Genomic DNA, 144,179 nt, shown 5'->3' on the forward strand with positions numbered 1-144,179 from the left:
TTTAGTTCCTTTGGAGAAATAATTTCTTCTAATTGAATCTTGTTAAGATTTAATCTTCTCAAATAACAAGGTATGATCACATGTTGACCAAGGTCAACACTTCACACTTATCATGTGAGAAACATGATTTAAATGAGGTTCCATACCTCATATAATTTAAATCCTATTTGATTTAATATCCTCAAGTGAACCAACATGGGACCATGCAATAAGGGTCATCACATTACTCCATAATACTTGGGAAGTTGATTTAAATGAGGTGTTACACCTCATAGATTTAAATTCCTAAATTTGCAAATAATTGAAATGGGCTAGTATTGACTACATAGTAAATTTTTGATTCTAGCCCATGATCATATGAAGCAACTATAGTATTTTATTACATAGTAAATTAGACAACATCAAATGTGATTTATGAGAGTTGGAATCACTTCAAAATAGTTTATGGTTGATTTTAGATATTTATTTGAAGTTTGAAAAGTTACTGATTTGTCATTTTTATTGCAGAGGATCTAGAATGGATTTTTAACTGAAACCAGTGGGGTTAGTTAGATCATTTCATAAGCATTCTAGAACATTTTGAATCACTAAATTTGGATTTTTATATTTGACAATATCTAAATTCTAGCAATGTACTAGTATTGAATTCAGCTAAATCGAATAATTTGAAATTTGAATTAAACGGGCTAGGCGGGAAAAACTAATGAGCTGGCCCAGTAACGCTCTGGCGCACAGCGGTGCACGATCGTCGTCTTCTCCGGCGAGAAGCCGTGGCTCTGGCGGAGAGCCTAGGGGGTGGGGGAGCTAACCAGGGTCCGGCGAGCGGCGGCGTTGGTGCAGGGTGACGTTGCGGACGACGGCGAGGCGGCTGGTACAGACGGCGACTCCGATGGTGGCCAAAATCGACGGCGTCTTCTGCAGCTCCGCCGCGGACTCGAGCTGACGATTGGGGGTCTACCGGCGATAATGTGGAGAGGTAGTGGGCGGAGGAGGATCAGAGAGAGGAGGGGAGTCGAGTGGTGTGAGCAATGGGGGAGGAGGAGCTCTCCTTTTATAGGAGCGCGAGGTGGCCGAGGGTGCGGAGCAGGTCGACGGTGGCGATGGCGTTCCAGGGCGCGAAAGGGCAAGGCGACGTGCGCATCAGCTTCCTGGTCTCCAGGCGGTTCTGGGGAGCATGCTGGCGAGGACAGGGGTCGTCGGGTTAGTGCTGGCGGGTGCGATGCCGTGGCGGAAGGGCGGCGATGATGTCGTCGGTGACAGGACGCGCGCGGGCAGGGGAGCTTGTCTGACGGGCGGTTGTCCTCCAGTGGAGCTCGCTGGAGAAGGGAGATGGCGAGAGGGGGCCAGGGTCGACGGCGCACGTCGTCGCTCTGTGGCGTCCAGGGCGTGCCGATGCGCACCCTGGCGCGTCCTGGACGTCGTGGGCGCGTCCCGTTCCCGGCGGTGCCGTGTCGTTCTCCGACCAGGGCTGGGGTAGGCATGCTCAATAGGGCTAGGGGATGCTGGGAGACAAGGTCAGCTGAGCTAGAGAGGGGAGGAGCTAGGGTTGGCTGGGTGTGTGCCATTGTGGCCGGCATGGGCATGGCCATGCCATGTTTGGCCTCCATCTAGGGTTACTATGCATGGTTTAGGTTGAGAGGGGGGTAGGGGACATGTGTGAAGCAAGGGAGACAAGAATTAGGCCAACACTATTGAGAATAGTGTTTTGAGGATTTGGGGTAGATTTGAATCACATGTGTTTGTCAAATTTTGTTTTATGCAAATGTATTTGGAAAATTTGAATGAGCTGAAATGGACTTGCTTCAGATGATCAACAACACACATTGGTGGTGGTGGTATTTCAAAAATAAAAGAAATGCAAAATTTGCAAAGTGGGGTAATGTTGAAGTTGTTAAAAAGTCCCAACTTTGCTTGAACATAGTTTTTGATCCAAGATGAATTTGATATGGTGGTCTTTACAAAAGTTGTTCACCTTTATGTGTACTTGGATGAGGTGCAAAGAATTGGAATTGTTTGGTTTGAAAATCTCCAAATCCAGGGGCTCAAAGTGGTGATCAGATTAAAAATGGCAGATTTGACCATTAGTGCATGTGAGCACAATTTGATTTCAAATTTGATTTGATTTGAGTTTCTTTCATTCCAAAAGTGGTTATAAGTGTTTAGTAACATAATATAACTAATGGTGCAAGCCAAAAAGGTCTAGGTTAAAGATTTGCAAAATGTTCATAAGCACATGTGTGTGTTGAATTGCAATTTTTCTTTTTTTCCATTTTTGTTCACTTGACCCAATTGGGCATGTGTTAGGATCTATTTAGGGTTAGATTGAGTTTGATAAGAGTTTCAAACCATTTGGGTAAGATATGAAGGCATAGGGCAAGATTTGCTATTATGGCTAAGTGCCACATATACCTCTATGCATGTGTTTATTTTATTTTTGTTTCTCACTTGGATTAGTTGGTAAGTACTAGGTTAGGTTTGTTGAGGTATTTCAAATCATCTACATAAGGTAGCCATGGAAAAATTTATTATTTGCCAATATAGCCATAGGCTTGCATAGGCCTTTTTCTTATTTAATATCATCTCTTTTTATTTTGTTTTTAATGGATGGTGATAAGAGGGGTGAGGTTTAGGGTTTGGTGGGGTTTACAATGGTTCACCACCATTTAGAAAAGTAAGAATGGTAGGGGTCAAGATTTACATATTAGGGTTATATGCCCACATATGTCTTTTTATTTTATTTTAGTTTCTTCATATTTGATTCACTTTGGTTCTTGAGATGGTTAGGGTTTTAGGGTTTTGGAAATATGTTCAAGGTAACAAACCAACAATCATGGAAATCACACAAGTATTAGGTATGAGCACTATGCATAGCTCACATGTAAGAAAGTTTTTCTTGGTTCTCATTTTTGGAAAAAGGAAATTCATTTTCTCTTTGTTTTAAAATTTGGGATGTTACAAACCCTTCCCCCTTAAACAAATCTCGTCCCGAGATTTTAAGAAAAGTTAGGTTCCTAAGAGATATTGGGCAATTGAATTAACAGGAAAACATACTTGGCAGGGCCTGAGGTGCGTCCTGGGCTTTAGTGGCATTCATGTGGTAGAGACGGCCGTTGTTGTTGTTCTGGTTCCTTCTTGCTGCAAAGCGGCGCTGTTGCTGAGCAGGTGCAGCGGTATTGGCGGCAATCTTGGCTAACCTTTTGGGGCACTCATTGGAGTAGTGTCCCACAATTCCACATTCGTAACAAGTTATGGTCGACTTGTCCTTGGGGGTGATGGGGATGGCATTGCTTCGAGTCCTTGGGCCAGTGTTGTTGTTGTTCCCATTGTTGTTGTTGCTGTTGGGGTGGTTGTTGTTGTTGTGATTGTTGTTGTGGTTGCCTCCGGGCTTCGGGGGTCCTCCATGGTTGTTGGAGTAGTTTGGGCGGTAATTCTGAGCAGGTGGCCTGTTGTTTCTTGGGGTGAACCCTCCAGTTGAGTTGTTGCGGTATTTCTGGGCATTGCTGGACCCATTCTGGTTCATCATCCGGCGTTTGCGGTTCTCATTGGCTTGGTGAAGCTTCCCTTCCATCTGGATGGCGGAGTCCACCAGGGCTTCTAGGTCAGCAAAGGGAATGTTGACCAGTACGGTCTGCATTTCGTCGTGTAGTCCATTCAGAAATCTTTCCTTCCGCTTCTCGTTGGTGTCGGTTTCGTCCGGGGCGTACCTTGACAGAGTGAGGAATCTGTCGCGGTATTCTACCACGGACATCCTTCCTTGTTTGAGTTCGCGGAACTCGTCTCTCATCTTCTTAATCAGTCCTTGGGGCACATGGTATTTGCTAAACTTGGTCTTGAAGTCTTCCCAGGTCATCATCTGTCCCGCATTCATTACGCGGGCGCTGGTCCACCATGCTCTTGCGGGTCCTGATAGTTAGTGGGTGGCGAACAGTACTTTCTATGCGGCTTCAATCCCCGCAACTTCCAGGTTGTTCTCCATTGTCTGGAGCCAGTCATCTGCGTCTAGTGGCTCTTCGGTCTTGCTGAAAATAGGGGGGTTGGTGTTCTGAAAGTTCTTCAGCTTTGACCCAGGGTGGTCGTGGTTTCCATGGCCTTGGTTGTTCTGAGCGATCTGTTGCAGTGCGGCAATGTTGGCTTGGCGTTCAGCTCTCTCGGCTTCTCGGTCTGCCATCATCATCTCTAGCATCTGCATCATGGCATCTTGGTTGGTGCTGCGGGTTGGTGGGGCCATCTGAATATCGAGATAGATGATAAGATAAGAGGGAAATTTCTATGGTTTGTTTGATTTAAAGTTCAAAAAGTTTGAAACTTGATAACTTGAGTAGTGTTGAGGGGGTAAAACCAACAACACTTTTGTATTCATACCACACATCACACATTACAAAGCTAACACATCGTTGGTTTGAAGAACCATTCATTCGCTCTACGATACGAGGGGATCCTGATACAAACTCACACCTACGAAAGTGTTTTAGTAATACTACTCTTCAGGGTGGATTCTTCGTCTTCACGGGTAATGTGCTTGGCGAAAGGCGAGGGTGTTGTCCAACTCCTTGCGGGTCTTGTACAGCATGAAGTCCAGATGTGCTACATAGTGGTTCATCTCCGTGTGCGGGGGCATGGTCATCGGTCTTCCCATGGGGTCATGTCTTGGGTAATAAACAAAGCGAGTGTTTTTGATCTTGTTCTCACTTTGTCCACACAGACGGGTAATTGCTTCTTGCATAGCTCTGACTAGTCCTTCCTTCCAAGTGTTTCCCGTTACAGAAAACCATATGGTTTCCCATATTGGGGCTCCAAGCTTTCTTCGCAGATCTGCAGTAACTTCCCACCGAGGTGGTCCTCCCCACTGATTATTGAGGGGTATTCCGAAGAACTCGGGATACGGGCGTCCTAGATATTCAACTAGCTGCTTCAAATCCTTCTCGAACATCAGGTTTCCTCCGTGGCTAAGCTGATAGGACTTGCAGGTGTACTCCATCTGTGAGCAATTAGGATGAGTAAGTTAAAGAAGTGGTCAAGTGTGTAAAGTTTTATGTAGTTCTACAAGGAAAAAGTAGAGCATGAATTTCTCATTTTGAAAAAGATCTCAAGGATAAGAGTGAGAATAAGTTTTCATAAATATTCACTTCATTGGTTTTCAAAACTAAGTTTTTTAGACGTCCATTCTAACTAGGGTCTCCTAAGGTCAAACAATGGCTCTGATACCAACTTGTCAACACCCAGATTTTAAGTCCAGATGCCTATTATGCCATACATCGCAATCCCAGGAATATTGTTGTTGCGAGACATAACAGTCGAATATCATAAGTCATCATTCATTACATACCATAGTCGTCTTACAGATAGAGATCACATGATCCAAGGTTACACAAATAGTTGATCTAACGATCAACGAACATATTACATAGCGGAAGCGTAACGGAAGTGGACTATCTAATCCACAGGCCAACGTCTGACGTCAGAAGATTCCCTAGTTGTCGTAGACGTCTTGTTGTCCGTCCTCCTGCTACTGCTGCTCTTCTTCATAGTCTGGCCATTTGAATAGCCAAGGACACAGCCGTGAGTACTTTGAAGTACTCGCATACTAATACTAGTATAAGTACTATCACTTCTAATAAAGGGGGTGCTAAGCTCTAGTTTATTTTGCATAAAGCCAATTTTAGTTCACAAGTATTTAATAAAAGACTCTTCATGTGCTAACTAGCTCAAGCGGGAACATTAGTGTCATTCCCACAACTTAGTTGTGATTCAAGTCAAGTCACCATTCACTTGATCAACATTTTCCTGAAATATCTGACACCGGTAACAGTATGGCCTTTCCAACCGTCCGTAACCGTGGACACGGCTATTCAAATAGATTTACACTCTGCAGAGGTTGCACACTTATGCCACAACATTTGATTACATCCGTCAGGGATAGCCCTGAATCATCGTAACTCAGTACGCGGATCATCAACCATAACCTTTCACTTACATACCCTAGTATAGGTACCTCTCCCCATGAGCTTGGCCTCCCAGTAAAGACCAACTGTCAACCTGGGAACTGCACAGGGCTTGGCCGTACATTCACCTCATTTCACATCATTTCACATTCTACGGAGGCAGCCTCGGCATAACCCCTATGATGCTTGTTCAGAGGGAACCCATACTAAGATGCATAAACTTTCAGTTAAGCCCTACCCATAATCAGGTATTGTGGGGGTACTCAAAAATTGGAAAGGTATCGCATCCAAACCAATATCAGTTTTACTCAAAATCCACCATATCATTCAAGTCATATTCACCTTCAAAGATCTTTCAATAGAAAGACTCATCATTCCAAAGTTTTCAAATTCATTTCAAATCACAAGTTCCCATCTAGAGTAGTCAATTTTAGTTGTTAGCACTAGCTCTAATCCTGAGGGGTGCTATCTTGCTTGGCCATCTTTGAGGCTAACTTTGCTACTCTTGTATCTCTCTAAACTTAGACCAAAGTTAACTATAAAAGTAACTTCTTAATAAACCAAGTAAAAATTTGTAAGGTAAAAACTTGGGATGGGATCATTGTAAGTAAGGTAAGATTAATGGTGCCTTGCCTCAAAAGGGCTTTGCACCTGCAAGAATATTAGCTTGCAACAATATAACTTGCATTAGTCTAGCTTGCCTTGATTGGTGAGGTGATCAAAGTTCTCTTCTTCTTCCTCTTGGTAGAATACCTCCTCTTCTTGATAGTCACCGATACTAGCGTCTATACACGAATACGAGGATACAATCACCAAACAATACTTAAGTAGTCTTAATTTTCCTTAAGGGCTCACTCAAGATGATCTAGCATCACCACTTATCATTTATCCCAAAAAAATTATGCTAGGGTTCTCTTATTTAGTGTTAGGCAGATAATTTTCTTCTTATTGAAAATTGGATTAGCTAGGGTTTGCATTTAGTTCCTTTGGAGAAATAATTTCCTCTCATTGAATATTGTTAAGATTTAATCTTATCAAATAACAAGGTATGATCACATGTTGACCAAGGTCAACACTTCACACTTATCATTTGAGAAACATGATTTAAATGAGGTTCCATACCTCATATAAATTAAATCCTATTTGATTTAATATCCTCAAGTGAACCAACATGGGACCATGCAATAAGGTTCATCACATTACTTCATAATACTTGAAAAGTTGATTTAAATGAGGTGCTACACCTCATAGATTTAAATTCCTAAATTTGCAAATAATTGAAATGGGCTAGTATTGACTACATAGCCAATTTTTGATTCTAGCACATGATCATATGAAGCAACTATAGTATTTTATTAAATAGTAAATTAGACAACATCAAATTTTATTTATGAGAGTTCGAATCACTTCAAAATAGTTTATGGTTGATTTTAGATATTTATTTGAAGTTTGAAAAGTTACTGATTTGTCATTTTTATTGCAGAGGATCTAGAATGAATTTTTAATTGAAACCAGTGGGGTTAGTTAGATCATTTCATAAGAATTGTAGAACATTTTGAATCACTAAATTTGGTTTTGTATATTTGAAAATATCTAAATTCTAGCAATGTACCAGTATTGAATTCAGCTAAATCGAATAATTCGAAATTTGAATTAAACGGGCTAGGCGGGAAAAACTAATGGGCTGGCCCAGTAACGCTCTGGCGCGCAGCGGGCCATCTGACTGGTGGGGCCTAAGCGTCAGTGGGGTTTTAACCCTGAAACGGTATGGGATGATGCGGGCCGTTGGATTAGAACGCGATCGTGCGGTGCACGATCGTCGTCTTCTCCGGCGAGAAGCCGTGGCTCTGGCGGCGAGCCTAGGGCGTTGGGGAGCTAACCAGGGTCCGGCGAGCGGCGGCGTTGGTGCAGGGTGACGTTGCGAACGACGGCGAGGCGGCTGGTACAGACGGCGACTCCGATGGTGGCCGAAATCGACGGCGTCTTCTGCAGCTGCGCCGCGGACTCGAGATGGCGATTGGGGGTCTACTGGCGATAATGTGGAGAGGTAGTGGGCGGAGGAGGATCAGAGAGAGGAGGGGAGTCGAGTGGTGTGAGCAATGGGGGAGGAGGAGCTCTCCTTTTATAGGAGCGCGAGGTGGCCGATGGTGCGGAGCAGGTCGACGGTGGTGATGGCGTTCCAGTGTGCGAAAGGGCAAGGCGACGTGCGCATCAGCTTCCTGGTCTCCAGGCGGTTCTGGGGAGCATGCTGGCGAGGACAGGGGTGGACGGGTTAGTGTTGGCGGGTGCGATGCCGTGGCGGAAGGGCGGCGATGATGTCGTAAGCGACAGCACGCGCGCGGGCAGGGGAGCTTGTCTGACGGGCGGCTGTCGTCCAGTAGAGCTCGCTGGAGAAGGGAGAGGGCGAGAGGGGGCCAGGGTCGATGGCGCACGTCATCGCTCTGTGGCGTCCAGGGCGTGCCAATGCGCACCCTGGCGCGTCCTAGCCGTCGTGGGCGCGTCCCGTTCCCGGCGGTGCCCTGTCGTTCTCCGACCAGGGCTGGGGTAGGCATGCTCAGTAGGGCTAGGGGATGCTGGGAGACAAGGTCAGCTGAGCTAGATAGGGGAGGAGCTAGGGTTGGCTGGGTGTGTGCCATTGTGGCCGGCATGGGCATGGCCATGCCATGTTTGGCCTCCATCTAGGGTTACTATGCATGGTTTAGGTTGAGAGGGGGCCAGGGGACATGTGTGAAGCAAGGGGAGACAAGAATTAGGCCAACACTATTGAGAATAGTGTTTTGAGGATTTGGGGTAGATTTGAATCACATGTGTTTGTCAAATTTTGTTTTATGCAAATGTATTTGGAAAATTTGAATGAGCTGAAATGGACTTGCTTCAGATGATCAACAACACACATTGGTGGTGGTGGTATTTCAAAAATAAAAGAAATGCAAAATTTGCAAAGTGGGGTAATGTTGAAGTTGTTAAAAAGTCCCAACTTTGCTTGAGCATAGTTTTTGATCCAAGATGAATTTGATATGGTGGTCTTTACAAAAGTTTTTCACCTTTATGTGTACTTGGATGAGGTGCAAAGAATTGGAATTGTTTGGTTTGAAAATCTCCAAATCCAGGAGCTCAAAGTGGTGATCAGATTAAAAATGGCAGATTTGACCATTAGTGCATGTGAGCACAATTTGATTTCAAATTTGATTTGATTTGAGTTTCTTTGATTCCAAAAGTGGTTATAAGTGTTTAGTAACATAATATAACTAATGGTGCAAGCCAAAATGGTCTAGGTTAAAGATTTGCAAAATGTCCATAAGCACATGTGTGTGTTGAATTGCATTTTTTCTTATTTTTCCATTTTGGCTCACTTGACCCAATTGGGCATGTGTTAGGTTCTATTTAGGGTTAGATTGAGTTTGATAAGAGTTTAAAACCATTTGGGTAAGATATGAGGGCATAGGGAAAGATTTGCTATTATGGCTAAGTGCCACATATACCTCTATGCATGTGTTTATTTTATTTTTGTTTCTCACTTGGATTAGTTGGTAAGTACTAGGTTAGGTTTGTTGAGGTATTTTAAATCATCTACATAATGTAGCCATGGCAAAATTTATTATTTGCCAATATAGCCATAGGCTTGCATAGGCCTTTTTCTTATTTAATATCATCTCTTTTTATTTTGTTTTTAATGGATGGTGATAAGAGGGGTGAGGTTTAGGGTTTAGTGGGGTTTACAATGGTTCACCACCATTTAGAAAAGTAAGAATGGTATGGGTCAAGATTTACATATTAGGGCTATATGCCCACATATGTCTTTTTTATTTTATTTTAGTTTCTTCATATTTGATCCACTTTGGTTCTTGAGATGGTTAGGGTTTTGGAAATATGTTCAAGGTAACAAACCAACAATCATGGAAATCACACAAGTATTAGGTATGAGCACTATGCATAGCTCACATGTAAGAAAGTTTTTGTTGGTTCTTGAAAAAAGGAAATTCATTTTCTTTTTGTTTTAAAATTTGGGATGTTACATATGGGGGCCAATTATACCTGGACATGTGCTAGGTCGAGCCGGGCCGAGGAAAGCCCAACGCTGAAAAATCAGGCCCAAACCCGGCCTGACCAAATACCCACCAAGGCCGTCGGCCCGCAGGCGGGGCCATAGTGTAAAATAGCGATTTCAGGCTACCTAGGCCCAGCCCAGTCCAGCGGTTGGGCCAACATTTCTTGGCCCATGCCCGAATTTTTTGGGCCAGGTGGCCAGGTATGGGGCCAATAGAATGAGACTTGGACTATAGGGTCATGCTAGATAGCATAGCATCGCTGGTTGAGGTAGTAGTGGTTATGGTTATCCAATGACATATGATACTAAGATCCGGTGGTATCATTGTTAGAGTGTGATACCATGTCTTGAATCGGTACTGTTTCGATAGTCAAAAAATTAGGGCTGAGAAATAAACATGCCTAGACTATTAGCCTTGGCATTGGAACCCTCTCTGTCTATTGTACGTGTGGAAATTTCGTCGCCCTTTCGTCCATAGGAGTTTCCCGTAACCTTTGGAAATTTTGGTGTTATTTTTCAACTCTGAATTTTAGTGCTTCGATTCATCGGATATACGGTTTGTATATCATTGTTTTGTAAGGCTTTCTTAGGATTTCGGGAATTTCATAAGATATTTTTTGTAGGATTTCAATTTTAGGAGTTGTTTCTATAGATTGCCTTTGGATCTGATGCTACTCTGGATTGGATTCTCACGCCTCAACTTAGTAAGATTTTTAACATCCTTTCCAATCAAATTAATAATTAATTCTTTTTCGTAAAACACATAATGGATTTGTAAACCGGTATTGTAAACCGGTACTAGCTCCATCCGAAAGCTTAAGACTTTTTTAAAAGTCAAACCAAGTAAAATTTAACTAAATTTTTAGAAAAATCAATCAACAAATATAATATTTTGTCGGTACCATATGAAAATATATTTAATTATCTATCTAATAATACTGATTGTATATTTTGCATAATAATTTTTTTAGTAAAAACTTAATCAAACTTAATATAGTTTAACTTTCTAAAAATAATATAAGATTTAAATTTTACGATGAAGATAGTATATACACAGGCGGACACAGTGCCCCTGTTACCCGGCCCTTGCCCGGGCTTCGTGGTCGTTTGGCCTCGTGAGCAACAAGTAGCTAGGCGACGATGTGAGTTGGGGCAAAAATGAGTCCGATCTGACTGCCGCCTAGGAAAAATTTAATGCGTGAAGAAGGAGAGTCGAATTTTGCAAACATCTTGACGTTCAGGGACGTGACAATATGTGATAACTATACTGTCTATAGTGGAGACAGTATAGTTTTTAGTAACTTTTTATACATATCCTACATGCTAACATTGATAATTGTTGCACTCTTTTTGAACACATGTTCGTGGCTGTGATGATTCCTAAAAATTCTTCAGAATAGGGTATTGTCATGTTATTACATGACTAGTTGTATGTACACAATGAATTTGTATAAAGACACGCTATGTTGTAGTTTGGAAATTGTTGGAAATTAGCTAATTCTAGCCATGTCATTGTTATTTCATTTGAACTCTCGATCACCGCCGTCTTTTTAAACTATCCAAAAATTCCCAATCGCAACCGGGCGAAAACCTTGCACTTCACCTCTCCCCGCCTCTCTCGCTTGGCTGCACACTTGCACAAGCTAGAAGTGGTGGCGCCTCATCGACAAGCCGCATGCGGCGGCATTGCCATGGGATATGAAGACCTGGGCGATGTTTGGCGAAATAGTCGCATGCCACTGCATTTCCCCCGATTCCAGGAGCTCACCACGTCCTAATTCGATCTCCTCACTAGTATAAAAATGGGCTTCCATCCCAACCCATTAGTCCCCATAGATTTTGGCCCCGGACTAATGGGGTCTTTAGTCCCAGTTCGGTAGGGGAACCGGGACTAAAGCTCTGGGACCAACGGGACGGCCGGACCTTTAGTCCCGGTTGGTCTGGCCAACCGCGACTAAAGGTGCTCAGGCCTGGCCCAAGAACCTTTAGTCGCGGTTGACCAAACCAACCGGGACTAAATGCCCAACACTATAAATACTGCTTGCAGCACACTCTGCTTGTGTGTGAGCCACTTGGTGTTTCACTTCTATTCACAAGGGGTGGTGGGTTTGGCTTTTATCCTCTTATGCACAAGAGGTGTTCGATGAAATGCCCGAGAGCATGATGCCACTTGTGTTCACATAAAATAAACATGATATGAAGTGTCCGAGCCACACTTAAGCTTTCTCATTTATTTTTCCTACTCGATCGCGGTTAGCAACTTGAACCTTTCATGTGTCATTGATAAATATGCATGTGTAGTTCATAGTTTAATTTCTATTATTTCTAGCTAGTTAGTTTAACAAATACATGATGGTTAATTATATACTTTATATAATAATAATGCAGATGAATCGGCAATGGATGTACGGTAACCGACTCTGTGACGAGTTCATTACATGCGAAACGTGCTACTCTGGTACAAGGATTTCATAAAAAATAAGGTCGGCAAAGAATATATTTATGCGGAATTTAGAGACGAGCATCACTTCAAATATTACTTTATACTTTATACAAGTTCATATGAGTGAATTGTTCCAGTTGTTCAATCTGCGCGAGCTCGATAAATCTCTCCCGGGTTGCTACATTCTGTAAGTGATTTATTTCTATAATTAAATCTCTACCTCATCTCGTTCATTGCCTGCACTATATTATCCTAACTATATTCTTGTGTACGCTATATGCAGAATGAAGCTAGGGGAATGCAAAAAAAAAACATCCATGATGTTGGATTCATTGATCCACATATCATTAATGAACATGTGTTACAAAATCACCCCCAAGACGTGGAGAGTGACCTATACATGTTTCTTAAAAAACAGGAACTCAAAAGTGACATTCTATTTCCTTACCATTTTGGGTGAGTGTTTCAGTCTTGTACACATTCTTTTTCGGTTACTCCATGTTATGTGTAATCGATGAGTTATGCATGACCGTGCATGTAACGAGTCCGCATGTTTCACTGGATTCTGCTCATAATTAAATTTGACCACTCCAGAGTTGAAATCATGGACTCTCTGAATATGGACCAAAAGCATTGGTCCGGCATAAGAGCAATGTTGCAAAAGTAATTATGTTCAATCATTTGCGCACTATATCGGCCTCTTTCGTTCATTTGATGATACCAAGTAATTAATAACTCCCTTGCTCATTTTATTTGCCCTTCAAGGTTTCGAAACAATTCATAAAAAATGTAACCGGTGAATTCAAAGAGTTGCTAACATTTAGAAGGTTAGCTAATGTTCCAAGTCAGCCAAACATGACCATTCTATGTGGATACTACGTTTGCGAGTTCATCCGGACACACACCTCTGAGCGGAGGGCTGAGGATATCAACTTGCCGAGGAGTGACTTGCAGGAGAAGTGTAATCCAGAAGCTCGCTTCCGACCAGTTCAAGAGGAATTAGCAGGATTTCTGATGAGGGACGTCCTCGATCCTCACGGACAACACTATTACGAGGACGAAGAACTTCTAATACAGTAAATTTAATTATGGTTGTATATGGAAACTTGTTTGAAATTGTATATATAGTCACAAGAGATTGAATATGATGGTTGTATAACGATGAAGAACTTCTAATCCTCTTGAAGTCTTCGTGTTTGAAATTTCAAACTTCTTTGAAATTGTATATATATTCATATGCATCAATGTGTAACGTGTATATACTAGCGTAGAATATGTGTACTGAAATCTCTTTAAAATTAAAATATAACACAAAATAAAATATAAAAGAAATGGAAACACAACAAAATAAAACCAGATTGAGGGTTTAAACCCTAAACCTGCATAACCCTTTAGTCCCGGTTAGTCGGACCAACCGGAACTAAAGGTACTCCGCCCCGACGCGCGTCTGCAGCCCACGTGGATGGTCTTTTAGTCCCGGTTCGTAAGCAACCGGGACTAGGGGGCTTTAGTCCCGATTATTTAGTCCCGGTTGCACATCCGGGACTAAAGCCCCTTATGAACCGGGACTAAAGACCCTTTTTCTACTAGTGCTTCCCGATTCTCGTGGGATCCTTCACGGACAGCGGCGAGAGCTCAATCTTGGGCCACTTTGGCATTACCATGTCTACTTGCAGACCATCTGTGAGAGGCCGAGCGAGTGCGTCTAGCCTCTCAAAAGCTCGAACTGCTCACGCGGCATCACCCGACCTCCTCCCACATCTAGGGTAGTCGACGTGACCGAGCCCATGACACCTCATGCAACGGGGAGAAGAAAATCCTAACGACGTGGGTCACCGGATATGAAGGACAAGCTCACCACATCGCCCACACCCTCCACACCCTAAGGCCTCGTCTCCGCCGTCGGTGATGTCGCGGCCAGCCTTGTCATCTTCGTCAGCGGTGAAGTCCATATTATGCTTGTAGTTGTTCGAGAATTTTTTTAGTTGCCTTGCAGTGTGCCTAGGTTTCGAAAAATTTCTGGTCCACCACTCAGTATATAGAGTACCGTTTTATAACCAAGTGATATAAGCCGATAGTCATTCACATTATGCTAGTTTGAAAGTTGAGAAGTAGTACTACGTATATTCATACTACTATTACTTTTTTTTTGCGGGTATACTACTACTTGATGTGACGACCCACGCAACTGTGGACGGCTGGGCCCAACGGCTTTGTTGGTAACGAAGGAATGGATTGTTTCGAGTTATGTGAATGGTTTCCGTGGACCTAGCAAAAAGCTCACAGAGGTGCTGATGCGACAGAAGCATCGGGAACTAGCAAAAGATGTGTGTAGTTGACGAAGAAAAAGGACAGACGTAGGGATAAAAACGTTCAGGGTAGCCGCGTTGCATGCAACAGCACACTCCTACTTGCATACTTTTGCACACAGACTTGGTCGCTCTTCTCTATTGTATGTAATTGAATTTTCTAACAGGGATGTCTCCCGTAATATATCCACCTAGTACTTTGGTCTTTGGAGGAAACAACTTGGTTTCTCTCCGAAGACTTTTAACAAGGACGTTTATACAATCAGCTGATCAATTAGAGAGATGATGGAATGCAGCAGGCAAGTAATCGACATATACCGGCTCTCATTTCCCCCCTTCTCCCCTCTAGACAGTGAACAGTAGTTGAGAGGCTCCTCAAGCCATCCGGGCCGATCCCGACCCCTCTCCGGCGGCTCTGCCGGCCGGAGATGGCGAGGGAACGGCGCCGGCGTAGTTGTAGATAGGTCTAGTAGTCCTGTAGTGGCGTCTTGGAGTAGATCAGCAGCTCTCCCCCGTCAGATCTGGTGTATCCTACTGTTGGGCGGTGCGGCGGCGTGGCTCCGGTGGCGTGGGTGACGGCGGCTGCGCGACATCAACGCAGACATCTCGGCAAATAAGGCGGGTTGGAGCTCCAGCTTCTCGATGTGGTGGCGCAGCATCGGAAAGCAGATCATGGCGGATCTTTGCTCGCGTCCATGGTGGGCGCACAGCAGAGCGGCCGTGGCGAGCTCGGTCAATAAGCGCTGGCTCCGGCAGCTACCACTCTTTCTTCTCTTTGGTGTCCTCTCGGCCGGCCGTGGCGGCGAGGGACAGGACACCGACGGCGATAAGGAGTCCGTGGAGGCCGGCAAGACTTCTGCTGCTACCTCGAGCTATCTCACGGTGACCACGAGATGGTCATCGATCTTGGATGCCCAAGATTGGCATCAGTCGACGCAAGGAAAGCGTCGCAGCAACCTCCTTCGGAGGCCTTCTGATGATGCGGCGGCGACGCCTGGCACCGGCCTTCTCCCAAGTGGCCATGTCCCCGGTGAGGATGCTGGTGGTCGCCGGCGCAGTTCATCCCCCTGTAGCGGGCTGGTAGAGGGACCTGATTGCTTTTCTGCAATATTTTTAGAGGTCCTTTTTGCAAAATCTAGGGACTTGAGTGTAATTTTCCTTTTCCTGGTGTCCCATCATGTAACTTGTACCACCGCTTTGACTAATGCAGCATAGTCTAGGTCCTTCTGGACCTTGCCTTTTCAAAAAATTAGAGAGATGATGTAGGCTAAAGCCCAATATAGTATTGTTTATTTTTTCTTATGCTAAATTATGCATACAAAGTATTGTGAAACCCATGTGCTACAAGTCTGCGGAGAGAAACCAAAATGTTTTTGCGTCCAAACCCCGATCAAGCCGATGGGGCTATGGGGTGCGCCAATGGGATGCTCTAATACTGGTAACACGGGGTCCAATCGAGGAACAACTTTCCCCACCCCTCTCGTTCTCTCCAGAACTCTCTCGTCTGGTCCTCTCTTCTTCACCGCCGGGCCGAGCCAAAGCCGCTCTTGACGCCGGCTGGAGTTGGCGATGGGGAAGCGCCGGGATTAGTGCTAGGGCATGTTTTAGTGTAGATTTTCCATTTGTGGAGTTTGGGAGTAGGATACAGGATCTCATCGGCTCGATCTTGTACACCCTCTGCCTCGTCTTCTTCGCAGGTCTGCTCTGGTGGCGTGAGTTGTGTTAGATGTATATATATGTCTATTGTAGTTTCCCCATATGTTAGGGGGCTTTCTGCATATATGCACCTGTACATGTACTATATATTGTGGCCTTTGCCCACCTGATAATACAACAAGCATATTGCCCTAAAATGGTATCAGAGCCAAAAAGAAATTGATCCTCTAAATTCCCCGGCCGACGCTTCTTGTTCCGTCGCCCGTCCTCGTCCTCGATCTCTTCTGCCTCCGCTCAATCTGGTCTGCCTCTGCCCGACGCCAGGCCCGACCCGCCCGATTCCTCTGCTGCTTCGATCTCGATCTCCCTGGCTGCTCTTCGTCCCGCGCGTGCCCGCCCGTCCCGCGCGTGCTGCTCCGATTTCCTTGGCCCGCCCGCCCCACGCGTGCTGCCGATCCCTGCTCCGATCTCTGTCCCTGCTCCGATCTCTGCCCGCGCGTGCTCCCTGCTCCGTGCACGGGGAAGATCGCGTGGATCCCTGCCCGCTCACCCGTCCCGCGTGGTCTCCCGCGCCTGCTCTCGAGGCGCCCGATTCCAGGCGCCAGGCCCACTTGATTCCCGACGTCCTCTGCTGCTTCCCCGCGCGAGGCCGCCCGCCTGCTCCCCTACCGCGCCGCCGGCTTCGCTGCTCTTCACGTCGCCAGCTTGGGTCGGACCCCTCTATCCGCTAGGCTTGCCGTCCCGTTCCTAGCAATTGATTACAATCTGAGGTAAAAAAAAAGATAGCTATGTCTTCCTCAGGCTATGTTGTGATCCCTCGCTGCCCGGTGATTTTTGATGGCGCAAATTACCCTGATTTCGCTGCCTTCATGCGCGTCCACATGCGCGGTCTTCGTCTTTGGGGTGTGCTCTCTGGCGAGGTCTCATGTCCGCCGCACCCCGTTGCTCCTACGGTGCCTGTTGCACCGCCACCTGTTGCCCTTGCCCCTGATGCTACTCAGGCGGATAAGGATGCAGCCAAGAGTGCTGATGACACTGCTTTGGCTTATTATGACCGGAAGGTCCAGGACCACTCTACTGCCGTTGCGACTTACCGGCTGGATCTGACCGAGTACACTCAGTGGATAGATGAGGATGCTCGTGCTGCTGCTGTTCTGGCATCTCCCCTAATAAAGTCGTCCTCCCTTTCTTTTGGGTACTCGTCGCGCGGCTACTCCGCCGCGGAGCAGGCGTTCGTCGGTGCTGCTCATCACCATGCTTCCAAGGTGGAAATTGGTGGGTGGTCGTAACTCCGACGAGGTATTCTTCAATAAGGGGGTGATTCTGGTTCGTCACAACTGCTATCTTCTTCGCATGCCTCCCCAAGTCCGTGGCAGGTTTATTGGGTTTGATGGTGGGTCGATTTATCTGAAGTGGTGCTGGCGTGCCTCTGCTGCTCTAGCATACCGGCTTTCTCTACTTTTTCTCTATTCCTCGAGCGCCAAGGTGGTGATTGGGAATTGAGAGGGCAGGGCTACTGTTGTTCTATGGTTGCTTCGGAGTTCAAGAACAGAATTTTGGAGCATCATCTCAGCGGCTGTTGAAGAGCTGAAATCTTTGGCCAAGATGGCCCTCTTCATGCTGGTTTTGGTTGCCGGCAACTGCTTAACCTCCGTGAGGCCCCATTCGAGTTCAGGTGTTGATAGCCTTTTCCCTTTGTTCCACAAAATCAACAACAGTAGATCCATCATAAATCTATTCATAGTAAATTTATTAAAAATATTTTTTGATGTTTTCTTGTATATCAAACTTAGTAAGATACTGGATCAAATATAAGCCTTATTTTATGAAACGGAATAATAAGAAACATGTGTACAGGCCCTCTGTGCACAACATATTGGGATGGTTTGTATATAGTCTTTTTCCTCTAGATACATGCAAATTTGGCTCTAGTACGAGCTAGCTAGTGATACTGTTGTACAACTTGCAACCTAGGTAGCTACTCTAGAGAAATTATAAATGACTGCTGTTTGTTGCTTGCTTGCTGTAGTGGCATGCATGGGGTTAACTGCAAGCATCAAGTTGCGGAGAGATGTTCACTGCTGCAGCTAGCTACTACACTGGCTGGTCTCGTGACGATGATGCCACGCTTGAACGGAAGCGGGCTCTGTAGCGTGGTCAGTGTATTCCGCCAACCTACCTACGTAGGAGCTAGGTAGCTGTTGCAATACTCTATACTCCCACCGTAGCTACGCTTCTGTGCCTTCTTCCTTTGAGACCAAGGAACCAGAAAAATGACGGGTCTGTTCAGTTGAGCATGCACGGATGCATTGATGAGAGTCTGGTCAGTTGTGCATGCATGCATTGATAAAAAAACAGTGGCAGAATATTTTTGTGCAAAATTTAAGTATTCACAAAATATTTGTGTGCTACACTCATTCTTGTTACTTCCTCTGATCTATAATAGTGTTGGTGATTTAATAATAATTTAGTACAAAATTTATGTTAAATTACCGAGCTTTGTTTTGCATGGGGGGGGGGGGGGGGTGTTTTTCTTTATATAACTTTAGGATACCTCAAAAGGAGAGAAAAGCAGGTGTTCCTGTGAGGAAAAAAAGGTTTTTTCATATGTTGCCACCTTCATGCAACGTACCAAAAAAACCTTGAAAACTCAAAAAAAAAAAAGTAAAAATGAGAACAGATAACATAATAATTGCACATTACTGTACATAGATATTCTTTGCACACTTATGTGCAATCGTTGCAGATTAAAAATGCAACTGCTGCGAGAAAATAGATTTATCTAGGAAATCAATCAATTCTAGAGACAAAAGAAATCAGCTGAAACCATAAAGAGAAGTAGACCATGGAAAGGAAAACTCCGATCGACGAATCTCCACCAAATCTGTAGAAAAACACAAAAGTCATGTTTGGTAGGTTGGACCCATTTTCGGGCTGGGCATCCCTCGTCTGAAACGTGACTTTGTAGACTTTGTTTGTTAGACCGTGAAATCTTTTTTGGCCCATTGGAGACGCAAGCTCGCAACTGTTTAGTTGCATATAGCTTAGTTTTACACTGGTAGAAAAATGGCCTTTAGTCGCGGTTCACAACTGCCATTAGTCGCGGTTGCGCAACCGCGACTAATTAAGCGCGACTAAAGGCCCCCCCCTTTAGTCGCGGTTGCTTACGAACCGCGACTAAAGGCCCGTCCACGTGGGCGGCTACCGTGCGCCTGGGCGAAGGACCTTTAGTCGCGGTTGGTGTCCCCAACCGGGACTAAAGGCTATTTCGTTAAATTTTTTAAATTCATTTGGATTTCTAATTTTTTTTCAACTCCGTTTTTTTTTCTTTTTTTCTTCAGAATTTCTCTCATTTCAGTTATTTGCATAGCTTAGTCTCTATCTCTAACTACACTTATCTCTAGTCAAATTACTTACTCGTGGTCAAACTTCCCGCTCGGTCACCCATCCTCCCACTACTCCACCTCTAGCACGCTTAACTTCCAAGTTCCATTCCGTTCCGCATCCAAGTGCTTCGCGCGCATATATGTGATAGTAGTATCATATCAATCCTATTAACATGTTGATCGATGTCACATTTCTTTATTGTTTGAATTTCAAATAATTCTTTTAATAAACAAAAGTAATGATGTAATAATAATATTGAATAAATAAATAAACATTAACTTTTTAATTTGTATTATTTTTAATTTTATTAATTAATTAAATTTTTTTTTGCCAAACCTAAAATCTAAAAATTTGAAAATCTAAAAATTGGGTAAAAATGATAGTAATCTTTATGCAGAATGAAATTATTAATTTTAGGTTTTAAAAAATTTAAAAAATATAAAATCCATAATTTCTGAAAAAAACTAAAATCTTCCTGCTTTTGTATTTCCATTTGGAATTTTGAGAATCTAAAAATTGGCTAACCGGGTAAACCCTGGTGAATTCGGATGTAACTTTTTCCCAGGATTTTTTTGATATATTATACGTTTTTTTCCGACGTCGTATGCAAAAGTTATTGCGGTTTTACCATTTTTTAAACTTTTTTTGCAAAAAAAGTCGAAATTCGAATTTCTTAATTTCTCCGAATAGTAGGTTGCATAACATACAAGAATCTGAAAACAAATTTTTTTTTGAATTTTCTATCATTTTCTTTTGTATTTTACAAACCAAAAAAAGGCGATCCACGGGGGGGGGGGGGGGTGCAGGGTGCGTGGGAGTAAAAAAACTCGGAAAAACCTTTAGTCCCGGTTGGGGCCACCAACCGCGCCTAATGGGGTACCCTTTAGTCGCGGTTGGTGTCCCCAACCGCGACTAAAGGTTTTTCCGCCAGCCGCATCCTTCCATAGCCCTTTAGTCCCGGTTGGTGTTACCAACCGCGACTAAAGGGGTACCCTTTCGTCGCGGATGGAGCATTAGTCGCGGGTCGCCTCCCGAACCGCGACTAAAGCCCCTTTAGTCGCGGTTCGAATATTTCCGGGACTAATGGGGGTGAACGGAAGCCTCTTTTTCTACTAGTGTTAGTCTCAACTTTTATTCACATGGTGATGTACCTTTCATCTAATCACTGTCGGTGGCTTACCACAACTAGCCCAACGCCGTTGTCCACGAAGCCGGGCACAAGGGCCTACCACAATGGCGCACTGAAATACCACCATTCGGTTGCCACCGACGGTGGCCACGACGGTTATGCTTCCTATGTGCAAGACATGGTTGAATACGAGGCCTCGAAACTTTCCGCATGGGACAACAAGATCGGAGGGGGCTCTGACTACACCTACAAGTCATGCCTCCACAAGTACGTTGTTGATCCTAGGGAGAACCATACTATGGATTACCAACATTAATTAACCAACCATCACTACCACAGACGGATCTTCATGGAAACCAAACCGGGCCATGCCCCCCAGCTAAATTGCAAATTTACGTATCCCTACTACTCCAGCCCGGCTGTCCATCAGCCCATCAACAGAATATGCAGTGTTAGCCCGTTGAACGACCGAGACAGACACGCGAGTTCTCTTCTTGCTTTATGACCTCCAGGCTCCAGCGAAGCCCCTCACATGCAATGTTTATTTTGGTCATCCGCTAAATCTCAAGCATGATTGTGGGCTCGTGTGGCCACGCTAGATGACAAAGCAATGTGTAGTCAATGTAGTCGAGAGAAAACCGATCTTGTAGTGTTCCGTTTTTTTCGTTATCTTTTTGCTTCCTGTTAGTAATGGGGAGAAAGCTAGTGAAGTTCCTCAGCTATATATGGAGCGACAGAATATGAAATGTTAGCCTGTTGAGCGATCGAGACAGAGAGTTCTCCATGAGCAGTTCCTCAAGGTATCTTCAACGGAGCGACACAATCGAACGTTTAAAATGGACGCGTGTGTCTGTTTGCATTGGCCCACGGACACGAAAATGATCGTTTTTTACGGCGTGTCCGTTTGCGTCTGGGGGTGCTCCCAGCGGGCCGACACATTTGGCCCGCGAACACGAATTTGAGTGTTCAAACAGAAAAATAAATAGATTCAAAATACTTATTTGATACATCCAAATATTTCAAAGTATGCATGAAAATGATGTGATATTGATGACTACGCGATGTCATCATGGCTAGCCAATGCCCACTGATGCTCAATCAAATCTTTTGCGTAGTCATTTGGATATTGATATTTTGGAGTAGTTTACGCATATATTGCTGCTAGAAACGTAGTTTGTGGATAAATTAATCTAATTATATAAGTTTCTGAAAATTCTATAAAGTCTACCTTATTTTTCTCGTTTTAAAGAAAATTTTCATGTTATTTTATAGCTTCGCCCCTCCAACGATTTTTTGCGAGGTACGCCACTGATCACTACTAATACCACTCTCGTAAGGTACAAAATTATTCTACTATGCGAGTCTTTGAGAGATGAAAGAGGCTGGAAAGATGTAGAACAGACACAAGGTCTAGCTCCATCATGAACTAGATGATCAAGAGGCAAGTTAAGAGGTTTACCAACACATGACAAACACGCCCTGATCAAAAGCAAGGATGTTCTAGGACGATACAAGCCCGTAGAACCCTTGATCAAACACTAAGTCGTTGTCTTGTACGCATAGGTTCAGAAGTACCACTACAACTACATATGGACATAATTAACAAACATACATATAAAAGGAGGGTCACCGCCATCTAGCCATGATCAGGGCAGGTGGAGCAGTCGGGCTTGTAGATTATCATCTTCAAGACGAAGGTTTGGAGCTTGAACTCGACGATGTCACCGTAATGGAGATTGTACTTGTAGACCGTCTGCGCCCAGTTCCTGCCGAAGACCATCTGGCCACCATGGTAGGTGACTTGCACCCACTCGCCGCAGAAGCAGCACCAGACAAGGGCACACTGCGTGGTAGTGGGATCTTGATCCACTCCCGAAGCGCATCCTGGAATCATGGCGGCATGACGAGCATGTGGAGGTCGTCCATGCTGAGCTGCACGTAATACCTCCGCGGCATCACGACCTGGTGAAGTGCCCCAGCTTAGGCTGGCAGCCCACGGTGGGACGTGGGATCAATAGAGCCTCCACCCTGCCTGACACCTCCGGCTTTAGAGCGCTCGTCCAACGGTTCAGGGCAATATTGTCCTGGTAGCCGGGTGGAGGGAACCACCCCTTGCCCACCCTATCACACTCTAGCTTGACGACCTAATCAGATGAGCAAGTTCGTGTAAGTGGCATGATCAAGGACTTCAAGATGTCAATGTCCTGATCTTGATCCATAGCATGATCAAGAGCTTTGGCACTATTAATGTGCTGATCATCATCCAGAGCATGACCAAAACCATCATCAATAACTTTGGCACTATCAGTGTGTTGATTATCATCCAGAGCATGATCAACACCATGATGAACAAATTTGGCACTTTCAATGTGTTGATCATCATCCAAAGCATGATCAACAGCTTTGGCATTGTCTTGCACAATCTTGTCACAACATTACCCAAATGTACAATAGCATTGTCCAGAACATTGCAAGTTTTGTCCCAATTTCCCAAATTAGGGTGTGCAATAATTTCACACCCCGACCAATGCACTGCGCAAATTGGGAAATCTACAATGCGCATGCAGCACCTCGATAAGCTACCCTAGTAGCGCATGCATTTTAGCCCTAACGTCGTATCGCCGGCCGCCGGACATAGCACACTCAACGAAGGTTACCAATTTCGACCAAACCGTAACCGCTACCTAAATATACAAGATTGTGGGCGTACCTTTGAGAAATCGGTCGCTTCTGTTGGCGGAGGAACGCTCCGAGACCTAGGCCATAGAACGAAGCTCGGGAACAAGACGAGGGTCCGTTCGTTGCGGCTGCTGGAGGGGTTGAAAAAAACCCCAGCCAAATCGGCGAGGGTAGGACCTGCGAACGCAAGTGCCTTGCCCACCGTGATGCTATCTCGTCCACGAACCGGCGTCGATGACAATCCCCCGGCCAGATCCGTTAGAGACGGTCGCCGTCATTGCCACCCTCTTCGAGCGTGGCCTTGAACATATAGGGGACAAGGCCTCTGGTACGGCTGCGAGGTTGCTTCCGTCAGCCGCTAGCACGTTGAGCGGACGCGCCACCCACACACTTTCTGACCGGACATCCTCCTGATGTTGGGGGCGGCCGTCGGGCGGAGGGGGGAGGGGGAGCAGCGGCCATGGAGAAACCGATTGAGGTGAGAGTGCCGGTTGGGCAGTGAGGGGAGTGGAGTGCAGAGTAAAGGGGTACGCCTCGTCTCCCACGCTTCCCAATGGGTATAAAACAATAAGCACGCGGCGCTAGGCAGGGCTGTCCCTAGAAAAAGGGTTGAATCATCCGTTCCTCTCAGATTAAATTTTGGCCTGCTTTAAACATCGTGTTGTGCAATATTTCGATACGAGCTGGGTTTTCAAATAACCAAACTTTGGCCCGCCGAATACGAGGAATACGAGAAATCCCATTGTTGGAATCAAGCCCTAGGCAATCATACATGTTGTCTTCCAGGAACACGTACAACCTACCAAACACGCCCAAACATATAGGAGTACCATGTTCCCAAAGCGTAGGGAGGAATAATACAAAACAAACGTGCATAGTAACATGGTTTGAACGCATATAGGGAGAAATGTCCACAAAGGGATCGATACAGCAGCAAGCTTTTCAGCCAACCTAGTTGCTAGATACGTAGCCAGCAGGCTGCAGGGCAGCAGCATCAGCAGCCTGCACGCAGGCAAGGAAGCATGGCCGTAACTTGCTTCCCACATGCCTCACGTGAAGGATTGGATTCCATCGAGTACTTGCTTCCTCTTTTGGGTTAATCCCATGCATGCAACTATGCAAAGGAGATCGATCGAGCGTTCTCCTCTAGTTTTAGGCTGCTCGATGGGTTATATTTTTCGAAAAGAGAGTAACCTGCATGTGCATCGATCGAATCGATGCTGCGCGCCCTGGATCGATTTTGGATCAGCCGTCTTATCCATTTTGCAGAATTATGATACGGTGTCGTACGCTTGATGCTGTGCACATGCACGTTCTGTTGGGAATTTGCAGACAGATGCAGATCACAAGGGGATGATACACAATGGAGAACCAGCTCTTATTCCAACAACACGGTAGACTAGCTAACCACCGACAACAATATACTCCCTCCGTACCTACAGAAATGCATGATGTTTTAGTCATTTTATAGCTTCACCTACTTTTGTTCGTACCTAGTCTATTTTTAATGTGTAGATTATTCACTTCATTTAGTTTGTATCTAATCTATTTTAAAGATATCTAAAACATCTTACATTTAGGGTATGAAGGGAGTAGATGTTTTCTGTTTAAGGGGTCACCACTGATGGTCACCTCGTCTATCATGCATGTCCGGAGTGACGACTGACGAGCACTGTACTGTACATGATACATGCCTCAAATTTCTGGGAGGGTCTTTACCGTTGATCCTCGTGTGCTAGCCGTCAGCGCACATGCTGGTAAAGTATTAGGGTCGTCAGCCATACATGTCGGCTAAATTTTTTCAAGTGCGCACATAGGTTATCTCCAAATCAACTCGCAATAGAGAAAAAAAGAAGAAGAGAATGACAGCGTCATCCGTGGCTAATATGCGCCAACAGAATCCGCCTGTAGCCGCCGCCACATGCCACCGAGAGCGAGCGTGTCACTTGCAGAACATCAGCGTTGGCACGGATGGCGAGCACGTCCATCTTCCCTGCCTTTAGCAGCGGTCGCGGCATTGTCAGCGAGAACACCATCCTCGACCAGGCTGTCCAGATCTTCGCGCCAGTCATCACCACCATCGGCAAGGAAGGGTCCTCTATCGGGGAAGGCTGAGCCACGCCCGAAATCCGGTTGGGGGAAGTTGGACCGCACACGAAATCACACCGCCTCGAGGAAGGAGGCAACCTCGAGGGCAGCAGGCTGGCGATAGCGGTGTGATACATCGAGCGTGCCGCCATGTAGGCGACTAGCTGGAGCGTGTGTGACTACCAAGCGGTGACGATCGGAGCGACAACGGCAGGGATGTGTGCGAGGAAGATGAGTGATGCGGTTGGTAAGAAAAATGAGAGAGAGAGAGAGAGAGAGAGAGAGAGAGAGAGAGAGAGAGAGAGAGAGAGAGAGGAGGGAGGGAGGGGAGGTGGGAATTGAACACTAACATGTGGCCCTGTCTGTCCTAATCCGATGTGGAGTTGTGTAGAGTTGGTGCCAGCGCCCATTGTCACCCCAACTATCGGGTTTGTTTGGGGGTTGTCGGTAGATATATGAGGCTCGTGATGACGTGGATTTCCTATGAAAGCATCAGTGGAAGTATTTTTTAGTTTGGACCTTAATAACCATATGGAAGCGCTATTAGGGTCACCGGTAGAGATGCTCTTAGGAGCTATGTTGAATTGGTTCTGCAGCAAGGGGTATATCACCTATATACACTACAAGAAGACCCCTCCTACTGCAACGTAAATATCTGTATCTAAATGCCAATATAGGCGTTGCTAGCGCCTCTACCAACGGATAATGATGCGTTGCGTTTTTTGGTGTTGCAAAGATACAATGCAACACATATAGGTCCGTTGGTAACGTGGGCGTTGCTAGGCAGCATCATATAGAACTAAGGGTGAACAACACTTACATATGTTGGTGCTTGTAGTACCCGATTGAATTCATTATGCGCATAATATTAATTTTATCAATTAAATATCTGCATTAAATATCTGAAAGCTGTGGCTCACATATGCCATCCATAATATTAAAGAAATTCCGAAATTATTTGAATTGGGTCCATGTTGTGCTTTCAAGGCATACGTGAAGTAAGAAACTTAATATCACTATTTATAGATAATAGAAACATATTATATATTGAATTAAAATAGTAGCATTACAAGAGGAACGCCATCCACGAGAAATTATGTTTACAACATCAATTCCCTCCTACGAGATAACTAAAGATGCAGAGATCCAGAGTAGATTATCCAACAACAACAACAACATTGTTCTCCTTCCATTCAACTTGTTGTCACCCATATCATCATCCATTTATCTTTTGAATCTACAAGGACAAAGGCCAAATTGTTAACACAACAGTGGAAGAAACATTAGATGATGCAAGTAGCGAGACGGTAAAATAGTCACGTACAAAGGTTGATGGCCATGCAATTTTAGTTCCTTCAGTGAAAATTTTGCTTCGGTACCAAATCTTCAATTTTGACAAGTGTGGCATTGACATGTACAGCCATACCTGGTTTGTAATTTCAGCACCAAGTTTATGTTTTGGACCACAGCTTACAATTGTAGCAAGAGCAACGTCCTTGTCTCTGTTTGATAGGCTATTCAAGAATACTTTAGTGCATGTCTGTTAGAAAAACAAAAGGTAAGGATTGGTTTGCTCATGCCCATCATCAGGAAACAAAACTAGAATAGAAATAGATTAGTATTAAGAAAAAATGTAATCAGAATTAAATTAATGTCAAAGACATTAATATCATTCACATCAAGTGAAGCTAATAAAAGGAGATATAACAAAATTTATGTACCTGTAATCACTAGGTAGCGTGTATGTGCAACACACGTTTTTATAATAAAGTAGTTTTAGTATGCTATAAAAAATTAGTTTTAATATATCATATAGTCTCTCCGTCACGAAAAGGATGTTGCAATAAAATGCTAACGCTAGGTCCTCAAAATACCCATGTTTTCGTAAATCATTTTATTTTCATGTGTATCTTGTCTCGACAAATTGTACAGTACGTCTATAACATTGATCAGGTCTGGACGCCATAACCAAACAATTAAGCCATCTCTAGGTGGTCGCACGACATACACTTCCTTTTGAGTTCGGCTATGATAGTTAAGCTTAATCTAGCTACAACAGTCTGACTGCTTAAATCAGACCCATTGTGCCTTAAAACATTTGCACAACCACTTCGGCGTGCATCTAGATTTAGCCCAATCATGTCAGTGCCTCTCAAGTCTCAACTATCTAGCCTCCATCACATGCTAGTCTGGCAATAGGATTAATTAATCACAGATTTACAGCACAAAAGCCTGACCTGAAATCTTACACGTGCTTCGATCTGGCTAAAAATAGTTATAGATGAACCCGGTGGATGAACCTACCCGACATGTCATGAAAGTGGATACCTGATCTTGTAAAACAATAATATGCTGATGCATCGTTTCCAGCTCTTCTTGTTCAACAAGTGACTATTTCTTTCTCTTCTTCATTAACAAATGACTGCAACCTACAAAGTTCAAGTCATCAAGCTACGAAACATATTAGCATCAGTTTAAGTGATTGGATATCACGGGTAAAATCTTTGAAGGTCCTCCTTCAGTTGTAGGTTTTCCAAAGCAAATCATGTAATTTCAGGTTTAATGAAGCTCCTACCGTGATCAGATCTACCGCTCCAGCTCCACAACAAGTTCTACAAAATCATTAGAGTTCTAAAGTTTGAACATAGATATTATCACTCACTACAAGTCATATATATTGTCAGACTGACCATCCGAGTGGACATGCAGTATCAAAAACTAAGTTGCCCTTTGTAAGTGCGAAGTACCAGTTGCACGCACTGTGATGTGCTGATGTTATATTGTAAATCAGCAAAATAAAAACAGAGATTAGGAAAGCTCCCCTTTACTTCTGCAGATGGGCTGATCAGCGAATTAGAAAACATATGACCTTACTAGTTACCACTGCATGTAGCTGAATACAAAGAAGAGTATGTTAACCCGTGAAGAATAAAGAGTGCAATCACCAGTACAAAGGTAAGAAGTGGTTGCCACAGAACTAACCAATGGACAACACTTACTGCATGGTAGTTTTCAGTTTCAAAGTGCGAGATATTATTGTGATGGGGCACGGAGAAGTGCCTTGTTAACAGTGGGCTTCATGATTAATCTGCTACCAATGAAAACAAGTAATACTCTGTTATTAAATCCAACTAAAATACTAGAACTGCAACGAAAAACACTATCCAACACTGAAAGACAATTGCTCCAAGTAACAACCAGCGGTCACAAGATAAATCATTCGTGGTTGCGATATGTTACACATTATTTCATCTTTTCAGATCAAAACTAGCATCCGATCTGACCGAAAACAAGAGACAGGGAGAGGGCGTTACTTACATGCGATCTACGAGACTGGTGAGAGAGGCTAAGAGCAGCCTGATGGCTGAACAACTTGCCATGCAGGACAAATTTCGCCTGTATCTACCGCGCGGTTGCAGAAGATGAACTTGGAGACATCAATCTAAAAGGGGAAAACACAACTCGTACCTGGATTTCGCTTGGTCCGCCTTTCCCCGGTGCTCTGCTTCGCTGCCCGGCCGCTTCTCTGTGTCCCATCCCTCCCCCGCCACCGCCTCCAGCGCGTGGCCGCCGCCTAGTATGGTTGTCGAGCAGCGACACCAACAGAACATTAGGAGGGTCGAGGCATGGGGTAGCCGGAGAGGATGGGAGATCGATGGCTGTTCGACGGCCTGATTTGTTGAAATGATCTCGTTCATGGTGCATGGCGGCTAGGGTTATGATGGACTTGGGGAGAATGGAATCGGGAGTTGAGATGAATAGGCCGGGGATGTGGGGACGAGTTAAAGGACATGGTAGATCCCAAGAGGAAAAAAAAAAAGTATTAGACGTGGGGACGTTGTGGGGCATTGACCGTAGATACACATCTTGCCATCGTTGCAAGCTATCTGTTGCTTTAGGCCTAGTCGTGTTGTATTGTTGTGACGCAACACAAACTATTCTATGAGGGCAGGATATTACATTTTGATCATTGGTTCTGAATGTTACACCAAGGAATGTTCAGCACCTTTCAACAAATTCCTTGAAACAGGCTTTCCTCCCGATATATTAATATAGCAACCACACAATACAACTGCGAGAATCCTGCTAGGACAAACAACACAAATACGCCCAAGAGAAAGAAACAAGAGAAATAAAAATAAACTAAGGCCAACAACGCTAGATCGACAAAAGCGATGGTGACCTGCAACCGATGCGCCCTTCAGAGAAGTCCCACCATGTTCCTATGCCACTGACGTCGTGTACCAAGCAACACCTTCAAGAAGGAATACGATAATGACGACGTGACTGGTCCTAGGATTTCTCCTGATACATGGAGGGTAGTGGGGAAGGGGTACACCCGACGCTCTTCAAGAAGGAGCAGCGGCGCCCGCATGCGTCGCTGCGTCAGAGCCGACAAGCCGACAAGGATTTCTCCCAACCCCTCCAAAAAAACACATCCTCGGTCAATCTGTAAGACTCCACTAGAACTTTGCGCCCACCAACATGCGCCACCACGGTCTTGCAGTCAGCATCATCGTCTCACCATAGCAAACGCTGCAAGGCCGGCTGGACCGAGAATAGACAGCCGGCTGGACCGAGAATAGTCAGTGGGGTATGTGGGCATTGCGTTGCACGGCTCACCATTTTCTTGTAGCATTCTATTAATGACATGACAAACTGAAATAAAGCTTATGTTGGTGCTAATGACTCGTGCATGAGCACTTGGTGGTCTTTTTTCGATAATGAGCGCTTTTATTACTTGAACCAAATAATTACACCTAACCTCTGCATAACCAGGATGCACACCGTTTAAAAGTTTTCTAAGTGTTCATGAAAAAACAAGAAAAGCAAAATACATGTCGTAACGAGAAAATGTAAAACGCCTATGAAACAGGAGGAGCTCCAATCCGCAGATTATGCGGCCAGCCATGTATCGAAAAAGTATCTCTCACTATAGCCTCCAATCGTGTACAGACCTCCGTAAAGAGGTCGCGGTTCTCCACTCGCTGAAGAGGCGACCATAAACGGTGAATACCGGTACATCTGTAAATAACCTGTAAGATAGACCAATTTTTATCATTAAAGATTTTATCATTTCTACATAGTCATAACACCCAGATAACTGCAAGCGCACCCATCCTAATAAGTTTTCTAAACCTTAAATCGATACCATGAAGCCAAGCCAAAGACCGTTGGCAACACTAGTCGGGGGAGAAAGGTTGGAAGCTACTTGGATGATCGACTATATAGATCTAGCAAAATGGCACTGGAAGAACAAGTGTTTAATAGTCTCGTCTTGATCTTGATGACAGAAAACACACTGAGTACTTTCATGCCAATTCCACTTAACAAGATTATCTTTGGTGAGAATAACCCCACGACGAAGATACCATGCAATTTTTTTTTATTTTTTAACGGTATTCTCATCTTCCAAATTTTCTTGTTCTTATCAACTGGTGTATCTGATTGGAGGTATAGGGAATCTACCGAGAATTTTCCATTGGCATGTAGATTCCATCGAAATTCGTCAGGTGCGTTCGATAGATGGATATCCTCCAAATGAACAAGTAAGGAGTTCCATGCTACTAGTTGTGGACCATACAAATCCAGTCTGAAAGTCACATCCGGAGGTGAGGTAGCCATTACTGTAGCAATGGTATCACTTTTACGACAAACAATAATATACAAAGCAGGATACTAATACTGTTCACATAGGGGGCATGCCTAACCAAATATCCTTCCAAAACCGTATCTGTGTTCCATCATTAATGGAGAAAGTACCATGTCAAAAGAAGAATTTCTTCAACGCCACTAACCTAGCCCTAAAATGTGAATCCCCGGGTTTCCAGACCATTTGGGATAACGTTTTGGAACCGATATACTTTCTTCTCAACATAGTTTGCCAAACCCCCTCCTCAGTAAGGAGTTTAAACAACCATTTACCTAGTAAAGCTGAGTTTTTGACCTGAAGATCATGTACTCCAAGACCCCTTGGTTTTTGGGTCTACAAACTATGCTTCATTTAACCAGATGATATTTCTTTTTCTCACTATCCCCTTGCCAAAAGAATCTCGATCGATAGTAATCGAGTTTTTGTAGGACTCCTTTTGGTAAAAGAAAGAAAGAAATCATATACAGTACCATGTTTATCAATACTGAATTAATGAGTACCAATCTTCCTCCTAGGGACAGTAATTTATCTTTCCAACTACTAAGACGCTTTTGTAGTCTTTCCTCAACTATTTTCCATTCAGCATTTGTAAGTCTCCGGTAATGAATCAGACTCTCCAAATAATGAATAGGAAACTGGCCTTGTCCACAACCAAACAACTCCGCGTAAAGAGTTGCTTCATCCTGGGCATCGCCGAAACAAAACAATTCGCTCTTATGGAAATTAATTTTTAGACCTGAAAGTTGCTCGAAGACCGCCAAAATCAATTTTAGGTTGTGAGATTTTTCAAGATCATGGTCCTTAAAAAGAATCGTATCGTCGGCGTACTGAAGGATTGGTCGGCGTACTGAAGGATTGATAAAACACCATCAACCAGATGTGGTATTACACCTTCAATCTGACCATCAAACTTAGCACGTTCGATCAATATAACTAGCATATCCGCCACAATATTAAATAGCATTGGCGATAAAGGATCGCTTCCGCAAGCCTTTCCGTGTCTGGAAGTAATGTCCTGTGTCATCATTTACCCTGATGGCCACACTTCCTCCAGACACAAAATCATTAATCAACGCTCGCCACTCAGGAGAAAAATCTTTCATCCTAAGAGTCTGCTATAGAAAAGACCATTTGACCTTATCATAGCCCTTTTCAAAATTTAATTTTAAAATAACCCCATGTAACTTCTTAGTATGCATTTCATGTACCGTCTCATGCAAGACCGCCACTCCATCAAGAATATTTCTTCCTTGCATAAAAGTGGTTTGCGAAGGCTGAACCACATGATCTGCCACCGTATTTAGTATAATAGTGGCCACTTTTGTGAAAATCTTGAAACTTACATTTAATAAGCATATATGTCGAAACTATTGGATCCTCTCTGCCTCATTAACTTTTGGTAACAAGATTACTTCACCAAATTTAGACAAAATAGTTTTAGCTGTCCTGCATGAAGAAAACTAAACATCTCTAGAAGGTCCCCCTTAATAGTCTCCCGAAAAGTTTGATAAAGATGTGCAGGGAAACCATCCGGACCCGGTGCTTCATTACGTTCCATTTGGAAAATGGCTTTCTGTGCCTCTTCCTCCGAGTAAGGAGCTGTTAGAAGCCCATTTTCTTTCATAGACACTTGGGGTATGTCGTCTGTTATGGCCTCATCGAGATAGAAAGAGTTCTCTTCAGGAGGACCAAAAAGACTTGTAATAATTCATAATGTAAGATTTGAGTTGCTCATGGCCCTCAATCAGCCCCTCATCCTGTATAAGAGAATGAATACGTTTTCTATAATAGATGATGATAACTGTGTATTTTCTTTTTTCAGGATACCGGCAACATGAGCAGCCCATCTCGAGAGGTGTTTGTGCATAGCACACATCTTTTTATTCCACTTTAGAATGGGTGAACTCCCCGAAACCGGTCTGTCCAAAACCCTTTTAACCATATCCTGAAAACCCTCCCGATGTAGCCATCCAAGTTCAAACTTGGGTCTAGGCATTCCGGTAGTTAAAAAGATAGAAGCATAGTCCGATAGTTTTTCAATACGTTCTAGTGCGCGAATAGATACCATAGGATATTTATCCTCTCATTCAGTGTCCATTAACACCCGATTTAGTTTTTCGTATGTGGGCACAGGTAAACTGTTGGCACACGTAAACTGCCGACCAGTCATTGAAACCTCTTTCAAGTCTAAACTGTCAATGACAACATTAAACAAGAATGGCTAATGACCATCAAAATGGCCTCTACTCTTCTCGTGAGGGAATCGTAGAAAATTAAAATCCCCTCCGATAATGATTGGATACGGATTATCCTTCGCAAGATTAACCATCTCCCTGAGAAAATCGGCCTTAAATTTATCCTGAGCTGCACCATACACGGCGACGAGAGTCCGAATAAAGTCATTAGCCTTGTTCTGAATGTCAAGTTTAATGTGATACTCTCCATCCGAACTAGCAAAGACCTTCATGGTATCTTTCCGAACGGCAAGTAACATGCCCCCAGACCTACCCGAGGAGGGCGGGAGAACCACAGAAAGTCTATTCCACCGGATAACCAATGAAGCAAGATCTGTGAATAATTCCTCTTACCCGTCTCGGAAATAGCTATAAAATCTAAATTATAATCTTTACAACAATCGGCAATATGAGAATGCTTAGCCAAGTCACCAAAACCTCTGCTATTTCTAAACATGTCATTCATCTAGAAACTATTTTAGATTTGTTAGCCTTAGTATTCCTACTGTTGCCTGCCAAAACCCACCGGCGAGCAGCGACGTGCAACACGTAGATCCGGGAGGCTCCCAGGACTGCTGGTGGGCCCTGGTCCCTCGGGCGACGGCCCGCAATGCTCCGGCACACGTCCAAGCTGGTGCAAGGGCGTGCCACCTGACCTATACCTGGTCAGGAAGGTGATGGATTGCTTCGACTAGTTTCCTGCATGGCATACATGTAAACATTAAATACGAGCCTCGATCGGCTCTCAGGTTATCCTGTGAATCGGCTCAAGGAGCCGATCCACCCATGATTCGTATAGGATCTACGATAACATGGTGGTCCTGCTTAATCAATACTAAGTTAAAACGATTTACGACGATCTAGGGTTTTCACCGCATAACCGGAACATCCTACACGTAGTTGAGCCTGGGAGATACGAAAGATAATAGAAAACCAGCCCTAGACAAGGCCTAAAAACCAACGTAGAGTTGATTCCCGGAACATCCCCTCTAGGATCAGCAAACTATACCTTACGCACTACTGGATCATTCAACCCGTTTGCAAGGCCTAACTATGCAGATATCAAACTAATCCTTGAAAAACAAGGAACGATCATAACGGATCGAATCTACTAAATAAAGACTAAGCGAGGTGCTGCCCTAGCACCTAAAATAGATGTAAAGGCAGCTAGATATCTAGGGATAGCATAACTAAGCGAATACATCAAGATAATACCGATGCTAACCCTAACATATCTATGATAACGGCGTTGCTCGCCATCAACAAGGCTTCAGTACGAGCAACGCATGAACAACGAATAAACTTGATACTGCCTAGATCGCAAGATGCGATCTAGGCAGCATGGCGCTTACCCGGAAGAAACCCTCGAAACAAGGGGTGGCGATGCGCCTAGATTGGTTTGTTGCGAACGTGATCATCCTTCTTCCTCAATAACCCTAGATACATATTTATAGTCCGTAGACTTTCTAACTTGGGAATAATCCCAACCGTGTACGAGCTAAACTCTATCTCTTAATTCTAACCGACACGTAACCTACTATAATTTACAGATACACGGGCAATCTAGCCAAACTCTTATACAAGGCCGATTCATGAATATTTTCCACGCATATTCTCTAAGCCCATCTCAATCACGGCCCACCTCTGACTTGGTTAAAATCTGGTGATAACACATGCCCCCCTGGTTTTGGTAATGATAATTCCAAAACCACTCTGTTTTTTATTCGTCGGGTCACGTCGTGGCAGAGCAGAACCGTCACAGTATCCTTCATCATGATGCCTTGCCTTCTCAACTTCTCTGCACGATTTGACAGTTTTTTGGCACCACTTCCTCAGAAACCGCTGTAGTATTAAATCTCCACTATATCCCCTTTTATTTAACCGCGCCGAGCAGTTCGCCTCTTCATCCCCTTGCTCTGTACTAGCCATCGGCAAAAAGCCCTCTCCTCTGCAACCATGTCTTCCTCTTCCTCCTCCTCCTCATCGGGCCTTTCTTTCCAGTCCTCCTCCTCCAACGAGCCGATACTAGAGTACGACCAAATGGCGCAGTACGAGAAGGAGGCTCCCGAGCATTGGGACGAGAGGGAGTGGGACTTCACCGTCAGGGTGAACGACGCACCCCTGACCGTCATCGGGTCAGACGATGACTTATCCCTGACCGACGGGGAGGCGGACCTCCGGTTCCTCGTCGACGGGGGATTGGAGGCGGAGAGCGAGGACGATCTCTACTCCTGGGCCAGCTTCACCTCCTACGACGAGGAGGAAGAAGAGGAGGACGACGCCTCCTCCGACGAGCCGCCGGCGAAACGCTTCCGCGCCGGGTCGGAGGACGACGACGACGACGATGAGGAGGAGGAAGAAGCCCCTGCCGAGGGCTACGGCAGCAGCGACGAGGAGCTCGCCGGCAGCAGCGCCGACGACAGCTACGACGGCGACGACGAGGCCAGCGACGGCCCCTAGATTAGGGACTACTAGCGTAGGACTAGTAGTAGTAATCGGCTCTTCCTTTGTTCTTCCTTTCTTGAGCAATCGGCTCTTCTCTGTAAGAAACCCCTTTTATTAATGAAGAAAGCGTTTCTATGTCGATTTTGCTTTCATATCAATTTTGCCGATTGTCAAAGCAAGTCAACGCGCAAAGAGCCGATGGCAGCGCATCGGCCTTTACCATAAAACGCGTGTAAGGCCAAATCAGTTGCCTATTCAAACGGTAACCTGCAACCTTCGTCTGAGAGAGTAAACTCAGATCCCCAAATCGCCGCTCGAATAGATCCAACTCACGGCCACGCGATTCTTAGATCTCAATCGCGCAGATTCAACTCCGCAGCGAATCCAATGGCGGAATCATCCAACGCCAACGCTACGGTCTCTGGCCTGAAGGTAATCCTCAACCGCTCCTCGCCATCCGAGCATAGTGTTAGAATTAACAGCAAACACCTGAATTAATGTCTTATTCCGTTATTAATTTTAGGTATCAGACATTCTGCTGCTGCATCCTTCTCTCCCAAATTCTCTTTGTCTTGGCCCCCGTTCTTCCGAGAGTCCTGCCCATTTGATTTCATGCGAGGCCAATAGAATTCCCTTTGTGAACCAAAACTTAGATCTAACCTCTTGGGCCGACTGCTTACGAGCCTGACCTAACCCTCCTGAAGATTGGGTGTCATGGTACAATAGAGTATCCAGAACTCACCAAGCCACCTGGGAAACTATAGGAATAGCCGATGCTTTATCATTATCACTGTCTCCCCTTGAGAAACATGAAAACCTTCTGAAAACCATCGGCTACTTTTGGTCTGATGCTCTGAATTGCTTCATGTTTGGCCATGGCCCCATGACACCAACTCTTCTAGATGTAGCCACGATCACCGGTCTAGATATTGCATCCCCAAGCCCTTCTGCTTTTATGCTGCCAAAGGTTCCTTTCACACTCTCCTCCAAAACAGAGTGTACAAACTGGGGTGCCTACCTTAGACGCCACATGAAAACCAAAGGCCCTGTAACAGAGAAAGAACACACGGCCTTCCTGAACTTTTGGTTGGAACACTTCATATTCTGTGGCCCTTCACTTGCTCCAACCAAGAATTACCTTTCCCTGGCCTATGAACTTGCCAAAGGCACCCAACTTGGCATCGGTAAATTGTTCCTTGGAGAGGTCTATCGGTATCTCCAACTGATGTCTGTCAACCTGTTCTCCCAAAAGACAGTCAAAACAGGGGGGCCCTGGTGGTTTATTCAGCTATGGGCTCAGCTGTACTTCCAAAACCAGATCCCAAACTCTCCACCTTTGGCCACTTGCACCTTCCCAGATGCTAATGGGAAGCAGATCCGATGCACTAGCTACGGCCAAGCTCTATATAGCTTTCCAGGTAGCAAACTGATCCCCAAGGAAGCATCAGAGTGGTTCGGGATTTTCTTCCAAGGCCTGGACAATCCCCTGTTCTTTCCTTACACTGAATCTGGAAATTTTGAAAATCCAGTCTCCTTCAGGTTGGACAGCTTTGCCGATGACCCCAGCACTCGGCACTTGTATTCCATCATGATCCGACCTTGCTTCCTCACAGTTGGCATGAGCACCTCTAACAGGATCATCAAACCTGGTTATGAGTCTTACCAGCCGGTCATAGTAGCCCGGCAGTTTGGCCTTGGGCAGGTGTCTCCACACTTCTTCCTCCACCACTTGACAGAAAGCAGAGCTGAGTTACCTGATGTCCTCACCGGCCAGAGGTGTTACTCCTTCTTTGATGCTCTAGCTATTCCAATCCCTCACAACCTCCGTTTCACCTCGTCAACCGATGGTTTTGAGACCTGGTGGTCAATGTGGAAGACCCATGCCTTCAGGAGAGCTCTAGGACCGTTGTTGAAACAACTTGATGCTGAATATGATATCCCTGCAGAACAGGTACCACTACTCACAAATTTCTTGCAGTGGCTCACAATGATTGTTTGTAACCTAGCTCTGTTTCCTTGCAGCAACAAGATGGTCCAGAACCTGTGCAAGCTGACGGCTCCCCCTTCAAATTCCTCCCACCAGCTCCGGTGGTTCTCTTCTGCAAGAGCTCACCACCCTTGAAGAAGGTTGTGATGCAGAGCCAGCCGATTTCGCCAAAATCGGCTCCCAAGAGCAAAGCATCTTCTGGGCCAGCTGCCCCCCGAGCCTCAATCAAGGCGAGAAAAGCAGTAAGGAAAGTAGCTGCCAGGAAGACCTTGAAGTGCCAAAACCCTACTCCCGCTCAAGAAAGTTTGCACGTAAGCTGATCCATGCCTTGGCTAATTTCATCTATCCTTCTAGGCTTCTGCAACATACTTGTATTTCTTTTACAGGCCTCTAGTGAAGAGAACTCCAGCGAGGACACACAGTCCAGTCGAAGGGACTTGAGCTCGGGCAATTCTGGGAAAACCACCACGCAGAGCCAGCCAGACTTGCCACCGTCGGCTTCCAAGAAAAGGTCAGCTCCTGAACCTGCTGCTTCCCACGCTCCAATCAAAGCAGGGCTACGCACAAAGAGCCGATGCATCAAGAGAGCTCGCAAGGAACCGCAAGCCTCTTCATCAACCCAGGAGGTTTCAAACGTAATTACCCTCCATACTTTCCTCGGCTCATATTTCATGCTAACCCTTCGCTGCTCGCATTGGCTAACCCCTTCCTTTGCAGACTGATGACACATCCAGTGGGGAAGTCGAGGAGGTACTGATGCCATCCGCCACCCTGGACCTAGCGACCTCTAAAAGTGTAGCTGACAAAGTTGCTAATTTGGCCAAGCCCACTGCAGAAACGCAAAAGCCGATCATCTCATCATCGGTTGTCCCTCTGGTCTTAGGAGAGGTACACTCCTTTCCCTTGGCTCTACTCTTCTCTTTTGCTGCATACTGACGCTGTCCTTGTTTGTTTGTCAGGGTTGTGACCTCTCAAGCTTGCTAACGTTCGACCCTGAATCCATCGAGCCAGCTACTTCCAGGGCAACTGAAGAGCCAGGACCCAGCACTACCCATGGTCAACTCCAGCGTCTCCAGGCCTTGCTCTCCTCCTCAATTGAGACATTGGTTGAAAACCCCGAGGAAGTGAAGGGCATTCTTGAAGACATTCAGCCCCATCTCCCGGTGACATTGCAGGTGAAACTCTGGCCAGTTGTAACTCTGTCAGCCTTCAGGTCAAGGGTGAAGTTGGCTCGTCAGAGAATCGACCTACGCCACGCCCAGCTTCCGTTGAAAGCCGATATTGCAGACAAGTGTCAACGGCTTAATGAGAAAAAGGCTAGCTTGGACGCCAAAACTGATACCACTGTCAGCAGCACCGAACTTGAGACCCTGCGCAAGGAACTGGAGGACCTTGAAGAGAGGGTCAGGGTAACCAAACAGCTTATCCAAGATAAGGAAGCTCTAATTGCCCGCTCCCAAGAGGAAGCAGAAGGCCTCAAAGCTGAACTGAAGACTGATCTGACCGAAATACGTGCCCTGAACAGACAGCTGGTGACAGACAAGGACGAAGATGATGAGGCCGAGATCGCCGAGGTGGATCGTGTCCGTGCTGACGCACTCCATGCCCTCGAGGCATTCCTACAGTAGAGCCTCTCTATGTAAACTGATAACTGCTCAATTGAGCTTGTACCTCTAGAGTCGATGGCTGTGCATCGGCTTTTTTTAGTCTGAAGTCGATGTCTGTGCATCAGCTGTAAATTTTTACTGGCTGATTTTATGCATCGGCCCCCATATTTCACTGTCCGTCATCCCACATGCTTGGGAAATATTTCTTGAGATGTTGACCATTGACAGCTACTGGGAATTTAACACCGTCCAGCTGCTCGAGCATGTATGCAGCCGACTGGTGAGTTCCACAGGCGCCTTCGTGTAAGAGCCGATTCGACTCGGCTGATCCCAGGCATTTGAGAAGTAACCCTTCCAAAATCCTGTAGAACATGTCATCTCCCATAAGGACATATTTCATGGCCTTGTACCTTATCCGTTTAGGTGCCCCCTGAGCCGAATCTTTCAAGTAATTGAAGATATCGGCTCTCCAGTCATCCTGTTCCAGGAATTGTACCTGAACAGGAGCCATGAAAATTTGGTTGTAGCCGGCATTGCCATCCATGAAACTTAACACCTTATGACCAGCAGCTGCATTGATCAATGTTTCTGCCACCGGCATTGGATACTCATCCTTTGGAGTAGCTCTGTTGAGATCTCGAAAATCTATGGCGACACGCCATCGGCCGTCCTTTTTCTGTACAGGTACGATACTAGACATCCATTCAGCATACCTGCATGGCCTGATGAACCCGGCGTCCAACATTTTCTGGATCTCGTTCTTGACTTCTTCTAGAATATCGGCCTTCATCTGACGTGCACGTTGCTGGAACGGCCGAAATCCTTTCTTGAGAGGGAGCCGATGCTCAATGATGCTCCTGTCTAACCCAGGCATCTCTGTGTAATCCCATGCAAAGCAATCTGGGTATTCTTTCAACAGAGCTATCATCAGGCTCCTCAGATGCGGATCTAACTTTTTGCTGATAAAAGTTGGTCGTGGCTTATCCCCAGGACCAATGTCAACCTCTTCTAACTCATCAGCCGATGTAAACCCATACCCTAGCTTTCCGTCGCCTGCTAGATCGATGTTAAACACAGGCAAAACGTATGGCGAGGATAATATGGGCCGATTGCTGGAATCGGCCCCCATTTTGATTGCATTGCTCAATGAAGGTTTACAACTTGTTCGTGCTCTACTACGGGAAGGAGTCCCGTTACCACGACTACGTGACGTGGTCGAGGCGAGATCATTACTTTTTATTTTTTGGGGCCGATCACAGGGATCGGCCTTGCCATGTACGTCCATTGACTTTGGTCTTGTTACACTGTCAGGTCGGTGGATAAGACCAGCCTCACCCTGTTTTTTGTCACTTCGATGCGCTCACAGCCGTCCAAACTGACTCCAGAGAGTGGCTCTTGGTCTTCCGCTTCCCAAATGTTCATTCTAGCCGTTGAGATCTTGGCTGAGTCATCTGCATGGACGACCTCTACTTCATCTCCATCCCACTGTATCAAGCATTGGTGCATTGTGGATGGAATGCAGCAGTTAGCGTGAATCCAATCCCTCCCTAGCAGGACAGCGTAGGTGCTTTTGCTGTCGACGATGAAGAATGACGTAGGGATGGTTTTTTGGCCTACAGTTAAATCCACGCTCAGAACGCCTTGCGCTTCTGAGGCTTGGCCGTTGAAGTCGCTCAATGTGACGTTCGTTTTGATCAGATCGGCGCTAGAGCGTCCCAGACGACGTAGCATGGAGTATGGCATTATATTGACGGCCGCTCCCGTGTCAACCAACATCTTGTTGACAGGCTGCCCGTTGATATAACCTCTTAAGTACAGAGCCTTCAGATGTCTGTAGCTCTTTTCTCTCGGCTTTTCAAAGATAACTGGTCGTGGGCCGCAGTCAAGCTGTGCTACAGGTGCCTCTTCTGTTCTTGGAGCACAAAATTCCGACGGAAGTATGAACACCATGTTTGTGCCAGCCGATGCCTTATCATCGGCTTTCTTTTGTTTGGGGCGCCACTCTTTCTTCTGTGGACGACCCTCCTTGTCCAAAGTTTGCTGAATTTTCGCAGCCAGATCGGGTCGCGCTTTCCTCAACGTGTGCAGGTATAACCTCTCGGCTTCCTCTAAGCTACGTAGTCGCTGAACCCTACGCTTTTGAGAGTGACTGAGTCCATCAGGGCACCACCTTGGCCGGTGGTATCTATCTTCTTCATCTTCTAACTTCTCGAGATCTTCCACCCGAGAGGACTCAGTTTGCTTGTTCCGAGATGGGAGAGGCCCTAGACGTTTGAATACTGACACGTCTCCTGTGTCCTTCTTCTTCTGTCTACATTCTGGGCAGTTGCCGATTGTAGGCAATCGGCTCATTCCTGAATCCCAGCAATGCTTAAAGAAAGGACAATCCCAGTGTCTATCCATGTCCTCCTGCTCTCTTGGCTTTTCCTTAGCGCGGCGTTCATATCCTTCGTCGTCTCTATCATACCGATGATTTTTTCTGTTGTCTACACTAGACCGACGGTCTCTTTCGTCGTCTACGTCGTATCGCCGGCGTTGGTCGTACTGGCGCTCATATTTGTTAAGGAGATGCTCGGAGAGTGGCCGTTGGTACCGCACATTTCTCACTTGTTCCTCTGTGATATACCGTTTGTCATCATATCGGGGCCGGTCGCGTGGGCCGGCCTCCTCTTTTTCCTTGCCACGAGAACGAGTGCTCTCTTCTTTGTCCCTACCAGGGTGGTATACAGGCCCTGCCATGTTAATACTGAACGAGAAATCTGGCTGGCGTCTCACGGGTTGATTGCACTCCACCATGTTGACGGCAGGAAACGGTTGCGTGTCCACTTTCATGGCATACTGGCTAAAAATCAGACGGCCTTGTTCTATCGCCATTTGGATCTGCTGACGCAACACTTTGTAGTCGCTGGTGGTATGGGTGAACGAGTGATGCCACTTGCAGTATGGCCTTCCGTTCATCTCTTGCGCCGTAGGGATTTTATGGCCTTCGGGTAGCTTCAGCTGCTTCTCCTTGAGTAAGAGATCGAAAATTTGCTCAGCTTTGCTTACGTCGAAGTCAAACCCTTTTGCAGGACCTTGCGGTTTCACCCATTTGCAGGACACGGGGTTTTCCCCCCGAGCCCATTCAGCCACGGCTACCTCCTGGTCTCATGCGGAGTCTTCATCCTCTTCTGTCTCAACCAGGATTACCGGGCGTTTGAATTTGTCCTGGTACAATTCTGGGTGGCGCTGCTCATACAATGATAGTTTCTGAACCATATGCGCCAGTGAAGTGTATTCCGCTTGGAAAGCCATGTCCTTGATCGGTGACGCGAGACCCAACACTGCCAGATCGACTGCTTCCTTCTCATTCAAACGAGCCGAATAACATCGGTTCCTGACGGTCCTGAAGCGCTGAATGTATTCCGATACCGTCTCTCCACGCTTCTGTCGTACCTGTGCCAGATCGGCAATGCCAGCCTCGGAAGCTTCTGAGTGGTATTGCATGTGGAGCTGCTCTTCCATCTGCTTCCACGTCCGGATTGAATCTGGTGGCAGCGAGGTGTACCACCCAAAAGCCGATCCTGTGAGAGATTGCGCAAAAAACCTTACGCGTAACTGGTCTGATGCTGAGATCATGCCCAACACTAAATTTTGAGAACTCAGGGAGCCGATACTTGGGCGGCAGTGGAATCAAATCATACTCGTTGGGGTACGGCTTGGAATAGCCGATTGCCCTCCTCTTTGGCACCATGCCGAACTGGTCTCTCAAGATTGCACTGATCTGGTCCACGGTGTTAGCTGCGGGAGCTGAGCTTTGATGATTCGTGGCGGTGGCATATTTAGCTAGCCACGCCTGCTTCTCGGGATCCGATCCAGAAACCCCTCCTGCTGTTCCAGAAATCCCTCCTGCTGCAATCTGGTTCGTGCGCACCCAGTTAATGCAATCCGGCACGTATGTGCACATGTATCCGTGCGAGATCTCCTTAGGTGGTTCATACAAGAACTGGTAATCACTAGGATCGCCACCGATCTTGTAGACGACGTACGCCGGTGAACCCGGCGGCTCTGGAGCTGCAAGCGAGAATGGCAGCTGCGGCCTGGTATGGAACGGTATCTCTCCTTGGTGAGTCCCTAGGGTAGGTCCTGACGGAGAGTACTGATGCTTCATGATCTCCTGAACCACGCGAACCACCACGCGCTCGAAAGCGTTCACCAGGCTCTCAGAATGACGGTGTAGCGAATGAGCCACCATGTAATTGACTTCCTGACGCAGAGCTCTGGTGCACTCTTCTGAAGCGGTAGACAGATCCACCTCATCGAGGGCGCCCTCGGCTGAGAACCCTTTCCACCTAATGTCATGTGTGCGGGTCCTCTCGAAAGAGCCGATGAGGTCGGCTTCGAAGAGAGCTTTAAGCTCGTTATACTTCTTCTTATGCTCCTCAGTCAGATCTTCGTACGTGACTGGGTCTTCCGCCACCTCTGGTGCAGATGTCGATGCAGTTGATGTAGAAGAATGTCCCACCGGGCGTGTGATACGTCTCCGACGTATCGATAATTTCTTATGTTCCATGCCACATTATTGATGATATCTACATGTTTTATGCATACTTTATGTCATATTTATGCATTTTCCGGCACTAACCTATTAACGAGATGCCGAAAAGCCAGTTGCTATTTTCTGCTGTTTTTGGTTTCAGAAATCCTAGTAAGGAAATATTCTCGGAATTGGACGAAATCAACGCCCAGGGGCCTATTTTCACACGAAGCTTCCAGAAGACCGAAGAGAAGACGAAGTGGGGCCACGAGGCGGCGCCACACTAGGGCGGCGCGGCCCAGGTGCTGGCCGCGCGACCCTAGCGTGTGGGCCCCTCGTGACTCTCCCGACTCTGCCCTTCCGCCTACAAATAGCCTTCGTCGCGAAACCCCCAGTACCGAGAGCCACGATACGGAAAACCTTCCAGAGACGCCACCGCCGCCAATCCCATCTCGGGGGATTCAGGAGATCGCCTCCGGCACCCTGCCGGAGAGGGGATTCATCTCCCGGAGGACTCTACACCGCCATGGTCGCCTCCGGAGTGATGAGTGAGTAGTTCACCCCTGGACTATGGGTCCATAGCAGTAGCTAGATGGTTGTCTTCTCCTTATGTGCTTCATTGTCGGGTCTTGTGAGCTGCCTAACATGATCAAGATCATCTATCTGTAATGCTATATGTTGTGTTTGTTGGGATCCGATGGATAGAGAATACTATGTTATGTTGATTATCAATCTTATACCTATGTGTTGTTTATGATCTTGCATGCTCTCCATTGTTAGTAGAGGCTTTGGCCAAGTTTTTGCTAGTAACTCCAAGAGGGAGTATTTATGCTCGATAGTGAGTTCATGCCTCCATTAAATCTGGGACAGTGACAGAAAGTTCTAAGGTTATGGATGTGCTGTTGCCACTAGGGATAAAACATTGATGCTATGTCCGAGGATGTAGTTATTGATTACATTACGCACCATACTTAATGCAATTGTCTGTTGTTTGCAACTTAATACTGGAAGGGGTTCGGATGATAACCTGAAGGTGGACTTTTTAGGCATAGATGCATGCTGGATAGCGGTCTATGTACTTTGTCGTAATGCCCAATTAAATCTCACAATACTCATCATACCATGTATGTGCATGGTCATGCCCTCTCTATTTGTCAATTGCCCAACTGTAATTTGTTCACCCAACATGCTATTTATCTTATGGGAGAGACACCTCTAGTGAACTGTGGACCTCGGTCCATTCTTTTAATCGAATACAATCTACTGCAATACTTGTTCTACTGTTTTCTGCAAACAATCATCATCCACACTATACATCTAATCATTTGTTACAGCAAGCCGGTGAGATTGACAACCTCACTGTTTCGTTGGGGCAAAGTACTTTGGTTGTGTTGTGCAGGTTCCACGTTGGCACCGGAATCCCTGGTGTTGCGCCGCACTACATCTCGCTGCCATCAACCTTCAGCGTGCTTCTTGGCTCCTACTGGTTCGATAAACCTTGGTTTCATACTGAGGGAAAACTTGCCGCTGTACGCATCACACCTTCCTCTTGGGGTTCCCAACGGTCGCGTGCTGTACGCGTATCAAGACTGTTTTCTGGCGCCGTTGCCGGGGAGATCAAGACACGCTGCAAGGGGAGTCTCCACATCGCAATCTCTTTACTTTGTTTTTGTCTTGCATTACTTTATTTACTACTTTGTTTGCTGCACTAAATCAAAATACAAAAAAATTAGTTGCTAGTTTTACTTTATTTGCTATCTTGTTTGCTATATCAAAAACACAAAAAAAATAGTTACTTGCATTTACTTTATCTAGTTTGCTTTATTTACTGTTGCTAAAATGGGTACTCCTGAAAATACTAAGTTGTGTGACTTCACAACCACAAATAATAATGATTTCTTATGCACACCTATTGCTCCACCTGCTACTACAGCAGAATTCTTTGAAATTAAACCTGCTTTACTGAATCTTGTTATGCGAGAGCAATTTTATGGTGTTAGTTCTGATGATGCTGCTGCCCATCTCAATAATTTTGTTGAATTGTGTGAAATGCAAAAGTATAAAGATGTAGATGGTGACATTATAAAATTAAAATTGTTCCCTTTCTCATTAAGAGGAAGAGCTAAAGATTGGTTGCTATCTCTGCCTAAGAATAGTATTGATTCATGGACTAAATGCAAGGATGCTTTTATTGGTAGATATTATCCCCGTGCTAAAATTATATCTTTGAGGAGTAGCATAATGAATTTTAAACAATTGGATAATGAGCATGTTGCACAAGCTTGGGAAAGAATGAAATCTTTGGTTAAAAATTGCCCAACCCATGGACTGACTACTTGGATGATCATCCAAACCTTTTATGCAGGACTGAATTTTTCTTCGCGGAACCTATTGGATTCAGCTGCTGGAGGTACCTTTATCTCCATCACTCTTGGTGAAGCAACAAAGCTTCTTGATAATATGATGATTAATTACTCTGAATGGCACACGGAAAGAGCTCCACAAGGTAAGAAGGTAAATTCTGTCGAAGAAACCTCTTCCTTGAGTGATAAAATTGATGCTATTATGTCTATGCTTGTGAATGATAGGACAAATATTGATCCTAATAATGTTCCGTTAGCTTCATTGGTTGCTCAAGAAGAACATGTTGATGTAAACTACATTAAAAATAATAATTTCAACAACAATGCTTACCGGAACAATTCTAGTAACAACTATAGGCCATATCCTTATAATAATGGCAACGGCTATGGTAATTCTTATGGGAATTCTTACAACAATAATAGGAACACACCCCCTGGACTTGAAGCTATGCTTAAAGAATTTATTAGTACACAAACTGCTTTCAACAAATCTGTTGAAGAAAAGCTTGGGAAAATTGATATACTTGCTTCTAAAGTCGATAGTCTTGCTGCTGATGTTGATCTTTTAAAATCAAAAGTTATGCCTAATGAAAATCATAATAATAAAATTGTTACTACAGCAAATGCCATCCAAGTTAGAATTAATGAGAATATAAGATTGATGGCCGAATTGCGTGCTAGGTGGGAAAGAGAAGAAAATGAAAAAGAAGATAATATAGCTAAAGTTTGGACTATTACCACCACTAGCAATGCTAATGCTCCACATGTTTCTGCACCTCCTACTAATAATGGTAAAAGAATTGGTGTTAGCAATGTTTCCACTTCTAATGCAAAGCGCGAAAAACTGCCTGAAACTGCCTGTGATAAAATTGCTGAAATTTTTTCTAACATTGGGGATGATGATCCCATTTCTTTAGATTATAATGGTTTAGATTTTGATGATTGCCACATCTCTTAAGTTATAAAGTTCTTACAAAAACTTGCTAAAAGTCCTAATGCTAGTGCTATAAACTTGGCTTTCACGAAACATATTACAAATGCTCTCATAAAAGCTAGAGAAGAGAAACTAGAACGTGAAGCTTCTATTCCTAGGAAGCTCGAGGATGGTTGGGAGCCCATCATTAAGATGAAGGTCAATGACTTTGATTGTAATGCTTTATGTGATCTTGGTGCAAGTATTTCTGTTATGCCTAAGAAAATCTATAATATGCTTGACTTGCCACCATTGAAAATTGTTATTTGGATGTTAATCTTGCTGATCATTCTACAAAGAAACCTTTGGGGAGATTTGATAATGTTCGCATTACCGTTAACAATAACCTTGTTCCCGTTGATTTTGTTGTCTTGGATATTGAATGCAATGAATCTTGTCCCATTATATTGGGAAGACCTTTTCTTCGAACTGTTGGTGCTATCATTGATATGAAGGAAGGTAATATTAAATATCAATTTTCTCTCAAGAAAGGTATGGAACACTTCCTAGAAAGAGAATGAAGTTACCTTTTGATTCTATTATTAGAACAAATTATGATGTTGACACTTCGTCTCTTGATAATACTTGATACACACTTTCTGCGCCTAGCTGAAAGACGTTAAAGAAAAGCGCTTATGGGAGACAACCCATGTTTTTACTACAGTACCTTTATTTTATATTTGAGTCTTGGAAGTTGTTTACTACTGTAGCAACCTCGCCTTATCTTAGTTTTGTGCATTGTTGTGCCAAGTAAAGTCGTTGATAGTAAGGTTCATACTAGATTTGGATTACTGCGCAGAAACAGATTTCTTTGCTGTCACGAATCTGGGACTAATTCTCTGTAGGTAACTCAGAAAATTATGCCAATTTACGTGAGTGATCCTCAGATATGTACGCAACTTTCATTCAATTTGAGCATTTTCATTTGAGCAAGTCTGGTGCCTCAATAAAATTCGTCTTTACGAACTATTCTGTTTTGACAGATTCTGCCTTTTATTTCGCATTGCCTGTTTTGCTATGCTTGATGGATTTTTCGATTCCATTGACTTTCAGTAGCTTTGTGCAATGTCCAGAAGTGTTAAGAATGATCATGTCACCTCTGAACATGTAAATTTTGATTGTGCACTAATCTTCTAATGAGTTGTTTTAAGTTTGGTGTGGAGGAAGTTTTCAAGGATCAAGAGAGGGAGATGATACAATATGATCAAGGAGATTGAAAGCTCTAAGCTTGGAGATGCCCCGGTGGTTCACCCCTGCATATATCAAGAAGACTCAAGCGTCTAAGCTTGGGGATGCCCAAGGCATCCCCTTCTTCATCGACAACATTATCAGGTTCCTCCCCTGAAACTATATTTTTATTCCATCACATCTTATGTGCTTTGCTTGGAGCGTGGGTTTGTTTTTGTTTTTGTTTTGTTTGAATAAAATGGATCCTAGCATTCTTTGTGTGGGAGAGAGACACGCTCCGCTGTTGCATATGGACAAGTATGTCCTTAGGCTTTACTCATAGTATTCATGGCGAAGTTTCTTCTTCGTTAAATTGTTATATGGTTGGAATTGGAAAATGATACATGTAGTAATTGCTATAATGTCTTGGATAATGTGATACTTGGCAATTGTTGTGCTCATGTTTAAGCTCTTGCATCATATACTTTGCACCTATTAATGAAGAAATACATAGAGCTTGCTAAAATTTGGTTTGCATAATTGGTCTCTCTAAGGTCTAGATAATTTCTAGTATTGAGTTTGAACAACAAGGAAGACGGTGAAGAGTCTTATAATGTTTACAATATGTCTTTTATGTGAGTTTTGCTGCACCGCTTCATCCTTGTGTTTGTTTCAAATAACCTTGCTAGCCTAAGCCTTGTATCGAGAGGGAATACTTCTCATGCATCCGAATCCTTGAGCCAACCACTATGCCATTTGTGTCCACCATACCTACCTACTACATGGTATTTCTCCGCCATTCCAAAGTAAATTGCTTGAGTGCTACCTTTAAATTTCTATTCCTCTACCTTTACAATATATAGCTCATGGGACAAATAGCTTAAAACTATTGTGGTATTGAATATGTACTTATGCACTTTATCTCTTATTAAGTTGCTTGTTGTGCGATAACCATGTTCCTGGGGACGCCATCAACTACTCTTTGTTGAATATCATGTGAGTTGCTATGCATGTCCGTCTTGTTGAAGTAAGGGAGATTTACCACTTATTTAATAGTTAGAGCATGCATATTGTTAGAGAAGAACATTGGGCCGCTAACTAAAGCCATGAATCATGGTGGAAGTTTCAGTTTTGGACAAATATCCTCAATCTCATATGAGAAAATTAATTGTTGCTACATGCTTATGCATATAAGAGGAGTCCATTATCTGTTGTCTATGTTGTCCCGGTATGGATGTCTAAGTTGAGAATAATCAAAAGCGAGAAATCCAATGCGAGCTTTCTCCTTAGACCTTTATACAGGCGGCATAGATGTACCCCTTTGTGACACTTGGTTAAAACATGTGCATTGCGATGATAATCCCGGTAATCCAAGATAATTAGGACAAGGTGCGAGCACTATTAGTATACTATGCATGAGGCTTGCAACTTGTAAGATATAATTTATATAACACATATGCTTTATTACTACCGTTGACAAAATTGTTTCTTATTTTCAAAACCAAAGCTCTAGCACAAATATAGCAATCAATGCTTCCCTCTGCGAAGGGCCTTTCTTTTACTTTTATGTTGAGTCAGTTCACCTATCTCTCTCCACCTCAAGAAGCAAACACTTGTGTGAACTGTGCATTGATTCGTACATACTTGCATATTGCACTTATTATATTACTTTACATTGACAAATATCCATGAGATATACATGTTATAAGTTGAAAGCAACCGCTGAAACTTAATCTTCCTTTGTGTTGCTTCAATGCCTTTACTTTGAATTATTGTTTTATGAGTTAACTCTTATGCAAGACTTATTGATGCTTGTCTTGAAGTATTATTCATGAAAAGTCTTTGCTATATGATTCATTTGTTTACTCATGTCATTTACATTGTTTTGATCGCTGCATTCATTACATATGCTTACAATAGTATGATCAAGGTTATGATGGCATGTCACTCCAGAAATTATCTTTGTTATCGTTTACCTGTTCGGGACGAGCAGGAACTAAGCTTGGGGATGCTGATACGTCTCCGACGTATCGATAATTTCTTATGTTCCATGCCACATTATTGATGATATCTACATGTTTTATGCATACTTTATGTCATATTTATGCATTTTCCGGCACTAACCTATTAACGAGATGCCGAAGAGCCAGTTTCTGTTTTCTGCTGTTTTTGGTTTCAGAAATCCTAGTAAGGAAATATTCTCGGAATTGGACGAAATCAACGCCCAGGGGCCTATTTTCACACGAAGCTTCCAGAAGACGGAAGAGAAGACGAAGTGGGGCCACGAGGCGGCGCCACACTAGGGCGGCGCGGCCCAGGTGCTGGCCGCGCGACCCTAGCGTGTGGGCCCCTCGTGACTCTCCCGACTCTGCCCTTCCGCCTACAAATAGCCTTCGTCGCGAAACCCCCAGTACCGAGAGCCACGATACGGAAAACCTTCCAGAGACGCCGCCGCCGCCAATCCCATCTCGTGGGATTCAGGAGATCGCCTCCGGCACCCTGCCGGAGAGGGGATTCATCTCCCGGAGGACTCTACACCGCCATGGTCGCCTCCGGAGTGATGAGTGAGTAGTTCGCCCCTGGACTATGGGTCCATAGCAGTAGCTAGATGGTCGTCTTCTCCTTATGTGCTTCATTGTCGGGTCTTGTGAGCTGCCTAACATGATCAAGATCATCTATCTGTAATGCTATATGTTGTGTTTGTTGGGATCCGATGGATAGAGAATACTATGTTATGTTGATTATCAATCTTGTTTATGATCTTGCATGCTCTCCGTTGTTAGTAGAGGCTCTGGCCAAGTTTTTGCTAGTAACTCCAAGAGGGCGTATTTATGCTCGATAGTGGGTTCATGCCTCCATTAAATGCAGGACGATGTGAGAAAGTTCTAAGGTTATGGATGTGCTGTTGCCACTAGGGATAAAACATTGATGCTATGTCCGAGGATGTAGTTATTGATTACATTACGCACCATACTTAATGCAATTGTCTGTTGTTTGCAACTTAATACTGGAAGGGGTTCGGATGATAACCTGAAGGTGGACTTTTTAGGCATAGATGCATGCTGGATAGCGGTCTATGTACTTTGTCGTAATGCCCAATTAAATCTCACAATACTCATCATATCATGTATGTGCATGGTCATGCCCTCTCTATTTGTCAATTGCCCAACTGTAACTTGTTCACCCAACATGCTATTTATCTTATGGGAGAGACACCTCTAGTGAACTGTGGACCCCGGTCCATTCTTTTAATCGAATACAATCTACTGCAATACTTGTTCTACTGTTTTCTGCAAACAATCATCATCCACACTATACATCTAATCCTTTGTTACAGCAAGCCGGTGAGATTGACAACCTCACTGTTTCGTTGGGGCAAAGTACTTTGGTTGTGTTGTGCAGGTTCCACGTTGGCACCGGAATCCCTGGTGTTGCGCCGCACTACATCTCGCTGGCATCAACCTTCAACGTGCTTCTTGGCTCCTACTGGTTCGATAAACCTTGGTTTCATACTGAGGGAAAACTTGCCGCTGTACGCATCACACCTTCCTCTTGGGGTTCCCAACGGTCGCGTGCTGTACGCGTATCAGCGTGCCAGAATGTGTTGCCTGCCAAAACCCACCGGCGAGCAGCGACGGGCAACACGTAGAGCCGTGAGGCTCCCAGGACTGCTGGTGGGCCCTAGTCCCTCGGGCGACGGCCCGCAATGCTCCGACACACGTCCAAGCTGGTGCAAGGGCGTGCCACCTGACCTATACCTGGTCAGGAAGGTGATGGATTGCTTCGACTAGTTTCCTGCATGGCATACATGTAAACATTAAATACGAGCCTCGATCGGCGCTCAGGTTATCCTGTGAATCGGCTCAAGGAGCCGATCCACCCATGATTCGTATAGGATCTACGATAACATGGTGGTCCTGCTTAATCAATACTAAGTTAAAACGATCTACGACGATCTAGGGTTTTCACCGCATAACCGGAACATCCTACACGTAGTTGAGCCTGGCAGATACGAAAGATAATAGAAAACCAGCCCTAGACAAGGCCTAAAAACCAACGTAGAGTTGATTCCCGGAACATCCCCTCTAGGATCAGCAAACTATACCTTACGCACTACTGGATCATTCAACCCGTTTGCAAGGCCTAACTATGCAGATATCAAACTAATCCTTGAAAAACAAGGAACGATCATAACGGATCGAATCTACTAAATAAAGACTAAGCGAGGTGCTGCCCTAGCACCTAAAATAGATGTAAAGGCAGCTAGATATCTAGGGATAGCATAACTAAGCGAATACATCAAGATAATACCGATGCTAATCCTAACATATCTATGATAACGACGTTGCTCGCCATCAACAAGGCTTCAGTACGAGCAACGCATGAACAACGAATAAACTTGATACTGCCTAGATCGCAAGATGCGATCTAGGCAGCATGGCGCTTACCCGGAAGAAACCCTCGAAACAAGGGGTGGCGATGCGCCTAGATTGGTTTGTTGCGAACGTGATCGTCATTCTTCCTCAATAACCCTAGATACATATTTATAGTCCGTAGACTTTCTAACTTGGGAATAATCCCAACCGTGTACGAGCTAAACTCTATCTCTTAATTCTAACCGACACGTAACCTACTATAATTTACAGATACACGGGCAATCTAGCCCAAACTCTTATACAGGGCCGATTCATGAATATTTTCCACGCATATTCTCTAAGCCCATCTCAATCACGGTCCACCTCTGACTTGGTTAAAATCTGGTGATAACACCTGCGAGATACTTTTCCAGTTGAAGATTTTGAACTTCGTCTAGACGCTTTTAGCTCATATAATGAACTTAGGTCCGACTGTTCTAAATCAACCTCCGAAATATTCCCTACTAGAGTGGATACAAGCTAGCCATCTAAGATGTCATCCGTTTCATCCTCTTCTAGAAAGGAAGATTCAAGCCCGGTGGAAGCTTTGGACATGACCGTTAAACGATCACGCTCAATATGCCTCAACACGTTGACGGATACCGGTATCTCATCGGACTGTCGACCCATAGAAACATCTACCCTACCTAAATTTGAAGAAATATGAGAATCTGAAAAAGCAGTAAAAGAGGTTGAAGACTGTTTCGTACCAGCGGTGTCAAGATTCTTCGCCGCTTTGCGACGCATGGCCTTCTGCATCATATCCTCGTCGGTATCTCCTGCACCATCCTCCGCCACCGCATGTCTCTCGCTCCGTCTAACCTCCGGTTGGAGGACTAGCGGGGGACACACAAGTTGCGGCTGAAGACAGACTTTCGGCGATGACGACGCTGAGCGTTGCGAAGAACTTGCGGACGGAGGGGAAGAGGTCGGAGAAGACCCCTCAGACGACACCGCAGGAAGCACTTGGTGGTCTGGAACTGTTTCCGCGTCATTGCATTAAACCCAGCCAACACAGACTCTTCAGTTCTAAGATGCAGTCCCTTAAAGGCTTAAACCATGTGGTGCACTAAAACTAAGTGGAGCCCAAGCCACACAAAGACACAATGCAGAAACTTATCCCAGAGATGCTCACTGTCAGACCACTAATACAGCAACCGACTGCCAAACAGAATGTAATTATCGCTCGGGATGACTGGGTGTTGGCACATTATACTAACTGTGGACAAGATGTGAAACAATTCAAACTATATTTAGAGATAAGCTAGACTAGTAGAACTGCAAAGGATTGAATCATTGAAGCATATATACGTGCAACCTGTTTCTCCCATCCAGAAGTCATGAGTCTCAGAACAAAAGGAAACACTAAAGATGGAGTTCAACTTGTTCAAAAAAAAAAAAGATGGAGTTCAACACAGAACAGTAATGCACCCTTCAGAGCTCTCACAATCATCATAGTTGATGGTTGTGATCTGTGAATGCAATCCTCCTTAAAAGTCGTCAGGACTGTCATATACATCACTCTCAGAATCATTATCCCACTCCAGACTTTCATTTGCCATCTTCTCGACTATGCTCAGCGTCTTGCCTTCTTCACCTGTCCTTCAGTAGCACTTATCTTCTCCTGTAGGGCCCTCTTCTTGATATATTCATAGAGAGTAACGTGTATCTCATCCTTCCTGTACTTGTTAGTCACTAGAATGGTAACACTGATTTTGTCCAGGCTGACCCCGTTTGCCACCAGAACGTTCCCTAGCTTGTCGATCCCTTCATCGCCCTCGGAGCATTGTATCGTGACACTTTCAAGGAGTGGACATTGAAAGGTCATTCCATCAACTGGCCGATTCTTTGTTTCTGCTCCTTCTCCAGCCTTGTGAACCTAGAGACAAACAAGGAATAAATATAAAAAAGGTGACTTTTAGTGACTCTTATTAAGCTAATGCAATAATTCTACATGCATCTTATGACATACCGATTTATGAATCAACTTGAGCTTTTCTAGTCTTGGTGAAAGCTGGAGGAAGCGGAGCACAACGAACAAGTCCTCAGTCAAATACCATTTGCCAATCTCCAGAGTTACAAGGCTCTGAAACACTGAACATGTTGGCAGCTCCTTTTCCAACATAACCTTGCATTGAGAGGGTTAGCGATTATAAACTAATCGGTAGGACAAAGATATTTTGGCATTTCCAAGCATGGTAATAGTGTATGCCATTGAGATTGTTTTTCTAAACATGAACAAAATCGCTACGTGAACCATCTACAGGAAAAAAAAATACCCATCATGTTTTTAATAAGTAGCAACGAGCCATATGCTGGTAGAATAGCTGCACCTTGAACTTAGCATGCATATCTTTTTTCCATAAGCATACACACAGCAAGTCAGCAAGTGTTTCACATCTCCATATCAAGCAGAAGACCTTTTGACAGCCAGATTTACTCCAAATGCCTTTTTGAGTGTACTACTCTATTCTGATGGATATGACAAGTTAAATCATGAAACATGCATATTATGCAACTTCAACAATTACTTACTGAAGTTCAGAACAACATACAATATCTGCAGTACTATAAGTAATAAGGAGTAGTATCCTGATCCCATGGATAGTAGGCTGTCATACTAATCATAATACACTAGCATTGAACACCAACAAGCATAACTTGCAAAGAACCTCCAGAAGTAAAACTAACAACTTCTGACTCAGACACATGACTGCACTTTAACAAAGTAAAGGAAAGCAACACTCAGTAACACACGGACAACCTTTAAGAAGAAAAACTAACAGCTACTGGTCTCAAATCACCTCGAAGACTTGGTCAAATATATTTTTGTATTTCGAAAATATCAATTGCATCAAGTAAGGAAATTAGCAGTCCATATGATGCTGAAGCTTGCTTGCCATCCATTTACAAATATCCTTTTGTTCAGAACTATTTTCCAAACAAAATATGGTAGTTCTATCCATCCAGTTTTCATTAAGAATTAACAGGGTTGATGTTTGAGCAAAACAAACTAGAACAGTAACATATAGAACAACTGGCTTATTTCTATGGAAACATACCTTTATGTCTAAACCAAATAAGGCAAGCTTCTTGGCATGCACAAGAATTTCTGTAAACTTACATCCACCATCAAACGTAGTCCCACGAGCATCTATCTGTGCACTCTCTAGAGTGGGCTGGTCTCTCCAAGAAATATTTTTAAGTTCATAACCCATGCACTCAAAGCTAATCAGATGTGGGGCAGATATTGTAAAACATGGTGGGATATCAATGGAGCCATCAATGGTCAGCCTTTTTAACACCTTGGAGTCTATGAGGTTAAGATAGCATAATGAATCTATCAAATGTATGTCTTCAAGGTAAGGGCTGTGAGCAATGAACTTGTTCAAAGATGACTGCTCAAATTCCACATCACGCAGAGTCAACTTTTTGAGAGACGGGAGGTAGATTTCATCTGGTATTACACGTCCAATATGTTCGAGATCATTGCCAGGAGCTCCCCACTGTAAATTCAGCTCCTGAAGTGAGTGGCAGGTGAAGATGCAAGGAGGTAAATGAGTCTTATCATAATCATCAAGTATCACATCAAGCACTTTAACATTGTGGTTCACTGCATACTTCATCCATCTCCGCATGCCTCTGACGTGTATGCCAGGAAACTCATCCCAATGTAGTTGGAATGTGTGCAAATCTACATTGGAACGGACGAGCAAACGGTCGTTAACCATACGAGCAAACTTTTTGGCCGTCAAGCCCTCAAAATCTTTAGAATCAAGGCGTATAAACTCCATGGCATCCTCATCAGCTGGATTCATAGCAACCCCACCTCAGATTGCTTACCTCAAACACCTGTGATGCGTAGACACATTCAACACTTTACACATTTAATACAAGACAAAAGCCAGAGGCCCCAAGAACTGATATCAAGATTATGCATGTTGCTTCAGTATAAAGGTTTTACTTGTTTTCATGATTTTAATGATCTCTAAAGCGTGGATCATGAAGCAGGACATTTTTTCGAACAGCACAAGAGTACTTCATTATCCAACAACCTAACAGAATACAAGAAATCTTGACGAGCAATTTTTTGCAGCTAATCAACACAGATCCAGGATTACAAACCATGGAAAGACATTGCTTATAGTTTAACTTCTGTGATTTATTAGTTAAAATATATTGACTAGCTATTTCCATCATTTCAGACTTGTTTAGGTAGCTAGTGTGTCAATTCAATAATAATAACAATAATGAGATTATTTAAGATCTTTTTCGAAGAAAATCGTGGGTATCACTAATGTTTGGTTAAAGGAGCCACTAACTCGTCTTTGTAATGGCCTAATTCGTGGTTGATTAAGCAGAAGTAATAGCTTAGCTAACAAAGAAAGTGTCATTGGTGTGCACAAGAAGCTAGACCAGACAGACTCGCAGAATACAACTGGGAAGATCTACCTTGTGAGCGAGAACAAGATTCTAGATTCCTACCCAGCTATGAATAGAAAAACTGCAGGACAATTACCTCGCGTGGCACCTGCTGTGAGGAAGGGAGCGAGGAGAATGGCGGTGGCGGCGGATTCTGATTTTTAGGGTAGAGATAGGAATATAGGATAGAGGTTGTGCGGCGTTGGCTATGGCGAATTGGCGATTGGGGGAAAGGGGGTCTTTCTCTCCCATGATTGACGTGCGTGAGCAAAATATTGGCGCCAAAATGTCAGATTAGGCGGGAAAACATCCGCCTGTGCTATAAACGCCCAAAAGGACGACCAAATAGTCGTCAAAATCAAAGGTTTCACAATAAACAGACAACTTCGATTTATTGTAGGGAATTTATAAGGATAATTTCGAATCCAAATTGAGTCGGCAACTCGATAAACAAAAAGAACAGATTTCAACTATACACCGCTGACTAGAGCCGCCGGAACAGAACTGTTGTTTTATGAGCTTTTTCTTTTCTTTTGAAACGGAGTTAAAATCTTTGCCTCACCTATTCTATTAATTAAGAAGAAAGTGCTTAGTTTTTAGGAGAAAATCAAGCGAAAACTTACAATAACAGGGCCAAGAGCACACCTACGAGAGAACAACACCAAAAGAAGCAACCTCTAAACCAACTAAAACCGACAACCCAAGAGCATAATGTTGCAAAGAAGACCCGCTAAAAAAACATGACAACCCAAAAAGTGTCCAACAATTAATCAGCTTCTAAAACTTCTCTTGTTAGAGCTCCTTCTTATCCTTCTCATAGAAACCTTACTAAGAGACTTCTCCACCTTCAGGCCCGGCCCTGGGGCAGGGCCAGCGGGGCGGCCGCCCCGGGCCCCCGGAACCTAGGGGCCCCCAGCAGCCATAGCGTATACAGTTCGATGACTCCATGAGAATAGATCAGAGCTTTTCTTTCTAGTGTGATTGACGATGCAGAGAAGCACGAAGCGTTTTTTGTTAATGCGTTATCTCTTCTGCATCCTAACGGACAGAGCTATGGGCCTTTTTTCTATTTAGTCAACATGTGGGCTATTTTCTCTTTGGTTGGTCTTGGGCCATATTTTACCTCAGGAAAAGATATAAAAGTGGGACGACGCCCAAGCTAGAGTAGTCCCTCCCCTCTGTTCTAAATTGATTAATTCAGTTTTGTTTACATATATACGTATCAAGATATGAAAATATATTTAGACACATACGTATATACAATAAGTTAAGTAAATTAATTTGGAACAGAGGTAGTATGACATGTTTCTTTTGGTGGTTGTTCCATTGTTCGTTAATTGTTTCAGCCTTCACAACGGTGAATCTTGTTCAATAAACCTACCCACGGTATAATGTGCCTAATCTGATAGGGTCGGGACAAACTAGACAACTAACTATTAATAGGTATTCGAGCAGAGGCCGTAGCCAGCTGTAAAACATTGACAACAAAGTGTACCCCAAGACCTAAGCCCAAATATTCAAAATGCCAATTCATATGGCATCGCGGAGGAAAAATAAGAATGTCATGGCCATGGCAGTGTAGGAATCTAATTCTCGGTATGTTATTCGTCATGTGTGTCCACCTTTAATTGTTCCTAGGACAAGGGCTGAAGATGAACTGTCGTTGAACTTGTGCTCCATGCCGAAATGGACTGCACTACACCCGCCAGCCACTGTGACTTGTGATTCCGATAGGGTCAACATGGTAACCGTAAGATCGATATCAATGAAAGATTATCACTGACTTTCCAACTAGCTAGAAATATGTATAAATGGTATGATAATTGTTGTTTATGAACATTACATGTATACAAATGCTAATTATTTTATCAATGTTTATATTATGGGCCCCTGGTTCTTACTTCGCCCCGGGCCCTCGAAACCTTAGGACCGGCCCTGTCCACCTTCTTGATATTATCCTCCGAGGCCTTATCCGCTAAGATACAGGCAATTTCCTTGCCATAACCAGGGCTAACCGCCTCCAAACTAGCAAGCAATGCACAAAGCTCCTTTCCAAAAAGAGCCTCTCGGCTAGGATCCAACATTGCTCCACAGTCCAAAGAGGCGAGGGACTGGTAAGGCTCCAACTGCGGTGGTGAGGATGTCATGGCAACCTCCAAAGTCCCAAAAGAGCACAACACCGACGGAAGCACCACCCACACAACTCGTGTAGCTCTGGCGTGATCTGCAACACTGGAGCCAAGAACTCGCCTATGTCCTCGCTCTCAAAGTCAGCAGACACAACGGGAGAGGAACATATGGGCACATGTGTCAACACTCCTGACTTAGCAACCGGTTGCCTGTCGGACTCAGGCGAGACAGAGACTATCGTGTCGACATTAGCGCACTTCCCAAGGTCAAGCGCTTGAGTCGCGACCAAGTCCATGCCCTCATGCTCAGGGGCGGCCGACTCATTAGGCAGCGAAGATGGACCATGAGGAGAGAAACAACCATAGAGGTGCTCTTTCTTAACCACATACGACTTCTGCTTAGAGGAGTCAAGCTCATCCGGCTCCGAAGAACCACTAACACGCGCCAACAACAGCTTAAGAGCAGTCACCTCTTCACGAAGAGGGCGAGCCGCCTCCTTGACACGACCGTCAACCAACTGAAGGAGCTCCATGCGCATCAAGGCAACCTGGGACTGAAAGAGAGAGTCCATAGTGGCGTTGACCTTGATTTGCTCGCAACTCGTAGGAGAGGGTCTTGGCAGCACCGCCGCAACCGAGAGGCCCACGACCTCAGCCCAACTCTGAGGCAACGAGGGACGACGAAGCTGAGCTGACGGAGAGCGGCTCCGCTGGCAAGGAGCAGAAGCGACCAGAGAACGAACACAACTGACCACCTCTTCACCAGGAGCGACAGGAAAGCGAGCACGACAGAAACGCTCTCGGTGCCTCAGACGACGATAACGGATGCATCTAAACAGCCCACGACACGTGCTGACTTGGTGGTCACGCTCAAGGCACCTAAAACACCTCCCTAGAGCCCAACGCTTGAATGCGAGACTACACGCGAGACCTTCCTCTCGAAGCAAAGATGTTGGAACGGGGGCGGCCGCCCCAACCCACCTGCACCCAGCCCTCCTCATCTCCAACAGTGGCAGTTGCAACACATGTGTTCAACGCACAACCCCTGACCACACCGTCAAAAGCAACATCGCAGGACATGGTAGCCAGCGGCCCTCCGACACGAGGCGGCAAGCCAACCTTGCTGCAAAGACCAACATCGAAATCGGTGCCAGGAGCGATGGTCAATGGCGTCCGCGGCGCAAGTTCTTCATTGCCTTCCTCATTAGAGCTCAAGGAAGCAACCCACAACAAATCTGCATCGCGTCGGCTGGAAGAAGAATCCTTACCTGCACATGCAGCCGCAGTAGCAGACACATGGTAGCAACCCTTCGGAGGCTCCTAGGTGGGCATCTCGGGAATGTGCTCAACGACAGTGCCCAAGCACATAAGTGATGACGGAGCTTCTACCGGCAGGGGCCGGGACGAGCCTACAGTAAGCGGAGGCACCACAAGTGCCGGAGCATCGTGGTTGAGCGCTGCTTGCACCATCTGCACCGGGATGGCTGTCACGGGGACGAGCTCGTCGACGCATCCCGTGCGCTGGGGAGGCGAGGTGGCCGCCGACGCAGCCAGCTTGGGCTTGGAGCACACACCAGCGAGGAGAGGCACCGCGGCCGTCGGCAGCAGGCCACACGTGGTGCCGACGAGGGGAGCCGCAACGGCTGGTGGTGGGGCCTGGAAGACCGCCTCCGAGAGGACCGGGCGCCTCACGGACAACTGACCACGAACAGCCTTGCCGGACTTGTGGGCGGCAAGGACATGCCATGGTCACATGAGTTTATTTCACAAGCTGTACGTATTTATAAACTTGGAATATCATATACCTCTTCTTTTCAAATTCCCCTTCATACTTTCCTATTGCAGTAGCTACTCCCACATGTCATTCTAACGTGGTTGGCTTTGGCTATGGCAAAGCAAAATTCGTTCATTGCAAGAAAAACTAAAGGCCAAAGTCTACTTCCTATACTTTTTAAATAGAAGTATGACCTACAAAACCGAATGGAGGGATTCTGTTTGTCGGCAAGATAACTGCAACTTAATAAAGTTGCCTTTTTTCTCATAAAGTTACAATTGTTCAACATTTGCATTCGGGACAGAGTTGCATCTGTCAGTTCGGATTAATAGGTTTAGTGGGCAGTGAGTATTAGAATTGCAACTCATCGAGCACACAAGGACACATCTGCACCTACTGGCTACATAACCAAACGATGCATATACGCGTCCACACTTTATTAAGTGCACCATAAACATTCTGACCCGTGCAGAAATCATCATGTTCCGCCTAGTTAACTAACAATCTAAATTTAACTAACAATCTAAATTTAGCAATTGGAAGAATCACATCAGCCAGTTCTGCTCGTGTTGATGCAGTCCGTTGGCCGATGAGACCTCCATGAGCCGCTCTCGCATTAGCCGATTGCAGATGTAGAATGTGGTAAACTGGAAAGGGCGTCCAGTTTTTAAATAGCGGCATGGCACACATCAGGCACAAGGCAGCACACTAGAACAAAGGACTTGATGGATCGAACTGTATTACTGGGAGGAAAGCTAGACAGCAAAACGAAAAATCCAATCTATGCCTTAATATACATATAGGGGACTCAATGTAACAGATACTACCATGCAAACCACATTAAACAAGGCTGTGTGTTCCAGCCTTCATATGGAGTTCAAGCACCGAAAACATGGCAGTAGCATAGCGCTGCTGTCAGGACTCCTGGAATGTATGGTTACTGTGCTCCTCCCCTGCAGCACCACTGCCACCATCAGTTACACCTTTCGGAAAGCTGGCTCTGTTTGTGGCTACTACGTTAAGAGTATGGGGAATAGGAAGAAGCTCTGTTACCATTACTACTTCTGTTTCGTCCGGCTGTAGTGCTCCTCGTGGTCTTTGGCCGAGCTTTGCGACCCTGAAAGAGAAAATGACCAGAAAGCGTCAGGTGAATCACATCCTTTTGTGGTACTATGTTGCAGAGTATTACTACTTTGTATTCTCTGAAGGGAAATCTTGGAAATTATTTGCCCTTCATGCAACAAATATTCAGTCCAGCCAGCGACTACATGTACAAAACACATAACGATAGCCAGCAAATGTGACAGAAATACTACTTATCCAGGAATCTCTCGCAAAATAATCAACACTTCAATCAAGTTTTTATAGAATGTCAAGAGCTGGATATGGTCAAGACGCAGATTATATTCAATACAAAGGTAGATAAGAAATTTAAAAGGAGAAGAACACATATCACTTGCATCCAGTTAGTGTAAAGAACATCACAAATATCACCATATGACGTTTGTCATGCACCGGTGGACAAGTTGGAATAGAAACAGATAAAGGACCCCTCAGTATACAACCAGTTTACAGTTAACACTGATTCATGAACTCTTTCATCCAATCAGCCATAGCATTTCCAACATCACGAATTCAATTAGCCTGCTGTTCTAAATTAGTACTACCTCTGTCCATAAAAGAATGTCAAAAGTTTGTCTAAATTCGGATGGATCTAGACATCTTTTAGTGTATAGATACATCCAAATTTGGACAAACCTTCGACATCCTTTTATGGAGGGAGGGAGTAGCATTTTCTTTAGATTCATATGGCGTCATAAAACCAAAGCCCCAGCTCCAGTTCTTACTGAAATCAAGGTTTGTTCACATAGTGCAAGCATAAATTCAGCATCCTCCCACAGAGCTGACATCATTTGGCAATTTAGATGGCCTGAAGACCAGCAGGACATTCAGCGAGTGCAGATTTCAGAGACAAATCACTAAGCATGAGACTAATTTAGCACATGCGTAGGTCGCTTCAGACAACATCATGATGTAAAAAATCAATAATTCTACATTTGCACCAAAAAATGAAAGATCTCAGAATAATTAACTTTGCATCAGCAAAACATGATGACGCCCCAGAATGCCAGAACTATAGTGAAGAACATTATATTGTGTATATGAACTTCCTGATGAATCAAATCTCTGAACAATCACAAAGAGCCGAACCGAGTGCAAAACCTAATAAGTTCCTAAGCTAACATGAATAATAGATGTGGACGAGTTGACATCACACGTGTATTTGCAAACAAGGCTTAATTGGTAGATGCTTCTTAACAACTGAATACATACCAATGTAAGAGAAACATAATCATACAGTTTTAGATTTTACCTCTACCACACATATTGAGTATTCTGGAACCAGCTCTGCCTTGAGTCCTAGACAGTAAGGCATTGCCAAATTCCAGCCAGCCGGACTAATGGTTTTTCCATAGTGGGAAATCCGCAAAAGACAATTATTGTAAATTTTAATCATCGTGTGCTGAAGACTACCACAAGTTATTAACGATTAACAGAGCTATCAAATATTTTAGTGCATAAATTCTTCACATTATTTAGTTAATAATGAATGTAAAGTTGAAGTGCCTGGTTTGAGATATAGCATTAATTTCTTCTTATGTGAAACTAATGTGCCACTGAAGTTGCTTTAATGATGCAAAACAAACAAATTTTAGAGTTATTCATCTAGTAGTTAGTACACCAAACAAAATTAGCAGATGAAGATGCCTGTATATAGAAGTAATTAATTACCTACAGGCATCAAAAGTACAGTAGGTTATTTAACTGGTAACTTCTAGTGAGGCTTCATGAGGACACTTCCTCAAGAAGGTGTCACTCCACTCACATCAACAATACCCGCTAGCCTATCCACACCAATTAAACGGCATAGGCAGGTGTACGCAAGAAGCCAAGAACCACCACTTGTGATGCCACACAAATGGAAGCACTGATACTGAGATCCAGTAAAGGGGAACAGGCAATTTTGAGATTTGAGACAGCAGTTGTGATAGCAGATGCCTGAAAATAGATGGCGCGTTGTACCTTGCCCATGCACTTCTCGAGGTGCGGGGCGAAGCGGCCTGCGACGACGGGGCGGCCGCAGTTCATGCAGTCGACGACATCGGCGGCGATGGCGGGGTGCGTCTGCCCGAACACGTCTGGCGCGCCCTTGTTCCCCCCTCCTCCCCCGGTCCCGCGGGTGGCGCCTCCGTCCTCGGCGCCGGGGTGGTCGGCGGCGGCGCGCGCGGCCCAGGCGCGGAGCTCCTCCTCCTCGGCGTCGACGCTGCGGTCCAGGCCGAGGCGCGCGATGCGGTGGCACTCCGACGCGACGTCCGCCACCGCGAGGTCGAGGAGCTCCTCGAAGCAGCTCAGAGCGAGCTGCGCGCGCGCGCGCAACAGGGGAAGAAGAGTGAGAGGGAATTCGTCGGTCAAAATCGCGAGAGGGGATTTGGGAAATTTGGGGCTGTACCTGGGATCGAGGGCTGACGGGGGCGTCGTTGGAGCACGACATAGCGGCGGTTGGTTTCTGCTCTTTTTTTGTTGTTGAGGGTTTTGTAGACTGGTGACGATTATTTTGTTCGAAGACAGAACTGTTGAGAAAGAGTAAAATGCATGGCGCATCTAAAGGTATAATTGCTGCAAGTCCATGGGCTACTCACAGCGCATCCACGTTAGCCAGCAGGCACGCACCGACTGGGCGGCCGCTCGTCTCCATAGTTGGTTCACGCGTCATGTGAGGATAGGGTGGCTCCAAAAATATCTCCTGCAGGCTGGTCGTGGAGGAGAGAGAACCAACCTAATCCCCTTACCAAATCCCTTCCGCTCGTGCCGCCCGCAGCAGCCGAAGGTCGACGCCGCCTAGCTCCCTCTCCTCCTCTCCCCTCGCGCCCCCATCCCGGCAGCCACCTTGCACCACTAGCCCCACCTCAGTAGGAGCAGCCGGAGGTCAGGGTCGGCGCAGAGGAACCGCAGGAGGGCCGGCCGCTGCATCGAGCCGTTGTGGTTGAGGTTAGCGTGCCGGCGTCGCCGCAAGGGAGCACTGGCTGCCGCTCACGCCACCATGGATTCGCCGATCTAAGCGATGCCGAAGTCGCCGGCGTCGCCACGAGGGGCACAGGCGGCCGCTCGCCATGCCGCTTCGTGCTTCTCCTTCCATCCTCACTCGATGCGGCGGTTGGAGTTCTGAAGCCTCCATCTCCGTCTCCTTTTCGTCCCGCACAGCAGCTAGCCAAGCTCTGCATCATCCTCCTTCATCCTCACCCACTTCGTCACTCAGAAGAAAGAAAGAGGACGACTTGCCCTGGCACCACTGCTGACCTCCTCCTCCTCTATGCTGAACTGGAGGTTACATGAGGCCATCGTTGCAGAGGTTGATGTCGGTATCGAATTTGAGGTGAGCTTCCGCTAGCCCCGCCCTTATCCCCTGGTTCATCCTCGTTGCTGATTTAGGTGCTGCTAGGCTGCGCTTCTTATTCTTGGGTGCTGAACATGAGAAGCATGGACTTGGTTCCACCTGACCTGGTAGCATTTGCACCACTTGCAGGTACCAAAACTTCTCTCCTCCCTGATATTGAATGCTTGCATTTTTTCCATTCATATTTCGTTGGAATTAATCCTGGTCCGACCGAATCCTTCATTCGTTGGGCTTGGAAACTTCTTTTTAGTAGGATGCACAAGCTCTAGGCAAAGCGGCAAGGTTTTCAGGCATTGGTTTAAGATTCTCATGGACAGAGGTAAGCAATCCCCTGCCTCCCATTGCCTTTGTAAACCCTGGAATCTCTGAACCCAAACCAACTTTCCAACCTTCATGAAATTACACTCGAGGAGGTTGTGAATCGGGATGCAATGGCTGCTCCTTAAACCTGTACAAATACTCTAGAAAAGGTCAAATTTTGTGGTAAAAGTTATGCAAGGTTTTTTTCTTATATAACTTTCCTGTATAGTTTAAGGTTATACACAATGTTATTTTCGATAATTAGTCTTAGCTTTGATTCGCTCACTTTCTCTTCCCATGGAACACCCAAAATCTGGATATATTTAGACTTCTATTCCATATTTAGATGGCATTTTAAATAATCTGTAAGCTCTTTAGGATTAGATGTTATTTGAGAATGATTTGATTTGTATCTGGCCAGTCCATGAACTAAATTTTATTTTGTATTCTGCTACACTTCGATACTAAAAATTAAATTCTAAAGCCTTTGATTGTATCTGAGACTATGACCTGAAGAAGTTTGGTTTTTCTTTATACAGAGGCAAGGAGGTTGTCGCCGGCGTCAATGCTCCAACATGAGCCCCTTGACACTGTTGCGCGTGGAACTCAATGCCGCCATGGTACTCTCCTTTGCCCGTGCCTTTTTTTTCTTCCTTGGCTATGTCGATGTGTGCTCTATGCAACGGGTAGCCAAATTAATGTGGCCGGCTTGACATTGACCGCACCTGGTGTATGTCCATTTTATCTTTCATTTTTGGTTGCACCATCTGTTTGATGAAATTATGAAATCATTTGTTTTGTTCAGAGGTCTAGGTGATTGAAAAAAAAATGTGGCGTAGGTTGCACATGATCAAGTATTGATGCCCTCTCCCTTTTGAAAAATGCTATTTAATGGCCTTCAAAGGTGTGGGTGTTCTGTTACGGAAATTGTTAATGTGCTCTTTCCTGTGTGTAATGGAGAAGCGAAAACTGTTGGGCATACTTCTGCTTAGTCTATTTTTTTCAGTTAACGGAATTTCAATTTTCTGTTGATATTTTATTGAAACGAGTGAACTCAGTCACTTACTGAGTTTCCTTCAAATGAATTTGTTTTGTGCCACACTCCAGAGCAAGAGTGCCATTTATTTTAAGGGATTGAGTGGTTGTTCATGTCCTGCAACCAAATTATTTTAAATCAGAGAAAACCAATGTTCTCAAAGTAAGAGTAACGTTTATTTTAAGGGATTGAGGGTTTAATTTATTTTTGTGTCACCTAAGTGAAATCATTTTCTATGATGGTTCTCTTTCATGTACAGAACGGTTTGGGCCATTTTAGAGATAAAATGTTTTTCTTTCTTAAGTAGCTATCTTGTGGCTACATAGCATTCTAAGTTAACAGGATAGTTTGATTATATGCATGTGTGGTTAAATCCTTATATTCCTTTGAAGACATAACTGATGTTTCTCTTGCTTTGGCCTTTTGCAGCAAATTATACCGATTTTATTTAGGGACACGCTCATGTGAGCTATGCCCTCTTACTCATGCCATGAGTTGTCGCTGTTATCGTCGTCATCATCATGATGATCGTACTATAGGTATTTGATTTCTTTACGCTGTGTTACCAACTCCTGTCCGTGCCAGCTTCAAGTGGCTCAAGGTCAAGCTCTCTGATGTCCGCTAAGCTGTCCACGGTAGCTTTGAGTGGCTCAAGGCCAAGCTCTTTGACGTCTTCTAAGCTAGCCTCTGAACTCTGCTCTCAATCTCTCCAATCCTCCAGAGGCTCTCTCTATACTTATGTGTACTACTACTGCTACTGCCAATGATCACTAAACTGGTGTGTGTAGTACTACTGTTGCTGTACATGCCGCCAAAGCATTTCACCACTTGCAGGTAGCCAAAATCCTCTCCTTCCTGATATTGAATGCATGCATTTCTTTTGTTCATATTTCGTTGGAATTAATCCCGGTCTGATTGGATCATTTATTCGTTGGGAAATTTGGGCATAAGAAGCAGAATTTTTCGATTCCAGATTACGATGGTGGTTCGCCAGAGAACAGACTGGAGCAAGGATGCCGGTCTGCTGGGGGTGGTGAAGGTTCAGGAGGAGTGCATCGTCGCCACCTCGTGGAGGAGCGCTAGCAGCTGCTCCGTCGGGATGAGCGCCTTCACCGTCACCAGATGGCCATTCTTGCATCGACATGGCTGCACGAGCGTTCGGTCACACGATCAAGTTTCTTCCCTCTTTCTCTTGCTTAGGCATCAACACATATGCATATTTTTTATTACCTTTTTCTCTGCAAATCAGTACACGGGAGACACGGATGCCTTGACAGAACGGCAAGGCTGAGCTGCAACTGCTGTAAAGAAATATCAACTTTCAGCTGATATGTGGATTTTTTGATTTTTAGATACGGTTGTCTTCATCTTTCTGCTATGTCCTGGTTTCCCTAGACTAATGTACACCATCGTAGTTTAATTCTTTTTTAATTTATAATAGCAGTTTTTAGTTTTGTATCTGGGTCAATTTGATTTGATTCAAATAGTTACTTCAAATAACTGCAACATTGAACTATTTTGCTTTGAACTGCTGTCTTCTCCTCTGTTAAGTTGGTAATACCAAACTTGCGTATCATTTTGGCTCATTGGTGTAGCAGGCCATGGCCCTTTGGTCTAAAAATTAGGTTCTGAATAGTGAAGTGACTCAACATACGTGAAGATTTCCAGACATGAACTTCCAGTTTATCTAATAATCTCTTAGCACCCAAATTCTTCTGCTCTTAATGAAATGTTGATATATGAAAGTCAGTTTAGGCACACACATATTAATTTCCAGTTATTCATGATTGCTACTTCCAACCTGTTTCGCATGCTCCAGTTTATGGTGATTCCTAAATGTCTCTGTTCTCCTTTTTAGGGGTATGGCAAGAGATGCATGGTTACATAAGGATAGTGCCCTTCAGAGATACGGATATTCCAACATGTTGATAAACAAACTGAAAGTTTCCGGTGACTGTAATTTTCTAACTTATAATTAGAAAGTTAATGCATACTGAACCTATATTAGATTTTCCAATGATGTACTACGGCCGTCTATTGTATGGTCGATAACTCATATTACATACTGTCTTGGATCTTTTACTGGTTATTAGTTGTTGGATGGTCGAGTTTACCAGTAGATTTTTGTTTACCTTGATGTTCTATTGTCACCATCTGTTTGACCTTTCTTATTTGTTTGCTATCTATATTTCCTTACAAACTGAATGCTCCTGAAACATCTCTCCCACATATGCGACCATCGGTGTGAACCCCCCAGACCTAGGTATGTGTGCACAGATCATATGCTCACGTGCTAACTGAAGATTAGCTAACCAGGAAGTTCTCTATTTCTGTTTGCAGGGAAGGATGGTGGCAAGAGGATGGGCCTGAAATTCGACTGGGTTAAGTGAGCTCCGATTGTTCCCTTTTTTCATTTTCGAGTGTATTTGTTCAGTTATTATATTCACCTGGATTGTTTTTCTTTTTGGCATATTGCTGTGTCTGCTGCACCAACTCCAGAAGTACCATCTTTTTAGGAGAGAAGTAACATTGTTTGTCCGTCCCTTTATGTTAATCTATTATTCATGGCCAGGCATTTTAAAGACTAAACCAAAATAAATTTGGGGTGATTCAGCCATATGGTCCTTATCTTTCCATGAGGTGGTACATGTGTATAGTTGGGGATATTCACAAGGTAAACAAAAAGAAAGAAAACTGAAACTATGTGCTGTTGCGCTATTATGCTTGTTGATGTCAACTCTCAAGGAACATTCACTCATTTTACCTCCCTACCTTTCTCCCTTGGAGAACCAAATGACAGAATAATAGTATTAGATGCTACAAGTGTGCGAAATGTGCTTCATAAGTATTTGCCACGAATATGCTTTTTTCTCCCCTTGCCTTGCAAGACCACATTACATTATACAACTGCATTAACGTCATGCAACTATACTTCTGTTCTATAGGTACTGGCTTTCCAAGTTTCCATTGGGTTACAACCACTAGATCCTATACTTCTGTTCTACCTATAACACATATGTGCCTATACGTCACCATCTCACGATTGTTTGTCTGTGGTTACCAATTTTGATATGGTGGTTGCATCTGTGCCATATCACATACATCAGTTCCCCCTCAAGAATTTGAAATTTTTGCAAATGTTTTATCCAATACAGATTGCTTCTATAGTGCAGGGATATTAAAAAGAGCAAGTAGCAGTACAATGAGTGTCCAGGATTTTACCTGCTTGCTGGCATGTCTGTTGTGCTGTCCTGAACTTCTGCTCTTTGGGCTCATTTGCAGTGTTGCATTGTTGATCAATTCAGATAATGGCCAAACCAAGAATGATGATTATGCTTCACCATCCTTTGATGATCAAAGGTGAGCATCATGCATATGTATATATTTGTGTCTCTTGAAAATCAAACCTTGCATTTTTACTTAAATTTGTGCCAATGGTCTCTCTACCCTCTGAGGATGGATGTGGCCACTTAAGTTCTTATAAATTCAGTTCTTTATAATTTGCCACACATTAGTTAGTCTTTTACAATTTGTCACACATTAGACTGGTTCCTTTATAATTTGCCCTATATCTCCTTTTACAGATCTATTTATTTGTTTAACTCCAAAATACTTATGAAATACAATACATTATACCTGCCTGGACCGAACTTGGTGGATCGATCTCCCGAATCGCTGTATCCCAAAATCGATTGTTTTCCTCCATCGCACTAGAAACAGAGGAGCCGTCCGCCGGCCACCACGGATGGCGTGACGACCACGAACGGCGGAGGAGGTGCAGAGCTGCCTCCCGCCGGCCATACCGACGTTGAGGCTTGCTAGCTTGCATTGTATGTCTGCCGAGCTGCACTGGTAGTTCCTTCTAGGGTCGCCTCAGGTGCAGCGTGTTGAAGCTAATTCAGGTGTTTGCTGAATCTGGTTCATCAGCTGTTCTGATAATAGCCAAAGAAACTTGGCTTTCTTCTATACAAGAATACTCAAAATTCTTGAAAGAGATAAGCTGTAAATCACGCTTCAATGCGAATTTTGGAGTGTAATTGCAACTCACGAATGAGCTTTCTATGAGCCTCTTCATAGATTTTCTCGGCCACTGAAGAGAAGAGCGGTTGTACTAAGAGGAAGAGAGAACGAAATTATCAAGGAAGGATAAAAAAGGCAACCAGCAAGGATCAGATTTAAGAAACGGCAAGGCGGCTGGGATCTGATTTCGGATTGAGTCATCGACATGGTATCCAGTCATCTGTTGTCAGATACCAGCGATTTGGGGATCGGTCGACGGTTCGGTCTAGGCGGGTACTATTTCACAGGTATTTCAGAGTTTTAGAAAATGAATGGACGTGTTAAAGGAGGTACAGGGCAAATTATAAAGGAATCCGTTTGATGTGTGGCAAATAGTAAAAGGCGAAATAATATGTGGCAAATTATAAAGGTTCTAACTAATGTGTGGCAAATTATAAAATATCCCAATGATCTCTTTGCACTTTGAGGATGGATGTGGTTATCGGCTTTGCTTTTCAAATAAACATTAGATTAAAAATGATTGCTTGCATTTTTACCTAAGAGGACTATCAAAGAAGGAAGTTTCTTTACAAACAAACGTCCATTCAAAGTGATGTTTTCCCACCTATGTGTTCACTCATTTTCGTAGAAGACTTACATGCGATGATTTGTTAAGTATGTCGTAGTGATAAAAAAAAATTCACATGCACATAGCCTTGCAATCTTCTTTTGCTCTACATCTGAACAGAATCCATCAGAACTACTTTCCTGATGACCAGGATCAATTTGCTTTTGAATGTTCGTGCTTCTTGCTGCATATGGTGCTCACATGTTTGTCTATCAACAATGGTGAACCTGATCCGATCATCTGACCGTTATGTGCAAGCTTGACTAAATTTCGTAGATTGTACCTAGCAATTCCATCAGCTATGTATATAATACTTAGACAATAATAGTAACTCCAAAGTGCAGTTACATGTACAATCGTAATTCATATGCTATGACATTGGAGTTATATGCCTTCCATTAGAGATATTCACAAGATTTTGTCAGATATACTAACTTTGAAATGCAGTTACATGTCAAATTAACGTTTTACGGATTTTTATTGTCCTTATATAAAGTCTGCATTGGCGAGTTTCACGGGATCGTGCGCCAAGGCGCACCCCAAATCTAGTCCTTAAATTTGCCGGCGGGGTTCGAAGTGATCTGTACATCGATTGTATGTCCAGCCGGCATTTCGACCCATGGGTACCTATGGACACCTGACCCGAATGGGTAGAGTATGGGTCTCGATGTTTGCTCATGGAACGATCCATGGGCAACCCGATTAGTCATGGATCGGGCATGGATATCAGTCTATGCCCACGGGTTGCCCGATGGGTCACCCGATTAATGTTACTAATTAAAATAATTGATTTTTTTGTATGGTACGTGGGCTATGATACACATACATTATACATGTAGACAGTATACATCGTTTACACACAAAGCTCTTGTGTCTAGACACCAAGCATGTGCATATTAGTACTACTTGCAGTCACAAAGCCATGAACGGGAACACACCACTCTTCGTCCTGGCAGCCCAACAATAAGCCGATGTGTTCTAAATATTTGGTTGAGTCAAACTCTCCATTTTTTTTTGTACCCGATGGGTTGCCCGATAGGGTCGGGTTGCCCGATGGGTTTGGGCATGGGTCTCATTCCTTACCCATAGGTAGGGTCGTGGGTCACAGGTGTGCCCGATAAGGGTGATGGGCATGGGTCTAGTTTAGGTTGACCCGACCAAACCGGACCCATTGCCAGCCTTAATTGTATGCAATTACGATGATTAAAGACGTTACTTACCAGCAGAGATCGTCACCGCGCGGACGAGCGAGCCCATATCTGTCCACGTGGCGTCACACGGGTAAATCGAATGGGCAAGTTAACATTGGCAGGAAGAGGGGGGTGTTAAGTGCAAAATGATCAATGACTTAAGGAGCGGGCCGAGCTAAATCCGCATCGTCTCTCCAAAATCGAAAATCCCCTTTCCTTTGCCGCAAAAACCCTAGCCGTCGGAGCGGAGTCGTCGGAGCGATGAACTCCGCCAGCTCGTGCAGCAGCGCGCTCCGCCGCCGTGCTCCACAGATTCCATTGATCAAGTGCCCCGACTGTGGCAGGACGGTGAAGCGAAGCGTGTCGGGGACGCCGCCGGGTGGACATACTACAAGTGCAACTGTCATGGGGTAGGTCTCATGGTGCATTCTTTGTTCGCCATTTGATCGAAATTTGCGATTGATTTGTTGACTCTGTATGTACATCTGGAAAATTGATATGATTTTGGTTTTTGTTTTTCTCTGCGAGCAGAATAGGTGTGTTTTCTGGCATTGGGAACTAGAATATGTTCAATTCTTGGTTGAGAACAATGTTCTAAGAGGAGAAGCAATTGGAGATATAGGAGCTGGAGCAAAGGAAGAGAAAGTGATGAAGAACATCCAGGCAGTGGTAGATGCAGTAAACCAAATGTTGGTTGTTATGAAGATTGAACTTGCATTACTATCTGTCATGTATGTGTTCATAATTCTGAAAAAATGATGAATGTTTGGGAGATGAGTTACTGTGTTGTACTTTTGCAAGTGGTAGTTAATGTGAAGTGTTTGTACTGATGATCATTGAGGCACTTGTAGTTGTAGTTGGAATGGTCAATGTTAGTTATGTAAGTGTTTGTACTGAAAATGGTGTAATATGGTTTATGTTCTAAGTGAAAATGGTGTTTGTGAAGGTACAATGATATATGGTACTGTGGTGGACTAGTCATTGTACTCCACTAATAAAAGTCGAGAGGTGTCGATGATTACAGAAGACAAGTCTTCGAGAACTCTCGACCTCTCGATGACTATTGAGGACTAGTCTTCGACAAGTCGAGAGTTGTCGATGATTACGGAAGACAAGTCGTCGATAACTCTCGACTTCTCGATGACTATTGAGGACTAGTCTTCGACAACTCTAGAGTTGTCGACGACTTGTCTTCCGTAATCATCGACAAGTCTAGAGACATCGAAGACTCCAATAGTCATCGAGGACTTGTCTTCCGTAATCATCGACAAGTCTAGAGATGTCGAAGACTAGCCCTCAATAGTCATCGAGAAGTCGAGAGTTGTCGACGACTTGTCTTCCGTAATCATCGACAACTCTCGACTTGTCGATGACTATTGAAGACTAGTCTTTGACAACTCTAGACTTGTCGATGACTACGGAAGACAAGTCGTCGACAACTATCGACTTGTCGATGACTATTGAAGACTAGTCTTCGACAACTCTCAACTTGTCGACAACTTAGGCATTCTAAAATGATATGACAAAAATGAGAGTTCTAATCCTTGCATTGCATTATCTTACAACATGGTACACATCCTGCATACTGGATAGTACTGGACAATACTGGCAAGGTTCTACACCTTGCATTAGCATATCTTACAAAATGACACTGGATAGTAGCTTATCTTACAAAAATGACACTAGATAGTACTGGAGAAGGTACTATATCTTACAAACTGACCAAAATGAGAGTACTGGACAAGGTAGCTTATCACCTGAGACTTCATTTCTTCCTAGGACACCTGAACTCATCAAACATACTGAATTTTTTTGGCCTTTGAGAGACATGTTCTTCTTCATCATGCAGATACTCACTGTCCTAAGATGTAGGAAATGAAGATCTTTCTACAGCTCTAGCTGCTGCTTCTTCTTCATTAGGTGGTGGGAGACCATTTTAAAGCCAATAACAACCACTTCTGTTGTGATTTGGCCTTCCATAGTAGTTGCAATGCATAATAACACCATGTCTGGTTATCCTTCTGCCTCCACCCCTACAGTCTACTTCACCTGGTGCCTTTCTTCTGCTTTTAGTTGGTCTGCCAACATGCTTTTGGTACTGTGGAGGTAGAATTGTGGGACCATTCACCCTTTCCCACTCAGACCTGTCTTTGCATGGGTACACTACATGGGCATATGCTTTCTTGTGCAGCTCAATTGAGTAACATTTGTCAACTAGGCTTAGAGGATCCATTTTCTCTAGTCTAGCACAAGATAGCACATGGGGACATGCATTCCAGACTTTTGCCACCTGTTGCAACTGCAAGTCTTTGTCTTCAACTGAAAACAGCCCATCACCTGCTCCATCAACAAAGAAACAATTGGAGTACTCCACATTCTTCTCTACTATCTTCCTGATCTTTGGGCATATAGTCCCTGTCCACTTAGCTTCCTCCTTCTGTTTGGTGCAATGCCTTGTCATGCACTATCCCTTAATTTTTTGAAACATGGATAATACAGGTAGCTCTCTAGCTTCCTGAATATACATGTTCATGAAAAGCTTGTTAAACACTTCACTGTTCTTACTTGTTAAACACAAAAATGAACAGCTTAGGACATAAATAATCATGACTGATTGTTCTTACTTGTTAAACACTTCATTGTTGTTGTTGAGTAGATTATCACACTTAGGGAGTTCACTTTGAAAAGCTCTGACCCATGTCTTGGGATCCAACTCATCTAGCCAGGCATAAGCTTCTACATTTAGCACTTTCATAGCCTCCATGTTAGCTTCAAACCTTGTGATTGTGCTGCTTCTTGCTATCTTCCACAGTTGATTCTTGAGAACATCTCCTCTGAACAGTTGCTGAAAGTTCTGCCACATGTGCCTAACACAGAACCTGTGTTCTGCATCAGGGAAAACTTGCCTCACAGCATTGATAAGGCTCTGACACAATAGAAAAAAGATTAGTGAACAGAAAAGAAAGATATGCAACTGCTACTGGATATATATGCAAGGCTTGTAATCTACCTTCTGCTTATCAGACATAATTGTCCATGGTGTAGTATTTATGATACCAAGATCACCCTTCGGTGTTTCCAGGAACCAAGTCTAGTTTGTTGTGTCCTCAACTTCAATTGCAGCAATTGCTATTGGATATATGCAATTGTTTGGATCCACACCAACGGATGTCAGTAATTTCCCTCTGTACCTAGTCTTAATATGGCAACCATCCACAAAGATGATGGGCCTACAACCTTCCAAATACCCAAGCTTGCAAGCCTGCAGGCTCATATAGCACCTCTTGAACCTTCCCTTCTCATCAAGTGATAGGAAGAAGCTACTTTCTGGGTTGCTCCTCCTTATTTCATTAGCATAGTCCCACAACATGTTATACTGCGCTTCTTCATCCCCATAGATCATCTTCAGAGCCAGCCTCCTAGCCCTTTGTAGCTTGGATCTCCCTGGTGTCATGTTCCAGTCTTTTTGAACTACCCTTAAAAATTCTTCATGTTCATATTTTGGTCTACTCTGAAATTTTCCACATACTTCTCTGCTAGAAAGTTTGGTGAGAAACCATGCTCAACAAATGTGCCAGAACAAGTGTGCTTGTCATTGAATTTCTTTATCCTAAAGCATTTAGTGCTTGTGTCATATGATGCCCACATATAGCAGGAACAACCAGAGCACACTGCTTTCAACCTCTACCTATCATTCACTGGTATTTTAATTTACTTTCTATTATTGCAACTATATGCAGTGATTGCCTTTCTCAACAACTCAACTGACCCAAAGATTGACCCAAAGATTAGGCCAACCTGAAACTTTGGATCCACCAGATCAACTTCTCTTAATATTTTTCCTCTATGTGGCATTGCTTCTTCATCTGAATCTAGAGCCCAGAGATCCTCCTCTTCCTCATACTCTTCTTTGCAAATATTTTCTTTGCCTTTCACAGATGAATTAGGTGCCTTCTGCTTCTTTCCTTGCTCCTCTTCCTCAACATTGTCTTCAAATAAATCGTCATCGTCTTCACTGATGTCCACATCAGAGTCAACAATATCGTCAGGATCAAAGTATGAATCTTTATCCAAGTCTGACTCTTTATCATCCTCTGCTTCACCGTCACTGACATCGAAAACACTGCATTTCCTCTTCCTCTGTCTTGTTCTACTACCAATGCAATCTTCATCGATCACTTCATTTGTATATGCATACACCACCTGTAATGGCACAGGTGCTCCAGGATCAACATCACAGTGAACATGGTCTTCAGTACCACTTAGTTTTGCTGGGCTAACAACAGCTAGCATAGCGACAACTAGAAATTCCACCACATCATCCCAATCCCTGGCCCTGACACTTTCATCATGATCCAAATACAGTGATATGAAATTGTGCTCAAATGACTGAAATGTGATCATCTGGTTAGTGTCATATTCTATTGTAAGTTCCCTCAGACCATTCCTGCTAAGTGACAACATTGGTATTCAGTAATACACCTTTATCCTGCCTGACATCTCATAACCTATCTCCTCGACTATGTTTTCCACCATCAAAGGTGACCATGTCAGACTATCAACATGGTCATACCAAATAACAGCTCCATTCACATAGCTTCGATTACTATCGGTGCTAAGAAAATATCCCCCATGGTTTATTCCAATTGAGAATTAACTGCTATGATCTCCTGGATAATTATTGCATGCATACATTGCATTAAAATTCAATTCTTGTACAGATTTAACCCTACCCCAAAACCAAAATGCCCAAAAACTACTTCTATGTCACAACCATCACAAAATCGTTCACTAAAAACACTAATTTCACCAAATAAAACAAAATATTTGTCTTCCCTCTACTATATTGAGGAGGAAATCCGGCCGTTACCATACACGGGTGGCGGAGACCCTTCAGGACGACGACGATGCGGCATCGTCTTCCGCCGACACGCCGAAAGTCGTGGAGACCCCTCCTCCTCCTCTCCCGACAGCCGCGGCTCTCCTCGTCCTCCTCTTTGACAACCGCGGCTCTCCCTCTCCTCCTCGAACTGATTGGCTGAAGTGGTAGTGGAGACGGGTTAAATCTGTTTCTCCATAGCTGCAGAGGGGGCTTTTGCATATAGCCGCGGAGCGCTCGAGGTAAGACACATATTCCTGGCAATTGGGTCCCACGTGATGCCACATGGCAAATACCGGCTCGCTCGTCCGCGCGGTGACCGTCTCTGCTGCCAACTAACGTCTTTACTGACCGTAATTGCGTCTAACCGATGTACGGTGACTACTTCGATCCCCGCCGACAAGTTTAAGGACGCGCCATACATTTTACTCGTTGGGAAACTTGGGTCACGTCGGAGGTTCATTTCTGTGTGTACGACAGGGCATGTACATCAGTTAAGACGGGCTCTGTCTATAACGAGCCTCCATGTCATCTACAGACGGTGGTATAGACACCACGTACAACAATAAGTGTTTTTAAACGCCTACAAAAACGTGATGCGGTTAGTCTCTAGGAGCGTAATTAGTGGGATCTGGCCAATGAATTTTGTTTTGGGGCCACCCATACCGAAGTCCTCGCCATACAATGGATAATTAGCTATCTGTAGCTCGCGAATTCTCAGGCAGTGGACTGTTGAAAAAATTGCAGACACCTTACTTCTCTCTCCTCGTCCTCTTTCATCCACGTCCTTAAAAATCCTATGTGGCACCTCCTTACGGGCAGTTGATTTGGATCATTGTACATGCCATAAGACAAGTCTTTCCCACATTTAGCGTTTATAAAGTTGAGTAGAAGGGATTGTCTAACCATCAGCTAGCTGATTTCGCAATTTGCCATAAGTCAGATTCAGTTTGTACTATGTAGTCTCATTAGCCAACATAAACAGCACGTCATCCCACCCACCCCCACATCACATGCCCTGGTTTTTTCCACTCAGTCCTGGTTTTTTCAGTCTTGGATTTCTAGCCTCAGTACAAGCACCACCGTTAAAGCCCAACATACTTAAAAATTCATTACTATTGGCTGCGCTACAAGTAATGGGCTTATAATTTCAAAAGCCCATGCATAGACTGTAACATGGAGACAAATATGTGACTTGAATCAATTCCTAAAACGCCATTCAATAACGATAGGGGCACCCTTTTCTTCCCCACGCAAAAACACTGCACCTAGCCACCATCACCTCGAAAACCAGATTAAAGAGGGGAAAGATCGTGATCATCTGGATCTACCAGATGCAAGATGGAAGGGAACGAGAATGGCAAATCCAATAAAGCAAAAGATAATGGACAAACCTCTAGATCTGGAGGCCTTCAACCCTAGGTGGTGCCATCTCTCTGATTACCTCACCTAGAATTTCTCTTCCACCTAGTTGTTGCCCTCCCCATGTCAAGCGAAATAACTGTGATGTTCTTTTCTTCCGGGGCAACAAGAAAAGTGGGACATGTACAAACCCTAGTTATCATCAAAACTTACCACCTGTGGCAAGAAAATTCCTAGAACTTTACTACACAAATGGAACTCATGACTCTGACATGAAATGAGAATGACAAGCTTAGAAGCAAACTTTCTGGTAGCATTCAAATGCACTTTTTACTCCAGACTATGCATGTTCTTACACTGACTCTTAATAAGACAAACAATCCAACAATCGAGTCCAAAAATTCAAATGATCTTAATATAAAAAAGTAAGGGACATGTATGAAACATGACTGATTTCCTGATTGCTAGAAAATTCAATTACATTCCAAGGTGAACTCGCACATATTTGCATCAAACTTGCCAGCTCTGGCAAGAAATTCTTAGAACTTTACTACACAAATGGAACACATGATCTAAGAGGGAATGAGAATGACCATCTTAAAAAACAAAATTTCTGGTAGAATTGAAATGCACTTTTTAGTCCATATTTTGCATGTTCTTACATTGTCTGTTAATAAGACAAACACAACCCAACAATGAGTGAGACCAAAAAAATTCAAATGATCTGGATATAAAAATGCAGTGAACAAGTATTGAACATGACTGATTTACTGATTGCTATAAATGCAGTTACATTCAGATATTAACTCACACATATTTGAAAGAACACTTGAAAATGTTGGTGATTTCTTCATTCAGGTATTATTGGAGAAAAAACAAAGTTTTAGAATGCATATTTTTCAGGTCAACAAAAAATAGGAAACTAATACACTTTTTCTTTCTAAATAAACACAGGAAGAAGTTACATACACTGGCCTCTGGGTGACCTCACATGTCATGCATCCTATGACCAAGACACTGACAAGGTAATCTACACTGTAATAAAAATTATTATCAGCATATGCATAACACTCAATATTTATCTGTAAAATAATAAACATTGGTGGACTTTCTTCAACATGAACTAAATAAAAGCAGGTTTCAACTCATTGGTCAGCTACGAGGAACACAAGCAACAGGTCATCAATCGATTACAATGCCAGCGGGAGCGGAAACACAATGACCAGACAATCAAATCATGTACCATCTTTCGTGATCCAGATACATTTTTCATGCTTACAAAAAATCTGTTATTGCTACTGATCTGGTTCTTGTTTCATCATCCAATAAATTTTGTACATTTGTACACAGTCATGAACAATTAATTTTATTGTCCTCTATTATCTACTGACATTGCTCTCTAAACAAATTGCAGGAGAACAACCCAAGGGACTCTACTTCTTTGCTTGCAGATGACAATGAAACTCCATGGGATGTGGACATGTTTATCGACATACAACTAGACAGGTAAAATTTAATGTAGGTTCCTGATATTTAGAACACTATTACACACACAAAAAATGAAAGGTACAATTAAAATATTCAACGAACTAATGAGCCCGATACTTCTAAATCAAAAATTCTCACTAATGGTACTGTCGTTGCCTATTCGACGGTACCTCGGAGGAGGGATCCTCACGAGGGGGAGAAGAAGTAGGGGCCATAGGGCGGAGTGCTCTCGGGATGGTGGTATGCGATTTACCCAGTTTCGGAACACCTGCACGATGACAGGGCCTACTGCTGCTTGTCTGGAATTAAATGGGCGCTTTCGCGTTGTTACAATGAGTTGTGGTTGTGCCTCTAGGGCTCCCGGGATCCGGCTTATATAGGCGCACGGATCTAGGGTTTACATGGAGAGTCCTAGCCGGAATACAAGTTGCCTAACTACGGTTCAATGTCTTGCCATGTACCTCAAGGATCCGCCTTCCTTCAAGTACGTGCTGGATCCGGATACTTTATGGGCCTCCACGGATCCGGCCTCCTTCGTAGGTCGGTTAGGATCCGGCTCCTCGTTCCTGGGCTGGACTTCATCCTTCATGATCTACAGCAACTGGGCCGCCCGATGGGCCACATGCCTCACCACCAACTATGGGCCACCCGGGCTTGCCGGATCTAGGCCATGCCGTTGATATACCCATAAAGTATACCCACAACAGTAGCCCCCGAAGTTCTCCGAGATTCATCATTCCTCCGACTTCATTCAGCTCGGATCCGAAGAGAATCTTGAAGAGCTTCAAAACTTTCTCTTGTTTCCGGTATCATATATTCGGAAAGTCCTTCATCTTCAGATCACGTATAGCAACGGAGACTCCGCTTTTCCCGCGCACAACCTCCTTATTTCCCGTGCTAAATTTTCGCAGATGCAAATCTTTAGCCGGAATTTTCGGGAGTGCATGGTTAAGTTACCTCCACGTCGTTTTACCGCACTTGACCTAAGACACGTGTCATCCATCCAACGGTGTGACCGTTCCGTTTCCACCGTTGGATCCGAATCCCGAATCTCCGCGTGTGGCCTATAAATACCCCGCGGCTCGGTAATTCTTCATTCTTTCACCTCTCCTCACCACTTCATCTTCCTCCTCGCGCTGCGCCGCCCGACGGATCTCATCTCTGGCGAACCTCGCCACGGTGAACTCCTCGCGCCAAGACTCCTTCGGTTGAACGGGAAATCCTTCCCGCCGCCGATTCGTGGTCACGCGAGGTGATTTCTTGCAAGTCCGGCGACCTCGACTTCACCGGAGCTCCGTCGAGCCACCGCGCCATTAACGGTACGTGCGCCGGCCTCGTAGAAGACAAACTTAGTGTAGATCCGGATACTCAAATAATTTGCATGGGCGCAGCCGGAAGCATGCCACTTGATTCATCGCACTGTACCGGTAGCTCTCCGAGTAGCCCGGATCCCAATCCATTAGAACCAATATGTCCGGATCCCATAGCATACCTGCCACCATATGTTTCCGACATTAGGTTAGCTCAACCTTTTTCCGCATCTTCCAGCTCCGCTCCAGGCCGGATCCCCTCCCTCAAAGAACTTCAAGAAGAACTCGAGGGTCAAGCTAGGATGGCAGCTAAAGTCCAGGAGGCGGAAAACAAGAGGGCGTCCAAGGCCCGGATCCGTGAAGGAGAGCGGGGTCAGTGGTGGCCCTGCGAAACTACTGATGTGGAGCTTAGAGAGCTCCAGAACGAGGGTATGATCTCCACTCACTGGAGCTTCACACGCGATTCCATCGTCCCCAAACCCGAAGCCGGAGAAATCGTCATGACTAAGGCTTGGGTGGAACGCGGATTATCACTCCCCTGCTCGGAGTTTTTCCGAAAAACTTTGGAGATCCGGCTGACACCACTTCTACCCCCAAGGCATATGCTACCAAGTTTTTCAACAAGTTAACCGAGGCGGAGAAATGGGAGCTTGAACAAGACTTGCTCAACACCATGCTGAACAACGCCTGGGGGAAGCCTGACGTCGCGACATCAGAAATCCAGGACTTTAAGAAGGATGTCGGCCAGTTCTTCGACAAACTCATCTGCAAGCAAAAGGTACTCCCCAGTAGCCCCCAAGCATGTAGGCGGAAACTCAAAGAATAGTTAGCGCTTAGATGCTTAGAGAAATTACTTCCGGGAAGTTTTTTAAATTGGATCAGTAGCCCCCAAGCATTATGGCGGAAAGGTTCCGGCAATAATGCTTTGAAGGAAACCACTGTTACAGGCCGAATCTTTACTCCTGCCCTGTCTATGTTTTACAGGAACAGCAGGCGCTGCATTACGAGCTGCACAAGAACATTGCCCTTCAGCGCCGCGTTACTCTGAATCAGGCGGAAAATATCCGGACTCTGAAAGATGCGAATGCGGAACTGAACAAACAACTGGCGGACGCCCAAGGTTGGTTTCCGTCTCTTTCGTCATTAGTTCATATTCCGGCTTTGAACTTGCTTTTGACTTATGTTATTATAGGCGCATCCTCTTCCCTTGCTACAGCCTCGTCGGAACTTGAGAACCTGCGCTCCTCGTACCAAGAATTGGAAACGAAACTGAAGGAGGCGGAACTGAAGAGGGAGCAGGCCGAGAAACAGCTGGCGGAGAAAAACTCCGAGCACATCAGGGAAAAGGGCGAATTTATATTGAAAAGAAATGCTGACAGCGAGACCATCAAGAGGCAGCAGAAAGAGCTCAATGGACTCCAGAAATATATGGAGACCGCGGAACATCACTGGGACTTGCTCAACGAGAACATCTTGGGTACTATGCTGAAACCTTGTCTAGATGTTTGCTCCGACTTTTTTATTTTGGTGCTCAAATCGCATGCTTATATCCTGATTATCTTATGCAGAGCCGCTTGGGTATCCGGAAAAGCGTCGGAATTTGTTCCCGCGAGACGACCTTCTTCAACTTGCAGGCGATGATTGCAAAGATCTCATCTCCGCCTCCCGCAAGATATGCTACAACTTATCCATCAAGAGGAGTCGCACTTGCAACGTTCGCAAACTTGTTGGAAAAATGGACGTTCTTCCGGAGCTGGTGACGGATCTACAAGCATCATCAGCCCGAGGCGCAGCTGCAATGACTTTAACTATGTGCTTAGCACATAACCCGGAGCTTGATCTGGAGCAGGTAACCACGGGCGTTCCTCCGGATGCGGATGTTAACACGCTCCTGGATGCAGTGAGCGGCTACGACACCCGTATCGCGCGCAGGATCCGGCATGATGAATTCTACGACAAGGTCGTTCTTCCTGCGGACGAGCCCTTGGAAGCCGAACTTCAAAAGGAGCGCGACGCGGAGGCACGACCTGCGGAATCCGGAACCCAATTTACCTGGACCAGCTCCAAGGACGCTCCCCAAGAGGAACCCAAGACCAGCGCTGCCGCTTCTGAAGAAGAGGAAGAAAGTGATGAAGACGTGTCATCTCCGGCCGAAGACGCCAAGGAAAAAGATCCAGAGGGCTAGGCTTCTCCGGCTAAGGGGGAGTGAAAACTTTTATTCCTGCGGGAGAAACAATGCATCATTTTGGCCCCAGCGAGGGTTTGTAATATAACTTTAATTCTTAAGTATCTAGGGACGAAACAATTATGCGTAGGCGGAAAACTTATCCTGCTATCCGTTAGAATTATTTGCATGTTTCGTTTGTTAAAAGCAAGTGCTGGTTTGTTAATTTTCCGGCTTACTCGTTTGACCTTCCACGAGCCGGAAAACCTTTGGCCGGAAACGCTCGCCTGCGGTGACAAAGCCCAATGGCGTCCGTCCATAACCGCGGAAACAAGCCCCCAGCCTAGGTGCCGGAAGTCGCTACCAGGAATCCATGAGTTCGCAACGAAAAAAATTTCCACCAGAAAACTTAAGCTTACGTCCTAAGGGACGATTTTGAAAATCACAACTTTCATACACGCCTAGGCGGAAACATCCAGCTCTGCGGTTTTAGTCGGAAAAAACATACACGATCTAAAATGAACAAGTAAAGGAGGTAAAAGACTCAAAGAGTGAACCATAAGCTTTATTTCATTGATCATGTATAACTATTACAGAGTTTGTAACTCGGAAAAAATATGCTAAGTGTAGAAAGGACGTAGCTGTGCGATATTCCAAGGGCGGTCTGTCTCGTCGTAGATATCATCCGGATCCTCACGCTTGCGTTTCCGGTGCCAATTAGCAGGTCTATCCTTCAGCTCGCGGAAATCAACAAGGTAGTACGACCCGTTATGAAGCACTTTGCTAACGACGAAGGGTCCTTCCCAGGGAGATTGCAGCTTATGGTCTTTCACCTGTCGAAGGCGGAGGACCAGGTCTCCTGCCATGAAGGAGCGATTCCGAACTCGACGACTGTGATAGCGTCGGAGCTTCTGCTGGTAAATGGCGGAGCGCTGGTCAGCTAAGTTCCGAGCTTCCTCGATCAGGTCCACAGATAGCTGTCTGGCCTCGTCAGCTGTTTCTTCATTGTAGGCGGAAATTCGCGGTGAATCGTGGATGATGTCGGAGGGAAGCACGGCTTCGGATCCGTATACCAGGAAAAATGGGGTGAACCCTGTTGATCTGTTAGGGGTAGTTCGTAAACTCCACAAAACAGCTTCCAACTCATCAGCCCAAGCTCCAGCTGCTCGTCGCAGCGGTTCTTCAAGGCGCGGTTTAATTCCTGATAATATTAGGCCGTTAGCCCTTTCAACCTGACCATTTGACTGTGGATGAGCCACAGATGCAAGGTCCAGTCGAATCCCTACTGTCTCGCAGTAATCCTTCAATTCTCCCTGTGTGAAGTTTGTGCCATTATCTGTGATTATGCTGTGTGGGATGCCGAATCGCATCACGAGGCTGCAGACAAATTTTAGTGCCGTAGCACCATCGGCTTTCCTCACCGGCTTTGCCTCGATCCACTTGCTGAATTTGTCAACAGCGACCAGAAGGTATTCAAAACCGCCAGGAGATGATCTTTTTAACTTACCAACCATATCAAGCCCCCAGACCGCAAATGGCCAGGTGATAGGTATGGTCTTCAGCTCTTGGGCTGGAGCATTTGGTTGAGTAGCGTAGTACTGACAACCTCGGCAGGTCTTGACTATTTTGTCAGCATCTTCTTTGGCTGTGAGCCAGTAAAAACCTAACCGAAAAGCTTTTGCAACGAGTGACCTGGAGGCGGCATGATGCCCGCAGTCCCCTGCATGGAGATCTCTCTAAGGATTTCAATGCCATCTTGATTGGAGACGCATTTGAGAAATACCCCTGTTGCACTTCGTTTGTAGAGCTATCCATCAACAATTGTGTAGGATCTTGCTCGTCTGACGATCTGTCACGCAAAGACCTCGTCCTCTGGCAACTTCTGATCGATGAGGTAGTCCAGGAAAGGCTGGGTCCAAGCCGGAATGATAGCCATCACTTCCCTAGCCGGAGATACTGCCACTTCTGGGTTTTCCGGGTTAGCGCCCTTAACTGAGGGTATCCGGAGATGCTCCAGGAAAATGCCAGGCGGAATTTGCTTCCTGCCGGATCCGAGCTTGGATAGCATGTCTGCCGCTGTGTTATCGTCTCTCCTGACGTACTTGACTTCCTATCCGAGGAAGCACTTGGCGATCTCGTCAACTTCGTCTCTGTAGGCCGCCATGACGGAATTTCTGGCGTTCCAGGTTCCGGCTACTTGTTGTGCCACCAGGTCGGAATCTCCACAGCATATAATGTGCTTGATCCCGATTTCCTTAGCGATGCGCAGGCCGTGTAGTAGAGCCTCGTATTCCGCCATGTTGTTTGTAGCTTCGAAGTGGATCTGCAGAACATACTGCAGTTCTTCTCCGGTAGGGGACTTGAGGGTGACTCCGGCTCCTGAGCCTTGATGCTGCTTGGATCCATCGAAGTGCATGACCCATGTTTCTGGTTCCGGCTCGAGACTTGCATCCAGAGCTTCTGTCCAATCTGCGACGAAATCTGCCAAGACTTGGGATTTAACCGCAGTCCTAGGCTTGTAAGCGATGTCGAAGGCGGATAATTCGATGCCCCATTTAGCCGTACGTCCTGTTGCGTCAGCGTTGTTGAGAATTGTTGACAGCGGAGCCTTGCTCACAACTGTTACTGGGTGCTCTTGGAAATAATGTCTCAGCTTCCGGCTGCCTAGGAACACTCCATAAGCTAGCTTCTGAAAGTGAGGGTATCTTTGTTTTGACTCCGTCAGCACCTCGCTAATGTAGTAGACAGGTCTTTGGACGTCATATTCATGACCTTCTTCCTTTCGCTCCACCACGATGACGAGGCTGATGACTTTGTTGGTAGCTGCCAGATAAAGGAGCATTGGCTCTGACTCTGCTGGGGCTGCCAAGATAGGTGGGGAGGTGAGTATTTCCTTCAACCCCCGAAGAGCTGCGTCGGCTGCGTCGTCCCAGACGAATTTGTCTGTTTTCTTCAGCAGCTTGTACAAAGGTAGCGCCTTCTCGCCAAGACGGCTAACAAACCTACTGATTGCTGCGACGCAACCAGTTAGTCGTTGCACATCTTTGAGACAAGTTGGCCGTTTGATACACAGGATTGCCTTGATTTTTTCCGGGTTAACCTCAATGCCTCTGTGAGAGACTATGAAGCCAAGGAGTTTTCCGGCTGGCACGCCAAAGACGCACTTCAGCGGATTCAACATCATCTTGTACCTGCGGAGGTTGTCGAAGGTTTCTGTGAGGTCGCTGATCAGGTCGGATCCTTTCCGGGTCATGACCGCGATGTCGTCGACGTAAGCGTGCATGTTCCGGCCGATTTGGTCCTTCAGGCACCGCTGCATCGTACGTTGGTAGGTGGCACCTGCGTTTTTCAAACCAAAGGGCATGGTGACATAGCAGTAAGTACCAAACGGGGTAATGAATGAAGTCGCCTTTTGGTCGGACTCCTTCATCCGGATCTGATGATACCCGGAATACGCATCAAGAAAACACAAAAGTTCCGCCCCTGCCGTCGAATCAATGACTTGGTCAATGCGCGGCAAGGGGAACGGATCCTTCGGGCAATGCTTGTTCAAGCCGGAGTAATCGATGCACATTCTTAGTATTTCAGTGTTCTTTTTGGGTACAAGGACGGGATTTGCGACCCAATCGGTGTGGATAACTTCTATTACAAAACCTGCCTCTAGTAACTTAGCTAGTTCCATTCCTATGGCGCGGCGCTTCTTATCTCCAAAGCGTCGCATAGCTTGCTTCACCGGTTTAGCCCCTGGATTTATGTTGAGGTAGTGCTCGGCGAGTTCCCTAGGTACTCCGGACATGTCAGAGGGTTGCCATGCGAAGATATCCATGTTAGCGCGGAGGAACTCGACGAGCGCGTCTTCCTATTTGGGGTCCATGTTGGCTCCGACTGAAACCTGCTTGGAAGGGTCGCCTTTGATGAGGTCGTGCTTCTTGGTTTCTATCGCGGCCTTGAAGGAGGTCTTCTGTTCGGAGATCTGCTTCTTGGTGGTCTGCATCTCAGTCGGATCCACCGCGGCTATGTAGCCTTGCAGCTCCTCTCCAGATATCACAGACTCTGCGAAGGTGGCTTCGCCTAACTCGCACTCATGAGCCTTTTTGTAGTCTCCGGATACGGTAATCATACCCTTAGGACCCGGAATCTTGAGCTTGTTGTAGATGTAGCACGCTCTTGCGTGGAACTTGTGGTAGGTGGGCCTGCCGAAGATGACGTGGTAGGAGCTCTTGAAGGGCACAACTTCAAACGTGATTTTCTCTTCGCGGAAATTGTGAACATCGCCAAAAGCCACGGGAAGTGTGATGCTGCCGAGGGAATTCGCCTTCTTACCCGGAACCACGCCATGAAACTCAGTGTTGCTGTGTTTGAGCTGTTCCTTGGTGAGGTTCATCCGCTCTAGAGTCTCCAGGTACATGATGTTTAAGCTGGCTCCACCATCCATGAGGCACTTGGAGAAGCCATACCCGTCTATGCGGGGACTTACAACCAAGGCGTAGCATTCTTTTGGCACAATGGCAGGGTGATCCTTCCTATCAAATGTGCACGGGATTTCCGACCACCTGACATACTGCGCACAGCCGGAACTGTGGCGTTCAGGATCCGGGTAGCTGAGGCAGCGTGGACTGTTGGGGTTCCGAGGAAAGTGTGGTAAGCCCCCACGCTCTTTTTATCGAATGGGTTGGATTTACCTGCGGATCCTGCCTTGGGATCCGGCGAGTTATCATCCTCATCCATCGCCTCGGAACTATCTTCCTCTTTGTCCTTGTTCTTGCCCTTGCCTCCCTTGCCGCGTGGGCGGTGCTTCCGGGCTCGCTTGTATCCTGCCTCCGGGTCGTTCTTTAGATCATTGACCCACTTGCAGTTGCGGTTGGTGTGAGTTGACTTCCCTGTAGCCGGATCCAGGTGGGCCAAGTAGGGCATGTCTCTGTACTCCTCGTAGGTTTGCGGGGCGCGGGATCCGCCAGCTGTGACCTCAGTGGCCTGCTGCTGACCCCTGCCGGCTCCGCCTCCACGGCCGCATCCTCTTCCGCCTCCTGAACCTCCGCGTTGAAACGCCATGGCGACCATCTCGGATCCGCCACTCTTCTGGTCATCAGGGTTCTTGCGCTTATGGCTGCTGCTGTTGCCGTTATCACGGTTCTTCTTTTGTTGATGTAGGGGGATTGCTGTAGCTGCGAGATCACCGCCTGCATCATCATCGGTGGCAGTATGATCACTGGCAATGGAGATCATTTCATCCAAAGTCAGTTTGTTTGAGTTAGCCAAACGAGTGAGCGTATGCCTCAGCAATCCTCCCCTCTGCAGTCCACCAATGAAAGCGTACATGGCGGTGGTGTGGTCGATGTTTTCGCACTCGTTCCTGCATGCCAACCATCGTGTGAGGTAGTGTCTTGAGGTTTCTCCCTTCTTCTGGATGCAGGCTTGCAAGTCGCTTGCCGTGGCAGGTCTTTTGTAGGTGCCTCTGAAGTGTTTCTCGAAAGCGGTCTTCAGGTCGAACCAGCAAAAGATGGAGTTCTTCTCGAGGTCACTGAGCCAGATCCGGGCTGGACCTACAAGGAACAACTGGAGCATGCGGCAGGCGATGTTAGGGGTTCCTCCGGCAAAGGTTACTGCATTATAGTAATCCTCAATCCAGGTGTCCGGCCTTTCGGTGCCATCATAATGCTTCAAGTTTCCTGGTAGCTTGAGGTTCATCCTTGGCTTTGGTTCCTCTCGAATCATCCTGCCAAAGCACTTCGGACCAATGTAGTCGGTTCTGTATTCGTTAAGGCGTTCCCGCGCGTCGCGCGGGCCGTGGCGAGGAGATTGTGAGCAAGAGCGAGATCTCCGGCCGTCGCCTCCGCCTCCACCTCCGCCGCCACCGCTAGGTGGTGGTGAGGGAGACCTGCGAGGTGGTCGATCCGACTTCTTGCTTCCGCCTTCCGATTCTCCTCGGCCTTCCCGGTGCTGGCTCCGGCTTCTGTGGCTGCCTTCGCCATGGCGCTGGCTGCCCTGGTCGTTCCGGCTCCGGCGAGGATCCGGGTCGCGACTCCGGCGAGGTTCTGGGTCGCGCTCCTCATTCCGACTCCTCCTGGGCTCGGGCTCACGAACGTTGTTCTGGTTCCGGCGAGGTTCCGGCGAGCGCTCCCTGTTTCTGTTTCTTGGCAGCACGTTGTCGCGGATAACAATCCCACCATGCCCTGGGGGCCTGGTGTTTCCGGCTGGACTACGGCGGCGAGGGGGTCGCGGGTAACCATTAGGCGGGGGAGAGGGGTTGCGATATTTGTCTCGCCCAGGGTACATTGCATCCTTTCCCTTTCTTGGATCTGACGAGGGCGTCTTTGACGGAACGGGGATCGGATTTGGGTGTTCCCTGGTTCTTCTTCTGCGCTCCGAGGATCCGGTGTGTGATTCATCATCAGGATGCCGATTGGCGCGAGTGTCCTTCTGCGTGGTAGATACACAGTTATCCGGATTGGATTCTAACCTGCGCGAAGTATCCGCCTTGCTTTGCTGCTGCATCGCTGAGGCGACAAGTTTGCGGAGGTAGTTGATATCGACCTCTTCGTCCTTCTTCTTCAACAGCTCCGCAGCTTTTAGCATGTTGTCCTTTGGGGTTTCCAGCGGCTGCTGCTCTGCGGGCGTGGCGAAGTTGATTCTGCGAGGCGGAATTGCTTCTCTAACAATTCGATCGGCCTCCGCCTGCGCATAGGTCATCTTTACTTCCCACTCTTGCGCCATGCTCTTGACATGCTCGAGTGTCGCAGCAATTTCGCGATCCTGTCTGTCGAATTGGTCCACCAAACCTGCAGCTTCTGCCCTTTCATCCCTTAATGCGGCTGCGGCATCGGCGAGCTTCTTGGCTGTGGCTAGCATTTCCTTTCTAGTGGCCTCTAGAGCCTCCGGATCTGCGGCGTCGCCCGGGGTTATAGGTTTGTTAAGAACTGCTCGTGCAACCATCTCTTCAGCTGACAGGAGTTCCTCCGAGGAAGAATCCCTGCGGGGTCGCTCCCGTGACATTGGAGATCCTTGGCGGGATGGCTGAGGGTCAGATTGGTTGGTTGCCTCTTCTGATCCAGGTTGCCCCAGCGCTGCTACGGTTGCGAGAACCTGCTTAGGCTGGGCGGATTCAACTTCAGGCTGATCACCGTATCCGTATTCCCTTATCTTGCGAACGAAGTCATCAGACTCCATGGAGGGGGTATCTCCCGAAATTGGGCTCAGATTGCCCAAAATCGACTCTTCAACCGGAGTTTCGCTTTCTCCGACAGGCTCGGCCTGATCCGGATCCGCGTCGTTTTCCGGTGCCTCTACCTGCTCAGGACCAGCTCCGTCTTCTTGAGGGGCGGTTCCGGCGGTATGGGCCAAGAAGTGTACGAAGTGGCACCTCTGCTTTTCTAACACCTGGGAGACCCAGGCGGATCTGCATTGGTCTTCCACCGTTGTTTCCTGCTCAGGGGCGGATTGGGTGGGCTTTGAAAATTCCAGATCCGAGGCGGAATCTTCCTTGGGAAGCTCCTGCATCTCAGATCGGATCTTCGCGACAGCGTCCAGCTCTGCGGCGGTCGCGTCTGCGTTACTTACCAGTGGGTTTCCGTCGGAATCGACGGTTTCCCCAATGAAGATGTGTATGCCGCCAACTGGGACGATGGAGAGCTTGACGGGGTTTGTCCTAGCCGGAATCCAACACTCATCCGGAGGGACGATCGGCAGATTTCCGGCGTAGAGGACGCGCCCCACAGCGATGGTGTCGTCGTAGCTTCCCATGGCGGAACCCTCCCGGTTCCGGCCTCCAGACGCCACAGGCCCCACGGTGGGCGCCAACTGTCGTTGCCTATTCGACGGTACCTCGGAGGAGGGATCCTCACGAGGGGGAGAAGAAGCAGGGGCCATAGGGCGGAGTGCTCTCGGGACGGTGGTATGCGATTTACCCAGCTTCGGAACACCTGCACGATGACAGGGCCTACTGCTGCTTGTCTGGAATTAACTGGGCGCTTTCGCGTTGTTACAATGAGTTGTGGTTGTGCCTCTAGGGCTCCCGGGATCCGGCTTATATAGGCGCACGGATCTAGGGTTTACATGGAGAGTCCTAGCCGGAATACAAGTTGCCTAACTACGGTTCAATGTCTTGCCGTGTACGTCAAGGATCCGCCTTCCTTCAAGTACGTGCTGGATCCGGATACTTTATGGGCCTCCACGGATCCGGCCTCCTTCGTAGGTCGGTTAGGATCCGGCTCCTCGTTCCTGGGCTGGACTTCATCCTTCATGATCTACAGCAACTGGGCCGCCCGATGGGCCACATGCCTCACCACCAACTATGGGCCACCCGGGCTTGCCGGATCTAGGCCATGCCGTTGATATACCCATAAAGTATACCCAAAACAGGTACAATGGATAGTGGTGAGCGAACTAATGGGAGTATGGGACTAATGCTACACAAACTTCAGAGGAAAGAAGAAGGTTAGGTGTTTACCAAGGAGAATCTTCCAGGAATGCTAGTGTTAAGAATACCAGCCACAATGATACATCTACTGAAGAGCACATAGAGATTACTGAAGAAAACATACAATTTTTTTTGGAAAAAGATAACTTGAGTGCTGAATACAGAGATAAATTTGAAAAACAGGCAGCTGAGTACAAAGAAAGAAATTATCATGGAAGCACCGATGATTTCAAACCTGAACTTGGCATGTAATTTGCAACAATAGAGGAGGCACAAAAATTCATCAGCTTATATGCCTTTGTGGTTGGTTTTTCAGTCAGTTGTGTTTCATCTTATCGTACTACAAGCACAAAAAGAAACAAAGAAGTGATAATATTTACTATGAAGTGCAACAAATACGGCAGAAACACTAAAATAGAAAGCCATCAACTTGTCGTGCAAAGACAAAGCACGGTGATAGAAAAGACAAACTGCAATGTTGAAATGGTTGTCGGTGAGAAGAATGGTTTGTTGACTATAACAGGACTACACCTTTTGCACAACCACGAACTGTGTCCACAAAGCCGATTCTACAGGTCACACATTTACATGTCTGATGGAGAGAAAGAGATGATTAGGACAATGAAGTTTTGTAACATGCCAACTAGAGATATGGTTGCAGTTTTGGCATATATTAGGGCAAGAATGGCACAATTACCATACAACAAAAGAAGAGTAACTATAGCACAAGTATAAAGAGAGAATAATTAAGACAACAATGACATGATGGAAGTACTTGACTGGTTCTCAAAAAAGAAGAATGATAATTCAAGTTTCTATTCATCAATTGATTTTGACAAAGATAATAAAGTAAGAAGTGTGTTTTGGTCAGATGCTAGGGCAAGACTGTACTATGATATCGGTGGTGGTGACTGTACTAGTTTTGACACTACATTCTTAACAACTAGGTATGATCTTCATTTTGCACCATTTGCTTGGAGAACATACATGTTTGCTTGAGCCTTCATAGTTAATGAATCAGCTGACTCATTCAGATGGGCATTCGAGCAGTTCCTGGAAAGAATGGGTGGTAAGCACCCAATACCAATAATAAATGACCAGTGCAGATCCATGGGATCTGCGATACCAGATATCCTCTCAAATGCCTTCCACACATGTTGCTCGTTCCAGGTTAAAGAGAGCATTGATGATAAAGGAGGGTCTGTTTTCCAAGCAAATGAAGGACTATATGAAGAACTTCATGACATGATAGACAGTTCATTAACTTTCCACGAGCTTGAAACTCGGTGGCAGGCAATGATAACAAATTTGGATGTTGGAAATGTGAAGATATTCGAGGGCTTGTAGAAATCTAGACATAAGTAGGTGCCAGTTTACTTCAAGAACAAAATTTTCCCCTTTATTCAAACAACAACCATAAGTGAGGTGTGATAACCCACAAGTATAGGGGATCGCAACAGTCTTCGCGGGAAGTAAAACCCAATTTATTGATTCGACACAAGGGGAGACAAAGAATACTTGAAAGCCTTAACAGCGGAGTCGTCAATTCAGCTGCACCTGGAAACAGACTTGCGCGCAAGAGTTTATCAGTAGTAACAGTTTATAGCAGTAGCAGTAGTGAAATAACAGCAGCAGAGTAACAAAGACAGCAGTAGTGATTTTAGTAAACATCAGGATTAGAATACTGTAGGCACAGGGATGGATGACGGGCGTTGCATGGATGAGAGAAACTCATGTAACAATCAAAGCAGGGCATTTGCAGATAATAATAAAGCGGTGTCCAAGTACAAAGTAATCCATAGGCATGTGTTCCATATATAGTCGTACGTGCTCGCAATGAGAAACTTGCACAACATCTTTTGTCCTACCAGCCGGTGACAGCCGGGCCTCTAGGGAATCTACTGGATATTAAGGTACTCCTTTTAATAGAGTACCGGAGCAAAGCATTAACACTCCGTGAACACATGTGATCCTCACATCACCGCCATCCCCTCCGGTTGTCCCGATTTCTGTCACTTCGGGGCCTTTGGTTCCGGACAGCAACATGTGAATACAACTTGCAGGTAAGATCATAAAACAATGCATATCATGATGAAATAATAACATGTTCAGATCTGAGATCATGGCACTCAGGCCCTAGTGACAAGCATTAAGCATAACAAGTTGCAACAATATCATCAAAGTACCAATTACGGATACTAGACACTATGCCCTAACAATCTTATGCTATTACATGACCAATCTCATCCAATCCCTACCATCCCCTTCAGCCTACAGCGGGGGAATTACTCACACATGGATGGGGGAAACATTGCTGGTCGATGGAGAGGCATCGGTGGTGATGATGGCGATGATCTCCTCCAATTCCCCGTCCCGGCGGAGTGCCAGAACGGAGTTTCTGGTCCCCGAGATGGAGTTTCGCGATGTGGCGGCGTACTGGAGGGTTTCTGGCGACTTCGACTTCCTCCTCGCGATTTTTAGATCGAACCCCTTAAGTAGTCCAGAGGGGGGCATCGGAGGCCAGCCGAGGGGGCCACACACTAGGGCGGCGCGCCCCCCCTTGGGTCGCGCCGGCCTGGTGTGTGGGGCCCTCGGGCCTCCACCTGGCTTGCCCTTCTGGCTCCCTGGGTCTTCTGGTAAAATAGGCCCATTGATATAAATTCCAAGGATTTTCCCGAAAGTTGAATTTCTGCAAAAAAACAAGACACCAGAGCCATTCTGCTGAAAACAGCGTTAGTCCGTGTTAGTTGTATCCAAAATACACAAATTAGAGGTAAAACAATAGCAAAAGTGTTCGGGAAAGTAGATACGTTTTGGACGTATCAACTCCCCCAAGCTTAGCTTATTGCTTGTCCTCAAGCAATTCAGTTAACAACTGAGTGCGATAAAAGAACTTTCACGAACACATTTGCTCATATGATGTAAATATTCTCATGATATGGCTAACACTTAGGTGGTTCATAATAAGATACATGCAAATAAGATCATCTAACAGCTATGTCAATCATGGAAAGGTACCAACAATTAATAATAAGCATCATGAATCATGTCTATAAGCAGGATTGCAATGTTCGTAAAAGGGTATGATAAAGTGGTATCTCGCTTGCCCGAATTTGAACAGCAAAACATAAATTCCCAGGCACCTCTGAGGTTCATAGAAAGACTAGAAATAGAGATTGTCAAAGATAAAAGCATCAAAGTTATACCACAGTCAATCATATTTTGGGACAAGCATATTATACTAAGAATGACAGTTGTGCTCTCAAGAAAGTGCTCAAAGAAAGGATGGAGACACAACATAAAAGTAAAAGATTGACCCTTCACAGAGGTAAGCAGGGATTAACATGCGCTAGAGCTTTTCATTTTTAAAACAGGAGTAAAATCATTTTGAGAGGTGTTTGTTGTTCTCAACGAATGGTAATGGGTACACAAACTACCTCGCCAACCAGACTTTCAAGAGCGGCTCCCATGAAGGACGTTATTTCTACCAGCAAGGTAGATCACCCCTCTTCTCTTTTGTTTACACACGTATTTTAGTTTTATTATGGGCGACACTCCCCCCAACCTTTGCTTACACAAGCCATGGCTAACCGAATCCTCGGGTGCCTTCCATCAATCTCATACCATGGAGGAGTGTCTATTTGCAAAATTAAGTTGCTTACTGATGAATCAGAGCAAAACATGTGAAGAGAATTATTAATGAAGTTATTAGTTGGGGCTGGGCACCCCGTTGCCAGCTCTTATTATGAAAGTCCGTCAAAAGAAAATGACAAGGTCGAAAGATAAACACCACATACTTCCTCATGAGCTATAAAACATTAACACAAATTGAGAAGCATTTTGAAGGTTTTAAAGGTAGCGCATGAGAATTTACTTGGAATGGTTTGAAATGCCATGCATAGGTATTTATGGTGGACACTTTGGAACAACTTGGTTTTCAGGTGTTTGGAAGCACGAGCAGCGTTCCCGCTCAGTACAAGTGAAGGCTAGCAATAGACTGGGGAGCGACAAATCAAGAGAGCAGTCACTGTCATAATCATGCTTGCGGCAAAATAAATTAACGGAGGCATAAAAGTGATACAAGAACTCTGAAGCAATGTAGATCATAGAGGCTTTAATTGACTTTTGTTTAGTCATATGCATGCATGAGCATGTGCCAAGTCGATCCAAATGAATTATTCAGAGGAGGATACCACAATGTCATACCTACTTATGAATAAAACAATGCAAGCAAACATCCATGACATGATACTCATATTAATAAATTGGAGCTAAACATGAGAGATCATGAACTACTAGACTTTCTTAAATGACATATACCTCACATGAACCAACTAAGCATGCTCACATGGATGAGTATATGTACAAAAATGAAAACAAATAGAGTTCATACCAGCCTCTCACCACATTCGAATTGTCGTAGATCGTCATTATTGCCTTTCACTTGTGTAGCTTGGATAATATGAAATGAAAACCACGCTCCAGCCACCGAAGACCATTGAACTCATAATGAACTTTACAAAACCAAAGAAGAACAACAAATATTTTTGGTGTTTTCGAATTTGAAACAAGAACAAAAGGAAACAAGCAAACAAAGCAAAATCTTTTTGGATTTTCTTATAGCAAACCAACGATAGCAAATAAAGCAAAATAAATGCAAGAAACCAAAATAAACAAATGGTGAAGAAAAACAACAGAAATATTTTTGGTCTTTTTGTGTTTTAGGGAAGAAACAAAACAAAAACAAGAAAATGGAAACTAGAAGAGTCACATAAACACAAAGCAGCAGGAATTCGTCAAACTTGATAACAGTACAGTAATCGATTTTTAAGAAATTCTTCCACTGCTCAAATCGAAAAGTGTTCAACTAATGAAAGTTAGATAACAACCTGGGAAACATGCAAAAAAATTGGCTTCGCAAAATATCGTTCTGGCTATTTTTGAGAATTTTTTTGGTAACAGTCCAGAATCTGTTTTCAGGCAGCACTTCCCCAAATATCATCTCCCTCTCATTAGAAAACCACTTAAAGAAACTAAAAAAGTATATACAAGTATCCAGCAACCATAATATGCAAAGAATGAGCGATGCCGGTATACCTCCCCCCAAGCTTAGGGTTTTGGCCTAAGTGGAGTTCAATCCCATGGTGTCCATGAAGTAGCACCTCCGTAGTACGACGAAGATGGATCATATTCCGGGTATGTGCTAGAAGAAGCACCCGGATACGTGACGGTGTAGTCGTAGGAGGGCTCGGCGTCCTCGGAGTCATGCTGCTGGTGGAAGCCTTGTATCTTCATTTTCTCCTCCACCTCCTCCTTAGAGCGCGACCATGGTTTCCTGTCAATACTAAACAAATCTGGTTGGGGCAAAGGGATTTCCCTCTCATCCCCGTTAGCAAACAATATTCTATAGACCAAATTATTTGAACTAGAATCAGCGGTAACAAATTGATGGCTTTTCAAAGCAGCAATATCAAGCCTCATAGGAGTTAATGGCACATCAGTAGAGTCAAGAGGAAGTTCTAGATGTGCTAAAATGCGCGATGCAATAATTCCTCCAAAAATAGGCCCCTTGTTAGACAAACGGCGAGCAATAAGAGAACCAAGATGATAAGGTGTCTCTCCAGTAAGTGCAGCAATTAAGAAAGCAAGATGGTAGCTAGAAATATTGCTAGTGTTCTCCCTACCAAGAATGCTAGTAGCAATGTAATAGGCAAAATACTTAATGGCGGGGAGTTGGATGTTTCTTATCTTGCCACGCTGAATGGAGCGGCAATCATCATTGGTGATCTCTCGATAGAGCTCCAACAAGACCCTGGGGTTGTCCTCAATCCTCCTTGCTGTACCTATAGGGGCAATACCCAATGCAACACAAAATTCTTCCAATTCAATAGTAATAGGATCACCATAGATCTTGAATGCAACTGTCGGGCGATAGTGCTTGTTGTCGAACTTGAAGCTCTCAACAAAGATTTTGGTGAGCATGAAGTATTGCTCCCTTTCATCTCCCATATAGGCGGTTAAGCCCGCCTTATTAACGAGGGTCAAGAAATCATCCAGCAACCCTGCATTACTCAAAAAGTCATAACATGGGAAAGATGAAGCGTTAGGGACTCCATTGTCTTCTTCGGGCTCGAAGCTTGGCGCGATGACATCCTCATTGTAGGATCGCCTGAATCGGGTAGTGGTCCTAGAGGGCCTTCCCGTGCTGGTCGTCTCTCTCTCAAACACTTCTCCAAAGTTGAAATTATCCATCTTCCTTTTCTGAAATTTTCAACAAACATTATAAAATTTGATTTGGTGACATATAATTGAGGGGAACTACTATAGGAACTTGCTAGAGTACTAATCATGCATCAAAACTAGTTTATACAACTTAGAACAAGCATGCAAGCTCACCAAACATGTTACCTGCAGCAGCAAAATATTCAAGATATACTCAACCAAAAAAATTCTACTTGGATAATCGGAGGAGTCACATACCGTAGAGCAAGTGCCAAATTTCAGACCGAAATCTGGGCTGAGCAAAGAGATCGAGAAATCTTGAGCTCTTGAGCAAAAACACGAGTGAGAGAAAGCTGGTGTTGGTTTTTCGGGAGAGAGAAGAGTGTGGGAGGAAGAGATAAAAAATGGGGCAAGGGGGAGCCCACACACCAGGGTGGCGCGCCCCCCTTCCAGGCCACGCCGGCCTGTGGGGTGCCACCCTGGGGTGCCCCACTAGTCATCCCCAGGTGCTCCCAGGTGCGTCTTCGAAAAATAGGACCAACGGTATAATTTTTGTGAATTTTTGAAAACTTTGAAAAATGCACATTTCTGGGTATTAAGTTTATTATTACTAGCCCGGAAAAGATTTTGAAATTTCTAATTAACTAAGGAACTTTGAAAAACAAAAGTGCTACAGCAAGTAGAACAAGTGGAGGAAGAAAGAAATGTTGTTTACCTCCTCTATGCATATAAAAAGTATTTGTTAACAAGGTTGATCAAGTCTTGCCACCAAATAAATTTTACATAGCATAAGAAGAAATAAACCTCAAATCAATCATGTTACCTTGAATTGTATTGATATGGATCCAATCATAAGATTTTGATATCCTTATTTAGGCTCATATATAGGACAATCAATAGTTCCAACTTTGATAGTTCTCACATTAGAAATAGTATTAACTCCACATACTTTATCAATCCTCTTGGGGAAATAGACGGTATGCTCCTTATCATCAACATTGAAAGTAACTTTTCCTTTATTGCAATCAATAACAGCCCCTGCGGTGTTAAGAAAAGGTCTCCCAAGGACATATTATCATCTTCAGGCATTTCCAACACAACAAAATCAGTTAATATCAAGCAGTTATTAGTAACTTGAACAGGAACATCCTCACATATACCAACAGGAATAGCAGTAGATTTATCAGCCATTTGCAAAGATATATCAGTAGGTATCAACTTATCTAAATAAAGTCTCTTATAAAGAGAAAAAGGCATAACACTAACACCGGCTCCCAAGTCAAATAGAGCAGTTCTAACATAATTATTCTTAATAGAACAAGGAATAGTCGGTATACCTGGGTCGCCCAACTTCTTTGGAACCTTGCCATTAAAAGAGTAATTAGCAAGCATAGTGGAAATCTCCTCATTGGGGATTTTCCTTTTGTTAGTGACAATATCTTTCATATACTTTGAATAAGGAGGCAATTTAATAGCATCAGTCAAAGGGATTTGCAAGAATAATGGTTTCATCCAATCGCAAAATTTATTATAGTGTTCTTCTTCCTTTGATTTTAGTTTCTTAGCAGGAAAAGACATTTGCTTTTGAACCCAAGGTTCCCTTTCATTACCATGTTTCTTAGCAATAAAATCTTCTTTAGTATACTTTTTGTTTTTAGCATGCTTTTTAGGTTCATCCCCAACCTCTTCTTTATCAGAAGCATCGTTCTTATCATTATCATTATCATTATTATGTTCATTACCACTTTCAGTTTCAGCATCGGAAATAGAAATACTATTAGGATCATTAACAGGTTCAGAGGATTCTACAACATTTTTATGTTTCTTCTTCTTTTTCTTAGAAGGAGCACTAGGTTCAATTCGTTGAGAATCTTGTTCAACTCTTTTGGGATGCCCTTCAGGATATAGAGGATCCTGGGTAGAAACACCGCCTCTAGTTGTTACTTCATAAGCATGTTTCTCTTTAGAATTATTTTTTAACAAGTCATTTTGCACTTTAGTGAGTTGATCAATTTGAGTTTGAACCATTTGAAAATGTTTAACAAGCATCTTAACATCATTGGAGGTTCTCTCCACAATATCATGCAAATTGCTAATAGCTTGAGAATTTTCCATTAGATGATTCTCTACTCTCATATTAAAATTTTCTTGCTTAACAATATAATTATCAAACTCATCTAAGCATTGAGCAGGAGGTTTCGAATACGGAATATCTTCCCTAGTAAAGCGTTGAAGGGAGTTTACCTCAATCATGGATGAAGGGGGAATTATCTCACATATATCTTCTATGGGAGGTAGATTCTTCACATCTTCGGATTTAATACCTTTCTCATTGAGAGACTTCTTGGCTTCCCTCATATCTTCATCATTCAATTTAATTAAACCCCTCTTCTTCAATATTGGCGTCGGAGTTGGTTCAGGTCTATTCCAATCATCATGATTCCGGCCTATTTTAGCCAATAATTCTTCAGCTTCGTCTGGAGTTCTTTTCCTGAAAACACAACCAGCACAACTATCCAGATATGCTCTAGACTCAACGGTTAGTCCACTATAGAATATATCAAGTAAATCATGCTTTTCTAGTTCATGTCTAGGTCGAGCCCTGATAAGAGAGCAAAATCTTGCCCATGCTTCAGGCAATTTCTCTCCATCTTCCTGGTCAAAGCTATAAATTTTCTGTAAAGCAGCATGTTGAGCACTAGCGGGAAAGTATTTCCGAAAGAAAACATCAAGCAAGTCACCTGGACTTTTAATAGAACCAGGAGGCAAATTATTATACCAAGTTTTAGCATCATCCTTTAATGAGAAAGGAAAAATTTTAGCAACGAAATAAGTACGCATCTTGACATCATCAGAAAACAAGCTACTCATAGAAGAAAGTTCATTCATGTGTTCTACAGCACTTTCTTTTTCAGTACCACAAAAGGGTGTTTTCTCAACAATAGCTATATGAGATAGATCAAGAGAAAAATCATAATATTTATCCTTAATGCATATAGGAGATGTGGCAAATTTAGGATCAAGAGATAGCTTATGTCTAACAGTATATTGTGCGAGAAACTTTTTAATTTTTCTTGCATCAGCAGTAGCATTGCATCTATTAATAAAATCATCATTAAGCTCCACATAATCCTCATCAGGATCATCACTAGAATAATCAAGTTCAGGTGAATTAACAGGTGTAGCATCATTTTCATTAGGAGTTTCAGTATTTTCAATTTGTCTAGACCTAGCAATTGTAGCATCTAGAAAGGATCCCAATGAACCACTATCATCAAGCACAGCAGAAACATTATCAATATTATGAGAGTTTTTAGATTCAGCAGAAGTACCAGCAAGTGAAGCTTGCGGCGGTGAAACAAGTTGACTTATCACAGATGGTGAATCAAGAGTAGCAGAGGTACTCAGAGTTGTACCTTTTCTTGTAGTGGATGGTAATATGGCGACTTTAGGATCGCGAGATTTACCCATGATGAAGAATTTGCAGCGAACAATATCAATCCAAGTGAACCTCCAAATAAAGCTATGCTCCCCGGCAACGGTGCCAGAAAACAGTCTTGATAACCCACAAGTATAGGGGATCGCAACAGTCTTCGCGGGAAGTAAAACCCAATTTACTGATTCGACACAAGGGGAGACAAAGAATACTTGAAAGCCTTAACAGCGGAGTCGTCAATTCAGCTGCACCTGGAAACAGACTTGCTCGCAAGAGTTTATTAGTAGTAACAATTTATAGCAGTAGCAGTAGTGAAATAACAGCAGCAGAGTAACAAAGACAGCAGTAGTGATTTTAGTAAACAGCAGGATTAGAATACTGTAGGCACAGGGATGGATGACGGGCGTTGCTTGGATGAGAGAAACTCATGTAACAATCAAAGCAGGGCATTTGCAGATAATAATAAAGCGGTGTCCAAGTACAAAGTAATCCATAGGCATGTGTTCCATATATAGTCGTACGTGCTCGCAATGAGAAACTTGCACAACATCTTTTGTCCTACCAGCCGGTGGCAGCCGGGCCTCTAGGGAATCTACTGGATATTAAGGTACTCCTTTTAATAGAGTACCGGAGCAAAGCATTAAAACTCCGTGAACACATGTGATCCTCACATCACCGCCATCCCCTCCGGTTGTCCCGATCTCTGTCACTTCGGGGCCTTTGGTTCCGGATAGCAACATGCGTATACAACTTGCAGGTAAGATCATAAAACAATGCATATCATGATGAAATAATAACATGTTCAGATCTGAGATCATGGCACTCGGGCCCTAGTGACAAGCATTAAGCATAACAAGTTGCAACAATATCATCAAAGTACCAATTACGGACACTAGGCACTATGCCCTAACAATCTTATGCTATTACATGACCAATCTCATCCAATCCCTACCATCCCCTTCAGCCTACAGCGGGGGAATTACTCACACATGGATGGGGGAAACATTGCTGGTCGATGGAGAGGCGTCGGTGGTGATGATGGCGATGATCTCCTCCAATTCCCCGTCCCGGCGGAGTGCCAGAACGGAGTTTCTGGTCCCCGAGACGGAGTTTCGCGATGTGGCGGCGTACTGGAGGGTTTCTGGCGACTTCGACTTCCTCCTCGCGATTTTTAGATCGAACCCCTTAAGTAGTCCAGAGGGGGCGTCGGAGGCCAGCCGAGGGGGCCACACAATAGGGCGGCGCGCCCCCCCCTTGGGCCACGCCGGCCTGGTGTGTGGGGCCCTCGGGCCTCCACCTGGCTTGCCCTTCTGGCTCCCTGAGTCTTCTGGTAAAATAGGCCCATTGATATAAATTCCGAGGATTTTCCCGAAAGTTGAATTTCTGCACAAAAACAAGACACCAGAGCCATTCTGCTGAAAACAGCGTTAGTCCGTGTTAGTTGTATCCAAAATACATAAATTAGAGGCAAAACAATAGCAAAAGTGTTCGGGAAAGTAGATACGTTTTGGACGTATCAAGGTGACAAATGCATTATTTAAAAAAGGTGTGGGGCACAATTCAGTATGATTGGTTTCCTCACAGAATACAAAAGGATAATGTATACTATGCATGCAAATGAAGATGACTCTGATCATAATGCCATAAAAGAAAGTTGGAGAAAAAATTCCTGAATAAATACTACATTGAGAGGCAGACACACAAGCTTTACAATGTATGAATCTTCAGGAGATTCCAAAAAGTACTGAATGATGTCACAAGACTACAAGTGAGTGAAGAAGAAAAAGGTAAAATATGCTAGGTGTTCCAATCTAGGAATTACCCAATAAAAGAGCATAGAAAAAGAAGATCCTTAGTGCATGTAAATGATCAACCGAGGACTATACATGCATCTGCTGCAAGTTTGATAAGGATGGTCTACTCCCATACACTGAAAGTTATGCTTCTACTGGAAGTTGATAAAATAACTGAAAAGTATTTTATTGACCGGTGGCACAAGAAGAGAAGAAAACTATTCAACCATGTTGTTCCACCACCCAATGAGGACAACACAATATTAAGATTTAATGCCTTATCACGCATGCTAGGACACACAACTTCACATGCTTCTAAGAACAAGAGAAAGTATTGTTGTCAATCTTGACGCATGATAGGACACACATCTACAAGAAATACCGAGAATAGAGGCAGAAATGGCAAGAATGGATATAAAAAATGAGAAGGAATCAACAATGGCACAAAACAGTTCAGTAAGGACTGTTGTCAATCTTGACCGTATAGATGAAAGTGGGTCACTATTCAACTGTTGGACCCAGATATAGCTAACACAAAAGGTCATATGAGGTTGTTAACTATAAAAGAAAGGATAAAGCAGAACAAATTCTACACATGCATCCACTGTGGTTCAACTAAACACATGAAGAAGAATTGTGATCAACTGGACAAAGTATTCAACCTCCCCAAAAGAAAAGGAGACAAGAACAAGAAAGACCAAGTTATTTAGCTTCATTACTCAAAAAAAAATGTTTTGTATGCATATCACACTGGACACTAACTAAGAACTACCACATTCCTAGCAGGTGCGTGCAATAAAGAACAAGGAAGAAGAAGTAGGGAAGCTTCTGTCACCTCCAAGAAACAAAATGATGGACATCTTCTTGATGGTCAGCGCAATGCAAGCAAGGAAGAAAAAAAGCATCTCCAACTACCAAACAACCAACTGAAGGACAACGACTAGACGGAAACCAAAGATGACACAAATGGAACAGTTGCTGGATAATAACAAAATGTAACAGCGAGAAAATTTTCTATTTATAGACTTATGGAACTTATACCTCAAGAAGTGGTGTTGTTGTGATTTCTTTTGGGTAGAGATCCTGAACTATGCAGATGAAAAATAATTAGTATTTAAAACTTGCAAAAGGTATAGATCCTTCCATGCATATTCATCTGTATTTGCATTTTTATTCAAAATTCGTAATCCCTAAGATTGAGGTATTGAGCTATTTAAGACCAAATAAACTAAAAAGAATGAATAACAATGAGGTATTTGTACTAGGGAGAATAAGATATAAAAACTAAAAACTTAGCACCAAAACTGAAAAGAATAAATAGCATTGAGGTATACCAAAACAGACGGGATACTGCACCACCGGCGACCACACCCCGTCAAAATGACAGAGGAGTACTCTAAAAAGCACGATTGGCAACCAAGGTTTCCCCGCTCGCCAGTATCAGAGCATCTCTAACAGAGCCCGTAAAACACGTTGGAACCGTATTTTTCCGGCTGATTTACGGGTTCGGGTCAAAAGTGGCGCAGAACAGAGACCGAACTCGTTGTCCGGCCCGAAAAACTTTTTCATGGGTCCGAATTTTTTAGACTCGACCCCTATTATACAGACCAAAGGGTGGTTTACATGTCCAAAACTGAACGGGTTTCTCACCACTTCTCTAGCGCCACTGTCCGTACAACCGCCTCCAGCCGCAAATTTCTAGCTGATTTTCTAAAATTGTGCGACCACAGCTAAACTCATGGCTGCAGACGGGGCGCGTGGCGGACGGGCACAGCAAGACATGGCCATGGCGCGGCAGCAAGCAGACGAGCAGCGGCACGGCGGCAAGCAGGCGTGCAGCAGCGCGGCCAAGCATCATCAGCTAGCAGCTGTGCGCGCGGCCAAGCAGCAGCAATCACGGCCGCGTCCGGCAACGTTCGGCCGTGCCGCTCAGACCTGCGCCCCAGCTTGGTTCTTCAATTCCCTATATGTGACCGTCCTTGTCTGACTCCCAAGCTCGCGGCTGCAGCCAGGGGAGCGATCGCCGGCCCGCGTGGGGAGATCTAGGCAGCGGCGTGGACAGTTCTTGTGAAGAAGATGATGATTTTTCGAATATTCCGTTTTGCAACCCGTAAACACGTTTTCGAAAAACTGAACTCGAGTTTTTCGATTTGCACTTTTACGAGCTCTGCTAGAGATGCTCTCGTGATAGATGAACAAACAAAGTGTCACTTATCCTGTTTGCCACTACTGGCGTGCTGGTCTGAAAAAATTAGACAATGAAGCATGCAGTACCAAATCGGTGTCTGATTTCATGAACGGAGAACTCAGAATACCAAGATACAAACAGTTTGCACTGACGTACTAAACCATCAAGACTGAGAGATTGGAAGGTACCGAGTTACTAGGGACTGATAAAAAAAATTGATTATTGCAGAAAAAATCAATGGAAAAAAAAATAGAGCAATTCTTGCATAGGCACACACTGGCTTTATTCAAAACTGAAGAAATAGAACAACAAACTGAAAACTTTGAACAACCCTTTCAACTATATAGTCCCCCTACACTCTGACGGAGGGGACGGCAGATGGAACACCGAAGGTGGACGCCGCCGCACCCAACTCCAACCCGCAGGCTATGAAGCGCGGATACTTCGCTTTTCTGCCGTACCGGTATCGGATACTGCTCGGATACGGGATACTGCCCGGATACTTCCCGATACGTATCCCCTACGTATCTGCTATTTTTTTAATAAAGAAAAATAAAAAAATACGGACACAAGGGGGATACCCAAGGGATACTCGAGCGATACTCAAGGGGTACTTGAGCCAGCCACTGTCCACTCATATTCTACCGCCGATCCTTCCACTCCACCCCACCCCCATCGAACGGCGGTGACCGACGGGTCTTCTTCCTCCATCTCCTATTCCCCTTTGGCCATCTTCATCCATGGCTCCACCCAACATTGATTTTGATCTCTAAATTCATCCTTTCTCCATTTAGATAAGCAATGACTAGATTTACTACGTCCCCATCAAACAGATCTTCGATTGAGAGATCGAGCTAGAGCATGTACAACGGTAATGACTACAGGAAATGCAACCAAACCACTAGCTACTGATCGTGTGATTTCTAGGGATGAATTTTAATTGTTTAATTGTTGAAATATCTATGTTGGATGTGGAGGAGAACATCCACATCCATTTAATACTACGAGGAATATTTAATTTGCATATTTTTTTCAATATTTACATATATATGAAATGTATCCCCGTATCTACGTTTTTGAAAAATTGTCGTATCGCAGTATCCCCGTATCGCATATCGGATACGTATCCAAGTATCGGTGCTTCGTAGCCCGCAGGCCTCCTCTGCCAAATCCACCATGCACACGGTGTTGTCGTCAGAAACCCACCGGCGGGCAGCGACGGGCAACACCGTAGAGCCGGGAACAACCTAGAGCTGCGGCTGGCTGAGGTCCCTCCGAGCGACGGCCCGCAAAGCCTTCTGGTCACACGTCCGATGCTGATGCAAGGGCGTGCCACCTGACCTATACCTGGTCAGGGAGGTGATGGAGATGCCTCGCTTAGTTTCCTGCATGGCATACACGTAAACATTAAATACGAGCCTCGATCGGCTCTCAGGTTATCCTGTGAATCGGCTCAAGGAGCCGATCCACCCATGATTCGTACGGGGTGCACGAATATATGGTGGTCCTGCTTGATCAAGATAAAGCTAATGAGATCTACGACGATTTAGGGTTTTCACCGCATAATCGGATCATCCTACTCCAGGTTGGGCCTCGCGGCCACGCACGGTGATCGTAGTTTCCATCCTAAACAAGGCCTAAAAACCAACACGAAGTTGATCCCCGGAACATCCTGTTTAGGACTAGCGAACGACACCCTACGCGCCGCTGGATCCTCCCCCCCTTTGTAAGGCCTAACTATTGCAGATATTAAACTAATCCTTGTAGAACAAGGAGCAATCGTAACGGATCAGATCTACTAAATAATGATCAAGCGGGGTGCCGCCCCCACACCTAAGATAGGTGTGAGGGCGGCTAGACATGCAAGGGTCGCACTACGATAGCATGTTACGCGAAGAACTATGCTAACCCTAACACATCTATGATAACTACGTTGCTCGCCATCAACAAGGCTTCAGTACGAGCAACGCACGAACAACGTGGAGCTTGTGCTGCCTAGATCGCAAGATGCGATCTAGGCAGCATGTCGCTTACCGGTAGAAACCCTCGAGACGAAGGAGTTGGCGATGCGCCGAGATTGATTTGTTTGGTTGAACGTTGGTTGTTGTTTATTTCATAAACCCTAGATACATATTTATAGTCCAGGGGACTTTCTAACGTGGGAATAATCCCCACCGTGCACGATACAAACTCTAACTTTTAATCTAAGATACAATCTACCATAATTAAAGATACACGGGCAATCCAGCCCAAACTCCTCGTGCAAGGCCGCTTCAGAGATCTTCTACGTGTAATCTTCCAAGCCCATCTCTCTTACGGCCCACCTCCTGATTTGGCCAAAATCTGGTGATAACACATGCCCCCTGGTTTTGGCAATGATAATTCCAAAACCACTCTGTTTTTCCTCTGAAGGGTCATGTCGTGGCAGAGCAGAGCCGTTGCAGTATCCGTTATCATTATGCCCTGTCTTCTCAGCTTCTCTGCAAAATTCGATAGCTCTGGCGTCATCTCCTCGGAAACTGTAATGGCATTAAATTTCCACCCGGCTTCCCATTATTTAACTGTGCCGATCGATTAGCCCTCTTCATCACCTTCCTCTGTTCTAGCTATCGGCACCAAAAAACCCCCTCCTCCTGTAGCAATGTCTTCCTCTTCCTCTTCCCTCTCAGGCCTCCCCCTCCAATCCTCGCCGAAGAGGAAGAACGAGGACAACCTTCACTCCGAGGTGAACCCCCTCTCCTCCGACAATGAGAAGAAAGAAGGAGAAGTAGCGAAGGCCAAGGCCTCCCCCTCCGCCAAGCTCCCGCCGAAGAAGCGCTCCCGCATGTGGGCGGACAGCGAGGACGAAGATGACGACGAAGAAGGAGAAGAGGAGGAGGAAGATGAATCTTCCTCTTCCGCTGGGTACCCGCCGACGAAACGCTTCCGCTCTTGGGCGGACAGCGAGGATGATGATGATGACGAGGAAGATGAAACTCCGACCAAAGGCTGGGGCAGCAGCGACGAGGAGCTTCCTGGGAGCAGCGCCGACGACATCGACGGCGGTGATGACGAGGACAGCGACGACTAGTAGAATAGGACTAGTAGTAGCAGTGCACTAGGCACCAGATCCCTCTTTTGAGAGCCATCGGCTCTTTCTTGTAAAGCCGCTCCTTTGAATTAATGAAATTGTTCTTTCAATTCATCCTTCAATTACTCCAATTTCATTCCTTCCGCCTGCTATGCCAAGACCGATAGCAACGTATCGGATTTCTTCTCTTTTGGACGCCCGTGAAGCCGGACTCACATGCCGATTAGCCCGTTGGTCAAGCACTTCTCAATTTCAGACTGCGATTTGATATCTGACCATAATTTTCGCAATCCCTTAGCCGATGACTACTCATCGGCTATTTTGAGAATCCAGTCCCTTTCAGGACGGTCCAAAACCTGTAAACGCCGACGGCCTCCTTTCCCGATTCCTCTCCATAGCTTCAGTAGTCTTCTTCAGCAACACCTTACTACTTCAGAGAAGATCATAATGCAGGGCCAGTCGATGTAACTCCAATCGGCTCCCAAATCAGAGCATCTACCAAGTTAACTGCCCCCCGAGCCTTAATCAAGGCGAAGATACCGGCGAGGATGCACAGATCGTTGATCAGCTTTTTCCCACTAAACGTCGATGTCGACGTGAACTTTGAGCATATAGCCAGTAGGTCTTGGTCTTGTGTAAGTGTACTAGAGTCGATGGCTGCGCATCGGCTTCGCTTCTTGCGCAAAATTTTTTTTATTTGGCCGATTTTTTCTTAATCGGCCCCCAATGTTTCACTGCACGCATGTTTACACACGTTTATCTGCACATGTTTATCTGACTGTATGCCCCCCGAGCCGAATCTGCCAAATGACTGCAGATATTGGCTTCTATGGTTAGCCAGGGCACTGCACTTGCACATCGGCTCCGTAAGGATTCGTGCTGGCTTTCATCTGCCGACGTGGCCGCTGCCCCGTGGATCGATGCTGAACACAAGCAGAACACGTGGTGAAGATAATTTTGGCCGATTGCTGGAATCGGCCTCCATATCCATTGGAGCGCCGACTGAAGGTTCTGTAATGTCCTTTCATAATTTATGGGGCCGATCACAAGGATCAGCCTCGCCCCGTTTGCTCATTGGTTTAATCTTGCTACTCGGTCAGGCTGGTGGAAACCAGCCCAACCTTTGACTTGATGCGCCTGCTGTCGTCCACCTTGAGTGCATCGTAGAATCGTGGTGCACTAAGCTCCGTCGGAAGGACGAGCACCATGTTCGTACCAGCCGATGTTTCATCATCGGCTTTCCTTTGCTTGGGGCGCCACTCCATTTTCCGTGGACGACCCTCTTCATCCAGGGTTCGCTGAACCTTTGCAGCCAGATCAGGTCGTGCCTTCCTTAAAGTATGCAGGTATAACCTTTCGGCTTCCTCCAGGCCGCGCAATCGCTGAACCCTGCGCTTTTGTGAACGGCTGAGTCCGTCAGGGCACCACCTTGGACGGTGGTACCTGTCTTCTTCTTCTTCCTGTCCCTCGTCTTCGGAATCCTCGAGATCTGCCCACCGAGGGGACTCAGCACGTTTGCTTTGTGGCGGGAGAGGCCCTAAGCGCCTGAACACAGACACGTTGGCTGCCTCCTTCTTCTTCTGGTTGCATTCTGGGCAATTGCCGATTGTGGGCAATCGGCTCACTCCTGAATCCCAGTAGTGTCTGAAGAAGGGGCAGTCCCAGTGCCTGGCGGTGTCATCTTGCTCCCTTGATTTTTCTATGGCACGGCGCTCGTGCTCCTCCTCCTCATGATCATGCCGACGATATCTTCTGGCTTCTCTAGCCAGACGATCTCCTTCATCATCATAGCTGGACCGTCGGCGTTGGTCATACTGACTTACATACTTGTTGAGGAGGTGATCAGAGAGGGGTCGCTAATATCTCATGTTCTTCACTTCTCCCTCCGTGACGTAGCGCTTGCCATCATGACGGAGCCGATCGCGTGGAGCGGCCTCCTCTGTGTCCTTGCTACGAGAGCAGCTGCCCTCGTCTCCATCTTTGCCAGAGTGGTTCCCAGGTCCTACCATGTTGATGCTGAACGAGGATCCTGGCTGGCAACCTTCAGGGTAAGTGCACTCCACCATGTTAACGGCGGGAAAGGGCTGGGTGACATAGGCATCCCAAATGGGCCTGCCGAAGATGGTACCCGGGGTTTACTGGAGGCCCACTACCCGAAGAATAAGAAGATCCGGGAGCCCAAGCTATATTAAGGAAAGTTAAGAGTTGTAATAGGAAGTGTTATTTGTAATCTGGCGGGATGAGTTAGAAACCGTCCCGGACTCTGTAACTTGTATAGCACGAATCCCTCGGCTCCACCTCCTATATAAAGGGGGAGTCGAGGGACGAAGAAGGAATCGAATCATTGTCTACAAACCCTAGTTTTCATAATCGTCGAGTACTTTTCGGCTGAAACCTTCGAGATCTACTTACCCTCTACTTCCAACTAAACCCTAGCCTACAATCCATAGGCATTGACAAGTTGATACCTTGTCAATTGGCGCCGACCGTGGGGACTAGAGGCGTAAGGATCTGATCTCGATGGCACGCTCAAGATCTTCGACATCGTCAACCGCAAGCAACACAATGGATCGAGGTAAACAGATCGCTGCTGGTCTTGTCGATTTTGTTCCTCACCCACCCTCCCGTTTGGATGCATATGCGTATCTGGCGGAGCCCATGGAGATGACGTTCGGAAGGTTTCACTTTCGCGTCGAGAAGGAGGGATCGTATCGTGTCGAAATTCCGATTTTGTCGGGATCGTCGGCGGTCGATTCTGATTTTTCAAGCTATGCATCGTCAACCGAGTCAGGAGAAGAAGAAACTTCGGCGACACGCTACGTCAGCACCAGAGCAAGAGAGAAACTCGCCAAGATCTTCAGCGACATGTCGTTTGAGTCATCTGCGGACTCATATATAAGTGATGGCTCCAGCGATGTCGACAGCTATGACTTCATCGACAAATCTATCACAGTGGGCAAGGTCTTCATCAATCTCAACGATGATGTCACCAAACCCAACATAGATCTGAGTACAAAGTATCATCAGATTTATGCCATTGAAGATCAGGAGGAAACATCTGAGGCTTTCGACAGTCTGGGAAATCCATACGTCGATCCCTCCAATCTGCGACAAGGCCTGGGCAACAAATACGTCGGGCCAGAGCCGCGAGATAGAGTTCAACTTTCACAAGCAGCGTGGGACAGAGCCGCGAGAGCTATGAACGGTACAGAACCAATGGCTACCACGGCCACACCAGAGGAATTACAAGCATATCAATATAGGCTCGCACGAGCTGCCAGGGAATTGGAAAAACAGACAGCTGAGTTGAACAGGAGAAAGGAGGCAGCTTCTGCATCCAGCAGGAGAAGGGCAGATCTAAGTCGACAATCTAGAACTACGGGTGATAGCCACAGGGAGGCGCGGAACAGAGCAAGATCAAGGCTGCAACACATACCCGAAGCAGAAAGAGAGCACTTGGTCCAAAACCTCGACATGTCCTTCATGTCGATAGATACAAGAGGAAACATCATCCCTAAGACACCAGAGGCTGGGTATATGGCGACACATGCTTTTATCCTTGCATCTAAACCACCTCCAGGTGATCCAAGGGAAACAACTTGTACAATATGGCGGTAGCAGGAGTTGGAGCTATGGGAACAGCGTTTGTATCAACGCCTCCCGAAGGAGCGGCAAGGCAAAATAGTCCACGACCTGCAGCAGCAACAGCGGCAGCACCTGAAGGACCAAGTGGAGCAAGGGACACAGCAGCACAAGCAAGGGTCGACAGAGCACGGCAAAGCAGAAGGGATCATCGGCAATCTCCAGAACTTAACGACGAGGATATGTGCGGCTTACCATGCTTCACGAGGAGAGTCCGAAAAACTCGAGTCCCCTCAGGATTCAAGTTACCCGATAATTTCAAGAAGTTCGACGGCCTCCAAGATCCCGAGGAGTGGCTAGTCGACTATGCGGAGACGGTGAAGCCGACGGGAGGAACCAGGGCAACAGCTATGCAAAGCATCCAGGTGCATTTGAGTGGAGCCGCACGATCTTGGATAAAGAAACTCACTCCAGGATCCATCGACAGGTGGGAAAGTTTCGAGGACGTGTTAGTCATGAACTTGAGAGCCACGTGCACACAACCCGCGTCGTTAGAAGAGTTGAGAGCATGTCGACAAAAGCCGGATGAGCCAATGAGAAAGTACATCCAAAGGTGGAATATCATCAAAAACTCGGCGAGAAAATATATCTGATGAGAGAGCAATAGATGCGTTTGTCGCAGGAGTCAGGCGTGGAGATTTTGTCGAGGACTTGGGAAGGACCAATCCAAAGACAGTATCCGCGTTAATGGAGATAGCAAATAAATGGGCAGATGGAGAAGACGCTGTCCATAACAAACGGCACAGGTCGCCAGAGGAGGACCGTGGTCGAAACTATCAACCGAGGCGAAGATTTCCTCGGCGGTGCAGAACTATGACGCTCCAGGACAAATTTCGGCAGGTTTTCGGACAAATACAGGAGGAAGCAACGAGAGATGATTACCAGAGAAGCAATCAACAGCGAGGTGATAACACGCATGATTCACGCAATAGGCAAAATAGCGGGCCTAGGTTCCCAAGGCCTTTCGTATCCACTGAAGAGATGATGAATGGACCGTGCCAGATGCACTTTTTCCTCGACAGCAACGGTAATAGACAGTCAGGGCACTTGCAGAAAGACTGTCGAAATTTTCAGGCAAGGTTGCGGTATGCGAGAGAACGCTAACGCAGGCAGCACAGAGAAATCCTCGAGAACCCGAGCGAGATTCACTTGCCGCCTCCTCCCGTGATTCTGAGAGGACAATCGGCATCAGCTCGAGAATAGCGGCAGCACCTCCACCACCACCTTATGTTGATCCTAACTCCAACGGAGCGGTGTCGATGATTCGAAAGGAAGGCCGTCCAATAGAGCTCAGAAAGTAATCTCACGACGGTGTTTATGGCAGAGAAAATGCCTCCACCAACGATTGAGTACCTTAATTGGTCAGGACAAGATATCGGCTTCACAATAGCAGATCATCCGCAGCAAGTTCCTCGACCAGGGCAGTCAGCACTTATCCTGCCAGCAGTTATCGCGGGATTTGATGTCTCTCGAGTGTTCATAGACGGCGGCAGCAGCTTAAACCTTATGTATGCAGATACATTGAGGAAGATGAACATATCCCTAGCAAACTTGAAACCAACAGACACAAGGTTCCACGGCATCACACCGGAGAAACCAAGTTATCCTTTGGGGAAGATCAATCTCGACGTTCAATTTGGGACCCGAGAAAATTATAGAATCGAGAGGCTCGAATTTGAAGTCGTGGATTTTTCGTCGCAATACCACGCTCTGTTGGGACGACCAGTATATGCTAGATTTATGGCGGTGCCACACTATACATACCTGTTGTGGAGGATGCCCGGACCAAAGGGACCAATCACAGTCAAAGGAAGCTTTGCCTTAGCCGATAAGTGCGACAAGGATTTTCACCGGCTGTCAGAAACTTTCGGGATGCAAGCTGAGTACTTAGCGTCAAAAAGCATGACTGATTACGACGTCTTGCCAGGACGTTGGAAGGCCAAACAAAGAATCAACTTTCGACCGAGAAAAATTCAAAAGAAGTGCAGATTCACCCGACAGACCCGAAAAAGACGACATCTATCGCAAACGACATGGATATCGCATAGGAAAGCGCGCTCGTCGAGTTCCTCCGTTAGAACTGGAAAATCTTCGCATGGTGTCCAGCTGACATGCCAGGAGTACCCAGGGAACTTGCCGAGCACCACCTAAACTTGGATCCAGTAGCGAGACCAATCAAACAACCTTTGCGGCGTTTTTCGGAACCAAACCGCAAGGCCATCTTGTCGAGAAATCAATCGACTATGAGAAGCTGGTTTTATCAAAGAGATATTCACAGAAGCCACATGGGTAGCAAACCCAGTGCTGGTGCCGAAGAAAAACACTAAGATCCTTCGCATGTGCGTCGACTTTACGTGTCTCAATAAACATTGTCCAAAGGATCACTTTCCCCTCCCGAGGATCGATCAAATTATCGACTCCACGGTTGGATGTGAACGTCTTTCCTTCCTGGATGCATATTCTGGTTATAACCAGATCAGATTGAAAGAAGAAGATGAAGTAAAGACCGCGTTTATTACACCTTACGGCGTGTTTTGCTACAGAACAATGCCCTTCGGTCTAAAAAATGCGGGAGCAACATATCGAAGAATGATGCAGAAGTGTTTGGCGACACAGATCGGAAAAAACGTGCAAGTATACATCGACGATGTTGTCATAACGTCAAAAAAGGGGACAACACTGATCGAGGATCTCAAAGAAACTTTTGACAACCTCGACAAATTCTGCCTGAAGCTGAACCCGACGAAGTGTTCCTTTGGCGTCCCAGCAGGAGAACTTCTGGGGTTTCTAGTCTCAGCAAGAGGGATTGAAGCAAATCCCGACAAAATACAAGCTATCGTAACAATGAGGAAGCCAACAAAGTCGAAGGAGATACAACAGCTAACGGGGCGAGTCGCAGCTTTGAGCAGATTCGTCGCTAGGCTGGGAGAAAAAGCGTTACCATTCTACGCTCTGATAAAGCAAGGAGATAAATTCCAGTGGAACGAAGAAGCCGACAGAGCTTTCGAGGATTTGAAGCGTACAATCTCGACACCACCAATTTTGGTGGCGCCAAAAGAACGGGAACCCCTCCTGCTGTATATCGCAGCCACGCCCCAAGTGGTGAGCACGGTGCTAGTTGTCGAAAGGGAAGAAGAAGGAAAACTCCATGGCGTGCAGAGGCCAGTATACTTCGTCAGCGAAGTTTTATCACCTTCAAAACAAAGGTACCCTCAGTACCAAAAGATAGCATATGGAGTGTTCACAACAGCACGAAAATTGCGCCACTATTTTTCGGCACACCCGATCATAGTGGTCAATGAAGCTCCCTTGTCAAATATACTGAACAATCCAGAAGCTACGGGTCGTGTCTCCCTTTGGGGAATAGAACTTTCCCCTCGGGACATCACGTATGAAAAAAGGAAAGCAATCAAGTCGCAAGTACTGCCGGACTTCATCGCAGAGTGGATGGAGTTGCAAAACACAGGACCTCCAGACTTGTCGAGAACCTGGACCATGAACTTTGACGGGTCCAAAAGACTAGAAGGAGCTGGCGCAGGAGTAGTACTCATATCACCTGAAGGCGACAAGTTGAAGTACATCCTTCGGATGACGTTCCCTAACGCATCCAACAATGAAGCAGAATATGAGGCTCTCATACACGGGATGAAGATGGCGAAAGCCTGCGGTGCAACTCGACTAAAAATCTTTGGCGACTCACAGTTGGTGGCTCAGCAAGTTATGAACCAATGTGATGCAGTCAATGATAGCATGATGGCATACAAGGAGGTGTACAACGAGCTCGAGAAGTTGTTCGATGGATGCGAAGTAAATCATATTAGTAGATTGAGCAACGACGAAGCCGACGTTCTTGCAAACATCGGGTCGCAATGCCTTGCAGTCCCGCCAGGTGTATTCTGGGAAGAGATAACAGAGAGATCCACCAAGTCGACAAAATCAAAAAAGAAGGAGAAGAAACCCTCGGGGGCTACCAAGGAAAAGCAAGAGGAAGAAGAAGAAGATCAGGACCTGGTCATGGTGATACAGATACCGTGGATGCAGCCGTACATATCATACATCCTCAGGAAAGAAATACCCGACGATCCAGTTGAGGCAAGACGAGTAATTCGACGCTCCAAAGCTTTCACGGTGGTCAAAGGAGAATTGTATAAGCGAAGTATTTCAGGCGTCTTGCAAAGGTGTGTTACACCCGAAGAAGGAAGAATAATTCTGAAGGACGTACACGAAGGAATATGTGGCCACCACGCAAGTAGTCGAGCTATTGCAGCCAAGGTTTTTCGGGCAGGATTCTACTGGTTGACAGCAATCGAGGACGCCAAGGACATAGTAAGAACTTGCGACGCGTGTCAAAGGTTTGCCGCAAAACCTCACTCTCCAGCAGCAGAGCTAGCACCAATACCATTGTCATGGCCCTTTGCTCAATGGGGACTTGATATGGTGGGCAAGTTACACAAATCCTGGCCAGGAGGAAAGGAGTATATGCTAGTAGCTGTCGACAAATTTACAAAGTGGATAGAGGCGAAGCCGATAAATTCACCAGACGGAGCATCCGCAGTAAAATTCATAAAAGGCCTCGTCTTCAGATTTGGAGTGCCCCACAGCATCATCACAGACAACGGCAGTAACTTCACATCCCGTGAATTCAAAGATTATTGCGAAGAGGTGGGTATCAAGTTGCACTTTGCGTCAGTTGCACATCCTCAAACCAATGGGCAAGTCGAGAAAGCCAATGGCATCATCTGCAATGGCATCAAGAAACGCTTGTTAGGACCCTTTGGAAAAAGCTCGACATACCTGGCCAGAAGAACTACCAAGTGTGTTGTGGAGCATCCGAACAACACCAAACACAGCAACACAAGAAACTCCGTTTTTCTTGGTTCATGGAGCAGAAGCAGTATTACCAATCGAGATAGAGCACAACTCTCCACGCGTCATCGAATACGACGAAGAAGTGTCGAGAAAAGCGCTAGAAGATGATGTCGATGCACTTGATGAAGCTCGAGATGAAGTACTGTCTCGGGTAACCAAATACCAACAGGACTTGAAGAATTACCACAGTCGACGTTTGCGGCCAAGATCTTTCCAGGTGGGAGACTTAGTTCTTCGGCTCACGCAAAAAAGTCATGAAAAACTCGAGTCACCGTGGCTTGGCCCTTACATTGTCACGGAAGTAATCGGAGGAGGAGCATACGGGATAAAGGACAAGAAGACAGGGGTGGAGGAGCCAAACCCTGGAACGTGGCGCAACTCAGGCGGTTCTATGCCTAGAGTCGAAATATAGTCCTTGTAAAACTTCAATGTACTGAAACGCCCGCGAGTTTTCAGACGCACTCTTTTCCTTTTTCGGGGCACCGAGTGGGGCCGGGAAAGGTTTTTAATGAGGCGGGCTCGCGGTGCTGCAATATAATAAAGATAGTGTCAATATACCTTTCTCTTTATCGACATATTCAAAGTCTTCGCTCCGACGAATTTCAATACAGTTCATCAAAAAAGAAAAAACCTTGCCTTGGTATTAAAATACCTCGTGAGTCAGTAAAAATACAAAATAGTACTCAATAAAGAAGCTCGGGGGCTCATATTCGCCATAAATACATAAATGCCTTGGTTCAAAACCTCGCAATATACAAATACAGTAAAGAGTCACCGAAATACTCGGGGGCTAGACAAACATACAAATATAATGATTGCTTCACAATATAATCACAGTCATGGGTTACAAAGAAGAATTATCTACAGGAGGAAAATAACTAGTCTTGATTCAGTATGTCATCAAGGGTAACTCTGTTTTCTTCAGGAGCAGCGCCAAGAAAATCAGCATAGTGACCATCGGCAAAAAAGTCGGCATCCATCCGAAGAAGGTCTTCAATCATTTCTTCGGCTACAGGCGAAACCTTCGTGTTAATTCGGTCAATACCAACTCTTCGACGTTTTACCTTCTGATGAACTTTCGCGACAACTTGGGTAAGGTCAAGATTTGAGTGGCAGATCTGGAGCATGATAAGAGCAAATCTGGCGCCAGCTACCAGTTGAGCTTTGACAAAATCATGGATACTACGAGCATCCTTGAATCTTTCCATCAATTCAGGAAGAGTTTTTGGTTGGACGTTCCGAGAAAACATGGAGTTGTAAACCATGGACAAGGTCTTGGTACAGAAGTCAAGGAAATCGCGAGTTTGAGAGGTGCGATCTTGAAATCTGACAATTTGGCGGGTCCTCTCTGGGGTAGCCCAAAACAAAGAACCATGGTCCAGGGAAAGGTTAACAAGGAGGTTCGTCCTAGCATTTACCCTCTCTTCCTCGGCAGCAGCATCAGTAAAGGAACCTATCAAAACAACGAAGTGGAAACCTTTAAGAGACATAGCATGAAAATGAAAGATATCGGAGGATGAAACAAGCATACCCGACATATCTGCACTGGCCTCATTCATTAATTCGAGCATGAAATTTTCTCGAGTAGTTGCCTTTTCAGCCTCGGAAGCAGCAATTTCCTTAGCAGCCACGGCCTCGCGAGCTTGCTGAAGAGCAATTTTTTCGGCTTCAGATGACTTACGAGATTGCTCCATCATCACAAGTGTTTGCTTCTTCGCATACTGAAGTTCTTTGTCGAAGTTCATCCAGTTCTTGCAACAAGGTATCGTCGACAGGCGCAGTATCAGCAAAAGCTCTCCTCGAGCGAGAAGAAGAAGGCGAAATATTGGGAGGAGCGGAAGATGGAGTATAGTTATCAAATATCAACTGAAATTTAAACAAGACAACATCAAACAGCAAGCAAAGATAGAGTTTTTCATTAATTTCTCGGAATAATTACAAAGGCATTACAGAAGAGCTAAGGAAGTACGTGTCGCCAAATGACTACTTTGGCGACAAGAGCAAAAGAAACATAGAAAGAAAAACAAAGGCATGCAACTAGACCTCCGGCCTTGATGAGCTAGGAGTCGACGCTGGTTTAATCCCGAGATAGGCCAAGATCTTCTTTGCATTGGGCTTGGCTGCCTTAATCAGCGACTTCCACCTTGATTGCTCTATCTGCTCGGTGTCGCCAACTTTCATCCAGTCAATAGTCTGTTGACTGTCAGCAACCAAAGCGACAGTGTTTTCAACGGCAACCTTCATATTTTCTTGGCGCATTTTCAGTCCAAGGTCTTCCGGTGAATTGAACATCTTGGCAAGGTTAAGGAAAGTCGCGGGCTCCTCTTTCTTCGGGAAGAAGTAGGGGAACAATGCCGACAATACCGCATTAGCATTTGACACGCCCTCATGAATCTCGGACCCATGAAGCTCCAGATAAGAAAGTGCGTCAAGGAGAGGGTCATCGACAGGATTCGTCAGATCAAAGTCTTGGTTTGTTTGGGCTGTCAAGGAAACAAAGCGTTGGTCAAGCAACAAGAAACAATGATTCTCATAAAAATAGAAGGGGTCAGCAATATTCTGAAAGTGCGGCGACTTTGGGTTTCAGGCGCTTGAGGATCCCTTGTTCACGAGAAGCTTGCGCAGCTTTGTGCTCGTCTAAGGCAGATGTAGCATCCTCAAGTTTTTTCTGCAGATCCTCGACACCAGCAGCTTTCGCCTTGGCTTCATCAGCTTCGGCCTTGGCTTCACTAGCAGCGAGTTCGGCTTTCTTGCGAGCCGCTTCACTTTGCTCAAGTTTTTGAGCAAGTGCGTCGGCACGTTCGTTGGCCTCTACAAGTTTCTCTGTCGAGATATGAAAAAAAAAGAGAAGAAAGATCAAAAATCGCGACAAGCAACAGGAGCAAAAAGTCAAGGAAAAACGGCAAGTATAAAAGTCGTTACCTTCGGCTCTGTTAGCATATTCACGGTACCCAATAAATTGGGATCCGATGCGGAGAAGCTCTTTGATCATGGGCTATTCAAGACGAACACAGCAAGAGAAACATCGTCATGAAAAAGAGAGTGAAGGCGTAAAAAAACAAAATAAGGAAAATATAGATGTCGACAAGCTTACATCATCTAAGAGCAGAGTCGACGAACTGCCCAACTGAGGGGCAGGTTCAACAATCTTTTCAACCCTTGACCTTTTTGGTGAAGGAGCAAGGGGGCTTGCTGGTGGAGTTGTGGTGACGACGTTTTGTTGAGGAGGCGAGGTTTCTTCTCCTTCAACTAGCGTGTACGAGGCAAGTACGATGCGTGACGTGCTTGTCCGAGGAGCCACGTCGATAGTTGGTACTTCTTCCTCGTCATCACTGTTGATCAAAAAATCGGCAGCATAAAAAGCAAGGCAAGATAAATATTTCGAGTACAAAAATAGGGAGAAATAAAGACGACTTACGAGCTGACGAGGGATTCAATATAAGGATCATAAGCTGCCTTCGGATGAGAAGGAACAACTTCTTCAGCCTTAGAGGTGCCAGAATCCTCGGCATCATTCCTTTTCCTTTTGTTCCTTGGAGAAACAGCAGGAGGAAGGGATTGCGTCGACTCACTGGCTTCAGACTCAATTTCTTTTTCACGGGAAGCCGCAGATTTGTGAGAACCCGCGACTTCACTTTCGGAAATAGAAGAACCTTGAGTATCTTCGGCAACGATAGCTTTGTTCTTCGACTTCTCCATCCTCGGGAAGAGGAGGAAGGGAAGTCATAGTAGGATGGTTCTGTAAAAAATAATGACAAAAGGAAAATTAAAGAGATACCAATACAATGAGATGCGAGAGAAAGTGCGGAACAAGACAGAAACTCGAGAAGACAAAATACCTCGGGGAGTGGATTGGCGGAGCTGTATGGTTCCACGCGACAAGAGGAAGGAATAGGGTCCTTACCGGGCGAGAAACTCTTCGAATCAACTTCTCCAAGTCTTTTGCGAAAGATCACTTGGAGATTCTGTTGGCGTCGTTTTCACGAGAATATGTCCAAAGGGGATTTTTGCGAGCACGAAGAGGCTGCACTCTAATCCTAAGGAAGTAGGCAGTGATTTGAACACCAGACAGCTCTTTGCCTCGAGTGTTTTGAAGCTGATGAATACGAGACATGAGTGCCTCTGTCGCCTTTTTCTCTTCTTCGGAAGCTTCGGCATCCCAGGAGCGGCGACGCTGAATTCTGGCACTTCCGTCGAAAGGAATTATGTTGTGTTCAACGAGTTGGCGCTTTCTTCGTGAATGTAGAGCCACTTTTTGCGCCATCCTTGGACAGAATCAGGAAATTTGACGTCGAAATAATCGACATCAGTTCGGACACAGATAACAACGCCGCCTATGTTATAGGTGACGTTGTGGGAGCCATTGCGGCGGAGGCAGAAAATGCGTTTCCACAGAGCCCAATTAGGAGGGATTCCGAGGAAGCATTCGCAGAGTGTGATGAAAATGGAAATGTGGAGGATGGAATTGGGGGTCAACTGGTGCAGTTGAATCCCGTAAACAAAAAGAAGGCCGCGGAGGAAATCATGAATTGGGGCCGAAAGGCCGCGGATGAGGTGATCAACGAAACTAACCCGGTACTCCATGGGAGGCTTGGGGTAGCTTTCTTCGCTGGGAAAGCGGATGGCGTCTTCCTTCTTCATGAGGCCAAGCCTCTTCAGCATGTTGGTGTCCTGGTTGGATATTTTAGATCTCTCCCACTCAAGATCCTCGGCGGCCATCTTGGATTCCGAGATCTTGTGGCGAGTGAGTCGCGTGCGTGGTGGCATCAACGGCAATGGGCAGAGCAATGCTCGTGAGTGCGGAAGATCGAGAGAGAGTTGGGCGCAGAGGAAGCTTTTGCGAAGAGGAACAGATGAGCGGCGCAAGCGAGAGCGAACGGAGGTTGAAGAAAGGTTTATATAAGAATCGGGTGAAGCGGTGCGCCGTTGGATGAAGAAATCGTGTGGTGAAAAAAGATCTTCTAGATACAAGGGTAAAAAGGTATTTTCTTGAGATAGGCGTTACCGTACGTGCGCCGAGAAAAAGCGGAGGACGTGTGTCCCCCACTTGCACGACGTGTCAACATGGTGGAAACAATGGACCCACAAGGCAGAAAAATCAAGACTACTAACAGAGATGAAGCAATTTTGTTTAAGGGAAGCATGTCGACAAGAAAAATAAAAGAAGATTGGCGACCGGAGGAATTATTAAATACTTCGGGAGCCTTTGATCAAATACAAGTTTTTGCCCAAACGCTCGGGGGCTACTTCGATAAAAAGTAAAATTTCGAGTATGGCAATATAGAAATTGCGGGAGCCTACAACCAAGCACAAGTCCTTGGTTGTAGCCTCGGGGGCTACTCCCATCGGGAGCGCTGTTCGCGCACCCGAGAGATAAAAAAAGAAGAGAGAGATCATATTGGGAAATAATGACAATATAGCGACAAGGTGGACTAAAATGTCGAGCCTACAACCAAGCACAAGTTCTTGGTTGTAGCCTCGGGGGCTACTCCCATCGGGAACGCTGTTCGCGTGCCCGATGAAATTAACAAAGGAAAAATAGAAAAGCAAGAGAGTATATTTCGAGTTATAACTAACTCTACATATACTCCCATCGGGAGAGCAATATAAATCATATTTGACTCGATAAAATGTGCCATTCCAACAGCCGGAAAAGCACTCGACAATATATTCTCAGAACGCCAAAGTTGCGATCAATTTCTGAATGCCGCAAATTTGCGAAGGTAAGACCCCAGATCCGTTCTGCTGGGCGTGGCATCGCCGAAGACTGCGCTCTGCTACTTTTATCCGTATCAACAGATACAAAGAAAAATCCTAACGGACGCGTTAGGTACCCGATAAATTTGACTGGGACTCGACAGAATGGTAAGACCTTAAGCGGCACCTGTCGAAGTTTACACCAGTATCCCGAGATCATGTCCAGGGACGTGATTTTGAAGTAGGTTTTTGCGGATTGCCACTAGAGCAGTTAACTAGTACCTGATCCGTCAGATGAACTAGCCCCAACTACCATTATCCCTGTACAATATAGAATTTTATGTGAGGAAATATAAAAAAAAGTTAAAGCTTTCGAATAAAAATAAACAGTGGAGATTTTCCCTGATTCTACGATTCAAGCAAAATCTCGGGGGCTACTGACATAGGCATCCCAAATGGGCCTGCCGAAGATGGTACCCGGGGTTTACTGGAGGCCCACTACCCGAAGAATAAGAAGATCCGGGAGCCCAAGCTATATTAAGGAAAGTTAAGAGTTGTAATAGGAAGTGTTATTTGTAATCTGGCGGGATGAGTTAGAAACCGTCCCGGACTCTGTAACTTGTATAGCACGAATCCCCCGGCTCCACCTCCTATATAAAGGGGGAGTCGAGGGACGAAGAAGGAATCGAATCATTGTCTACAAACCCTAGTTTTCATAATCGTCGAGTACTTTTCGGCTGAAACCTTCGAGATCTACTTACCCTCTACTTCCAACTAAACCCTAGCCTACAATCCATAGGCATTGACAAGTTGATACCTTGTCACTGGGTGTCGACCTTCATGGCGTACTGGTTGAAAATTAGACGCCCTTTTTCTATCGCCGCTTGGATGTGCTGACGCCATACCCTGCAGTCGTTGGTGGCATGGGAGAGCGAGTTGTGCCATTTGCAGTATGGCTTTCCGTTCAGCTCTTGCACCGTGGGGAATTTGAGACCTTCAGGAATCGTCAACTGTTTCTCCTTGAGCAGGAGGTCGAAGATTTGCTCAGTCTTGGTCACGTCAAAATCAAATCCCCTGGGTGGGCCTGGTGGCTTTACCCATTTGCAGGACACGGGGGTTCCTCCCCGAGTCCATTCAACCACTGCTACCTCTTGGTCTCCCGCAGGAACTTCGTCTTCCTCTGCATCGACCAGGACTACTGCACGCTTGAACTTGTCTTGGTACAGGTCCGGGTGGCGCTGTTCATATGCCGATAGTTTCTGAACCATGTGCGCCAGTGAGGGATATTCTGCTTGGGAGGCCATGTCCTTGAGCTGTGTTGCAAGGCCTGCTACTGCCAACTCGACTGCTTCTTTTTCAGTTATACGAACCGAATAACATCGGTTCCTAAGATTCCTAAAGCGCTGGATGTATTCTGTCACAGTTTCTCCGCGCTTCTGACGTAGTTGTGCTAGGTCGGCAATGCCAGACTCGGAAGCCTCTGAATGGTACTGCATATGGAACTGCTCTTCCAACTGCTTCCAAGTCCGGATGGAGTCTGGTGGCAAAGAGGTATACCATCCGAAAGCCGATCCCGTGAGGGACTGTGAGAAGAGCCTCACGCGTAGTTGATCCGACACTGAAGCCGGTCCTAGTTGCGCCAAATATCGGCCGACGTGCTCGATGGAGCTGGAACCATCTGATCCACTCGAATTTGGAGAAATCGGGAGCCGATATTTAGGTGGCAGCGGGATCATCTCGTAGTCGTCGGGGTACGGCTTGGAATAGCCGATTGCCCTCCTTTTCGGCACCATGCCGAACTGGTCTCTCGATATGGTGCGATCGATCCATTGTGGCCGGCTGCGGAGTTGAATTACTGAAGATTCGCCGGGGTGGCGTACTTAGCCAGCCATGTTTGCTTTTCTAACTACGAGCCAGCTGCAGGAGCTGAGCTACGGAGGTTCGTCGGGGTGGCGTACTTAGTTAGCCACGTGCGCTTCTCAAGCTCTGTCGCTGACGTCCCTCCTGTTTTCCCAGAAGTCCCTGATGTTGTGGCCTGGTTTGTGAGTGCCCAATTGCCACAATCTGGCACATACGTGCACGTGTACCCGTGAGGGATCTCCTTAGGCGCCTCGGGCAAGAACTGGTAGTCACTAGGGTCACCACCAATCTTGTAGACGACGAATGCCGGTGTAGCCGGCACTTCTGGTGCTGCCAACGCATATGGCAGCGGTGGACGGGACTGGAGTGGCAAGTCTCCTTGATGCGTCCCGAGAGCTGGTCCCGACGGCGAGTGCGGTGCCTCATGATCTCCTGGATCACGCGAAGAGCGACACGCTCCAACGTGTTGACCAGGTTCTCGAGTGACGGTGTAGCGAGTGAGCCACCAAGTAGTTGATCTCTGCCGCAGGGACCTGGTGCGTTCCTACGACGGGCGAGAGAGGTCTATCCCATCGAGTGCACCTTGCGGTGAGAACCCCTTCCATCCGATGCCATGTGAACGGGTTCTGCGAAAAGAGCCGATGAGGTCGGCTTCGAGGGTGACTTTGATCTCGTCATACCTCTTCTTGAGCTCGTCGGGCAGCTCCTCGTAGGTGACTGGCGTGCCGTCCGCCATCTCAGATGTAGATGGCGATGTGGTTGATGTAGAAGCTTGTCCCACCGGGCGTGCCAGAATGTGTTGTCGTCAGAAACCCACCGGCGGGCAGCGACGGGCAACACCGTAGAGCCGGGAACAACCTAGAGCTGCGGCTGGCTGAGGTCCCTCCGAGCGACGGCCCGCAAAGCCTTCTGGTCACACGTCCGATGCTGATGCAAGGGCGTGCCACCTGACCTATACCTGGTCAGGGAGGTGATGGAGATGCCTCGCTTAGTTTCTGCATGGCATACACGTAAACATTAAATACGAGCCTCGATCGGCTCTCAGGTTATCCCGTGAATCGGCTCAAGGAGCCGATCCACCCATGATTCGTACGGGGTGCACGAATATATGGTGGTCCTGCTTGATCAAGATAAAGCTAATGAGATCTACGACGATTTAGGGTTTTCACCGCATAATCGGATCATCCTACTCCAGGTTGGGCCTCGCGGCCACGCACGGTGATCGTAAGCCGATCCTAAACAAGGCCTAAAAACCAACACGAAGTTGATCCCCGGAACATCCTGTTTAGGACTAGCGAACGACACCCTACGCGCCGCTGGATCCTCCCCCCCTTTGTAAGGCCTAACTATTGCAGATATTAAACTAATCCTTGTAGAACAAGGAGCAATCGTAACGGATCAGATCTACTAAATAATGATCAAGCGGGGTGCCGCCCCCACACCTAAGATAGGTGTGAGGGCGGCTAGACATGCAAGGGTCGCACTACGATAGCATGTTACGCGAAGAACTATGCTAACCCTAACACATCTATGATAACTACGTTGCTCGCCATCAACAAGGCTTCAGTACGAGCAACGCACGAACAACGTGGAGCTTGTGCTGCCTAGATCGCAAGATGCGATCTAGGCAGCATGTCGCTTACCGGTAGAAACCCTCGAGACGAAGGAGTTGGCGATGCGCCGAGATTGATTTGTTTGGTTGAACGTTGGTTGTTGTTTATTCCATAAACCCTAGATACATATTTATAGTCCAGGGGACTTTCTAACGTGGGAATAATCCCCACCGTGCACGATACAAACTCTAACTTTTAATCTAAGATACAATCTACCATAATTAAAGATACACGGGCAATCCAGCCCAAACTCCTCGTGCAAGGCCGCTTCAGAGATCTTCTACGTGTAATCTTCCAAGCCCATCTCTCTTACGGCCCACCTCCTGATTTGGCCAAAATCTGGTGATAACACACGGACGCCATATGCCATGGCGGACTTGGACGACGGCTGGTCCAAGAACAGGTAGCATAAGCGGTTTTATACCTCATCCTAAAATTTTAATGATGCACAGTTACAGGTTGTGTTAGAACAAAAGCAGCAACAGTGACACACTTGTGAGCGACTGAATTTCAACTTTCAGAGTTAATTAATATCAGAAGTTATTTGTAGTTCTCACGTAGACTAAACAATATCAGCTTCATGGTTGTGTTGATCGCTACAGTTGGTACAGTTGTTTTCAGCTTCATGTTTGTGTTGATCGCTACAGTTGTTGTTCAGTCCAACACCTAGGATGAAGACTGGAGCAGTATGAATGTATCAATGCTTTTGAAAGTATTTTCATTGTAGTGCAGCAACATGATCAGCTCATCAACAGATATTTCTCTTTCTTCTTTCACTTCAAGTTTCAGGCAGAGGAGGATAGATGTTTGCACATTTAGTCCTAAATAGAAATGGCCTTCACAATTTATGATTTTAATTCCAGATTGTTGGGTAAGTGGTCTTTCAATCTTGAACTTCTTTTTCGGCCCTGTTTTTCTTTCAGATGCAGCAGTACAGCTGGATACCACTAGCGGATAATGTCCATCTCATGATCTATTTATTGTTTTCTTAATTATCAGCAAGTAACCCCTTCGATGAATCAGACACTAGGTGAATGGTGGTTGCAAGGAAGAATATGCTAAGGAAAATAGACGAAGTCTGAACTCACTAATCATACTAACGGCTTGGTCCATCTGACGTGAGAGAAATGTACGAGTTTTTGGAAACTCCTTCAAACTGATCGATCTGATTGTCAAACACATAAAGGAAGAGGCACGGAAGTGGAAGACTACCAGCGCTGTTTGTTTCAAGGTCGAAGGAGCTTGGGCAGATTTGCTGGTTCATCCTGTTTGTAGTACTTCTTTTCCTTCCAAGACTTATGTTTAGAGCCTTGTTTATAGGTCGCTTGGGTAGTTTAGGTCGTTTCATCTGTTCCTGTTTTTCCTGGTGTTCTAATTTGTAAACTTTTTGTGTACACTCAGTTAGTACCAGACTAACCACCAAGATAACTGTCAAGCACCTTGTAGTCTGAACTGGAAGCAGGACTCCAAGTACAAAATAAGGAGAGTATTATCTGAATAAAGTTACCTACTTGAGAGAACAACAACTTCGGCACATTCCTAGGTGTTATAAGAAACTTGAAGCTGGTACTTGGAACTAGCAGCATTAGGGTACATTATAGGAGTATAAGAAATTTGAACCTGGTACTACAAATCCCCCAAAAGTATGAACAGAGATTTGGTGCACATGAGCACCAGTGATCTCACTTCAAAAAATAAATTAAAAATCATATTTCTAAGCTTCACAAAAATCTGAAAATAAATTATGATGTAGCCGGTATTGTATCCCATAATCGTGTAAATTTTCAACTGAAAATAATGTATATTTTAGGCTGCACAAAAATAACAAATGCATAGATCTGGGTGTAATGATTCAAATCTACAAAAAGAAAACAGATTTTGTCATTTTTGTATAGGTCAAAAAACAAAACATTTGAAATTGAGATTTTGTAGGTTAGTGGGGTACATCAGTACTTTTAGAATTTTGTTACATAATTATTTTAAACATATAAATATAATTTTTGAATTTTTTAATACGGTGAGAGCACTGGTGCCCATGTTCCAATATGACTTTTCGCAAAAGTATTTTTAACAAGATTATTTGTTTATTGGAAGGAATGGAACCAAATGCTAAGTAATCATTACTTTGAACTAGAAAACTGAATACAAATTATAACTTACAAAACTGAATACTAGTAACACTGAAAACTGAATCTTCAAACTGCGTTGTCGTCTTCGAGACTGTCATCCATTCCACCGACTTCAGGACCCCTAAATGGGTGGCCGCCGCTTGTTTCGTCGCCAGGGCTGGTGCCGTCAATCCGTCGCCATTAGGGAACACCCACGGTACATGGTCTCTAGCGCATCCATACCCTAGGTTATACATGATACTCTTTTTACAATTATACTTAGCCACTCCAATAGTTGTGCTCAAAATTCGGCCACTTGTCGATTCAGATTCCGTCATAACTTCTGATGCCTTGGCATGGTACCGTTCTCACTCTCCTCCCCTCCCCCTCCCCCTCCCCTTCCATTTCCGGGTGAACCTCAACCTTGTTGGGGCGGCGGCGGCGCTGGTAGTGTCGTTACCTTTCTGAAGGTGCCATCTTGGGTTCGATGGGGAGGTGGGTGTGGCTATGTGTTGGCTGGCGGCAGCGGCAGCGGTGTGGATCTTCTAGTCCTCTGCAACTTCTTCATCAATGATCAAGCCTGCGGCTTCGTTTCAGCGTGAGTGGATCCTCAGTCGGAGACAAGGCTTCTCCAGGCGAGGTCGATGCAACGTGTAGATGTGCTCTTTGTGCCCCAGTTGGTAGTCTGGTCCCTGGTTCGCTCTCTGCTCAGGGGGAGCGTTTCCAATGCCGGCGGTGCGGCGCCCTTCGAGCCAGGGCGAGGGGGCAGGGGTCCCTCTCCAATCATGGAAGAGAACGCCCATGCGGTGGCTCGCTTATCCTGGTGCAGGCGAGGACAGCCTACTATGATGACGATGCTTCCTTCTCGAGATCTCCCTTGGTTGTTACCTGGTGCTCCGTTCACGTTCGAAGGGCATAGATGACTCCAGCTGTTTTTCTAGTTTATCCTTGTGTGTTGTTGTCTTTGTTGCTTTTAAGCTGCCTCCTGTATCAGACCTGGCCGTTTGGGCTGTTTAAAAATACTGAGAGGTTGTTCAATGGAGTACAAGCAAAAAAAAATAGAGAAAGCAACATCAAGAAACAGCTAGATAGCCAATTCAGTGTAACAAGTACTATAGTTTGCTCAGTCTGTATGAGGTACTACTGGAAGGAGTTGCAAAAATGAAAAAAAAAGGTATTTTCTAATTGATAATTCCATTCTAGAAAGAAAGCTTCCAGATTCCATTGCAAAGTTCTAAATCCCAACAATTACATAATTCAAATAATTGCTCACGCCTAATCTAATAGTTAAATATGTACAATGAAAGAAAATATCGCACCGAAATTCGATTCCAACTAGGTGATGCTGAACTCAACTAGAAGCAGTGCCTGACTAGAAGTGAAGTGCAGTTGGAAAGTACATAAAAAAAGGAGGCTATATACAAAACCGTGTACTAGTACTGTCCCTTTGTAACAGGCCGAGTGCTACAACCTACAAATGAAAGAAGTTTCTTCCAACTGATAATTCCATTATAGAAAAAATCCGACTCCATTGCATAGTTACCAATCCGAACAATACTGTAATTAATTCACAGAATCTCTCGCAACTAAATTAACAGCTAAATCAATCAAATTATGATCACTTCCAAAATCTGCTATAACTTTTGATGCATTGGCACTTTGACAGAAGTGTTAAGAATTCAAATGCTTGATAACATAATGTCAGGTCGTTCATGTGAAGTGAATTTCAGTTGGAAAACGACATCAAGACAGAAGCTTCTAGATTCTATTGCAAAGCTACCGATAGTAGTATAACTCACATAATCTCTTACACCTAAATTAACAATCAATCGTACAGTAGGTCAATTGTGATTCCAGCTTGGGGATGGTGAACTCGTAGGAGAATATCGAAGTCAATGAGCGCGATGGTGATGGGGATCAGGGCCTTGTTGCAGAGGAGGGCGAGCGCGAGCGTACGGACGCTGGACGCCACGATCTCCCCGAACCGTCTGAGCGTGGCTCCTCCTGGGGGCGAGGCCAAGGTTGCCGCGGGCGTGACCGTCGACGGCGGCGTGGGGTCCTGGATCGCGGGCGGAGCCTTGGGCGAGCGCGCCGCGGGTGTGATGAGCTTAGGATTGTGGTAGGAGGATGGTGGCGGCGGGTAGGTGGGTATCTTACCAAGGAGCCTGCCGGTGGAAGGGTCCTCGGCGGCGCCTTGACGGCGGATCAGGTCGGTACCTGCACCGCGCCGCACACCCCCGCGCGCGGTGTGGACCGGCCCGGTTAGGCCACTTTTCCTGTTTTTTGCCTTTTTTTTCTTTTCCGTTTTCTGTTTTTTGTTTTCTTTTTGTTTTCTGTTTTCTTTTTTGTTCTCTCGTTTTATTTTTCTGTTTAATTTTGAAAATTTTGAAATTTAAAAATGTTTAAGTTTGACAGAATTTGAAAGAATTTCGAATTTTGAACAAATTTTGAATTTTGAACGAATTTTGAAATTTGAACAAATTTTAAATTTTGTACTATTTTTATATTTGAACGAATTTCAAAATTGGAACAAAATTTAATCTTGAACGAATTTCCAAATTTTGGACGAATTTGGAAATCTGTACAAATTTAAATTCTGAACGTTTTTTTTCAAATTTGAACAAATTTTAGATTTTAAAGAGTTTGAAATTTTGAACGGATTTAAATTTGATTTTTTTTAAATCTGTAGACAGAAAATTTCGAACAACTTTTGAAAACATAAAAAAACCTGTAAAATATTAGTTTTTAAAAACAAAACTATAAACAGAAAAAGGAAAAAATAAGAAAAGAAAAAAGGAAAAAGGTTACCTGATGGGCCGCGGCCCAGTTAACAGCCGCCGGGTCGGAGGGGTGTGCGGCACCCCGTACGTGCCGACCCGGTCGGCATACAGCGGCTTGGCGGCGGCACCACACCACGAAGAAGATCAACTCGCGGAACAAGGGAACCTCATTTTTCTTCGACGCACGGTTGGGCTCTTGGGCCAGGCCCATTCACGCCCTTTATAAAAGAGCTGCCGAAATTTGTGACCAGTATGAATTCTACTTCTTTTTCTACAATCAATACCACATATGTTGATAGTAGTAACAAATAATATATGGTAGAGATACACGAGCCTGTCTCCAGCAACTACAAAATAAAATATAAAAGAGACTAGCAAATATTCAAGGTATTCAAACTCTTTCTTCTTTCAAGACACAATCTTGTACTTTTCTAAAGCAGACAAAGATAGATAACAAACCATAGACCTGTAAATACCAACGAAGGTTCTCTCATAATTTTAGTTTAAGCCGCAGTGCCAAGGTTGCGTGCACGCGCGTAATTATTAAAATAGTCAATCAACATCATCAAGAGTACCAACACCAGTATGTCAGGGAATAACAACCGACCACTCTTGTCGACATCGCTGAAGAGCCGAGAGTACGAATCACCATTGTCGAGGACGTAGCAGCCAGGACAAAACCTGCGAGGATAATCCTCCTCGCGGGAACCATGAGAAATCCAAAATCGATATGTTGAAGCAAAATATGAAGACCCATACCTAGAGAATTGTAATCTTCCAACACCACCTTTGACGCCAGGAAGGAGATCTCGTCGTCGAATGAAAGGCCGAAGATCACCTATTGCAGACGATGACATCTCCATTGAGGGAAACCAACAAGAAGACGACTACCAAAACCTTAACATAAACTATTGAAAACACTACTTTTATTGAAAATTCCACGCATAAATCAGGTTCTGTGATGACCCAGCGTACCACTGCATGGTGTAGTACACAAGTCGTTGACATAACACAAGTGAAACACCGTTCCACTCATATTACATCTCTCAGAGTGGTACAACAGAAACATATGCGAGTCCAAGGTATGTCTATAGAAGTACACACGAGCTGTTTACATAAGATCAACACAGCCTCCTACTTTACAGTGAGGTAAAACTTCAATTAAAGCTCCAGAAGAACGACTCGTAGTCTATCTTATTGCTAACTCAAGTTTAAGAGCTACTTGGCTTGCTATAGAATTCTAACTACTTAGGTGCTAGGATTAGGGAAAGGTTCCCTTCTATTACTAGTCTAGGTTTCCATAACAGCTGATGCAGAGGTTTACTCCATTGACTTCTTTGATTGGATTCTTCTTCTTGTTGCAGTTGACTCCTCTGTCTTCGAGTTCCACGGTAGTTTCTCCTTCGATGCCTTGATCTAAGAAGGGGGGTCAAACGAGATAGAATGAGTACGAGCGTACTCAGCAAGTTCATATTAGGAAATAGGTGTATCATGCACTAGCTACAGCCATAGACCAGAAAGTCATAGGCTAATGCAAGTTTTCATAAACATTTCTTCAAAAGGTTTATTTTATTCTGAAAACTATGCCCGTCAGTCTTCCACGAGTTGACCAGAACTTCATGGAGTTCCTTTCTGCCGCGTTCGCGATTCCTTCCCGGAACAGGGAGTGACGGTCACAATTCTTGATACCCTCTGCAGAGGTGCGTTACTTTTCCCATAAGAGACCTTATCCTTGTTGCCAACCAGGCGATATCTTTCCCGTCCACACTTCCTTTGGTGTGAGGCCAGGTGTAAGATCCAAGTCCACACCGCCTTCTCCGCGACTGCAAACCCACCCTTTTGTCCAACCGTACACCCCCAGTAGACTTCTCCCGATAATACGGCTTTACTCACGGTGTACTCCGGACAATCCTTCATAGATCGTAGAGCTTAACATCACTAATGGATGGGGATTTAAAAGGATATCCCAACCTATTGCGGCAGTGCCTCCAACACCCCACCGGCTCTCTGAGATCCGTTGGCGTGCAGAAGGGAAAAGATACGGCTGACTTCCCCAGAGCCATTATAGATCTTATGGTCAACGCGATTTGTACGGCGCTAGAATCACTGGACGGCATTGGTACTTAGTCCTAGATGAGTAGTACCCATGCAATGGAACCTCCACCATATCAACACATACCATGGTTCCATTGCCCACCACATAGTCATATTCATAATTGTAAAATAATACTTTGCTTTTCAATGCATGAGTGATAAGTATAGTACTTTGCATATAGTTTGATACAAATAATCAAATGACATGAGCAAGCGATGAACTTGCCTTTCTTGACTGCAAGATTATGCAGGCAAAAGCTTCGATACGTGATAACTCCAAATGCTGAAATACCATCATCGTCCGGTAAGGACAATGCTTAAAGAACGAGCAAAGATGCTATAATGCATAGTATGAGATGCAATCGTCCCGAGCGTATCCTAACCTCGATGGTTTAAGATGTATGAGTTGTAAAGATTTCTTTAGGGTTGGTTGCACTTTTATAATGGTTCTCAAACAAGGTTCTTATTAGGGTTTGGTTATATTAGCATCATAACCAAGTGATATTAGACATCATAACAATCATACACATACAAAATAGTGATGGAATAATATGTAAAGAACAGTTGTCAATTTTAAGTTCTACAGATCATGGTTGATGATTACTTATACTATACTTCAAAAGAATAACTTTTGAAGAACATGTTGTTTAACAAAAAATGAGTATTTCAAAGAAGGATTAGGCTTCTAAGGTTTGATTGACATTTGTAATTCAAAACAATAACTTTTGAAGAACAGGTTAAAATAAGAATATGAACTACTATATATAGTTGCTATGGCTTCTAGGGTTTACTATTGGATTCATTTAGTTTCACTAATAGGAACTAGTTGAGTTCTTAAGTTGAATTGGTTCTATATACAACAAGTATTGGCAGGGTTATTACTATGGTTTCTTCTTAAGCATCATATCAAAGGATGGTTATCTAGATGGTTCTATAAATTAGCTACTAGGGTTTGATGGTTGAGGTTGATCTTAATGGTATGGTATATAGGAGTGGTGATCAATGGTACTAATTCAATTAACAAGTTAGGGTTTATACTTAGGTGGCACTAGTGAATCATATAGGTTTTAATTAAGAATAGGGACATGGAATGATAATCTTATGTGACTTGGTTTTCATGCTAGTGGATCATAACTTGTATTTGTTGTTCATATAATATAGTTCTCTATGTAAGGTGTCATTCATATGATCACATGTGATAAGCAAATAGGGTTTTAGGGTTTAACATTTTGACATGATCACATAAAATAATGGGATCCAGGTCTTACTCAAATTGAAATTACGGTTTCTAAATTATGGTACAACTCCTAAAATGATAATTGATAAATAGAGTTGTGGTTACTAATTACTTTGAATCAAAATTAGTAATGGTTTAACATTTTATTAATTTTTACAAGATTTAATAATTAGAGTAACTCCTATTTTGGTTTAATTAAGAATCAGGGTTTAATAATTGTTATTAGGTTTAAAATAATTAACTTGTTAACTAAAGATGTTTAATTAATTAAGTTTTGAATTACCAAAATAACATTGGCTTTTCATATTTTCTTGAGTTATTACTATTTAAAGAAAATAGAAAATAGTAATTTGCAAATTAGGGTTTATGAATTATCACTAATATTTAAGTTAATGCAAATATGATAAATAAAATTAATCTTAACATCTTACTTAGTTACTAAATAGTTAAAATTTAATTTTTATAACTTCACTAATTATTGAATTCAAATTGTATTCTAAATAAATGAAATGGCATAGTTAATATGGTTAAAAATAAATGAATTTTTATTTTGACACACATTTTTGTTTTATATTTTATTTGAATAGAGTTTATTTTTGTGAGCATTTTGATATATTATTTATCTTTTTCTGAGTTGAAATGAAATTTCTATGTTTTTGCAAAGTTTCAGCATTTTCTGGAATTTGAAATAAAACAAAAACACTAAACATACCGATTCGAGCTGTACCCACAGTCACTGACTGGTGGGCCTGTTGACTGGGTCAATTGCCACGCGGGCAACGACCAGTCAACAGAGCTTAGGTGGCAGTGCCACGTTGCTCTCACCGGAGAGGACGCCGGTGACGCTCCGGCGAGCGACGGAATGGGTTCTAGAGACCCCCAGTGACTATCCAACCTAGTGCGTTCGAACCAGGACTCGATACTGAGCTCGCGAGCATCAACGCCACCACCCAAAGGTCACCGGAGCATCGCCGGTGAGCTCATCTGCGGCGGCGCAGTCCGACCAACTTATGAACTAACGCTAGGATGCACTTTAGGAAGCAGGGGATAGCTCATTCGACGCGCCTGCTCACCTGGATGCTTCCCAGATGCTCGACGGAGTATGCCGGAGTCGAGGACGACGACAAGCTTCGATTTTCTGTGGGATGCCGAGCAGAGGGAACGGTCGATTGGCGGCAGTTGAGACCTCCTCTCCTCGATTCCTTCCGCGAGGATGATCTGCAAGCTCTTGCGCATCCTCCAAGCCACTCGACGATCTCCGGGGTGCTCTCAATCGACGGCTAGCCGGAGAACGGTCGTCGGTGATGTTTGTTGATTGCGAGAGATAGAAAGGTTCTAGGAAGGAATGGATGGGCGGCGAAGCTTTAGGGTTTCCAGGGGAAGCTCTTGGCCTATTTATAGAGCTCGAGGTGGTCGGGAACGTTGTCTCGCCGGCGACAGAGGTGGAGATGCTGCGACGATGACGCACACGGTTCGGGCACGAATCTTGGCAAATTGTGGATCACACGGACTCGGTGCAACTTCAATTGAGCATTGGGCATAGTCTTGGCGTCCAGGGGCATCTCTATCCGCAGCGAGGACGTGGCCGGAGCTCACCGTCGCGTTGTCGACCACGGGGAAGACGACGACCTCGCTTTTCTTCTGTTTAACACGAACAGGTACGTGGGCTAGGATTTGGTTCGTGGGCTGGGCTACTGGTGGGCTTGCGTGGACGTGGTAGTGATGGGCTGCTGCGGTGCTGAGGTCCACCAGGTAAGGCTTTCCCTCTCTTTTCCTTTTTTAAATTTTCTGCTTTTATTTTCTGGTTTGAATTTGGTATTTGAATTCACATTTGAATTCTGTTTTGTTTTACAGGTTCTAAAATACTTGAGTATCAAGATAATTTGATAATCATGCTTACTGCATGGTTTTATTATTTTAAACAAATAGTTTGGTTAGGATTTAATTGAGATCTTGTGAGACTTGAATTAAATAGAAATGGTTTAGGTATTTATCTTAACTCTTTAAATTTGGGAATCAAACCTATTTTGAATGATTTGAAGTTTATAACCAGTGCATAGTAAACATGTCCTTAAGTTTTGTTATTACTTAACAATAGTGAGGTTCACACATATTTTAATTAAGGTTAGAGTTTAAAATGAAGGGTAATGTGAATGGGTTAGTTCATAATTTTATGTGAGTGATTATTTCTAGGGTTTAAGAAAATGGTTGAACAAACTCTATAATTACCAATCTTGCTTAGCAACTTCTAGCTTAAATTATCTGAGATAGATCCTATGCTCATCATGGTTAACTCAACTACTTATCTGAATACTATTTTATTTGGTTCACTCAACAAGGTATTTGGATAGCAAAGTAAAATAGGGTATTGGTTTCATTCTACTCACCAAAGGCATTTAGTCCTAAGTATAGATGGCTTGGTTTATATTTGTGATCCATGATACACAAGTGGGGACATAATATTTTATGTGGGGTGGATCCTACATGAAAAGGTGTAGGTTTTGCATACTCTTCACTAAATTTAAGTATAAATAGGCATGAGGTATGGCAGGGTTCTAATTATAATCCAAGTTAATCCATGGGTTGGAATTCAAATGTAGTTTAGGGTTTAAGTAGTGATCACCAATTTGATACACAACTAGGATTAGAATATGAGCATATATAAGCTTTGGTTATGTTTCACTAATGGCTCTCATCTACAAGATCAAAGGTTGGTTTAAACAAGTAAGATGTAATACTACTCTAAAATTCTCTAGGATAGACATGGATATGGTTAGCATCTATAATCTCTCTCACTTCTAAATGTCTTGTAATAGCCTAAGGTCCTACTCAAGATATGATGATATGATCCTCTAAATATATGGTTTGCCTAGGGATTCTACCTTGCAATATTCTGTAGCTTGTTCTTCAGGAAATCTGATAAACCTGCATCTTGTGGTATGCCTCCACCTCCTAGCTTCTTCACCTTGATCCTAGCTAATTCACATGGAGTGGCTCTATGTGTTTGTTCCCATGTATCATGGTACTTGATGAGCAAATGGATGAAGGTGTGGATCTATTTATAGGCTTGGGCAAGCTCTAGTATCATGACACATAGGTGGTGACTCTTGTGTTGGTTTGATGAGTAAGGTGCTTGGGTGTCATGCCCTCATCCATAGCAATCCTTTGAGCATGAGGTGGCAAAGCTTGGGATGCAAGTCATGTAGATATTTTCATCCTATGTGGCAAGATCATTATCCTCTCATATGATTTATTTTTGGTTAGCCAAGTGGCATTTGTTACTAAATATCTTGTGGATGGTTTTATTATTGTGGATGAGTCACTATATCATATTGGATTGGATTTATATTATAATATTGATCAAAAGATCAAGGTTGAAAGTTATTCCTCAAATTTGGATAGTTGGTGTTTGATTTCACCAAGGCATGATCATAAGTGTTTCAAAATACTCATAGTCAGTTTGATTCAAATAGTTTGAACTATAAATCGTAATGTAAATGGATTTAGTTTTATGATATTTCATATACTTAATAAGTTATGATTTAAATAAGAATGTGTGGCTTTTATGCACTTTAGACCCTGTGGTTTACCTTATTTGGTAATAAGTTTAGAAGTGAATTAATTTACACACAAAGGTAGTTGCTAACTTTTAAGTGTTAATAAGTTAGGGTTTGATTCTTAAAGAATGTGTTGTTGTAAATATAATTCCATTTGATCTAATCCATAGATCAAATCATCTCTACCCAAAACAAGGTTTTAACAAAGATCACAGTGAAGTTTATAGCGCTTGACTTGATGATCTACTTCAATTCCAGCAAGTCAAGTGAAACTTCAGTTACTGTGGTAAGTTTTATTTGAAAGCGCGAAAATTCCCCGGATTTTCTATGCATGAATGCAATGCACACTTTGGTGTTCTCTCATTTTATTGCCTCTAAACCTGGGATATTACAGCCTCTCCCCCTTAAACTGAACTTCGTCCCGAAGTTCGAACGCTCTCATGTTTCGGAATGTTGAAATGTCTTGAACAGATCACCATCCTTCAACTCCATGGTGATCATATTAGATATAATTGAATATATCCCTTGTCTAGATCCTTCCTGGAGTCTTTTGATGTCTGACACTGATACTTTCTTCAATTCTATGATTTCTTCCAACACTCTAAGCTTATAGGCTTACTCTTCAAAGATTCTTGGATTAGGACATCTTATTGTGTTAGTGGCCTTTACTAATGGTTGTGGTGACATCTTCCCATTTGAGTACTCAAAGCTTGGTTCTATCAACTGCGCTAATCCAGCTGCGATGTAATATGGCACTATGGTGTACCAGCTGCGATACTCAAACCTTAATTCGAAAGGATTTGTGTAAAGTAAGGTTTTGTTGTCCCTTACTACCATAATGAAAGTAATGGTACTTCGTAAGGTATTTACAATTGGCATGGTCCTAGTGGTTTATTCCTACGAATGGATTAGACTCATTTAGTCCATCCAATCATGGCTTCTAGTTTATACTAGTTATCTTCCTTTTGGTTTCTTTAGGTTCCATGAAAGGAATCTTTCTAATAATCATTAGTTTTTGGTATGGTCAAACTTCTTCGTATAATATCTTCTTAAGCTTGGATTGTCCTCCGACATCTTCATCATCCAACTTCATTATCTTAAGCTTACTTAAGTTCTCTTGGTTTTGAGTAATTACAATTACCCACTCTAGTTAAGGTCTAACCCTTACTTCCTCGAGATATGACCCTCGGTTTCTGGTCTGACAACCTCCTGAGAGTACTTTTATATGGGTACTTCCCCTCAACCTTATAAAAATAAGATTGGACTTCCTTTCAGTTCATACCTTCTTCTTCATCTATCACTCTACCATAATATCTTAATACTTCTCATTTAGCCTTCCTCTCCCCCTTGGAGTTTACTAATGATCTTCCAACTTCCTTTCTTCTAATCATTAAACTCCAAGGTTAGGTAGTTGGTTTAAGTCTAGTTTATATTTTGTACCTTTCTAAAGTCTCACGAAGAATTCTTTGCGGTGTATCCACACAGTTGTGGGTATCCATTATGAATCCTCCGACTAAATATTTACCAACCACGAGATACCAGCTGTGAAATACTAGTTGCGGAATCCCCCTTTCTTTTAGGGTAAAGAAATGTTCAGGCTGTGGGCTATCTAGTACCAGCTGCAGACCACCTAGTACCAGATGTGGCTTATTGGATACCAGCTGTGGCTATGTTATGGTTCTAGTCAATATCTACTTACCAGCTGTGGCTACTTACATAGATTTAGTTAAGATATACCTCCCTTTACATTCTTTCTCTTCATGGTTATCCTATATCAGATGCGGTCTTATGATACCAGCTGCGACTTCACTTGTCTATTTTCCTTCTTCTAGGGTTTGTCTTGCAAGATAACCACTTATGGATACTATGAAAATAGTATTGTAAGTGACTTCACTTGCATTCCCTTCTTCTACAATGAATACAGCTCTACTTCTTCTGCTCCATATTCACTATTTTTCTCACTTTCATGATACTTCCATATTGAAGTACTCCTTGACTAAGGATAAAAGTGAGTTTTAATTGGTCCTTCCTTTAAATTGTTGTGGTAGCTTCCCACAACTTGACTTACTTCTTCTAGTGAACCTTCATCTTATCTTCCAAAATTTTCAGAATTCGTCACTTCCTCACACGAATACCTTTACCCTCTAGACCTATAACATCAAGTAAGAGCTTGATATTGCAACATGCATTTGTATATCAAAGTCAAACTTCATGTATGGATCTAGTCAATCAATGAAAATCCAATAAAATCCAAGAAGATTCAGCTTTGTGTTCATAATACACATCCTTATATGCCTAAATATAAAAGTTGGGTAAGACATCCCTAAACATCAGGTTCAGATGTGTAGTATATAACACATAAGATAGGTTTAGGTTGTGATACTTAGCAGAAATACGTGAATTTCTACTATTTGTCTCAACAATTATCTTAATTGCACATTTGCAACGAGACAACTTGAAACAAAATGGCTTGGGATAGTTGAAGTTAACCTAGTTTCCTTTGGAAGTACTATCGAAATAGTATTCCATATATATGTGCTATTGAGGACTACTTCCTATAATACAATTAGTTCTAACATGCCTACTCTAAACACATGATTTTTTAGAATATACCACCTATAACTCTAGGATTTCTCTATGTGATATGCTCTAAAGAAGTCTTCTTTAAATTAAGGACTATGGTTCTAACATTCTTGACACCGTTTCCAGGATTTTAAGGCCTAAGCTTTCGAACTATTCCCTAAATCCTACTCCTCATCATACTTTTGTTAACTCACTTATGATGTTCTACTCCCTCACATCATGATTCTCAAGTGAATCATATATTATTACCAACTTTACCATGAAAAGTAGACTTGTATACTCCTATCTCTCTTCCTTACCTCCTATGATTGACTTATCATAGGTATATATTACCTCATATTACTTATTTACATTACTTAACATCAGTCATTTGACATTTTAAATGACTCTTACTTAACCATACTTGTATTGGTATACTTCTTCCAATAGGATATCTTCCTTGTGGTTGCATCCTCTCTTTGGACTACCATGTGTTGTATACCAACTGTGATCTACTACCACCAATTATCTTAAGCTCCAATGGTGTTCTAATTATTTGGAATGAAGCAAGATAACTAACTAACTTTACTTAAGGAAGATAGATAAGAAAGATTGACTCAAGTGTGTTAGGATTATTCTCAAGTGAATACCCATCTCAAGTCAAAAGAATGGTTGGTTTAGCATAGTTAGCTTAGCTAAAACACTTCCTATAGACACTACCAAACCTATAGGTCTCCTTTAAAGGGTTTTAATCCTAGGGTCAAAGCATTTGCTCTGATACCAGTTGTGATGACCCAGCGTACCACTGCATGGTGTAGTACACAAGTCGTTGACATAACACAAGTGAAACACCGTTCCACTCATATTACATCTCTCAGAGTGGTACAACAGAAACATATGCGAGTCCAAGGTATGTCTATAGAAGTACACACGAGCTGTTTACATAAGATCAACACAACCTCCTACTTTACAGTGAGGTAAAACTTCAATTAAAGCTCCAGAAGAACGACTCGTAGTCTATCTTATTGCTAACTCAAGTTTAAGAGCTACTTGGCTTGCTATAGAATTCTAACTACTTAGGTGCTAGGATTAGGGAAAGGTTCCCTTCTATTACTAGTCTAGGTTTCCATAACAGCTGATGCAGAGGTTTACTCCATTGACTTCTTTGATTGGATTCTTCTTCTTGTTGCAGTTGACTCCTCTGTCTTCGAGTTCCACGGTAGTTTCTCCTTCGATGCCTTGATCTAAGAAGGGGGTTCAAACGAGATAGAATGAGTACGAGCGTACTCAGCAAGTTCATATTAGGAAATAGGTGTATCATGCACTAGCTACAGCCATAGACCAGAAAGTCATAGGCTAATGCAAGTTTTCATAAACATTTCTTCAAAAGGTTTATTTTATTCTGAAAACTATGCCCGTCAGTCTTCACAGGTTGACCAGAACTTCATGGAGTTCCTTTCCTGCCGCGTTCGCAGTTCCCTTCCTGGAACAGGGAGTGACGGTCACAATTCTTGATACCCTCTGCAGAGGTGCGTTACTTTTCCCATAAGAGACCTTATCCTTGTTGCCAACCAGGCGATATCTTTCCCGTCCACACTTCCTTTGGTGTGAGGCCAGGTGTAAGATCCAAGTCCACACCGCCTTCTCCGCGACTGCAAACCCACCCTTTTGTTCAACCGTACACCCCCAGTAGACTTCTCCCGATAATACGGCTTTACTCACGGTGTACTCCGGACAATCCTTCATAGATCGTAGAGCTTAACATCACTAATGGATGGGGATTTAAAAGGATATCCCAACCTATTGCGGCAGTGCCTCCAACACCCCACCGGCTCTACAGATCCGTTGGCGTGCAGAAGGGAAAAGATACGGCTGACTTCCCCAGAGCCATTATAGATCTTATGGTCAACGCGATTTGTACGGCGCTAGAATCACTGGACGGCATTGGTACTTATTCCTAGATGAGTAGTACCCATGCAATGGAACCTCCACCATATCAACACATACCATGGTTCCATTGCCCACCACATAGTCATATTCATAATTGTAAAATAATACTTTGCTTTTCAATGCATGAGTGATAAGTATAGTACTTTGCATATAGTTTGATACAAATAATCAAATGACATGAGCAAGCAATGAACTTGCCTTTCTTGACTGCAAGATTATGCAGGCAAAAGCTTCGATACGTGATAACTCCAAATGCTGAAATACCATCATCGTCCGGTAAGGACAATGCTTAAAGAACGAGCAAAGATGCTATAATGCATAGTATGAGATGCAATCGTCCCGAGCGTATCCTAACCTCGATGGTTTAAGATGTATGAGTTGTAAAGATTTCTTTAGGGTTGGTTGCACTTTTATAATGGTTCTCAAACAAGGTTCTTATTAGGGTTTGGTTATATTAGCATCATAACCAAGTGATATTAGACATCATAACAATCATACACATACAAAATAGTGATGGAATAATATGTAAAGAACAGTTGTCAATTTTAAGTTCTACAGATCATGGTTGATGATTACTTATACTATACTTCAAAAGAATAACTTTTGAAGAACATGTTGTTTAACAAAAAATGAGTATTTCAAAGAAGGATTAGGCTTCTAAGGTTTGATTGACATTTGTAATTCAAAACAATAACTTTTGAAGAACAGGTTAAAATAAGAATATGAACTACTATATATAGTTGCTATGGCTTCTAGGGTTTACTATTGGATTCATTTAGTTTCACTAATAGGAACTAGTTGAGTTCTTAAGTTGAATTGGTTCTATATACAACAAGTATTGGCAGGGTTATTACTATGGTTTCTTCTTAAGCATCATATCAAAGGATGGTTATCTAGATGGTTCTAT

General features: G+C 44.7%; 2 protein-coding genes and 2 long non-coding RNA genes across 19 annotated transcripts; 1 reads left to right on the forward strand and 3 right to left on the reverse strand.

Annotated features, from left to right (window-relative positions):
• Positions 1-27,108: 27,108 nt before the first annotated feature.
• LOC127311732 (uncharacterized) lies at positions 27,109-29,445 on the reverse strand. The gene is made up of 3 exons (XR_011744477.1): positions 29,150-29,445; positions 28,681-28,769; positions 27,109-28,574 (listed from the first exon to the last, which is right to left on the reverse strand). It is a non-coding gene; the product is annotated as an uncharacterized lncRNA (long non-coding RNA).
• A 24,881-nt stretch (positions 29,446-54,326) lies between these two features.
• Positions 54,327-57,686, reverse strand: LOC127311749 (F-box protein At4g22280). The gene is made up of 4 exons (XM_051342210.2): positions 57,561-57,686; positions 56,104-56,893; positions 55,014-55,169; positions 54,327-54,920 (listed from the first exon to the last, which is right to left on the reverse strand). The coding sequence occupies exons 2-4, from the start codon at positions 56,857-56,859 to the stop codon at positions 54,618-54,620; spliced, it is 1,215 nt and encodes a 404-aa protein (XP_051198170.1). The 5' UTR covers positions 56,860-56,893; positions 57,561-57,686; the 3' UTR covers positions 54,327-54,617.
• Positions 57,687-62,075: 4,389 nt separating this feature from the next.
• LOC127311754 (SAGA-associated factor 11) lies at positions 62,076-65,033 on the reverse strand. Of its 2 annotated transcripts, none has more exons than XM_051342223.2 (4): positions 64,878-65,033; positions 64,451-64,786; positions 62,420-62,483; positions 62,076-62,319 (listed from the first exon to the last, which is right to left on the reverse strand). In XM_051342223.2, the coding sequence occupies exons 1-4, from the start codon at positions 64,917-64,919 to the stop codon at positions 62,282-62,284; spliced, it is 480 nt and encodes a 159-aa protein (XP_051198183.1). In that variant the 5' UTR covers positions 64,920-65,033; the 3' UTR covers positions 62,076-62,281. The 2 variants fall into 2 exon arrangements, with proteins under 2 accessions (XP_051198183.1, XP_051198177.1); XM_051342217.2 differs by having other exon boundaries at positions 62,076-62,330.
• A 63-nt stretch (positions 65,034-65,096) lies between these two features.
• Positions 65,097-72,226, forward strand: LOC127311771 (uncharacterized). Of its 15 annotated transcripts, none has more exons than XR_007857882.2 (9): positions 65,101-65,801; positions 65,868-65,951; positions 66,073-66,141; positions 66,662-66,742; positions 67,588-67,992; positions 68,132-69,421; positions 69,499-69,832; positions 70,441-70,518; positions 70,743-72,226. It is a non-coding gene; the product is annotated as an uncharacterized lncRNA (long non-coding RNA). The 15 variants fall into 15 exon arrangements; XR_007857909.2 differs by having other exon boundaries at positions 71,937-72,226; XR_007857902.2 differs by having other exon boundaries at positions 65,102-65,801; positions 69,499-69,544; positions 69,731-69,832; positions 70,441-72,226.
• The last annotated feature ends 71,953 nt before the right edge of the window (positions 72,227-144,179 follow it).

Source organism: Lolium perenne, chromosome 1 (assembly GCF_019359855.2).
Source record: "Lolium perenne isolate Kyuss_39 chromosome 1, Kyuss_2.0, whole genome shotgun sequence".
NCBI lineage: Eukaryota > Viridiplantae > Streptophyta > Magnoliopsida > Poales > Poaceae > Lolium > Lolium perenne.

Bases quoted from the DNA above. Each gene is read 5' to 3' on its own strand.
- LOC127311749 (XM_051342210.2), bottom strand. From the start codon at position 56,859: ATGAATCCAGCTGATGAGGATGCCATGGAGTTTATACGCCTTGATTCT. The intron at 55,170-56,103 runs GTATGTTTCCAT...TCTCAATGCAAG, and splicing joins TATTTGGTTTAGACATAAAG to GTTATGTTGGAAAAGGAGCT. The intron at 54,921-55,013 runs GTATGTCATAAG...GTTTGTCTCTAG, and splicing joins TCAAGTTGATTCATAAATCG to GTTCACAAGGCTGGAGAAGG.
- LOC127311754 (XM_051342217.2), bottom strand. From the start codon at position 64,919: ATGTCGTGCTCCAACGACGCCCCCGTCAGCCCTCGATCCCAG. The intron at 64,787-64,877 runs GTACAGCCCCAA...GCGCGCGCGCAG, and splicing joins CCGTCAGCCCTCGATCCCAG to CTCGCTCTGAGCTGCTTCGA. The intron at 62,484-64,450 runs GTACAACGCGCC...TTTCTCTTTCAG, and splicing joins TCGAGAAGTGCATGGGCAAG to GGTCGCAAAGCTCGGCCAAA.